The sequence below is a fragment of the Natrix helvetica genome (genome assembly GCF_964273705.1).
Source record: "Natrix helvetica genome assembly, chromosome: 3".
Lineage (NCBI taxonomy): Eukaryota > Metazoa > Chordata > Lepidosauria > Squamata > Natricidae > Natrix > Natrix helvetica.
The window spans coordinates 151,303,971-151,448,149 of NC_138549.1; the positions used below are offsets into that span (position 1 = coordinate 151,303,971).

Consider the following 144,179-nt stretch of genomic DNA (forward strand, 5'->3'; position numbering starts at 1 on the left):
AGAAGCTGAGCTGTTCTCATCTTTTTTTAAGGCTATCACCTATGCTGCAAAAATCTAGATCACCACAAAATGGCAGCAAAGAGCCAATCATTTCTTTTCTGCTTGCTGGATTTTTGCAGCCTGGGTTTCACAGCTCTCAACTTTAACTGCCACATTTTCACATCAAAATTGTATGTGCCGTTGTTCACATCTTTGGCCTTGCACAAGCCGATACTGAGAAAAGGAGAGAAAAGAAAAAGAACCAAATTGGCTGGAGAGGGTAATAAGATTCTAATACTGCTAAATCCAGGTTGAAATCATATATTCCTTTGGTAGAAGCCTTGGTTTCTTAGCAAAATATAGATGCGGGTAACATTGAGAAAGGTGCATCTGATTTGATCCTCAGTCTATATTCAGCTGTCACTTAGCTAAGAGCTATTCTTAATTGAAATGCCTATGCATCGCTTCAATAGAATGTTTAGAAAAGGCTGAACAATTGTGATCCAGCAAATTAAACGCTATGCAGATAACCGATTCCGGTTTAATAAAAGCACTCATCCAGGGGTGGGATTTTACTGGTTCAGACTGTTTCGGGCGAACCCGTAGCTCCGACGATCAGCTGGGAGCGAATTGGTTCACTCCTACAGGCCCGCCCGCCTCTGCTCTATCCTGTCTTTTATTTCCTGCTTTCTAGCTAATCTCAATCATGCGGCAGAGCTGATTTCAACCCCCCCACCCCCCGCAGATCAGGGGTGGGTTTCGGCCGCCATTACTACCAGTTCGGCCCCCGAAAATTTTTGCGTGCTCGTGTGCATGCCAGACACACACTTTGTGTGTGTGTGCATTTGCACTTAAAATGATCTGCACATGCTCACAACATTAAAAAAGGAATAAAAATTACATTTTTTCAATGAAGATTGTTCTGCACATGTGCAGAACAGAAAATCAAGATGACACTGCCAGGGATGGAACTGGTATGGTCACGTGTCTGCCAGTGTTACTACCTAGTCACCTGAACCGGACCAAATAGGTAGGAACCCACCTCTGCCCCAGATGTTTTACTTACCGTTGCTGACTTGGAAGGTAAGCAGCTGAGCTTCTAAATGCTCCATTTTCAGAGCTGCGTACACAAAGCACACTTGCGTGCAAAGTGCAAGCTCAGCAAACTGGTTGTTAAACCGGCAGCATCCCACCACTGCTCTCATCTTTCTGGATACCTGGGCTTGCAGAAACAGGAAGGTTTCTCAAACAGGTGGAATTCAGGAGTACAAAGGATGCAAGTGAGTTATTATTTGATTTGGTAGATCATCAGGTAGCATAGCATTACATTAGATGAACAGTGTGAGTTCCAAACTGAAATGCCATGGCTTCTCATAATTTCTTCAGACCTTAGGCGTTTATCCAACATTTGGATTTTTTTTTAAAGGCAAAGGGACTGTAGCCATATTGAGTGAAATATCTACCAATTGGTAGTACTTAGATAAATACATACATGGGCCACTTTCAGTTAAAATCAAGAGCACTGAGCATCCATTCACACTTATTTATTTTTAATCAGAGCATGCCTCCTTTAAAAGAAATGTCAAAATGCCATTATGTGAGATGGCTTTGGATATAACTGGGTCTATTGTTTAAGGATAACAATAGAAATAATAGCATTCATCCTGATTCTGTGATTCTATGTCATTAAGTTTAAAAGCCCAAACAATGCAAGGGGGGTGGGGAGACATTTACTGGATGGCCTTGTTGAGAGGAACAGACAAACAGCAGAAAAATCTAGCCACTAGCTGCTGAGATTTTTTATCTTGGCAACAATTCCTCCCACAGCCCTCTTTGGTTTAGTTTTCACCCCTTTTCCAATCTATTAATTCTCATTGTCCATCCTATTTCTCAAAATGCTCATCATATATACTCTATTGAACAGTGTTGCAGACATTTTCAAAGCTAGCATCTTGCAGGAGAACCTACTGGTAATTACATGGGCAAAATTATTCTTTTTTTGGCAACAATATGAAAATTCTCTGCCATTGCGTTCTTTTGGGGTGCTGTTTGTATGTGTACAGAGGGGATTTTCTTTTTTACTTCATAGTCTAGCTACCAAACTAAGGATTCCATGTGTTCTTTGATCCAAATGTTAACCATGTTTGCCCCTGCGTAGTTTTTTCAAGATCGGCCAAGGCTAACTAAGTGCTGCCAATGACATCATTGTTAATTTTGATTGATTAAGTACCATCATGTTATTGTTGACCACATAGATAGATTTCTCTTCTCTGTCTCTAACCCAGCCTTCAAGTCTTCCAACGATGCATCCATCACAGGGGTGGGTTCTGGTCGGCGTTGCTGCCGGTTCGCCCTTGCATGCATTGGATGCACAGTTCAATGGCAATTGTTCTGTGCATGCACAGACTAAAAAAAAAGATGGTAGTGGTGACTGCGATGACCGGGGAACTGGTTCGGGGGCATGGCCAGTCTGGGTTGCTCCTGGTTCTGCGACCCAGGCCGGCATACCACTTACTGGGTCGGGCTGGACAGCCTCTCGGGGCCCCTTTTACTTCTATATTAAAAAAGCCACATAGGCAGAGTTGCAGCTTGCAAAAGACCAGGAAGTGAGTGCCTAACCTCAGAGTTCAATAGTTCTCACAAAACCACAAGGTTCAGCTAAAGGTCGGTTAGAGACACCTAGTCAGTACCTATGAACCAAGACAAAAGGAGAAGTAAGACCCTGCCTATCTACTTATAAGGCTCTTTCCTCAAGGTAACCAATAAGAAGTGAAGTTAAGCATTTCCGTGTACATTGCTCTTAGAAAGGTATAAAGCTTATTGTCTTTTCTATAGGTTTTTGTCCAGATGTTATAAATTGTTACCCCTGTCTGGACCTTTTAGCCAAAATAAAGCTTATCTTGATCTCGCAGTCCTATCTCTTGATTTTCTGCAACATTTCTTCTATCCATATGATGTTACAATGGTATATTCCTCCTTATTTTTTCATTTATACGTGAGAGAAGAAAAGATTCTTGATTTTCTCAGTATTGATCCATTAGTTATGTCAACAGTAATTATTTTTCCAATAAACTCATATTTTAAAAAATTAGCACATATACTCAAAAGTATTTTCTAGAATATATTTCATGGGCATTGGAAGGTTTTAGTGAATGAACAAGACTATGCAGTTCACTATAAATAGCACAGCAAACATTAATTGATTAAATTCATGTGACAGACTATTTATTGTTTCCATCCCAGATAAAAATAGACCTCTCTTTAACAAGAGCAAGTTCTTTAGATCTGGACTTTCAAATGCTCACTGTTAGGCCCAAGTTAAATACATTTATCCTATCAAAGCCTCATTTCACTCCCCAATTCCTTGTTCAGGTTTTCAATATATTTGCTATGAAGCATCAAGACCTACAGTTAGAAATTACATTATAATGGGATTGGATTTTCCTGCCTGTGTAAATATTTCATTTCATTTTATTTATTTTATTATTATTTTTATTTGTATCTCGCCTTTTTATTATTTTTACATAACTCAGGGCTGAGAACATATCAAGTACATCTTCTATTTTCTCCACAACCACCACCCTGTGAAGTAAGTTGGGCTGAAAGAATGACTGGCCCAAATCACTCAACTAGATTTCATGACTAAGGCAGAACTAGAACTCACGGTCTCTTAGTTTCTAACTTGGTGCCTTAACCATTAGATCAAACTGGCTCTCCATATACAGTACATTACATCCTTCTTTCAGTATTTTCCGCTGTGTCTTTCAATTGCTATAATACGTAAGCTCATTAAATGTAGCTTTACACCTAGCAATGCTGCCTTGTGGGTTTGGTGAGCTTGGTAATGATAAAAACTGTCTGAGTATTTCTATTCAGTCATGGTTTTTATGCTTTTTGGTGGAGAGGTTGCATATTACTAATAGTCGGTACAGCTGAAGATTCTAATTTTAAATTCAGCTCAAGCAGTCTGAACTCTGGAATTGCACAGGAGATGGATTCATACAACATAGTATAATGGGTATTATACCATGGGTATTAAACCATAGGACTGTGTGTTTATTTAGTACACATCATATAGTATTCTCCCTTAAACTGCCTGCTGCCTTCCAGATTATGAGAAGTCATTTCTTAGAATTGCTCCACAGCATCATCCATCCCTGAGAATTCTGGGAATTGTTCCATGGGAGTGATGACTGTCTTAGCTGGGGAATTTACAGGATGCTTTTGTTTATCATTATTTAGTTATTAGATTTGCCTTTATTCCCCTTTTACAATTAATACAATAATACAATACAATAGTAGAGTTGGAAGGGACCTTGGAGGTCTTCTAGTCCAACCCCCTGCCTAGGCAGGAAACCCTATACCGTTTCAGGCAAATGGCTATCCAACATCTTCTTAAAGATTTCCAGTGTTGGGGCATTCACAACTTCTGGAGGCAAGCTCTTCCACTGATTAATTGTTCTAACTTTCTCCTCAGTTCTAAGTTGCTTCTCTCCTTGATTAGTTTCCACCCATTGCTTCTTGTTCTACCCTCAGGTGCCTTGGAGAATAGTTTGACTCCCTCTTCTTTGTGGCAACCCCTGAGATATTGGAACACTGCTATCATGTCTCCCCTAGTCCTTCTTTCTCTTAAGCTAAACATACCCAGTTCCTGCAACCGTTCTTCATATGTTTTAGTCTCCAGTCCCCTACTTACTCAGTACACACCAGAGGTGGGTTCCTACCAGTTCAGACAGGTTTGGCTGAGTAGGTAGTATCTCGGCCTGCCATGTCCCCAAATCTTGTCTTTTGCTTCTGCACATGTGCAGAAGCATTTTTTAGTACTGTGCATGTGTGCATTGCATACACTGCGTGCATCAAATGTGCATGTGCACAGCGCATCCCTGAGCAAACCGGCAGTAGCAGCAGCTGGAACCCACCCATGGTACACACCCTATTCTTACTATCTTAACAGCATAGTTAACTTTTAAAGAATCAAAGCAAGTCTACTCTTGTTCATTTCCATGTATGACATAAATGTAGAGGTACTTCAGGGGTGGGCTGGTATTGTTTCACCTGGGTTCGGGAGAACCCATAGCTAACGTTATGGCCGGTTCAGAGAACCTCCGAATCTCACCCTTGGCTGGCCCCGCCCACCCCTCCCATCCCAGGCATCATCATGCGGACCGTTTTGGATGCAAAATAAGTTCAGGATCTGTGCAGAGGCTTGGGGGAGGGAAAAAATAGGTCTCCTGGAAGGCTGGAAATTGGCCCATTTCTAGCCCCCAGAGGGCCTCCGAAGCCTGGGGAAAGCAGTTTTCACCTTCCCAGAGGCTCCAGGAAAACCTCCAGAGCCTGGGGAAGGCAAAAACGCTTTCCCCCACCATGGTGCAGGAGGTCGACTAGGCCGAGTCCACCATGGCCACACCCACACAACAACCAGGCAGAGAACCCATTGCTGAAATTTTTGAAGCCCACCCCTGAGATGCTTGTGTTCTGATGGAACTTTATCATGGCCAAACTGAGTTGTGGATTAATTTTCAGATTTTCAATTAATGATATTATGGTGTGAAGAGATATATCTGAGATGCAATGATCTTTTGGGGAGCTATTTAATGTGCGTTTTATTAACTTAAAATATAATTCAGCACAAGAAGCAATGGATGGAAACTCAAGGAGACAACCAACCTAAAACGAAAGATAAATTTCCTGACAGTTAGAACAATTAATCACTGGAAAAAAATTGCCTCCAGAAGTTGTGAATACTCCAACATTGGAAGGTTTTAAGAAGAGATTGGACAACCATTTGTCTGAAATGGTATAGTGTTTCCTGACTGAGCAAGGGGTTGGACTAGAAGACCTCCAAGATCCCGTCCAACTCCGTTATTTTGTTATCCTATAAAGTGTTGCACTCGGGAACCTTTTCCTCCTACCCTTCAAGCATTCCTGGGCCACCTTTCTTCCACATATACCATGAGGCCCTAACAGGTGGGAAATTTACATGGAATTAGATTTAAATTATGTCCAGCCACTGTGCTTGTTATTCTTTGGGGGTAAAGTGCTTATTAAAATTCAGACAGTTGAAAAAGCTCCTGTCTTTTCAACACTGCCTCTATTTGTAACACTGCCAGAGATATGAGTGGGAATGAATGAAAGTCATGTGAAGGAAGCAGATTGCCTGCACAATAACCACACTTCCAGTTCTGCTAAGTTTTTTATTATTATGTTTTCCATCTCCTCCTATACATAACCCAAACGTCTGTTCCACGTTTTGCAAAAGAAAGCTATATGGGTCAATCTTTTTTCCCCATAAACAAGCAACTTCTGCTTTTGCATACGCAAGCAGTATCCATTTCCAAACATAACAGAAACAAAGCTGGCAACAGCTTCCTATCGAAAATCAGCTGAGATTAAGGGTAATGAATAAGGTAACAAAGGAGGCTCACCTGGTAATACCTTAACAGGATTTCAAAAGTCATGAAACACTGAATAATGAAATAATTTATTGCCAAACAATACAGAACTAGGAAGGCACAGCTTGCCAAAGAGAGCAAGTGATTAACTGGGTATTCAGATTCAATAGTTCATATGGAAATGGCTTCACTGAAAACAATAGCTCAGAGGTCCTTTACCCTTAAGCTAGAAACAACACATGCACATCTGTATGGATTGATGCAAAATCATCTAACACAGCATGGGGAATAAGTAAGTGGATTGCTGATTTTGCCACTTCAGGAAATGGAAATCTTCATTCGATTAGATTTTTGTATTCTTCTCCAAAACAAAACTATTGAAATTGTAACTGATTCATTAGGGGTTTCCACAGGATATTATGGGAAAAAAATGGTATTGTGGCTGCCATGTTATCTTTTTTCTTTTTTTTTACCATACACCATGGACACCCCTGGGCAGGCTTATCCCTTCACTCCTTTATTGTTCTGGGTCTGAAATCTTTATATGTACATTGTACAATAAGGCACAGAAGTAAGTGCAAAAGCTGGTTCCTAGATTAATAAAATTCAGGAGATGTTGCTTTATGGAAGCATTTGGGTATCCTTTTCTTCTTCTAGGTTATTCAAGATAGTATGCAAGATCTACCATATTGAACAGAATATTTGTTACATCTAAACATATTTATTTATCAGATTTCTTGTCCATTATTACATCATATGGTTCCAATATTAGTAAAAGTCCAATAGTACCTTTTCTTAAGAAGCCTCTGCAAATCCTAGAAAAGCCAACTGAAGAATGAACCAACATCTTGTTTTTCATTTGAAGTTTGAGTCATTCAGTTTCTCTACAGCAGCAAGAGATCCCTCCACCCAAATCGAAGCATATGATGCAATTGTGCCTACACTACTTCTGAGTTTCCTGGATGAGCAATGCTCATCTTCTGAGGACAGCTGTCACTTTTGACCCACTGCCAGCCTTTCTGAATGGGTTTCAAGAAAAGACAAGGGCAGGAAAGAGCACTTCAGAAGGAAAGACTGGAAGAAGCTTCCACATTTGCTGAAACCTTCGGCTGTATCTGTTTCATTTAAACACTTATACTCAGTAGAAGTGGAATTCATTAAAAGATTAATGGTTCTGGAATTCTTGCAGAGTGCTTTTTATAGGCAGACTGCTTGGATGTCCAGTGTTTCATGCCTACATGAAACAACATATTGATACCACAAAATATAAGACCCTGATGATTAATCAGTTCTACTGTTTCCCTTGGTTCCAGTTGCTGACTGTATTGTACATCATACCATTTATCTGTCAAACAGTAAATGTAGATGTTGAAAATATTTTAATATATAAATTAAAATAGTACAATAGATTGCCCAACTAACTTAAAAATCAGTGTACAGTTTATTAAAATCAAACACTTCCTTGAGAGACGGTATGGTATCCCACATCTTTAGGGTATCCTTTCTTCCAGAACTCTTACTTGGACACAATTTTCATATGTTTCCAACTTTCTCTTTTTAGGAAAAGCTGTTGAGAAGGTGATTGGCTTACAAGTCCAAAAGGTTCTGGGTAAAATGGATTATCTTGGCCCCTTCCACTCAGGTTACAGGGTACAGTTCTGAGATGGCACTGACTGCATTTATGGATGATTTGCGGGGGGAGGGTTGGGCAGTATGGAAGGAGAGCATCCATTCTAGTCCTCCTTTTAATGCGGGTTTTTTTAACTGTCTATATGATGTAAATTGTTTACCTCCTCCGAGTCCGTGTTTGTGTATCTGTATGTATGTTCTGTATGTACGCCTATGTGTTTTATATATTTTCTATGTTTTATATGCCCCATTGTACGCCGCCCCGAGTCCTACTTGGAAAGGGAGCGGCTAATAAATTCAAACTTATTATTATTATTATTGGGGCTTTCTATGTGATTGATCATGATAGCCTATTTGCATCTGTTTAAATTTTCTGATCATACAGAATATATACTGATTTTTGAAGTTCTAAAAACCCTGGTTATGTCTATTTCCTGGACACAGTATGCAATTCAAAAATGATCCAACCATATATTTGGCACACCCCATCATGAAATGGGGATATTAATGAGGTGAAGGATTAAACCAAATATGAACCACTGAAGAAGAAAAGGGCAATGACTACAGTGTTCTGCCAAGAAAATTCACAAGGCATTCATATCTAAGACAATAATAACAACATGATATTAGAAGATGAGTCCCCCAAGTTATTCTTTTTAGGCATCCATCAAATGGCTGAGGAACAACAAAGTGCAAGTGTGAATAGCACTAAGGTTTATCCAGTGGCTGGATTAAAGCTGTGTGGTTGCTGATAGGCCAAGAAGCAACAGGAAAGTTTAAGGCTGTAAAGATACTGCTGATAACAGAATATCAAAATCATGCAAATTTCTTGTAAGAGCAGAAGCACCAAGATTGCACAGTATCATTCTGGTAATGAGCTAGCTGAAAGAGGTAATCTGATATGAGAAGAACATCAACTCTATTGCAGACAAGAAAAACATTGAGTATTTCTCAATTTCTAATTATTAACAAAGAGGTGTCAAGATTAGTACTGGAATACAATCCCCCAAATGGTATAATTATCTCAGTTCAAGTTCAAGGCCAGTGAATTGATGTCATGGTGATTCATGTCTATGCACCAATAGAATTTAGAGAAAACAGATTAGTTTGATGGTAACTTGCAACATCTTCTTGATGCAATGCCTTAAAAATATATCATACTAATTATAGGAGACTGGAATGCTGAAGTGGGAAATGAAATGACATCTGAAATAACAGGAAAATTTGTCCTTGGTAGACAGACTGAGAGTTCTGCTGAGGAAATTATAGTAAATATCTTCTTCCAACCTCCTAAACAATTACTTTATTTATATGAATATCACCAGATGGACTCACAAAATCAAATTAACTTTGTATTGTGGAAGTTAAAGTAGAGAAGTTATTTTCAATCAGCAAAAACAAGATGTGGTGCTGATCATGGCTCAGATTATGAATGCTTTGCAAAACAATAAATTAAACTTCAACCATAATAATGAGACAATAAAATATTATCTCAGCAATATTCTACATGACCGAATATTAAGGTAAAGAACAAGTTTAATGGGTTAGATGTCATTAAGAGGGTGCCTGAAGAGTTTTACTCTAAAACTCACGACAAGATTAAAGACGAAGTGAGTAAAAAATATTCTGAAAGCTGTAAGCAAAAAAATGTAGACTATTTTCTGCTGATACACTGAAAATAGATGAAAAACAAAACAAAGAGAAAACAAAAAGCAAGTCAGGGAGGAAAACATGCCCAATAAAAACTGGATTCCAGAAAACATTGAGTCTTAAAAATTCATATCAAAAGTGACTGTAGATATGAAAAAACATCTGGTTCTTGGTTGGTCTAGACCAGGGGTGTCAAACTCAATTTCATTGAGGGCCACATCAGGGTTGTGTTTGACCTTGGAAGGTAAGGGGAGGGGGTGGGCATGGCCATGGCAGGCATGGCTATGGCGGGTGTGAGATGGGACCATACCTCCACACACATGGTTTTATACACTTATAAAAATAGAGAGGCATATATTTCTGTCATTTTATTTTTTAATACTTACTTGATCACCTTATGAAAGGGAGACCAGATCAAGAAACTGACTCCGTAGGAAGACTAGAACTATAAATTATTGACCTAGGCCAGTGGTGGGTTTCAAATGTTTGTAGAACCTCTTCTGTAAGTGTGGCCTGCTTTGTGGGAGTGGCTTGTGGCCATGTGACTGGGTGGGAGTGGCTTGCCAGCCATATGACTGGGTGGGTGTGGCCAACTTGTAAAATGTGGTGAAACTCACTTAACAATGCTCTTGCTTAGCAATCAAAATGTTGGCTCAGACACTCTGGCATTTGAAGCACGCAAGTCTTAAAGTTGTCAAGTTACAAGACCTTTGCACCCCTAACCCTTTAGAAAAATAAAACCCCAGGGGTGTTCAAACTTGACAGCTTTAAGACTTGTGGACTTCAACTTCCAGAATTCCTCCTCTCGCTCTTCATCTTGATGATGTGAAGACGGACGGGAGGAGGGAGCTGGAACCGGTTCTAAACGGCACTGTAGATTTGTGGAGCTTCTTCTATAGAAGAGGTTAGAACTGGCAGGAACCCACCCCTGACCTAGGCTATAGTAGCAGAATCCTGCAAGCCTGAAAGGTAAAATATTTTACCTTTCCTCCCTTTTATAACCTTATGAGTCAAGGATGGCTTCCTGGAGGCGCCGTTTTGGACCTGGATGGCTTCCTGGACCACCTGGAGTCCTGTGCCCCATTTTTGCTGGCATAGTCACTGCGGGGTAGTCCTTTGCTATTTCTATGCTGGCCCTGCTGGCCAGGTCTAAGTACCAGTGGGCCAAATCTGGCCTGTGGGCCTTGAGTTTGACACCCCTGGTCTAGACCAAATTTTGAAGTGTGGAAACATCACAATTACAATAAAGAAGTACATTGTCAGGACTTGGGAAAATCCTCAGTTATAACAAGAATCAAGATAAAGCTAAAATATTTTGCTTTACTAGTTCAATAATACAAAGATAACACAAAGTCAGAGGTTATTGGAAAAGACTCTGATGTTTGGAAAAATGAAAAGAAATAAAAAAAGAGACTAATAGGAAACAGGATGGCTAGGTACTGTCATTAACATCCTAAGGACAGCTTATTATACTAATTGACAATCCAGGTAAAATTATGTCTATGTGGTCAGATAAAGTCAAAAGTGACCAAAGAACAATAGACTCTCCAATGATATATGTGTAGATAAGAGTGAGAATGATACACTGAAATATTGGAGTTGCTTTACATTAAGAAGAGACAACTACTGGAATGAAAAAACAATGGGGGGGGGGGGTTGGACAGATTCATGATTAAAAAAAGTAAAACTAAATTCTTAAGTTTCAGTCAGAATTCTCTATATGATGCTCATGAGCATCAATTGACCTATGCCCATCTCTGATACAGGCAATTTAAAAAACAAAGATGGTAGATATCTTTTTTGACTGGATATATGTACTACACAGAAAAACAAAGATAAAGATTAATTGAAATGATAAGGATCATCTTAACCTGGAGGGAACAGTGGTAGCATCCTCACCCAGACGATGTTTTGAAAAAGGAGTATTTTGTGAACATTCATGTTCACTATCTCAGGCATTTTTCACGCATATTTAAGGTTTTCAAGGCAGCTATTTTAAGAATGACCAATAATGGTATTTTTAGAAATAAACCAATTCTCATTTTTTTATATCTGAATCTCTAAGTTAAAGGATGACAGTTTGAAAATATGTATAAAGAAATGTAATAAAAGATAACAATATGAAGAGGTTTGTGCTGCAACTGATCTTTGTTTGTATTTCATTCTTCCATGACCCAAATTTGTTTATTTCTTACTTGTCTTTCTTTTACAGTTTTCTTAAAGCTTGACCACTAATCAAAAGTTAAATATTACAGCAAAGCTATATGAGCCTGGATTCTGATTATTTCAGCGGTTATCTTCTACTTGTATATATTAACACCTCATTCATTCAGCTGACCAGGGACGTGCGGTCAGGGGAGGCAGGGGAGGCAGAGCCTCACCGCTCTCATCATGAAAAGAAAAAAAAAAGGGAAAAGGGAAAAGGCACACGTGGTCCGATTCCTTGCCTTCCTGAGTCAACATGAAGGGGACCGCAGAGCGCACTCCGCCAGCTCGCACTCCGTGGTCCCCTTCATGTTGACTCAGCACGCTCCATGGTCCCATGGCTCGCGCTCCGCAGTCCCCTTCATGTTGACTACCTCAGCCTCCTGCACACGTGGTCCCATTCCCCGCCTTCCTGATGATGTCACCAGCCTCACCAGCCATAAACCTCACCGCACATCACTGCAGCTGACATGTTCAAACTGATAGCATTGCTATCTGAAATCAATTCAAATAGATATGTATATGATTTAAAAAGCGCTGTTGCTTTTCTAGAATAATATATCCTATTGTTACTTCCTTAGCGGTCTTTAAAAGGTTTGGCCGATGTGATATCTTAATTTTTGTGCAGCATTTTATCTATTTATTCCTCTTTTACCCCACCCTCATGATTTATAGTGGTGATGGATTTATCCTGCCCCCTTTAAATCTCAGCTACCTAGCTACACTTGGAAGTCTAATTTCCGTTACAATGACTCTGGCATTTCTGACCTACTGGCCATAAGAGGCAGACAGAATCAAAGATTTATTCTGTCTCCCCTCTATCACTTTGCCTCTTCTCTGTAACGTTATTTCGGGATGGGTTCCTTCTCCCTTTGCTCCCAGGCCTTTACATACAGTATACACTCTTACATTCTGATTCTCCACTTGGCAGGATGCAATTAGCTAGGTTCTGGGCTTTCTATGTCTCTATAATGTATATCCTTAAACAAATCTTTGTGTATAGTTAGAAATCCTGTTCCTCTATTGCTCAGTTTGGATTCCTTGTCTAATGTACCTACAATTTTTTCCCTTCCAAGTAAACCTATCAGCAGGGCATTACTTTAAGGAAGGAAGTTTCACCAATTTATCTGGGGATTAAAGATAAATCCCCTCCCCTGAAGTACAGCTCAACTCCTGGTAACCACATAAACATTCCTAGGACTGTCCACAGCTTTCTTCCAAATATGTCTTTTGCCTCTTCCCAGTCTAGTTTACAAATGTACTATGCTAACCAAATGCTAACCAGGCCTGACTCTGTTTAGTTCCTAAGATAGAAGCCATAGCATTGAAAATGACCAAAGGGTTATCTACTCCAAGCTTCAGCCATCCATGAGAGGTGGAGGTCCAGAGATGGAGAACCTACAGCCTCTCTAGACAGGTTGTCCCACTGCTCTATAAATCCTGCCACCATGAAGTTTCTTTCTTGTGGGTTTTTTTTAAAGTCCAAGGTGGTGCAACCCCTATATTGCTTTTTTAATTCAGGGAGCCAGGTGCTGAAGCGACATGTAGGGCTTGCCCTTAAACAACACTCTTTTTTCTCCAGCCATCTGATAGTGCGGCTAAAATAATTCCAGATGATGGATGGTATTTAATATTCCATGTCGCGCTCTGGAGCCGAACTTGACGAGCCGAAAACTGGGGAGTGGACTCCGAAAGGGAGGGAGGGGGGCGCTCGCGCCTTCGCTTTTCGCTTAGCAACAACCCCCGGCCAACCAGTGTGGTAGCTCAACCCCTTTTAAGACTAGCGTCTCTCTCTCTTCCCCCCACCCGCCCCTTCGCCTTTCGCCAGCCGGCTACGATTGGAGGCGCTGCCTTCCAGGAATGACTTCACGGCAGACTCCGCCCCCGATGCTGGAGTGAATGAAGGAGCGGAGCGAGAGCAAGCATCCGCCGCAAGGAGTTGCAAGGGACGTAATTGACTGGGAACCGGGTGGCGGAGGCGAGGGCGTCCGGGGAGACGGGGACTGAGCAGCAGGTGGTCCTCTCGTCTGCCTCTGTGGAGCAGCGGAAGCTTCTTCGGTCCCTGGCGGCGTCAGCAACTTCAGCATCCCAGCACTGCTGCATCCCTCTGGCCGGGGCGGCAGCATCAGCCTTTTCCCGACAACAGCAGCATCCCTTACCCCAGCCTCCTCTTTCCCTTGAGTACCACTAGCCTCGGCTTATTCTCTCTCTCTTTCTCTCTCTCTCTCCCGCCCCGCCGGCGTTTCTGCGGCTCTATTCCATCCTCTCCCTCGCCGCCTGGGTCCCGGCTCCTTTTTCCTCGCCGTCTCCCCTTCCCGTCTTTTTTGACTCGCTTCAACCTTTCCTCCTGCCGCCCTTTTCTCACCTCCCCGAGGCCCCCCTCAGCAGCCAAGACGCCGCGGGCTGTACTCCGAGTGAAGAATGGGGCGTCGAAGCTGGCCAAATCCCAGGCAGCGGCGGCGGCGGCGGCGGCGGCCGAAGCCACCGGCGGCGCCCCCGGCGCGGGGCTCTTCATGGAGCGTTCGCAAAGTCGCCTCAGCCTGTCCGCCTCCTTCGAAGCCCTGGCCATTTACTTCCCCTGCATGAACAGCTTCGATGAGGAAGAGACGGGTAAGATTGGGGGGGGGGGGATAAGAGGACCAAGTGGAAGGGGGGACACACACACCTGTCCGCTGTTTGGAGAGGGAGTGGGGGAGGCAGGAGACCCCCGACCCGCTGGAGTGAAGCCCAGGAGGTGGCCTACCTTACAGGCAATGGGGTACCTACAGCTTAAACTCATCCTCCCCTGAATAAGAGGCACCAACTTTCTCCAACCAGGTGCTAAAAGCCTCTGAGCCTCAGACAGTAGGATGGTACCCATGGGAGGATTAGTTTTGTTCTCCCTCCACTGTGAGGTGTTTTTTGGGGAGGGGGTCTCCATTTCTGGCTGAGGGTTAGAAAAGAAAAACAGGGTGAGGAAAAGGCTGCCTCCAGGAATGCTCCTCGTCCTTTCCTTATGGTCTACATCAGCGTGCAAAGGGAACGATTCTGTGTGGTTTTTCCTGCTGGGTGCATTTCAATTTCCCACTGCAATGGTGAAAACCATCATGAATGGAACTAAAAATGAGGAAGCTTACAGTCTGGAAAGGCCGCTGGCCGAGGAAGAGTTCACCCACTTTTGTGAAAGCTTTTCTCCCCTGTGATGTGTGGAAGCAGGGCACGGGTGAAATTAAATAAGCTGGTAGGAAACGAACAGGTTTCGTGTTGAATGAGCCAAGGGCATCTTTTGGATAAATAACCAAGAAAGGGAAAAGTGGAAGCCAGTCATGTCAAAGAGAAAGAGAGAGAGAGAAAGTAAGTCAGGGTGCCAGCTTTACCCAACTTCAAGCCTTCCAGAGATGTTGAGTGACAGCTTCCGCCCAATGTGGCCATTAGCTGTACTGGCTGCTGCTAGGAGGAGTTGCTGTTCAATAATCAGGTTGAGGAAAGCTATAATATGCAGTGGCTGAATTCTAGAGAGGAATGAATGGAAGGTGGGAGTAAATGGTGGAGGAGGCTAATATATCAATGAAAGTGCGTTATGGGATAGCAGTGTTCAAATCCAGGGTGTGAATAAGATGTGTGTGTGTGTGTGTGTACAGTTTCCTTCTCTGAGTTTACAGAGCTAGGGCTGTAGCATGACTGCTATTAGCCTGTAAGACAACTGTCTGCAAACTGGTGGTCTCAGATATTGAACATGAGCTCCCATGAGGCTCAGCCAGCATGACTAAAGTGTAGAATACAGGATGGACTAGATTTTGAAGTTTTGCTGGCCAATGGCACGGTCATGGATGCGCTGAGTCAATTTCTACCTGAGTCAGTATGATGACAATTTTATTTAATCTGGCTAATTCTTTTTTGCAAGCTGCCAGATGCAGCTCTTTGTACATGTTGTCTATGTGTCTTGTGAAGCATGCTGTGATGGATTTCAGAATTACTGCGCATAGGATTAAAGGGTCATTTTTACCCATAATCAAACTCCTTACCTTTTGATTTTTACTGAATTCAGTGTATTTATAAAAGCATCACACATATTTTAATCCTTTTATTTTACTCCTCAGCCTTCTGAGAAAAACACTGAAATGCAAAAGTTTAAATATGATGAAAAGGCCTCATCTGACAATGAATCTTTCCAAGCATCCTAAACACCAGTTGTTGTCATATACTGATTAAGAATATATTGATTTGGCTCTTTGCACAGCAAATATTTTTATACATATAAATAGTTAAATCATGCTAATTGAAGAACAATGTTTTAATGTTTACTTAAATTTGCAAATTAAAAGAAAACTTTATCCATCACTATAGTGGTAAACAACTACAATAAAGATTCTGATTCAATTATTGTATCAATGTGGCTAAAATGCAAGCAAATATATGCATTGTAAAAATAATACCGGATGTGAAAAATGCAATCTGGGGCTTCGTTGACTTTGAAAAGCTGAAGGATCTGTTTTATTATTATTCCTTTGGAGGAGCAACATGTCTGCTTCCTGAGGGAGAGGTAAAAGCATTAATTAATGGATTTACTCAATTAATGGATTTACTCAAATTTAAAATGCCAGGTGTTAATCTCATAGATACACTCTTTATGAGCCAGTACTAGCTACCTCTTCCAGTATAACTTACATTTTGTGGACCAGTGAGATTGATTTGTAGAATCAAAATGAATTTTTTTTTAATTAATTAGTCATACATTCTTATATTCTGGGATCTAGTATTGAAGCTGTTCTCCAGATTAAAGTTTTTGAATGTGGGAGAAAAAGTAAAAGCACCTCTAACGAAAAAATCTTATCCTTATTGTCTTTCCTTGATATTGTGTAGTAGCTCTGTGCTATGGTTTTTTTTTTTTTTGATGAAAGTATAAAATGGAAAGTGAGTTTGTAGATTTGCTTGCTACAGCTACATGCAAACTGTTCTGCAGAATCAGAGTTGCCAATTAATGAAGATAAATGTTCACCCCATACTATTGGGTCAACTCTGTTGGCTGCCTCAGGCAGCAATAAATGCTTTGGGAAGGGACAAATTCAGAATATTTTGAGAAGGCTATACCACCTGCCTTCCACTTCTAGATTTATCTTGCCATCTCCAAGCAGTGAAAGTTACCCGTCGACAGCCTTTTGAGAAAAACTGCAATATTATTGCTCTTAAATTCCATATTTGGACTGGATGGCCTATAATTTAAATTCATTGCCTTAATAAAGTACCCTGGATCTTGTCTGTAAACTTGTGGCCATACATTACAAGTTTTCATTTAGTTTAACAGTAACCTTCTTTTGATATCTTACTGCTATTTTCATATTTCTTTTCTAGCTATCATTTCTAATCCTGGGTTTCTCTTTTAAATAATGGTTAATGTGTAACCCTTGTAACCATTGGTTATTAGCTTTATTTCTAATTACTATTTCTCTAATGTGACAACCACTGATAATTCCAAATTTCTTTGTCAAAGAGTCATTTCCGAAGAAGCAACATATGTGGAAAGGGGAAGGATGAGGCCAATTTGATGAGTAATTGGATGGAAATGCACGTATTAAGCCTTCCTTTAAGGAAAAGGAAAAGTATCAGTATCAGCATTGGTGTATAGACATTTGAGTCCATTTTGATTGACCTTGTGTTTACTGTCTACATAATCTGTGTTATGCCTGACTGCCCCTATTTTCTTGCCACTTGTGTGATTCATGCACATGGTATGGCAATCACTATTAAATGCTTGGTTTTGCTTGACAGCAGGAGTGATAATCTTACCCACACACACATCTATGTTACATGCACTTATAACCCTCATCCAAATCATTGATGAAGACGGTATAGGATTTCCTGCCTAGGCAGGGGGTTGGACTAGAAGACCTCCAAGGTCCCTTCCAACTCTACTATTGTATTATTATTATAGTTGTGGAAGAATACTGGCGTCCTAGAATAGCCTCACAAATAAGTACTCACAAAGGGCATCACACAGAGATTTGTATCTGCTTGAAATCCGAACATGGACAACCGGAAATAGAAAAACATAGGCTGAACAAATACTTTCATTAACATAGCTAATCACTTGAAAAGAACAACTGGACAAGTCAGCACAGGAATAATTGATAACATCAGATATGAGAACATTCTACCTGGGTCAGAAAAATCTTATATTAGGCTCTAACTTAAAATTCCCCAATTGTTCTAGGGCTGTGGCTCCAGAAGTAGAATACCAGCTTAGTAGAAGTTGATTTACATTTATCATTTCATCTTTCAAATGTGTATTCTTTTATTAACTTTATCTGCATTATCAGAGGGATACAATCAAGATCACATGAAGTGTTAATACTACTTTACAATGCCTTGGTAAGGACACACTTGGAATACAGCATCCAGTTTTAGTTGCCACAATATAAAAAAGATGTGGAGAGTCTAGAAAGAATGCAGAGAAGAGCAACAAAGATGCTCAGGGGACTGGAGGCTAAAACGTATAAAGAATGTTTGCTGGAATTGGGTATGTCTAATTTAATGAAAAGAAGGACTAGAGGTGATATGATAGCAGTGTTCCAATACCTCAGGGGTTGCCACAAAGAAGAAGGATTCAAGCTATTCTCCAAAGCACTTGAGGACAGGACAAGAAGCAATGGGTAGAAGCTAATCAAGCAACTTAGAACTGAGGAGAAATGGCCTTATATTACAATTAATCAGTGGAACAACTTGCCTCGAGAAGTTGTGAAAGCTCCAACGCTGGAAGTTTTTAAGAAGAGTTTGGACAACCATTTATGTCTGAATTGGTATAGGGTTTTCTGCCTAAGCAACTGGTTGGACTAGAAGACCTCCAAGGTCCGATATTCCATTTTATTCTACTTCTAAATAATAATATGAAACAAAATAATTTGGAAGGTGTGCATGCATTTGGGTAGCTAATTGATCATAGCTTGATGTAGACAATGTGAAAAGAACAATATAATAGAGAAAATGTTATATTTCTATCTTTTTATCCCTATTTATTAATGGAGTCAATAGTGATATTAAGTTAGTGATTCTAAAGATTTTCTGTGTATCCTGTCTATATACATTTATGTGTGTTTGTGTGCATGTGTTTGTGAGCGCATCACTTTAACTATAGAACAGGGCGAATAAACGAGAAGGTTTTTTGTGTTATTATGTGATCAGATGAAAAGAGAGCAATGTAGAAAGCTCTAAAAGGTTGCAGTTCGGTTTCCATAAATCCTAAATTGCAGAGAGTGAGTTGGTTGAAAAGACAAAAACGGATACAACATTAATATATTTTAAATAACTACAATGTACCACACACATGCTGCCAGCAATAGGTTACTGGGCAATTGTATTGTGTCCTCCCATCCTTTTTAATTGGGGGCAGAGTAATAAAACCAAACCACCCTGTGATCTGTTCTGCATGGGATCTAATGTTATTCTAGAGGAGTGCTAACTTAAGCAAATAACTTAATGTTGGAGGATAAATTCCTTTTTAAAGCAATATCATTACCCTGTAATGCCACTCCTGTTCTCATAATTCCTTACATTTTCCCCATTTTTTCCCTTGACACCATTTTTAATATTATGCTATGTTTTTTTTTTGAACAAAATTTTATTGGTTTTTTAAAAAGATAAAGAGGAAAGGGGTGGTGGAATAGGTTACAAATTTTGGCAGTTGCAATATGTAGGAGGTGTCCCCGCCCCCCGTACTCATAGTATTCATTTAAACATAACATTTGATACTAAATAACAATACACCAGATCTACAGGACACGGGAGGGGCCGGAGCCCTGCTGGCGGGGGGAGAAGGGGCAATACCAAGAAAACTCAGATCACAAAAGTGAGCAAGAAAATCTGTTTGATGTAAATTGATTGAAATTATTATTTGAATTTACATGCTGACAAAATATTGTTATTTAGTATTATGCTACGTTTTTTGTGTACAATTCATTTTTCATGCAAATACACTGGGATTATTGTTATATACTGGGATTCAAATGATTTAGCAACCGGTTCTCTAATCTAATGATTTCTTCTAACAACCAGTTCACCAAACTGCCCAGAAAGTTAACAACCAGTTCCCCCAAAGTGGTGTGAATGGCTGAATCCCACCACTTAATGACTTTAACAAAGTCAAGTGTTTTTTTTGCCAAACAAATTGATTTCATGACTGATATATGTCATTTATTCTAAATTGTACTTTGTGAAACAAGAACATCTTCTGGGTCATATTTCTTCCATTGCATCTAGAAAAAGATAAGATAAAATGCATGCCCAACAGTAAACCTTTAAGACGTTTCTCAAGGATTAACAGAATGAATTACTATAGATTAAAATTTCTATAAATCATGTAAATATAAATATTTATACAGACAGTTAAAGCAATCATGACAGTCCTGAAACAAATGGATAAAATAAACTATGCAGTAATTTAATAAGGAGAAATAGAAGGAAGACTAAAGGAAAATCAGCTCTGCTTTGTTAGAAATTTCTGGAAAGATAGACTGCAAGAAACTCCATATAAAATAATGGTTTTATAGCATTTTTTAATGCATCCAAAATACGCTTGCTTATGTTATTTGAGAATCCTTAAGGTAGTCATGGAAAACACATTAGCATTATCATTCTTATATTATAGATGAGAGTTGAAGTTCATGGTTAGTATCTTATTCCAGTAGGTCAAGGCAAATGAACCTTGTCTAATGATCGTGATCAGAGAAGCAGAAGACTTTAATAGCAGATGGAAGACAGAAAGAACAGTCAATCCCACCCGTGACTTAAAAAAAACAAAGGTATTATGGTTGAATTTAGATAATAGACATAGAAAAGGCTCAGAAATCTAGGTGTGTATTATAAGTCCTGGCTAGACCACTCCCCCAAAGGCTGAAAATGTTATTTCCACACACTATTTTGAGAGCTTTTTATATTAGTGTTCTCTGAGACCTCCACTCCATGTTAGCTAATCCACATTCTTCCTCAAAGTGCAGTGCTACGTAGGAGTAATAGCAGCTCTCAAGTAAATTATTCCAACACAACTCTTTGCTGAAAACTTTAAAGTGCCTTTAAATATTGTATGTATATGTATACATACGTACTGTATCTCCTACACTTGGTGTAATATAATCCAAACTGGAGTTTCAGGAATCAGATCCTATGATTGTGAAAATTTTGAGTTGGAGATTGGCTTAGTGAGTGTAGCTTGCAGAGATACTTTAAAGTTCACCTGCCTTTGAGAATCAGTCATTTAAGAGACCCGTGAAAATGCTAGTTTATTAAAGACAATTTTGTAAATTATTGTTGTGATACACTAGGGAACTCAAAGCAGGGGTGGGTTCTTACCGGTTTGGCCGAACCGGTAGTGGTTTGGCAGCCTGGGTCACAGGAACTGGCAGCAACCCAGGCCTGCCATGCCCCCAAACTGGTTTTCTGGGTGGTATCGTAGGCTTGTAGTTTTAGCCATCTTGTTTTTAGCTTCTGCACATGTGCAGAACCATTTTAATTGTGTTGCGCATGCAGAACCATTTTAATTGTGTTGCACATGCACAGGGCACATCAAGTGCACGCTATGGCGCACACTCAAGCGAACCGGCAGTAGTGCCTGCCGGAACCCACCCTTGACTCCAAGGTCACAAAATTGTTGCTATACTCCTAGTGACTATGATATACTCGTACTTCTGAAAGTGGAAAGATAGAGAATAAAAGTAAGAGTAAGCCAAAAAGCAATGAACTTGAAACTTGCTTGATCCCAATGGATTCACAAGCAAGCAAATGATTTGTAAGCGCAAGAAACCAAATGGTTGCTACTAAGAAATTATGTAAGAGCTCTAAACTAGGATCAATTATTTGTCGCATTAGAGCTGTAATCTCCCTTCTCTTTTTCCTGTAGTTTGCACTGAGGATTGTTTTAGAGAAGTATTCTATAAACTGGGCTGTGAGCCAGAATTTCAACTGATCTGTATGGAGATTAGTTGCAGGGGGATTAAAATATTAATTCTTAAAGACCTACAAAGTTTGAACTGGCTTATATGAAGGAAGATCTTGGATGAGATGTTTGAAAGAGGTCTTCTTCCAAAAGATGCTATTAGGTTTAGGCCAAGATCATAGTTGTATGATAGAGTTTGGCTTGCAGAAAGTCCTTGGATTTTCAATTTGAAATGACCAGGTATCAAGTGATAATAAATCTGAACCCTTAGATGGTTTGATGAACAATATTTTCATCATTGATTAACTTTTTGTAGTTATGTATTTTATACTTTTTATTTGTATACTTATTTAATTTCTCACATAGTGGAGAAGAAATCCAAAATATACCAAATAAAATTGTTTAAAAATGATTTTAAAGTGTTTAAGAAAGGTCTCTAGGTTCTTTGGCAGATGTTCTGAAATAAATATTAATAGGACAAATTCATGTATGCATAATACAGAATCACTAGTGCTTGGCTTTTGTATGTACAATGAGCTTCCATGAGGGCTGTAGCTAGCTGTTTTCAGTATACAGTCATTTATGGTATGGCTGCAAGGCTGTTTATTTGTTTTATTGTTATACCTTTATTATCTTTATAAAAAAAACTCAAGGCAATGAATAACGTAATACTCCTCCCTCCTTCCCCACAACCTTGGGAGGTGGATTGGGTTGAGACAGTGACTGGCCCAAAGCCTGTCAGTTGTCTTTCATAACCTAAGTAGGACTAGAACTCACAGTCTTCTAGTTTCTAGTCCAGCACTTTAACCACTAACAAAACTCTCTATACTGTATGTACAAATGTATGCATTTATATGATAATTAATCCTAATTTTTTAGGCTTCTGAATTGTTTTTACATATTTCAGTATGTTGCAGATATAGTTATAAGCATTTGGTGCCTCTCTCAGAAAGTGTATTGCATGGGAGATAAAATCCTTTATGGGAATAGAACTATAGATATTGAACGTATATTTTATGTACATCTAGGTTACCTTTGTAAAGGTCTGTTTAGGTTGCACAAAAACTTAAATATTGAAAAGCATCACTGTTCTCCAATTTCATTGTTATTTATTTAAACATTTTTCTCCAAGAGCTTAAGACAGTGTGCATATTCTCCGTCCTCTAATTGTATCTCCATAGCACAATTTTGTGAGGTAAGATCAGCTGAGAAACAGTGGCTGGCAAAACACATCTTCTATGGTAAGGATGGACTAGTCCATTGTCCACCATTTAAATATTACATCATATCAAGCAGGGGTGGGATCCTCCTACCAGTTTAACAACTGTTTTGCTGAGCTGCGTGCACGTGCGCAATTTAGAAAAAACTCACCTTCCACATTACTGCTTTAGAGGAAAACAGCTGAGGCACAGCAATCCACTCTGCCGTGCCCATCAGCTGGGCTTTGGGAAAGGAAATATAGGTGAGTATAGCGCAAGGTCGGGTGGGTGGGGCCACATCAAAGTCAGAGCGAACCAGTTCCCCCTCCCAGCTGATAGTTGGAGCTACCCGAACCAGTCTGAACCGGTAGAATTCCATCCTTGATACCAAGCATTCTTCACTTCAATCATTTTTGTTCATTCTGGTATTCAGTGGAACTGGAGAGAAGAGTGAGTTGCCTTAAGATCTGTCTTGATAGTTACTTGAGGATCATAGAACAATAATATGGCAAAGATACTTTGGTAACTCTGTGCAAAGAGACTATTCAACACTACTTTTTTTTTGAAAGATCAAAAAATCCATAATAATATCAACAGTTCATAATTCCCAGAATTCTTTGGGAGAATCGGGGACAAACTATAGGGTTTCCTGTCTAGGCAGGGGGTTGGACTAGAAGACCTCCAAGGTCCCTTCCAACTCTACTATTGTATTGTATTGTATAGCATTTTTTTTCAATTGTACAGCCTGCAGTATAGCTGGGTTTTGTTTTTTTAGCATTATTTAGAACTATGAGGTTCATTAATACTTTCAAATCTTCAGATCCTTATGATAAATACATCATGTTTGATTGGAATTATTAAGCATGCCATACATTCTAGCCAATTAGCAAGAATGCCAGATTGTATATTAACATCTATTTTCGTTAGTGAAGTATGAGTCTATATGTGCTATGATTTAAACAGGAGTAATAGAAGTTGATAACACATACAGGTATGATGAGATAAAGATATAAAACATATTAAAATGTAGAAATCTGTATAGGCTTCATACTGTTCTTTAGGAAAACCATCTCTCCTCTGCATTTTAATGTTCCACATATAATCAGTCATCTTCCATCTGAATAGCTTCCACAAGTAACTCCATTCCATTGAGAGAAGAAAAGGCCTATATTTTTATAAGAATGGGATGAAAACTTGTAAAATTTGCAGTTTATCTCTTTGGGAATTGTAAGTATCGGGAGTGCCCCAAATCATTTGAATAAAATTCAGGGCTTGCTGCTGTTTAATCAATATGCCAAAGTGTTCCGTTTCTTTTTCCAAAATAATCAAACCTTAAATATGCTAATCATAATTTATCCTAGTAGAAATCAGTTTATTCAATTTTTTACTTAGGACTTTGCAGTTCCTTGAAAAATTTAAGAGAGGATTGGGTAGAAAATGCAGTTAATTTTTCTTCTTGGAAGTGCTGTTTCCGTTATATGCAGCATATAAAACGATTTGTCTTATATGTATTTGTCTCATATTCCCTATTTGTGAAACTCCCTTGTGTTTTGTTTTTAATTATTTCTTAGCCAGGAAATATCCAAACAGCAAGTGTTTAAGAATTCCCCGTTGCAAAGATGATTGGATATTGCAATTGTATTTTATATACTAAATCCATATATTATAAACAAAGATGAAGAAATATTTTAAAAATCCAGTGAGAATAATTTTATATAAGGATATAATTTATTTCAGTTAAGATAATTTGATGCATCTAAAAACCATCTTTGCCCTTATAATTGGCTCTTAGTGTTAACTAAATTAAAGTCTGTAGTTTCTTAGATTAACACCTTTAAAATCTGTACTATTAGAGTTTGCAGCAATACAACCAGCACACAAGTAAATAATTCAGCAGGATTCATTTATAGAAGAAACTTGTTTATATACAATAATATAAAACATGATGCATGTATACAATACCCATGCAGCTCTTGCAATGTGGTAGCAAGGACAAGGAGCAGAAGCCAGAAATCACAGAAGCAAGGGAAAAATTGTTTAGAAAGACATAAAATATAGTATTGGTATCAGATTTAAGAAAAATATAAACCAAAACATAATTTTTCTACAACCACTAAAATAAAATAAAGATCTTTGTCATTCTGTCACTAGCAGCATGGAAAGAAAAGTGTTTTTATTAACATGGCAGCTTCCATTTTATTTATTTTCTTAATTCACTAATTAATCCGATTCTTTTTGCAGCTAATCCTTATCCTCATCCATTGGGCACATTTCTTGTAAAAAAAAATCTGCTTGGAGTTCTTTAAGTGCAGTAAAAGTTTGCTTCCTTTTATTATGGTTGCATATGTATTACACATGACAATATTGAAGAATATAACTCAAGGAAGTATACATCTACATGCAAAAATGCTAAAAGGCCAATATTAAAAAATATACACATTCCAAAGCTTTTTCATAATTGCAAAGGTAATCGTTTCAGTGGTAACATCTGCACATTTATCTTTAATTTAAGCATCAAATGAATTTGTATTTTCATCTATGTTGTCTGACATAATTTCTATGCTTTTACAAATAAAATAAAATGAGAACCAGGAGGGAAATAATAACGTTCAAAACCAAAACATTTTTTTAAATATCAGAAAAAAGTAAAACAATAAAAAACTACCACCAAATATCACCTTTTTTCCCTTAAAAATTATTATGTGATAAATTGTTTTTAAGTTTCTACCTTTTAAAAATATCACAGCGTTTTAATAGCAGATACAAACTATACCTGAATATTTAGTATAATACTGAGGATCTCTTTTTCTAGGCATCTTTTTCATTATTCCTTTTGTAGTCAGAAAAGCTCTTTAATTGATTTTAACCAACAATCCATGTAATCTCCCCTTGTTCATGAGCACAGTAAAATACATCTTCCTGGGTTGATAATTAAATGGCCAGGAATGTCTGTTCCAGTTCTATCAAGGATGATGGAACTGGAGGTGGACTTTAATGAGTCCTCTCTAATTGGGAAATCTATTGGTAAATCAGATATTTCATACCAGAAGGTCTCAATTAAATAACAGGATTTCTCTTTTTCATATTTTTATGAGTGCCAACAATTATGCTACTTCTTTGTGTTTTGAACTTCCAGGTACATAAGCTTTGTTTGTAACAGTTGAATGTGGCTTTTTTTTGTAAAGTTGTTATAATGATTTCAGAAGCTGTTGAACTGCTACGCAGTTGGGAGAAATAGGTCTCTATTTTATCAATTCTGGGAGAAAGAGGTCTCTATTTTACCAATTCTGGTTCTGAAGCTAGAAGTACCACCAGTTGTCTCTTTCCTTTAAAATGATGTTTATTTAACATCAGGAGTTTTGTATTTTTTATCTTTACTGATGAACGAAGGAGGCTACTGTTCCAAGATTTGGAGGCTCCTCTTATTATCTCCCTTTTAAAGTTTTATAAACAATTACAGGTTATGAACAATTTCATTACTGGATTCACAAAAGCAAAGTTTAATCATTAATTTTAACAAAAGAGCATCACTGTTCTTTAGAAGACAACAGATGCAGCAGGGTGATACCAGGGACATTTTAATTAGAAGTCATGGTATGTCATTTCTGAACACAGAATTTGGGATTAGCTGTATTCAGGGTGACTCTTAGTACTGTTAATCAAAAGATTTTCAGCAATGTCTCTGTGTTTGTCTTTTCAGTGCATTGTTTAATGATAGGCAACAAGCTTAGTAGAAGAAATAGGAAGATGGAAAAGGAATTAATAAAGAGATCTTAGTTACTCTTTTTTATTTATTTATTTATTACATCTGTTTATTACATCTGTTTAATACCTCTCTGTGACCAGATTGGCATTTTAAACTAAGATTTGGAAGGTGTGCCTTTAGATTAATCAGCAATGTTCTCATTCAAATTACAAATAACTTGGCCTATTTTATTTTGAGCACATTGTGAAAAAACTCCGCTCTTCTGAAAAGTCTATAATGATGGAAGAAAAGAGAAAAAGTTGTCAACCAGCAGTAAAAGTGATGGACATGATTTCAGCAAGGGTGAGTGCACTGTTGGAAACCTAATATTTGGGAAAAGATAATCTTATAGCAGGTCCAGATCTGATCACTAAGACTCAGTACTCAGTACTCCCTTGGTTGCAATAAAGTTCATGTTTTCATGAAAATAAACCTCTTGCAGCCTTAAAATCTAACATAAAATGTATGTATGTTGTAATAGTTAAATCATAACACAGATGTTCAGTTTAATCACTTTGATTTAAAACCTTACCTTTCTGGCACTGGACAAGAAATCATTATCTAAACATATTTGTAGTATAGCAGTATGGTTAAAAAAAGATACAATACAATACAATACAGTACAATGGTAGAGTTGGAAGGGACCTTGGAGGTCTTCTAGTCCAACCCCCTGCCTAGGCAGGAAACCCTATACCATTTCAGACAAATGGTTATCCAACATCTTCTTAAAGACTTCCAGTGTTGGGGCATTCACAATTTCTGGAGGAAACTTCTGTTCCACTGATTAATTGTTCTGTCAGGAAATTTCTCCTTAGTTCTAAGTTGCTTCTCTCCTTGATTAGTTTCCACCCATTGCTTCTTGTTCTACCCTCAGGTGCCTTGGAGAATAGTTTGACTCCCTCTTCTTTGTGGCAACCCCTGAGATATTGGAACACTGCTATCATGTCTCCCCTAGTCCTTCTTTCTCTTAAACTAAACATACCTAGTTCCTGCAACCGTTCTTCATATGTTTTAAATGGTTTAAATCTTACCAAATTATTTGAAGTTTTCTCATGACTCATACTGTATTTATCCAAAAGGAATCTAACCTTGACACTCTCATCCAGAAAGTAAAGTAATAACTTTTTAGCTTTTTTAAAGATTAATTTTAGATAGCTAGAAGGTTGCAGTATAAACATGTACGAAAGTCCCATATAATGCCCTATATTTTTATCCTGCCCTCTATGGTTTCCAACTCTCAATGAAGTCAATGCTCAGCATTTTTTTCTTACAACAAATTTGCACATAATACAACACCTGCTTGTGTTTACATACCGTATATGCAATGCTGAGAGTCTGTAACCAAAGAAGGACAGGTTAAAGGAAGGGAAATTCACTTAATATTAACTGAATTAATAACTACAGAATAAAATTAATTGCTTGTAAATTATTGTGTACACACACACACACAAATATACACACTTGCTGGTGATAGTAGTAGTAGTAATTGAATCCCTTCTGTATAGGCCTACAGGAACCATTCTCACAGACCCCTATAGTTTCATACATTCGTACAAATATACAGATTCTCACAAAGAGGGGGAAAATACTTTGAAGAAATATAGGCTCAGCAAACATGACCTTATACTGTACTAGCCTACTTTTAATATTTCTCACTGAGTTTGATTTATCTTCACTGCAATCAGTATGACTCTCAGGTGTTGACAACAAAATGCAACGATATAATAAAGCATCTATGATAAAAATAAACCTTTTAAAATGCATGACAGTGTAAAATACCAATACAAAGTACCAAATCAGAAATACAGTACTGTCCACTGATGATACATGGAAATCCTTTATTTATTTATGTACTTATTTTTTTTTATGTATTTAGTTATTTATTTACTTTATTGGCTGCCCATCTTACTACATGGTCATGATTATTTGTAATACCTTTGAACAGAGTGAGCTCTATCTTCAACATTGTAGATAATGTTTATGTTCATATTTTCAAATAAAAATTAGTCATACATCGAAAGCGAATGTGTGATCCGACTGTTTTAGTTATCAAAATTTTAGGTCTGAACACTTTATTCTTGATACAACATTTCTGTTTTTAAAGATTTGCCTGGGGCAAGTTAACCAATTTGAATGGAAGCATAATTCTCTCTCTGAACAGCTGTTGAGCACAGGGGATGCTGCCCATCTCTGTTGGAATTTATTTTCAGAGAATATGATTCCTCTGGAGTCTCTCACAGTATCTGATCATGTATTTAATGGAACTTCAAACCCAGCCATCTTGCTTCATCTATCCTCGTTGCCTATGCAGAAATGGAAGAGTATTTAATTGCAACATTTACAGTACCATATGTTTGAAGGGGTTTGGAGGAAATTGCATGGGGTAGGATTACTTAAATCTAGAAATCATAAAATAAAGGCTTCTCAAACAGAAATACAGGGTTAGTGTCTCTTTTGGATTGTGTTTCCTTTTTTACAAATTAGTTCTGAATGCATATATTCTACCAGCTTCAGAATTCACAGTGCAGGCTTTTGTTCCATTTTAAATGAGAAAATGTTGGCAGGATGCAGATTTTAATGGTAATTACCTATTTATAAATTGAACATGATAGAGCAGGCATGCATTTGATCCCCTGAAAAGCAATGTTGGTCTATTCTGCGTAAAGCAGACATTATCCCTTGAAGCTCACTATGGCATACCTTACAGCAGAAACAAAAGCTTAGATCTGGTTTCACTAAGCTTGTTGTATTGCATTTTTCCACATTGTGTTCTCTCAGTTGCTCCCTGCTTAATGTTTTGTGTTGCCCGTATCCTGGAATGGTCACAAAACATCATTTAGTCATTAAAAATAATTGAATAAGTACAACAGATTTCAAAAATATTGCATTTTTCACAGTTTTCACAAGAGTTAAGCCAGTTTAATTTGAATAGTAAGGGAACACTTTTCAAATAATTATGGCCAACTAGTATGTTTTATTAGGATCTGTCTATGTGTTCACTAGGAATTGAAAATGATTTGATGGCATAAAATCAGTCAGGATATTTTAACAAGCAAAACCTTGCATTCAAAATGTAGAAAGTGCAAGTCTTCTATCTTGCTTTGGTTCATTGAACTACATTAAAACTAATCCAGGGAGCCTTACTCTCCCAAATTGCTTCTGGAATTAGGATCAATTAATATGTTTGAAAGAGACTTCTGCAGAAGACTCTTATGATACACAGAAATGAGCTGACTATAGGTAGTCCTCAACGTGCGACCACAATTGAGCCCAAAATGTATGTTGCTAGGTGACAAATTTGTTGTGAGTTTTGCTTCTTTTTATGACTTTTCTTGCCCATTTATTAAATGAATCAGTGCAGTTGTTAAATGAGTAACACAGTTGTTAAGTGAATCTGATTCCCCCCTTGACTTTGCTTGTCAGAAGGATACAAAAGTTGATCACATGACCCCGGGACAATGCAACCATCATAAATGTCAGTCAGTTGTCAAGCATCTGAAATCACATGACCATGGGGATGCTGCAATGGTCATAAGTGTGAAAATGGCCATAAGTCACTTTTTTCCAGTGCCATTGTAACTTCAAACAGTACTAAGTGAACTGCTGTAAGTTGAGGACTACCTGTATTTTGAAGATTTCTCTGTTATTTCTTTCTTATTTGGAGTTGTATCTTACACATTTCTTTATTTCTAAGATTTATATCTTTACTGTTCCTCTGGGAAGTCAAAATGATATGTGTATCATTCCCTCCTCTTTTCTCTTACTTATGAGGTGGGTTGAGCTGAGAGAGAATGACTGGCCCCAAATCACCCACTGAGCTTCCATGGCTAATGGTGACCCCCTCAGACACTAACCTGCATTGGCTCTTTTGGATTTTTATAGACAACTCTTCTTTTTTCATGGAGAATTCAAATACCCCTATTTTGCCAGCTCAGTGTATTTCATTGTTAGGCTATGTTGTCCATTCTTTTTCATTTGCAAAAACTAAATTTGCAAATGTTTTGGTCATGTAAAATTCAGTTATAGTGTCATTTTGGGTAATTTCAAAGCACTAAGGAAGCTTTTGAGAACTAATGCATAATCTCTGCAATTTCTGGTAACCATACCTTTTTTTCAGCAAATTATTGCAAAAAAGTCTTAACTGAAGTTTACAGTGTATTTCTATACCTACCTTTCTACATCTATACCTACCTACCTACAAACCACATCTAGATCTGTAGGAAAAATGACTCTACCACTGCTGTTACAGCTTCCTATATTATTTTAAAAGGAATACAACAAATAAGATAAAAATGACAAAAATTTAGTGACGTTTCAAAGATGTCTAATTATAGAGATAAGAACAACATTGGATGTTGTCATTTTGCAAGCTGAAAACCAAATGGGAAATCTAACATTTTAAATTTGAAAAATTCCATTTGAATACAGGTAATAATGTCACCATGTTGTAGGCTTATGATGCGGGTGATTCCCCTCATGGGAGAGAAAAGAATATTTACACTTAACAAATCTGCTATAAATGTACTAATCAAGCTTGTATGTCACCCAACTGTCAACAACTTTGGTGGCTTACCATAGGTAAAAAAAAAGGAGAATATGGTAATAACCAGTTTAAAATAATAGCAATAATTCCCCACCAAGGCACTACCTTGAAGTATAGAAACAAAACAATACGGTTGCCTGCACTGAAGCCTGTTACAAGTTCACGCAAGTATTAAAAGATGCCAATACTATCAAAGATAAGTACCAGCTCACTGTAAGAAACAAACCAACTGATGTATGGCACAGCTGCAGTTATAATTGAAGATCATGCATGCAAAATCAACAAACAAGTAAAAAAAAGCCAAACAGTGCACTGCCAAAATGGAAATCAGATTGGAAAATACGATCAGCATGCTAAGATCAAATGCAAGCAGACTAGTACAAATGAAAGAAAAGAAGCTGAAAAACAAGAAGACTCAATAGTATCAGATCGAGAAATAGAGATAAGGAAGATCAAGGAATCACTGACAATAATAAAGCAACCAATAACAGCCACAGCGAAGAAAATCAGCAAATATGAAGCTCCAATGGCACACTACAAGAAAAGTCTCCAACTTCACTCAAATCAGAAATATTTCTATCTGTCCATCATTGGAGAGACTGCAATGAATCAACCAACACCTGACAAAGAACAAACTGCAGTTCGGGACAACCCAAGGAAATACAATAAATTAAACAACTTGTAATTATAGCAGAAATGGTAAAGAAAAGGCCAAGGAAGATCAAGAATTGGTTGGCACCAACTGAAAATGGGCTGTGGCTGAAATATCTGACTGTTTTGCACAAACTCATTGTTGAGCACTTTAACAACATATTGCAAGGAGTTAATGATTGAAGATTTGTTAATATCTGGCAAAACCTATCTGATAATGAGAAACCCAACAAAAGGGGACGCACAGGCCAATTACACTCTTAATTACCTGCTTAACAATTTTCAACTTGCTAACTGGTATGGTAGTTGATACAGTCTAACAACATCTAGTTGAAAACAAGCTCTTTCCATTTGAACAAATAGGAAAATGCTTAAACAGCAGAGAAAAAAAGATCAGCTCCTAATTGATCGAAAGAAACAATAGACCGCCTAGTTAGCTGCTGCAAGAAGATGGCACAGATTGATTACGAACGATGACAAAGTAGCAAGGAATGTCTGCAATTTGCCTGCAAGCAAGAACTGGCAGGACCACAAAATAGATAAAGTAATATAAAACTAAAAAGCTAAAAAAATAGTCTTCAGAAGTCAGAAAAGCATCTGTCAGAAAACATCCCAAACTTAACCATTTTTAATAAAAAGACACATAATTTTGGATAGTGGACATTGCAATACTGGAGACAGTAAAACAGAAGAGAAAGAACTGGAGAAATTGTCAAAAGGAAGCAAGTATTGTATCAATAAAGTTAGGTTTCTTGGGTGCAATCCCAATGTATCTGGAACACCACTTCAATGCCATTGGCATTGACAAAATCACCATCAGTCAATTGCAAAAAGCAGTTTTACTTGGAGCAACTTACATCCTGCGACAATATCTTTAACACCATCAAACAAGAATGTCTGCCTATATCAGGTCCTTGAGAGGGATTCAATGGGAGAATAAAAATGCCAAATCTAGCCTAAACATCTGGCTGACTGGGATGAACCATAGTAATAATAGTAGGTCCCACTTTAAAAGAGATGAGAAAGTGAACATGAGAAATGAAATGCTGTCCTGTGTGGATACAATAGCACTGTTCATACAACATGTTCAACCCAGTTATAGATTTAACCTGTTATGCATTTGCACACTATATAGAAGCATAAACTAGCCAAATAACTCAAGTTTGCACTTCAGGATAAGTCACAAATCATTAGGTTAAACCAGTCCAACCTCACATGCTGCAGATTTGCAACTAGATTTACAAGTGACCTGGTTAAGCATGATGCGTGAACACAGCTATTCACTAGCATCAGACTTACCTAAGCATATCTGAAACATAAAACCTTTCGGAACATGCTACACTAAGCAGACAAACCAGTAGTGGCCCTAATAGACAATGGGGCTTTGTGATCCGTTATGAGATTCTTCATTTAAAAAGGATTTCTTGGGTGTTTTAGAGCTGAAAGCTTTCAGAATGGTGGGGATCCAGTGGCCACACAGCTTGAATTGTCTGCCCGTTGCTGCGTTAATTGTGGTGAGCTACTGAGACGTTTTGATCTGAGTGGTATTCAAGCTGCTTGCAATAAAACCGCCTGTGTCAAAATGCTGCACTGTATGAGGACATTTCCATGGCAACGTGCAGATCCCAAGGTACATCGCCTTGAACTTCAGAATCAGCACAGGCTTCTGTAGCCACCTATACAGTCTTCTCCCAGAGGATTGCTTGCAAACAGCATAAACATCCTAAACTAGGTTCTAGCGAGGGTACACCAGGAGGGATTATGAAACTTTGCCTGACCAGGTGTAAATAAGGTCGGACAGACTGTATTCAGGCAATCATATCTCATCATGTGGTGGTATGTATGGTGGTAGAGTTACAGGAAGCCTGACCCTGTTTACATCTGATCATACATGATACGCTTTGCCTACCTAGTAGCCAACACATGGCTCACAATCTTTGTCTGAATATTCTGCTGCCTCTTATATTGCCAGAATTCATACTGGGATGATTATAGTAATTTATTTATGTTGTAAAAGATTTGTAGACTAGCCTTTTAACGCTTTATAACAAACATGATAATGCCAAGCAGTCACATTTAAGTGTAATTGTAATTTTTAAAGTGAGGCAACAAATAACAAAACTGGGGGGAATATAAATAATGCAAATTGAGATGTATGTGGAAATATAGTCCCAGCTCCCTCCAGGACAGAAGTTTCAGTTAAGTCACAGCTTAGCATGAATGAATTTCGTGCAGTGGGGAGGGAACAAATTGCCTAAGGAGATTCTCAGTCATCCAGGTCATGGTTGTTCCAAAGATGGTCTTTCAAAAGGCAACTGGACTTTGTTTTTCCTTGCAGAAATTTCGCTTCTCTTCCAAGAAGCTTCTACAGCTTCTTCAGCTACGAATACTCTTTTGTTGGCTTCAGTTAACTTTCATGCATTGCTAGGCGTCCTTCAAATGGCAAGTAGCAGATTAGGAGATTGGCTTATTTTTATGGTATTGCATTGGTAATGTAACCAACCCACCTCAAACTTCAGGATCTGTTCTGAGTTGATGTTTTTATAGGAAAAATAAAATTCCCTTTGGTATATTTTACTTCCATATCTTCTTTGAGTTTAAATGAAGTTCTTACAAGAGAGAACCAGCCATAACATAAATCTTTGATAAAGATGCTTACCACGGTCCTCTTCATTTATTCAAAATGTAGTGAAATGAAACGAAATGAAATGGAAAAGTATGTTACAATTTCATGACAAACTCAGTAAAGGCAGGCAACAGATGGAGAAGCAGAGGGGTTTTTGTTGCCTTCTTCCCCTTTTAATTCTTTATTAAAAATTTAAAATGGAGAAGTAAAGCATGGCTTTTCCTCATTTCAATAGGCTGCTTGGGGTTTTGAAGCCAGTCATATGGTAGCTCAACAGGGACTTGCTTTATATATATACGAAGTTGAGTTAAACCTATTATTGTTAATGGATGCTTAAATAGTAAATGTTTATAGCCTTTTGAAATTTTAAACTTTGATTTTCGCTTTAACTTGTAAATTTTAACCCCATTTTCCATTTTGCTCTTAATTGTGCTTTTAGTTTTACATTGTTTTATTATGTTGTTGTAAACCATAGCCATTTAGGTAAAATGGGTGGTGCAGAAATCTGTAACTAAATAAAGTGTGAAAGAACAAGATGCTTTTTAAAATTCAAGCATCTGATCTTTTATGTAGTAAAAAAAATCACATGAAGGCAAGATTAGATATGAACTCTGTGGCCCAGATTCTTTCTTTTGTACCTTGCAATTTCACTTTTTTGTTGTTTTTAATGTTTTTTTTTTCTTTCTTTCTTTTTTTGGTCCTTCATAGTTACAGAAAGTTTGAAAGGGGCACCATGTTGTATTGGGTATATAAATAATATTGTCCACCATTTTGGCTGAGAAACTCTTTGGGAGTCTGGCTTCGATGATAGTACAGATTAACTGAATTCCAGCTAAAATTTGACTTGTCTTTGAGAACATCTTAAAAGTTGTGGATAGATCTTGGAAATCCCACTAATTCTTATCAGTGTCCGATTATACTGAATGGTGCTATTTTGCATTTGCCTTTTCTTTCATATTTAAAGCATCACTCCAATTTACTGGAATGCCCAAGTAATGACATATTTTCACCCAATATAGGAATTCTATGAAGTGCTCTATAAGGTGGAATCTTTGAGTAAAAAGACCCTTTCCCCCCGAGTATTATACCTTGATTGTTTTAAGGACTACAGCAAGGGAAACAGATTTCCTACTTGAGCCGGGTATGACTATAGCGGGGGGAAAACAGCCCAGCAAAATTTGACAGTGAAATAGAGCAGATCTGGTAAGATTTTGCATGTAGACTCTTTGTATAACCTTTGGACTCAGATTATGCTGGGTATTAAATTGTATGCAGTGTATGCATGTAACTCATATTACATATTTCCTTTTTTAGACATGGTCCCTATACCAGCTTTGAATGAGGGTAAAGGTCAGTGAGTGTGACCCTGTTTTCCTTTCATATAATGGCTAACCACAGGAGTGGGGAGCCTAAACAGAGCTTCAGTCTAGTGATTGTCATATTTTAATGTTTGTTATAAAACACAGATTCTTGTCTTGCCTTTCCTACTTTAAGAAAAATTTTGTTTTTAGTTGGCTGCCTGCTCTGAAATATCCTGTTTCTCTATCTGTTCTTTCTGTATTTCTTAAAAGTGTCAAGTTTACCATTGCTTAGATCTGCTATTCTGCTGCCCATGTTGTTTTGCAAAAAATTAGTGTCAATTCAGTATGCAAGCTGACAGGACACTGACTTTGCAGCTGAATATCAGGTATTCCTTGACACAGCTGACATTTTTCCTTTTACAAGGCATTTCAGCCGTTTTATAGTGTCTGCTTTCTTCCATCTTTTGTCTACAACCCTCCCTTGGTTTTGTTATGTCTTAATGTTTCTGGCATTGCTACAACTATGTGGAGAAAAAAATCCTATCATTTTGGCATATGGCCCGATTCCTCCAGGAGTTTTCAATTCCCATCCGTGCTACATCAATATTTTATGGTATTTGGGTTTTTAAAAAAAATATTACAGTACTGTAATACATTTTCCGCATGGATACAGTTATTAAACTGTCTATTATGAAGGACCTTTGCCTGTATTGGCAATTGTTTATCCTATTTATATAAAAAAGAATATGTTCTTTACATCTGTTACGTTCGTTAACAGTTCGTCAGTATATAATTGCTATTTCATGTGCATAAGTTTTTTTTTATTTGATCTTATATATTTTTTCTTTTTTTCCCAAAACATAAGGCTGCAGTACTTGGCACAATTAGTTGGAAGAACATCCTATTTAACTCATATTTTACTTGTACCAAAAATACTGAAATGCCTATGCATCAGTTTATCAGAAACAAAATAGTCTCTAACTGCATAATTCTGTATACATCTACTTAGAAATAAATCGCAGATTGGTATTTCAGGCTTAATCTTTACAGTCTTGTACAGTATCCTGTTACATGGGCTTATATTCTTTTAATTCAATGGCTCCTCTTCTAAGTAGAGAATTCTAGGATAGCTTCTGATTAAAGTATTGTTGAGACCAAGCATAATCTGATAGAATTTCCTTTTTTGAAAAAAAAAAGATTAAATATTTCCATGAAATCAGACAATGTAAGAGTACTAATACGTGAAGCAAAAAGTTTTCACTGAAATGAAATCAGAAAAGAGAGCCAGTATGGTCTAGTAGTTAAGGCAACAGGCTAGTCCTGCCTTAGGCATGAAAGCTGGCTGGGTAACATTGGGTCAGTCACTCTCTCTCAGCCCATGACATCAGGATCATACAATAAGCCTGCAGGTCAATTTCTGTCGCAACTGATGGAACAAACACTCACTTGATTTGGAAAGGGAGATGCTGCACTTGCAGGAAAATTCTAGGAGGAAAAAAATATGCACTAGAAAAGCTACAGGGTTAAGTTAAACGTGTAACTTAACTGGATGAAAACTGTATAGTTTTGGGAACAGAAAAATGTGGTCATTTCTAGTTATACATGGAGAATTCATTCTGCCTACATATAACTTTTGTTCAAGGAAAAAAGTAACCATGTAGAATTAACATATTATTCAGTAAATCTTTATTTTCTCCTTCTTACTGTTGACTTGATGTATCTAGCATACTAAATTCTACACCATGGTTTAGAAGACATAGTAACTGGGTTTATACAATACACTGTCAAAACCAAGCACCCTTCATTGTTACAAAACTCTCAGTTTATTGTTCATTCAGTTTTACTTTCAGATATCCCTCAGAGGCACATATGCATGGCACCTCCCTTGCATTCTACCTACTCCAGGACTAGATAGGTGCAGCTGAGGCTTTGTGACCCAGTGTTGGGCTGATTTATTAATGGATTTGCTCACACATATCCAATGAAATGCCCAAGGTATACCCATAGGATCTCTGTTGCCTACAAAAGCTTTGTTGAATATTTAGTCACACATTGTCATTCAAATTGGCCAAGGGTTTTGGGATAGATGATGTGCCAATATCCAAAGATTCCATGCACAAATTGTGAAGTCTCTCAAAATGAGGTCCCTTACAGCAGAATTTTAAATCCCTATTTTAAAAAAAAGCCAACAGCATTTGTGTAATGGTAAATAGAAATGACCTTGGGAGACAGGAAGAGGAGTTGCAGACCAGACAACTGTCAGATAAGAGACAGATGCAAAGGGGGGGGGCACTGCCGGTTCGGACTGGTTCAGCCGAACCGGTAGTTCTGACCAGTGGCTGGGCCTGTTCACCTGCCCTGGCACTATCACATCCTATATAATCGGCGGTTTTTCGATGCCGTGCACATGTGCAGAAGGGTTAGGATTAGCGCTCTCTCACACATTTTCGGTTCTGGGTGAACCGGTTGTTGCAGTATGTGATGCTCACCTCTGGGCAGATGTGTCCACAGAAGGGATGGAGCATTGCAAATGTCTCAGAAGGGACCCCCCCTAGTTTCTTGGCCTGTGTGTTTCTTGGACTTCAGATGTGCAAAGTTCTGTTAACGTAACCTTACAATAAAATTAAACCTTGTACTTCTAGGTGTGCTTCTTGTCTAGCCCATCTCACAAGGCTGACAATTCATCACACATTTCTTTCCAGGTCACCTTTTGTTGACCATTGTGTGGTCTGCAGCATGGTTTATTTCCTTGTTGTATGCTGCACGATAGGGTGTTGTTGTTTTTTGCTGGCTATTTTGAATTAAGGAATTCTTAGCAAATTGTTATTTGCTAAAATATTCTGATTAAGCATTCCATTTCTTCGTTCTGCTTGACTCTCAAATGTGGTTCACTGACCTAGGAAATTCAAATGTCATTTTTGCTGACGTTATTGAAATGTTATCTCTGAAGGTTTATTTTTTACTTCTGATATTCAGCAAATGGGCAAAGATATAACTGCATGTACCTTGTGCCAGCATTTTTATTGAGTTATGGAATATTGTAAAAGACAAAATTAAATAGAAGAGCAGTGAGAGGAGATGGGGAAAGAGGTGAGAAAAGAGAGAGAGAGAAAAGAGAAAGACTTCTAAATCTCTCTGTTACAGTAAAATAAGGCATTAACATCAAATCACAACTTTTTGCCTTTTCACAATAGTATAAACAAGCCATTTCTATAAAGATCTACCAGTCTAATCTGTAAAACTCAAAGTCAGAGTTTCATTCTTTTCCACTTCGAGCACAAAGTTCAGAAGCGGTCTCCATGTGGAAGTAAAAATGCTTATGTTCTTTTCTTTAAACAATGTAGTCAGTTTTGCCATTTCAGCCAATTCCATCAACTTCTGCAACCATTCTTCCATGCTAGGAATCAAAGTGTCCTTCCATTTTTGTGCATAGAATAGGCTTGCTGCTGCCAACATATGTAGTAACAAAGTTCCATTTTTTTTCTTTCTCTTTCCTCACCTCTTTCCCCTTTCCCTGCCTCCTCTCACTGCTCTTCTATTTAGTTTTGCATTTTGTCTTTTATAATATTCTATAACTCAATAAAAATTCTTGCACAAGGTACATGCAGTTACATCTTTGCCCATTTGCTGAATACAAGTTCTTTTTCTATTAGGCCCAAAAGGAAAAGTTCTGGTTTCATTTTTATCTCCATTTTCAAAATTTTCTGTATTAAAATATGAATCATACTCTTCTTTTTTTTTTTTGCTTTATCACAGATGATAAAAAGTCCACTTCCAACATTAATTTGACATACCTTTATACAATTTAAATAACTTATCTGGTGTTAAATACCAACGATACATCATTTTATAGAAATTTTGTTTTAGATTATAATATAATATAAATTTAAACCCTTCATCCACATATTTTCCCATTGTTCAAGCATCACATTATATCCAAAATTCCTTGCCCACTGAATCATACAATGTTTTACATGTCCATTTTCCAAATTCAATTTCAATAACGTTTTATAGATCTTAGCAATAATATGTTTATCATTGCCACATAATAAAATTTCCTATTCATTTTTAACAAAGTCAAATCCATAACCATTTTTATCCAGTTGCTGATAAGTAAACCAATGGCAAACATAACCCTCTGATTCAAGTTCTTCCCTCCGCTTCAATATTGGGTCACCAGAATTAAAAGATAACATTTTACCATACATCAACCAATCTGGCTTTGCCACCATTTCTTTTCTTTAAAAAAAAAGCTTCCTGTGGTGACACCCAAAGGGGCAGCTTCATAGAGAGCCTTATTGTAACTGCATGTGCCATTACAACACTGTTTTTATCCAGATCGTGCCTTTTAATAAAATGGTAAGAGATGGACATCTTGTACTACGTGTTTACTGTCTACTGATTTTTCTATACCATAGGGCGGTGATGGCTAACCTTTTTGGCACCCAGTGCCTAAACCAAAACGCATGTGCATGCATGTGTCTGTGCATGTGCGCCAGAGTGCTGGAAACCTAAAGACCAGGTGGCTGGCACACACATGCCTGTTCTTTGGGCATTTATGGGGCCTTTTTCAGGCTGCTTTGCCTTGAAAATCGACCAAAAAATGGCCTGAAAACGCCCCCCAAAACAGCCTGTTTGGGGGGGCTTTTTGACCATTTTCCAGGACATTTTCAGGTGCTCCAGTACCCGTGAAGACCAGCTGGCTGGCACAAACCAGAAGAGCAGCTGGTGACTGCCCATGTGCCCACAGAGAGGGCTCTGTGTGTGCCATAGGTTCGCCATCACGGTCATGATATTTTTCACAGTCATCAGCAGGGAATAAATGGGCTGTAGGATTATACAGTAAAAAAAGGAGCATTGGGGGAGAACTGGTGAGTTAAAAATGTCCATTTTATTCCCTACATTATTTCAATAAATTTCAGCAAAGTTCATTGATAAAAATAAGTCCTTCTGCTCTCACATGGCGGTCATGCCTGTTGTAGTTTAGTAGCAAACACACCTAATAGCCAATTAACTGATTAGCAAATTAAAATCTCTCTATCACTTCTGGCAAACCTCAGTTCCTATGGAGTCTAAAACATACAGAAATTATTCTGCATTGCTCAGATCCATTTAATCCAAAGGGTCACATTTAAAGGTTATCTCGGTTAGTTTATTTGTTCATATGTGATAATATTTTCAACAACATTCTAGTGGCTGCTTGTGGATAATGTCATTACATAGATTAACCTCTGGATTTAGCTGCATTTGTTTCTTATAAAGTGGCAATTCACTTTTTCCTCTAGTTTTCGGATTTATATCCAAATGATAGTGACATAGTGACTTCACAAAGTAGGTTAGTAATAGCATTTATTACATTCATACATATATTCATGATTTGTAAAGCTTCAAATGATATTTTCTACCAGTATTAGAGGGGTATGATTGGATAGAGGGACGACAGAGTAGCCTTGAGGGACAGAAGAAAGACCGACTGCCAAAGCAATGGTCAGGTAAAAGAAACCTAAGTCTAGGGCAGGAAAGTAACATAGTAACATCTGAGATTCTGCTTCACACAGAGATAAAAGGAAGGGAGCAGGGAGGTGCATTCAAACTTGCAAGATTTTGAACTTAATAATAAAAATAGTATTGGTCTACATGATTGATTTCTAGTTTAGTCTACCTTGAAAGGCTGATATGTTTACTATTGTTGTTGTTGGTTGCATAGCCACCAGATGTTTATATTGGAACAGACATTTTTATTCACTTATTGAACTCTTACCAAGGACCTGAGGTAGGCAGATATTGTTACTTAATAATATTAAAGGTATCATCACAGGATGTAAGTTGTTCCAAGTACAGCTGCCTATGGCAATTGACTGATGATGCTCAAATAGTGTTGCAGATATTTTAGGATTGCACTCAAGGCACCTATCACTAACGGCACTGTCCTTGCTTTCTTTTGCCACAATCATTCTACTTCTATTTGCAGGTCTTTATATTTTGTGATTTTATAACCATTTTTCCCTTCTATTCTCCTGTTTCCAGGTATTGCAATGATTTTTTAATATTTCTTATCAGCAATTACGAAATCTGAGGCATTATGTGGCAGATGCTTTTCTGTTTGAATTCTAATTTCCCAAAATGCTTCAGTTTCTTAATTTTCTATTATTTGTTTGTTTTGTGTTCTCATTAATTGTTGCTTGTAGGCAAATGGTATTTCTCAAATCTTCCAATGCACTATAGTTGCTACTTCGGCATGCCGTGGCTTATAATCAGTCTGTGCAATCTTCTTGCAGGGATCCACTGTTTCTTCAGCTTCTTTGCAGAGGTGACACTTGCTCTCTGTTGTTACCTTTTCAATTCTGGCTTTGTATGCATTTGTTCTTAAGGCTTGGATTTGTGCAGCCAGATTTAACCCCCAATGTCTTCAAATTTCCTGCTCTTAACTATTACCAGATCTTGTTATCTGCTTTGCCTGGTAGTTTTCTTTTTCTTTTTAATATTCTGGCCATGTAATACTTTGCCTTGCCATGTCTCTTTTCTATACTTAATTTGGTCTTTCATATAGGTCAGTTTGATATCCTTGCTATTCAGTAAGACTTCACGATGTACTAGCTTCAATGCATCTTCTTCACTGTCCTTCAGATAGTCTTCTTATGTCCTTTTTTTCTTCTTCAATTGTTTAATGTACTTGCAACATTCCATGCCCACCTATGCCCCACAGAGTCTGTCAACGTTGCTGCATAAATGAAGGACATGATTCTTGTCATTATTTTTCTGGCCTTTTTCTGTCTAGGACTTCTAGTTCAGTTTGAATCCAGTCCACTATTCTAGCTGTATTTAAATGACTGGATTGAATGACTCTTTGTGCTGTTTTTGTAAGCATCTTGATTCCTTCAGTTTTCACGGTTTGCCCCCGATTGGTGATAAGGGTGGCACGTTTCTCCAATATTTTGGCTGCATATTTGAACAGTGTTTATCAGTAATTCCAATTCAGATCATGCTTTTCCATACGGCTTCCAATCGTCCGTGTAAAAGAGGTGGGACAGCTGGACAGACATTTTGGGTATTTGTTAGTCATGGCCTGTCTTGTTCAGTATTGCTGATAGATGAATCAATGCAATGGCAAACATCAGTGGTGATAATGAGTCTTCTTGAAAGATTTATCTCTTGATTTTATACTCTCTCAGTCTATCACAATTGACCAGCAATTATGTTTTCCATTGTGCTATTGATCTTTGCACATTTTTTGATGTTTTTACTGATTCCTGTTATTTCTAGATACTGGATTATCCAATGAATCATCTTGTCAATTAGCAGCTGATTGTCTGTTTCTCTACTATTTGGGTGGTTTCCTTTTCTGCTCAGATGAAAACAGTTTGTTTTCAACTATATGCTGTTGGACGGCATCAGTTACCACACCAGTTAGCAAATGGTTAGTAAACAGCTAATTGGTCTATAACTGCCTGGTGCTGCCCTTTTTGCTGAATCTTTCATTATCAGATAGGTTTTGCCAGATGTTCTTCTAGGCTATGTTCTGCTATTTCTAATTCTGGATGTTCTTTCCAGAAGAATGGAACTGATGCATTTTTTCCTCTTCTCACTGGACTTTGTTTGTAATATCAAATCATTATTTCTTTGCTTTCAGACTTTGCATTTTTGCAAAGTAAGCAATTTTTCTTCCAGTAGTCCTGCAACTGTTGGTCTTGGTAGATCAGCCAGCAGTCCTGAATCCTGTATCCCTTGCCACAGATGTCCAGGAACTCCAATGCCTAGTGCAGTCCTTGTTGATCTGGGCAATGACTGTTCTGATGTAGATTTCTATAAATTACATCTCACAATTTTGTTTATGAGCGAGATACTCTTCCTCTGGCTCCTCTGATGAGACTTGTCCAGTATGGTTGAACTTCTAGCAAAGCTCTCAAAGCATGCAAAGCCCTACAATTGCATCAGAGTCTTGCCTCACTAGAGGATTGCTATTGTTGTCATTTAAGAAAGCAAAGCTAAAGACAGCAGAAGCGGCATTGTTTTGCTCCAAATTTAGATTTCTGCTCTATCATTTCATGGCATCTTCAAAATATCAGTATCTATAAGACTTAGCCAATTTCAGCATTATTCTGTACTTTAGAGGAATTATATGGTGTGCACAAGCAACTCTGAATATTCTGATTGCCAGAGCATATCTTTTTTTTTCCTTAAGAGGTAATGGAAGAACTTCTATGTACTCATCTGTTGGAACTTATTAGGGTCAATGATAAAAAAAAACGTAAGTAGAATTCCATGTTTGCATAAGTCTTAACTCACTGGGATCCTGTTTTTACTATTCATTTCCTATAACATAAACTAGCCTTGTGATCTGGAATTCAGAACAGAATTAGCACTTGACTAAAAACAAACAGTGATGGAAAGCTATCTTGTTCTTGTCTCTTCTTCTCTTCCTGATTGTTTATGATAAACTGTAGAGAATTGGTTAGTGAGAGCAAACATCCTGCCAGTGAAACTCCTCCTGTTGTATTACTTTTAAAGGTTTTGAAATATTATGAAGGCATTTTCACAGTACTTTTCTATGTAGAACAATGTTTTCAACATTGGCAACTTCAAAATGCATGGACTTCAATTCCCATAATTCCTCAACCAGCAATGATTGAAGTTGCCAAGATTGAGAAACACTAAGGTAGAATGTCTATGACCAATAATTTAGAACATGGACTACAATTATGGGGGAAATATAAGAACGGAAAAGTATTATTACTGAAAAGTATTTTGGTAAATTATAGAGTTGAAAGCAGCCAGATCTGGATTTAATCCCTTTTTCAGTGCAGGAATTCCAATTAAGGTTACCTCAACAAATCTGTGCACACTATATCTCTTCGCAAACAATCCCAGAGCAGTTTGTAATATTTCAGAATAAAATCTATTAAATCATGAGTATTATAAGGAGTTAACAACTATGGAAAGCCAACATGAAAATGTAGTTTTAAAGATGAGTGAAACAGAAGGCAGGCAGCCAGGAAAACTGTACAATCTGTTTCATTGCTACACTCATTCTCCATCAAGTATGTAGTGCCAGAAGAAGATTCTGGATGATGGGCTATCTATGCCAGGAGGTTTGTGTAATGGAAGAAGGATATTGGAGTATAGGGTCTGAATAGGTGAGGTGCTTATGTTTAATAGAGCTTGAGGCAGGCGAATATTACATATGAATATTTTGGCTCTATAGAGGCTCCTTTATTAAGCGCTATAACTCCAGAAATGTTGCCATAGAATTTGATCAAATGCAAGAAAGCTTGTCATAATTTCTGTAGGAAATTACACTGATATATCTATTTCTGTAGACTGAAGCAAGACAAAGAATGATTTCATGCTAGGCATCAATACATCTTTTTAGGGTCAGGTTTTATAGAATATTTCCTTGTTAATGCCTCCTTTAGAAAAACCGAAAGCACAAAGTAAAATATGTTTAATTATAAACTGATTTAAAAAATAGATCATTTCAGTTTAACTCGCTTTTATTCTGGTTTCTTGGTGCTTACATTGTAAGTTTTGAAGCTGTACAAGTAAGCTACTTTTATTGTTATTTTTTTAAGACAAAAATGTAGGCCAGATCTGGATTATATTTAACACTGTTCTGTTTCAACTTGACAACTAGTTATCAGGTTGATAACCCAAATGAGACTTGAATCTGTGAAACACTCCAAAAGGGATGTGTTTAATTTCACTGGGTATATATAGCCACATAATTGTACCCACATTTAGGAAACAGCTTCATTAATTACTTCCACAAACAAATACCAGTGATTTCAAAGACAGGGGCATAAGATGCATACAGAAAGTATAGCCATTTTTTATGCTTGCATTCTTTTTCCAGGCATCATTCTCACTTAAAATAGGTATTTTAATTGTTTTAATTCACGTTTGGAATAACGGAGCTGTAATTGGAACAGATCTGTCAGGTTCTGTTTTGTAAAATAGCTTGGTTGAATAAAAGTGTTATTTGCTTGTAGAGCATCTTTGTTTGGTAATGCGCAAACTAGATCATAATACTGCTATTATATTTGTTTTAGTTTGTGAGTTTACAACTTTTGTTTAAATCGTATGGTGAAACTTGCTTTATAGATGGCATTTGATCCATCTAGGTAATTCTGTTTAGGGTTTCAGATATGTAGCCTGAAGTCATCATGGATTGATCTGATTTTTCATGCAAATTATTAACTTTTGAGCTCTTCCCAATGGATTGCTTCACACAAAAAAAACCATTAAAACATGATTTAATGGTATAGAAATTAATATGTGGCTGTTCAACCCTTTGCATCTTTGATTTCCGTTACATTTTCAGTTATAGTTCATTTGATCCAAAATGACAAATCATGAACATTCCTATGTCTTCTAAACCTGAACTGAACAACACCTTCAAGTCATTTGCAGGGCAAGCCTACATTATTGAAACCAGCTGAGATATAACAGCAACCCATGGGCTCTGTATGACTAATTAAACATGAAGAGGTGAAATAATATGAAACAAAAGAAAAAGCCAACAGAGAAACAAAAACACACAATAAAAATCAGAAGCAGCGATAAGGGCAATGAATATGGCCTACAATCACAATAGACAATAATATACAATAAAGTAACTATAAAATGTCAAAAATGTAAAACATCACAATGGTTTTTATAGACCATATAATATTTCACCTGCCACTGTAGAGCCGTGGTGGCACAGTGGCTAGAATGCAGTATTGCAGGTTAATTCTTCTGACTGCCAGAAATTTGTTCCTGACCTCCTCCAGGTTGACTCAGCCTTCCATCCTTCCCAGTTTGGTAAAATGAGGAGCCAGGTTGCCAGGGGCAATATGCTGACTCTGTAAACCACTTAAAGAGGGCCATAAAGCACTATGAAGTGTATGTAAGTCTGAGTGTCAGCATTCCAAATATCATGCTCAACCCGAATGGGACAGGCTAGAGGTCTTGTGCGTATGCCTAGTTGCTTGACAATCGACATGCTGATTAAGCATCGAGTGCAACCGGTGTCCACAACTGCTTCAACTTCCCCTTCCACCCCTGTCTCAGGTACTTGGAGGTTGACTTGGAAGGCAAAGGGGCAGATGGGTACACTCACCATTGGGTCATCTTCGGCATTTTCCTCCTCCGACTCTTCGTCACCTTAGGTTGGGGATCCTCTTCCAGAGGTTGTTTGCCATTTTCCTCCTACGAGGCCTCCCCCTTGGTAGGACTTTTCGTCACCTTAGGATCCTCTTCCAGAGGTTGTTGGCCCTTATGACTCTTTTATGCTGGCATCTGGGGCCTTCTCTTTTCTGCCGTGGCAGTTGGTGTGCATGTTTGTGGCATTGGGGCTGGAGCCAAGCACTCTGATGCTCTGTGGCCAAATTGACAGCAACAGTGGCATTTTATTGGCCCCCACAAGGAAAGGAACCTAGTTACATCTCTAAACTTAGGAACTGCCTCATCACATTGTTCCGCTATCCATCCTGTAGCTTCCCCCTTGGTAATCCCTTCTTCCTTTGTCAAGAAACTTTCTCTGTAGGAAGGTGGGGCTGACAGTATCCCAAATCTCATGCAGAATTAAATCAGACTCCAAGGCAGAGTTATCCTTAAAGTTCCAATGTAATAAGACAGACATGTTGGCACATATGTGGAATCCCAAATCTAAAAGCTTCCTGGGATTCCACCCAGTTGAAAGTTCATGATCTTATCCCCACACCCATAAATCCATCACACGATCCAATCTTCTTCAGCCACGCTGGCATCTCCACCCAGCTGGTTCCGGTCAGGTGCGGAGGTGCGGAGACAAAAAATGACCTTGGGCTTCTAGAAAGGAATGACAACAACACATTCCACAATTCTACTCCTTTCTATTCCCCCTCCCAATTACTACACTAATGAAACAGCATAATGAAATAATAGAGAGTGTGGCAGGCCAAAGATCCTAAAAAGGAATATAACTGCAGGCCTGACACTAAGTGCTATTGCTATTTCACATGGCACTGTAAGCCTCTCTTGAGAGACAATTCCATAGATGGAACACAATCCTTGAAAAGTTCCTTCCTCTAGTAGCCACCCATCTTGCCATATCACAAGATGAAAATCTTAAGGTTTTGATTAGTGAATAAAGTTTAAATAGTGAAGATGCTCCTTGTGAAAGTCCAAAGCCAACTTTGACTGTTTTCAAAAAGATAAATAAGGTTGGACTTGATTACTATTGTAAAGACTGAAATTTCCAAATCTGGAAGCAAAGAATTTGAGATTAGACAAGACCAGTCACAAAACATGATACAAGAAGGATGAGATACTCGAATTTCTTACATTAAGCAGTATTGCTAGATTCCACAGTAGCTGATCATCTTCATTAGAGTTCCTGATATCTATAATAAAAGCACATTTTCTATATGAATGAACTCCTTGATGCTTTTGCTGCTAGCACACTTGAGTGCTGGTTGAGTTTCTACTGCATAAGAGATTTATTGTTCTAAAGGCATTCTAAGAGTTCAGGCTAGACTGCAATATTTTAAAAGCAACCTAAAATAGGCAATAATTACTTTCATAGTGTTGCCAAGTAAAATAAATTGATGTACCCATGAAATCATTAAGAGTTGATCTTGACATGACCCACTTAAACCATTCTTTAGGTTAATGCCTGTTTGAAGATGGATTAGTAGTATCCATCTGAAGATGCATCAGTAGCCAGTACTGATGATGATCTATTGGCATCATAGGATTGTTCTGGCCAGTCCTAGTCAGCCAGTTAATTAATTGAAATTTCTGAAAGACAGTCCCGTATATAATGTATTGCTTCCACCAGTTTCACCAGTGTTGTTAATATTAAGAAGCAAGCTTGCTCTGAAATATATAGTCAGGTGAGCCTAATAGTTACATGAAGTCTCTCTCATTGGCTTCCTAATACTTGATTGGAAAAGAGAATGTCCCCTTTAAGATTTCACAGTTCAAACCTTGGGGGAAATTATGGCTTAAATCAGTGGTGGGTTTCAAAACTTTTAGAACCTATTCTGTAGGTGTGGCCTGTTTTGTGGGAGTGGCTTGGTGGTCATGTGACCGGGTGGGAGTAGCTTGGCAGTTATGTGACTGGGTGGGAGTAGTTTGGCAGTCATGTGACTGGGTGGGAGTGTCCAAGTCGCTGCCACTGAATTCTTTGCCCCAAAGAATGACCTACATAAAGAAGATATAAAAAAAGGAAATTTATTATTTTGTGCACTTACTACTTAAATAAGAATAAAATAATTACACAAAACAATAAAACAGCTACTTACAGAGGAAATATGGCTGTCCTTGCCAGTCTTCAACATTACTGACCACCTTACACACACACTTCCAGCTCCTCTGCCTCTCCCCTCTTCCTCGATTCACCCAGATGTTTTTTTTTAAAACCCACAGCCTGTGCACATGCATATACTCTTCTAGCAGCCCCTCTGCCTCTTCCCTCTTCCCCAACATCCTTCCCCCACACACACACACTCCAGCCACTCACCAGTTCTTTCTTCTTCTGGTCCTTCTTCTGAGAACTTGTTGGCAGCATGGTGAGGATGTGCAGGGCAAATTAAAGAGCGAATGATGGGAGGGAGCGTTCCGGTATGGGGCCTCCTGATCAACGGGTATGGGAAGGCACGCTAAATTTCACCATCCTGTATGGCCGTACTGTTCCGTACCGGTTGAAACCCACCCCTGGCTTAAATGCATAAATACATAATAGCAACTTTACAGTCTCCCTTCTATAAAAGAGATAAAATGGTGTACTTTATTTTGCTTTAGATGCAGTGATCATTGCAAAAGAATTGATTGTAAGCCATTCCATGAAAACTGTTTCCTCTTTTATGTGCTACACCAATAATTAAATGTATTAAAATTAGGTGCAAAGCATTCCATGCATAAAATATTTTGTACATGGGACTGCCACTTCTAGGTGATTCTTTTCAGCCTGAAACAGGGTATTCTGGACTCAAATGTTTTGGGTGGAGTAACTGGGAAAATGGTGCGGGTAGCAATAGGTGGAGTATGTGGCAGTGATGATGGCTAGAGGGAAAGGAAGGTGCTGGGAAAATCATGGGAGAAGCTAGTGGGGCAATGGATATACTGAGCTTATTTTCAAGGGGGGCAGCACATAGTGGCTGAGGGGTGGTGGGAAATAGTGTTGGGAGATAAAGATGAGCACCAGGCAGGCTGCTACCCTTACATCCAAATGCAGTTTATCTCCCACCCCACAAACATATTTTCCATCTTCCTTTAGTTGTGGCTAACTTTGCATTCAAGCAAGGCTTAGTCAACCAGGCAGAGGCAGGCTAGTCAGATATGCTGCCCTTGAATTCGTTGGAGGCACTGATGGGTAGTAGTTATGGGAAGCATGGAAAAGAAGATGCCGAGAAGGTTGGTGAGTGGGCCAAGATTTACTTATTCCAATTTGTTTGAAACTGTCTTAATGTATGCTGCTCCGAGCTGGAAACCTGAACAACAAAGGCAATTTGAACTATTGTTTTCCGTGGTTTGAAAATTATACTTTCACTGACGTAGGCTTAAATGGTTGTTAGTGGGATTTTTTGGTGGTGGTTATTTTGCAGTTACATCACATGGTTGACTAATATACAGGTTATGATCAACTATTATTCTAAGATCTTTTGTATAAGTGGTGCAACCAAACCATATATGCCTTATTCTGGGTTCTTTTTTCCCTTCATTTGATCTGCGTTTCCATGAATTATTTCTCAATTGCGTCAATTAATCTTTGTTCCATTATTCTCAGCTCTGCCTTAGCTGTCAAGTTCAAATTTTATTTCTGTCTTCTAAGATATTGTATTATTTATTCCCTCAGTATCATATCAGCTGCAGTTTGATAAACATACTCTTCACTTTCTCATTCAAGCCATCCATAAATGTGCCAGAATGATGGACCAAGATACTTGTGGCTCCCATTGTAAACCTAACTCTAGTGTGAAGAACTGCTCATAAGCACTCTAAACATGTTTTTTCAGCTTTTGTTCTCATTTTCAACTTCATCTTAAAAAGTTGCTCCTATATTCCCCATCCCTATTGATTGATACCACACATTTGTTGAAAAATGTTCTGATCAATAGAAGAGCCATACTTTACATGTTCAAAGAGTAGAAGAACAGTCTCTGCAACTTATCAAGCTAGCACAGTTTTCATTCAGTTGTCAGGTGGTATTCAGCAGGTTCTGACCAGTTCTGGAGAACCAGTAATGGAAATTTTGAGTAGTTCAGAGAACTGGTAAATAAGACCTCTGACTGGCCGCGCCCCCACCTATTCTCTGCCTCCCGAGACCCAGCTGATCCGGAAGGAATGGGGATTTTGAAGTATCCTTCCTCTGCCATGCCACCATGCCACACCCATCATGCCAAGCCACACCCACCATGCCACACCCACCAAGCCAAGCCACTCCTACCATGCCAAGCCCACCAAGCCATGCTCACAGAACCAGTAGTAAAAAAAATTGAATCCCACCGCTGGTTGTCAGGTTATCCGGCTCTTAGTTAACTAGTTTGCAAATCAGGCTGTCAGTTTGCTAATCACTTTTTGGTCTAATACTTCGCTGAAGATATATTTCCTCCATAGCACTTCTACTAAGGAAATTACTCATTTAAAGAATGACATTTTTTAAACAAATCTATACTGATTTTTTATCATTTTGCATTGTTTTCAAACTCCCTATAATCCTTCTTTTTGTCTAGTCTGAATGCAGGGACATTTATCTTCCTCAAACCATCTGGATTTCCATCTGAAACTTTAGGATTTCTCAAAAATAATAAGAGTTTCAGCCAGGCCATCAGCAATTTCTTTCAGACCCTACAATGCAATTTGACTAGCTTCAGAGAATCAAAATAATTAATTAATTTAACTATATCTCAGTCCAAAGTGATTTCTCTGACTGTATCTTGGGCATCTATGTTGCTACTCCATCTTCTTACCTCATGATAGTTATTTTTAATAGCAGGGAATTGGTGGCTGGTATGTCTTGGGTTAGTATCACTGTTGTTTGTAGGGGTTGGTGAATTGCATAATTTCTTGTATTCCTCTGATTTCACTCTTTTTAGCTACCCTTATTTTCCTTATTTCTATTCTGCCTTTTTCCACCTTCTGATTCATCCACGTTTCTTAAGGTTTTTTTTTGCAACCTGACTATATCATCATTTTCTCTTTGATATTCATAAAAACGCTTGACACCTTGATATGTCTCTGTTTTTCCTGACCTATAGTTATTAAGAAAAACTCAGTGATTATCTATTTTTCACGTGGAGCTGTATTTTCCCTAGGGATGTTTTACAAATTTTACAAACTATTATTCTCTGTAACCATTATAAGTGAACTATAAGGAGAACTCACTGCATCATCCTCAATTTAGTACCTCCAGTTTGATTATAGCCAGCACTGGAAGCCCTAAAGAAAGGCTGCTCCAGAGACTGGTTTTATTTAAAAAAGACAAAAGACAAACATGTATTGATTTTTAACATGATTTATAACACCATTTTCCCTCAATGTCTATGAGTAATGTATCTACATAATTCAAATATTCTAGATACATCTATCTACAGATAATATACCTTGCATCTGTCAGAAAGTATTTTAAAATGAGTTAACAAAATATCTCTGTCATTTAGAGTCAGGCTCAATATAAGTATGGGCAAAAATCTTTGCTGATCTTTCCTATTTTCAGACGGGAAAGATTTAACAGGTTGAGATATAAATGGGTCACTTATTTGCTCTCTACTCCTTCATAGTTTGCCTGTTTGTGTTCTTGTCAGAAGCACCTACAAAGCTAACCAGAGGTTGCTTCTGGACTGAAAGGATTTGCTGGTGACAACACCCTTGCCCAGGGGCCAACCAATTGCCAGAAGTAATGCAATCTTCATGCCTCCCTCATAGTTTGTCAATGACCTGTTTAGCAAGCTAAATTATATTTGATGATATCTTTCATTTCTATTGCATAAATGTTGAGAAATTGGTGGTATACTGTGCATTCAAAGCACCAAGCCATTTTCTGGTGCAAATTTGGTGGATTTCATCAGCATGTGATACTGAAAGGTGTAATTAACAAGGTATGTAACACTACATTGGAAACAGATAGAGGTGAAAATAAAAAGTATTTGAAAAGGACAAAGTGGAGGTTAATGATGCATGATTAATGCCAGGCAAAATTGTTCACTAAGCTATTGTGATTTAATGATGCCTGCTCAGATGCATAAAGAAATCTTCAGATGGTTCATGACTTTCCTATCTTGGATCTTAAAGAATGCATGGACAAAACAAGTGCTAGTAGTTTTCTTGAGCCAGAGGACAGTAGAAGCCATTACAAAGCTACTTAGTGTTTCCATTAGGAGAAGATAAATGCAACTTCAGGTTGAACTGTGGCGCCCTTGATTCTCTCTGAGCTTGGTTGTTTGTTTGCAGATGTTTCATTACTGACTAGGCAACATCATCAGTGCTAGGGAGGGGTTTGCTCCCTATTACATATAGTACCTTGCCCTGCCAATGTTGGTGAAGCGCAGTGGTGGGTTTCAAAATTTTTTAGAACCTCTTCTGTAAGTGTAGCCTGCTTTGTGGGAGTGGCTTGCCAGCCATGTGACTGGGTGGGAGTGGCTTGCCAGCCATGTGACTGGGCGGGTGTGGCCAACTTGTAAAATGTGGTGAAACTCACTTAACAACGCTCTTGCTTAGCAACCAAAATGTTGGCTCAAAAACTCTGGCATTTGAAGCACGCAAGTCTTAAAGCTGTCAAGTTACAAGACCCTTGCACCCCTAATCCTTTAGAAAAAAACTCCAGGAGTGTTCAAACTTGACAGCTTGTGGACTTCAACTCCCAGAATTCCTCCTCTCACTCTTCATCTTGAGGATGTGTGGATGGGCGGGGGGAGGGAGCTGGAACCGGTTCTAAATGGCACTGTAGATTTGTGGAACCTCTTCTATAGAAGAGGTTAGAACTGGCAGGAACCCACCCGTGGTGAAGGGTCCAGTTTTCTCCTTGGTAGTTCATTGATTAGGTTATTGGTTTTTTTAAAGTGGTTACCTAGTTAAGTAATGAAAAATCTGAAAGCAAACAACCAAGTACTAAAATCTCCAATTATGCATTGTCTTTGTTAGCTGGTATATGAGATGAATCAGGAAGTCTCTGAATCCAATTCTACGGCTTCTGACGTAACAAGCTTCCACCGTTCAGTGCTAGGCTATTTGTCTTTCCATCCAATATCTATGGAGATTCTCAGTTATCCAGATCATGGTTGTGTGCTTCCCCCCCCCCCCAAAAAAAAAGGCAAATGGACTTTGTTTTTTCCTGGAAGATGTTTCACTTCTCATCCAAGAAGCTTTTTGGGTCAGAGCTAAAGAAGCTTCTTGGATGAGAAATGAAATTAAAGCTGAGAGAGGTTGGATATTTTAACAATACAGTCTGAAACATGCTTCTAAATTAATAATGAAGTACATGTATTTTCTACTTCCAGCCAGTTATTTAGTGACCGTTCAAAGTTTATAAAATGGAGAGAGAGGAAGGGGAAGTAGAGAAGAGAAGGATGATAGAGGGAAGAAAGGAGGTAGGAGGAGGAGGAGAGAGGGAGAAGAAAATGATGGATAGGGTACAAATATGGTGTATGGTGAGCAGAAGAGCCAATAATCGTTTTTGGGGGTTGATGGTAAGACGAATTGATGTAAATATTTAATAATGCAAAATAATGTTGGTTATGTAACAGTATACATGTGGTTATTTGTATGAAAATGAAAAAAAATAAAAAACTTTATTTTTAAAAATGTGATTGGTCTTCACACCTACAGCAATTGCAGCATCTCCATGGTCACATGATCAATGTTCATGCATTGTTCTGCTTTGCAAGCAGCATGTATTTGCAATGTTTTCAGCATCCCAGGTTCATTTGATTCCAGTTGTGATCTTCCCCGCTGGTTTCCAACAAGCAAATTCAATGGGGGAAGTAGGATCCACTTAATGACTAAGTGGTTCACTTAACTGCAGTGATTTGCTTAACAACCATGTGAAAAATAAGTCGTAAAATCAGGTGCAACTCACTTAATAAACACCTTGTTTAGCAACAGAAGTTCGGATCCCAATGATGGTCATAAGTTAAAAGTGACCTGTGTACTCACAAGATATAAAAAGATTTTAGAATGCTCTTTACAGTCCCCAGACTTGAATATTATTTAGACTCTGTGGGAAGATCCTAAGTTGCAGTTTATGCAAGGAGACCTAAGAATATTTCTGAACTAGTAGAGTTCTGCTGCGAAAAGAGTACAAAATATAATATAGGTAACGACAGAAAAGTTCTTGGCTGACTATGGAAAATTCTTGGAAGCTATTATTTTTGCTATAGGAATATTTGGAATGAAATCGTAACCTGAGATATTTGCACCTGCTATATTCAAAGTTTTCCTATTCTGAATCCATAAAGAACTGCCATAAATAAACATTCATTCAAGTTTGGTGAAAGATGTTGCATTTAACATTTTTGCCATGCAGGAGATGGAAAAACTTCTATTTTCTTAGGGAATCATTAAAGCATGCAACTGTACAATAGTTCATATCATGCAATTAAAATACTGGAAAAAACTAATTGGTTTAGCATTAGTCCTAAAACAACATTCCTGACCACAAGAAGAAGATCCACTACTGACTTGTTCTATAAATGTACATTGATGTCTTGAAAAAGTATTTGAAGTTATGGAATATATATAATACAGAAAATATACTACTTTGTATATTTCAGTTCTAAGTCATCTAGGTTTTAAAGGAAAACATAAGATTCTGATAAATACATGGAGGCATTTGAAAAAAAAAAACACCATAATATTTTATCTGCTTTTTAAAAAACTTTCGACAAAATCTTAGAGGCATTTAAATGCAACATTGGGTAAACTGTAATACTCAAATTGCACCAAATCTAATAAATATAAGAGTTCCTAATGATTTTCACCGGTGTAAAAGTCTGCCTTGTTACATTAAAGAATTGTTAATTTTTTTTCTTATTTTTTGTCTATAGAATGTCATTATTACTCTTACTTTAATGATGGAGGCCAAAAGTGTTATTTAAATCCCAGTTTAATATTTCCTAGATTGGCAATTTATAGTCAATCAATAAAAGCAATCGGTTCCTATATTGGCTAGTTATTGGCTTATGCACTTTTAGGTTTGTGCCTGACTTAGTAAATTACTTTCTGCTCAATAATTCATTGCCCTCTAACCGTTTATTGTCATTTTGATTTATTAACGTGTTTGGCTGTCCTTGTACTGGGGGGTGAAACAGAGTGGTCACATTTTGCAAATTCACAGCCTTTCCTTTAAGAACACCATGCCATTTGTGGGTAAGAGAGCCTGCGATATGCCATGTGATCTGAAAAAGAGGAAAGCTACAATTTTCAATAAGTGGCAAAGAAATTTGGAATTCTCCCACCAATAGATTTTTAATTGGACATCTCAGGCCACAGATGGTAGGTTGAATGAACAGAATCCATTTTGTCTATTGGATTGGCGATGAACTTTTCTCTCTTGGGGAAAGCTGCTTACAATGAGGCATGTTAACCAACTAGTTGCAAATGACAGGGGTAGGAGAAGGGGACTTCCTTGTTGTTGTTTTCAATAACAAGGCATGCCTTTGATTGTTTTTAGTTTTTTTTAAATAAAGAAGCTACAATGTGGATTCTGATAGCAAGAATCTGATGAGAATTGGTTCAAAGTGGCCAAAGACAAGAACTGTTCAGAATGTTAAACTTTAATAACCTGAAAACTCATTATAATGTGGAAAACACACCTCCTGAATATGCAATTAGACATTAACAAGATCATGCTAACAATATTGTGAGATGCTATGAACTGTTACACCATAGATATATAGTTACTGAGCATGTTCACTAGATGCTTCATGACTCAAATGATACTGGCCCACTGAAGAACGCATTCCAAACCCAACGTGTTTGAAATGTGTAGATAAAGTAATTTCTCCCTTTTATAAGGGTTTCTACCTTGTATCCGTGGGGTAGATTTACTTATGCATAAATAGATATTATTCTTCCTTTCTAGCTTAGATGCTATTTTGGCAAAGGTGTACCAGACTAAGTACCTTGCTGTGGTTTACAACTAACACAATAAGGATCTCGCTCCTCCCATTGCTCTCTGTTTGAGGCAGGGTTGCTCATAGATACCCCATCTGTAGTTTAGAAATAGGTGCTTGTGGAGGAATGATGCCCAGTATCTGACATAAATCTCCAGAATGAACTTTTTTTTTACAGCTCTCATGTGCAGCATATCTGAAAATTAGGATAAATGCAATGTCAGAAATAAATTGCTGTTTTTACTTCACATCTATAGCTGTTGCAAAACACAGATAGGAGAAACGCAATGACTGAACCAAAAAGTTTACCCACAATTTTTTTGTTCAATTCAGGTCAATTCAAGTCCCATGACCTGTTTCACATGTAATGTTGATTCATGGAGAGAGTGCACTGAACAAAACAATCCAACAAAATGTGTGTGAGCTAAGACTGTTCATAGACTGCCATTACATACGTTTTATCCTAAACTCATATTAGTACAATCCTCCATTTGATGTGATGTCTGAATTAGCCTGTATCTTTGGGTGTGCAACCTCTAAAGAGAAAGGAGGTAGCACCATATGAAATATGTACACTGAATTTATACAAAGAATGCTCTTGACCACATTTGGCCAGCTGAGATCATTCATTCTCTATTTCTCTCTTGTGTTTCCTAACTTTTAAAACAAGTGTCAAGCTCTAATGCAGTTGTTCCCTCTAATGCAGTGGGTCCCCCCTGTGGGGCCCATGCCCCACAGGGGGGCAATTTGATTTTTAATGGGGGCAATTTGAACCTTGTTTAAACCAAGCTAATGGCCTTTTAGACTTCCTTCACATGAGTAGAGTTCCCTTTTTGAAGGTATGTTATGGAGGGGGGGGCATCAGGATTGTAGAGATGCTTAGGTGGGGCATGGCCAAAAAAGGGTTGGGAACCACTTGGTTTAAAATATATGGAGGTGATACCAACTCATTTCAGAATCCAGTGGTGTGGCTGATAAAGTTTGGCTGAGCACAGTTTTGCTCAGTCTCTTTGCTATTCCCTAATTACTTCCAAAGTCAGGAGGTATTGTGCATAATAAAGAAGAAAGTGGAAGAAATTATTTGTATTAACTCAGAATTATATATTATTTAATGAATATTTTACCTTCTGTTAATATACACTGTTCTGTTCATGTGTATTCAATGTACACATTTGTCTGGAATCTGAGTAGATAGCACATATTACCGATTGATGTTTTTTTCGTACTATTTTCTGGAAATATGTTCTCTTTTCTCCCCCCCCCCCCCCTTATTGCATCTATCTTCTTTCCTTACTTCCTTTTTTTTTTGTTCCTCCTGAGATGTTAAGGCTATGGGTATATTTAAATATTAAAAATGGCCTTCCAACTTGGCAATTCTTATATCTGTCATGACGCAGTCAATCTGACATGTGATTCACTAATTCATTATGGCTTTGACTTGGTGGAATTTTCGAGCCAAAACTGAATTTGCTGCCTCACATGTTAATAAACGGCAAGAATTATGTTGCAGTAATTGCTCTTGCAATTCAGCGTCTGTTTATGAAGAATGATTAATTTGCTCCACACAAGCTGTAACATGTGCTAGCAGCAGCATTAGGGTAGATGGATAGCAGAAAATATTTAAAATGGCATACAGTGCCTATTTTATTTAACAAGTATGATTCACTGCTATGTTGTTTTGGAATATAAAGAGGCAAATCTCATACTTCATAGTAAGAGGAAAAAGTATCCTTCTGCCGCCTTTTCCCTTTAGTCTGGATGCAACAAGAGAGCAAGGATTGGCTAACATGCTTCAACATAGAGAAAAGCTAAATAAGTTGCACGTGGAATATGATTAAGCTCTGAATACATCTTGGCTAGAACAGAAAGGCATTTGGAAACCAAGTAGGGATTATGTGATTTCTCAAAGAACAAAATGCAGAGATTAAATAGTTCAAATGCCAATAAAAGAGCTTCATGTAGAGCTAACAAAATAATATTCTGAAATAGAAAAAAATGAGTTCAATCATAATTTGACATTACAGATAGTCCTCCTTTAGTGACTACAATTGGAATCATAAATTAAGTCTTAAGTGAAATGGTTGCTAAGTGAAACTGTGCTCATGAACTTATTTCAGCTTTCCTTTGCTTTACTGACCTGCAAAAGTCATAAATCTGAGGACTAATTGAGAATTTACTTTTTTATTACTGTCATAATTGTGAATGGATACAGTTGCTAAATGAGGACTATATCTAAGTATGCATACTCACACAACATAAGAAATCCTGGGTGTTCAGAACTCTAGGTTAGGGATGTTAAAACTTTTCCCTTACAGACATAGTATAATATCTACAGATTAGTATTCCAGTTCCTTCAGCTTCAGCCAATATGGCCAACACTTACTGTAGTGTTGTTGTGTAATGCAATAATACCATGAAAGGCAGGATCCTCATTACTGCTCAAGATTGTATAAAGACAGCACAGAAAACAGCTATCTACACTTTTTTAAACAAGGCAGAAATCCAGTTCGTGGAGCTTATAATAGCAAGGGGGTGGGGGGAAATCAGTACCCTCTCCTGGCACAGCATGGTCTCTGCACTCAGAGGCTTGTGACTCATGCAAGAAATCAGGGTTTAAAAAATTATGGCTAGAACATATCAATCCATCTTCTGTGCAAGAAACAATGATTGGACTTAATCAGGATTAGTTAAACCGACCACAATACTTTGGTTCATATTTCAGACTAAGTTATGATTATGAGTTCAGAAAGGTGTGTTTCATGTAACATGCCAAGTCAAATCATATAATGGCTTTGTTTGTGTTGGGTATATAGATGTAGCCTCTTTCATGTTAGGACTACTACTACACTTTATTTTAGTGGGTTACAATAATAAAAACTGAAACAGTCTAATGGTTATTATAATAGATGCTCATCAAAACAAAAAGTCAGTGTGTCTTCACTTAGTTTTGGTTTGCAGTTTTCTCTTGCTCTGGCTAAGCTGGCTTCAGCTCAGACATTTTATGGTCTCTTATGAGTCAAGTCAGTCACATTTGCATTTATGGAAATGTTCTGCACAGAATCCACGTAGTCTTGCCAGAGGTCTGCCAGACTATATAGAACAAATTGCAATAGTTTATGATCTGGCATTGTCAGCTGGATGCTACAAAAGGGATATTATGAATGCAAACTCCTACCTTGGCCAATAGACTATTAGTGAACTTTACACAAGTCATAATCTCTCTTGTATGCTCCTGCAATTGCATAACCATAAAAGATACAAATAATTGACACAATAATTGAAATTTGTCTCTTGGCAGAGATAATTTTTAAAAATTTGGGTGGGTAATTTTTCTTCCTACATTCTTTAAAATTATAGTCTGGCTTGGTGATGTTTTACTAAGAGTAAAAAGGCAGCACATTACTAACATAACAAAATCCCATTGAGTGTAGTGCTTAAAGACATCAGGTTGGAAACCAGGAGACTGAATTCCAGGCCTGTTTTAGGCTGGATCAGTCCTCCTTAATCCTAGGAAGAAAGCAATGGCAAGCCACAGCTGAAAAAAATTTGCTAAGGAAACTTCATGGACTTATCCAAGCAGCCTCCAATACTCAAGACCGACTTGACCGGAGTTTGACTCGGTTGCCATCGAGGATTTGGACAGGTTGCGTGGACGTCTGCGACCCACCACATGTTTATTGGACCCGTGTCCCTCCTGGCTTGTACTGGCATCCTGGGAGGTTACGCGCGACTGGCTCCTGGGCCTGGTGAACGCCTCGTTGGGTGAGGGGTCTCTACCGGCCGCCTTGAAAGAGGCGGTGGTGAGGCCCCTGCTCAAGAAGCCTTCCCTGGACCCAACGGACCTAGTCAATTATCGTCCAGTCTCCAACCTTCCTTTTTTAGCGAAGGTTGTAGAGAGTGTGGTAGCACAGCAGTTCCCACGTCACCTGGAGGAAAATGATTATCTAGACCCGCGCCAGTCCGGCTTCCGACCCGGGCACAGCACGGAGACGGCCTTGGTCGCATTGGTCGATGATCTCTGGAGGGCCAGAGATAGGGGTTGTTCCTCTATCCTGGTCCTATTAGATCTCTCGGCGGCGTTCGATACCATCGACCATGGTATCCTGTTGCGCCGGCTAGAGGGGCTGGGAGTCAGAGGCACCGTTTTACGGTGGTTTGGCTCCTACCTCTCTGGTCGGACGCAACGTGTGTTGACAGGGGAGCAGAGTTCGACCCGGAGGCCACTCACATGTGGAGTGCCACAGGGATCGGTGCTCTCGCCCCTCCTGTTCAACACATATATGAAACCGCTGGGCGAGATCATCCGTGGTTTTGGAGTGGGATATCATCTGTATGCTGATGATACTCAGCTATACATTTCCACTCCGAACCACCCCAATGAGGCCGTCGAAATGATGTCCCGGTGCCTGGAGGCCGTACGGGTCTGGATGGATGGCAACCGACTAAAACTCAACCCTTCCAAGACGGAGTGGCTGTGGCTTCCGGCCTCCCGGTTCAACCAGGTGCTTCCATCTCTGGCCATCGGGGGCGTCCAACTAGCCCCCATGGAACAGGTGCGCAATTTGGGCGTCCTCCTGGATACCCGGCTGTCCATGGATAACCATGTAACAGCCGTGGCAAGGGGGGCGTTCCATCAGGTTCGCCTGATGCGCCAATTGCGCCCCTTATTGGACCGGGATGCCCTACGCACAGTCACCCATGCGCTAGTGACGTCTCGCCTGGATTACTGCAATGCTCTCTACATGGGGCTTCCCTTGAGATGCACTCGGAGACTACAGTTGGTCCAGAACGCGGCCGCGCGGGTGATTATGGGGAGGACCAGATACTCCCCTGTAACACCTCTCCTGCGCGAGCTGCACTGGCTGCCTGTGGTCTACCGAGTGCGTTTCAAGGTTTTGATTATGATCTTTAAAGCGCTCCATGGCACAGGGCCTAGTTATATGCAGGATCGCATCCTGCCCCACACATCCCTACGACCAATTCGCTCACACAGAGAGGGACTTCTCCGGGTGCCGTCCGCCAAACAGTGTCGGGGGGCGACACCCAGGAGCAGAGCCTTCTCTGTGATGGGCCCAGCCCTATGGAATGACCTCCCCCGTGACATCAGGATTACTTCCGATCTCCGCTCCTTCCGTGTACAGCTGAAGACCCACCTCTTTCAATTATCCGGCCTGGCTCAATCGCAATCGTAATTTTCCCATTCCTCCAAACTGTTTTTTAAATTGTTCTTAAATATTAATTTTATTGGGTTTTTACAATTGGGGTATTTTAAAGTAGATTTTTAACTGTCTATTGTTGTAATTTGTTTCCTCCTCCGTGTATATGTATATGTGTTGTGTATGTATGTACGTTTGGTGTTGTTATGTATTTTATGTTATATGCTCCATTGTACGCCGCCCCGAGTCCTACTTGGAAAGGGAGCGGCTAATAAATCCAAATTTATTATTATTATTATTATTATTATTATTATTGAAGGCACACAGACACACACAAAAAATCAGCTTGGTTTTTTATTGCATTAGAAATTCTACTCCAAAAGAATATTTAGCTATTTTATTAGTTAATTTACCAACTAATTTTATTGTGATTTACCATTGCTGTTTTGTTAATTTTCCTTGTCTGTAACTCGCTGAAATGTGCGCAAAGCAGAAAAAGTGCTTCTAGTTCAGAAGTTTCTTGTTTGAGCAGCATAAAAGACACAAGAGAAGTAACCACCGTCTGACCTAAATTAGGTATTACAAAGACCCAACTTTTAAATCTGAATCAATTGTACACAAAATTGCATTTTAGAACCAAGTCAGGGACAGCTGAAAAATAAACAACATAATACTGTGAGATACAATAAGGGCATACCATCTCATTTTCAATCCATTTATCTATAATGCAAGTTAAAGACAGATTTGTGCTCTGAAACAATATTTACTTTTATGTCCATATGTGTAACTTTTTGCAACCAAGGGTTATGCTTTTTTGTGCACATCAGGAGGTACAATCCAAAATATGAGTGGGACCCAAGGAAAATGTGCTAAGTGATAACAAAAATTATATACCACTTAATTTTGATCAAGATGTAATTAAGCTTTAATTAAATTAAATATATTTTAAATGATTAAGTGATTATAATTATTTCCATGCATCTAAGAAATTTATGTCACATTAAAAGATTTTGGGAATGCTGTTAAGAATACAGTCAAGATTTCTGATCTATCTCTGCTCTAAAGACCACACCTGGTTAATTCCTAAGAAGAAATACCCTGAAGTGAAAGTGATATTGTATGCTAATGAGTTTTTCTCCATGCCATGTAGTAACTATGTATGATATTCCCAAACACCAAATTAAGTACAAGTAAAATTATGCATTCTTAACACCATTACACCAATTTCTCTAAATTGCAAGTATTGTCAGCACTGAATCAGTTGTATGATAAATTATTCTTGCATTTTCTCCGGGCCAATGGAGTTTTGGTGCTTCCACTGGATAACTGCTGGCAGCCCCCTAGCTGAATTGGTACAGAACCACAACACAATTACAGTGCCTGTCGCGAGAAAGTTCATGTGGCTTCAGATTTTCAGGCAGAAAATTTGTTGTTCTGCATATTAAATTAATTTTCTTTGTTGACAGCATCCGCCCTTCCACAGAAATGAAGAAAAATCCAATGTGTGTTAGATTCCCAAAAGCTCCTCAGTTAATTATGAAAACCTGTAAACATGAATAATGACAAAAAGATGACAAGAATAAAGCAAGCAAGCTGCATCACTGGCACAAAATAATTTACAGGGCCTTAAATAATCCAGTCTCTCCATACAGGCTGACCTTGCTTTAATCACAGTTTATTGCAGATTGTTTCCCGTGCGCTCTATAAATCTGTCCCCATGAAATCTATTTCAGTAGCGATGGCAAAATGAAAATTCCCCTTTCCCCTCCCTTGAGACTGCATGCTGATACGTGACAAATGAGTTTCACGAGATTATATTTAGGCACAGGTATGACATGTTTCCTTCCCATACTGCAAGCCCTTGTGATGAGAAGCCTGAAGCTATTCCTGTTTTCAGAAAAAGCAGGATGGATTTAGTTTTAAGGGTTGATTGCTTTCAGGCTTGACTAATAATAGGACGTTCTCTTTCTGGGGTCAGATTTTGTTGTGGTGATCCATGGTTAGGTTTTGGCAAAATAAAGCAGCAAATGCCTGGCAGGGGAGTGGTGGGGTAGGCAAGAGGAAAAGCTCTGCTTTGTCACTGGATCTGTCCTGTTATCATTCAGCTCATCTGTTGCATCTGAATGGGCACAGTGTTACCTGCGCTAGAGGAAAATTCAACTAATTTGGGGACAGCAAGAAACTTGTGACTTCCCCTGAAAAAGGCAAGAAAAAAATGATCTTTTCATATGGTGCAGAAAGCTCTCTGCATTCCAGCAAGTACTATTATAACTGTTGTGGTCGTCTCTGCTTGCGATTTTGATTCTCTGTTGTCAGCCCTGAAGCTGGCCTAACTGGGGCCATTTGCTTTTCTGTAGCTTTCCTCTAAGGAGGTTTCTCTTCACATTCCTTTGGGGCTGACATAGCCTAGCGCTAAGGGACAGGGAGGGGGGTGGGTGTAGAGAGAAAACTGGGGTGTGGTAGCCAAAATAAAAAAAAATTCCCCTGGGAATCAAGGATGTTCATGCAGGTGTTCGAAAGGTGGAGACTGAAGTAACCTAGCAACTGGACTATATGCTGATTGGACCATGTGACTGTATTACTTGGAACCCTGACATCCGTTTGCTTTCAGGCCAAGTTTATGGTGCTGCGCTTCAAGCTTTAGAGCGGCTTTATTCTCAGGAGCTATTACATACCATTAGCTGAATTTCACTTATTGGCTTAAGCCGGAGAATTACCTAAAAATGACCATTTTCAAGTTCAAATCCTTTTATTTTATTTGCATACCAAGTTCATTTCTATCTATCACCTTCTTCCCAGCACACAAGGTCAAGGAATGTGATCAGAAGCTTTCCGCTGTGCTGGAAAGATAGCAACCCCACCACCATTTGACTACAAATTGGGACAATTGCATACTGCTTATTTTTCTTCTTCTCTGTCTGTATTTAATTAACTCCCTATCAAAAAGTCTTTTGTGCCTAATGCTCATATGAGAACATTTGCACATTCACATCAGAATATTTCTCTGTTCCTTTTCTGCAGTGGATTCAGTTAGTCTGGAAACAGTCAGGAATTTAATTCTCTGCAATGTTTTCCGTAAAATATTGAACTGCCTCCATCCAGACTTAGAATTATTTTCTCCTACGTTTGGAGTTGGTTGTGAGCTCTCCCAATTTGGTTTTCATGGAGAAATTGTCTTTCTTTGGCTGTGTTAATTAGCAATGTTGTTGTGATACTATTTGGATTCACGCAGTGCAAAACGTCTTAAGAACTCATTCTATGGGTTGCTTTAATTTGTATTCCCGCACCAAGCAGGATATTGAAGTCAATAGTATAAATGGCCTGTTCCATTTTTGTTTCGCCTGGAAAAGTAGCATGGATATGTTCTAATATAATAAGCACATTTTAGTGATGGCATTGGCTTCACCTGAGTTCAGACAATTCAGATGATTGCAGACTACAGAAACAACATTCTGATATCCAGTCTAATTTTTTTTTAATTTTTATTGTTTTAATTAAACAAAAAACACACACAAAAACATTCTTCATTACATCTTCCAGAAAGCATGTCGATTGGTTACAATTAAATTTTGTGCGTTACTACAATCATTCTTTATATTTCAGGATATCCAGTCTAATTGATCAGTTTTATCAGGTTTGAAAAACCACATTGTGTTGGGACTTGTGTCACCCCCAGTCCACGGATGGTGATCTCTGGAATCGAAACTTAAGTAATTGTTCAGAATCTAATGCAGGGTGGGGAATGATGGTCCTTTTATGACTTGTGGACTTCAACTCCCAGAATTCCTGAGCTAGCCATGCTGGTTCAGGAATTCTGGGAGTTGAAGCCCACAAGTCATAAAGGGATCATCATTCCCCCACCTCTGATCTAATGGGTTGTTTGTTTTTGAACACAAGTAATAAAAGTAAGCATCCTGGTTGAGCAATTGTACACTTGGAAATTATTTCATTAATAGTCAGTTGCCAGATCACAGCTGAAGGTCTTAGGAGACTAAAATGTCATACCAGTGATTTTGTACATTTGAGATTAGACTTGTTCAGATGCCTAGCACAATAAAGGGTACGTTTTAATATAGTCATTTCCCCAATGAGTTTTTCCCCCTATACCCAGGGAATTCTGAGCATTTTGGCATTTGACTCTTTTCATGAAAAGGTATCTTTGTGTAGGTGGATCTTTTGGTGAGTTCACAAGGTCATTTCCTGGAACCAGGTTCCAAGATAAACAGGAAGAACTCATTAATAGTTTTTATTTCTTCTATTTTACAAAATGCAGACAGTCAGAAATATTGCCATGACTCAAGTTCCAGACTACTCCATCTGGGTGACTGAGCATCTTCATTTACATTATAGCCTTGGTCTATGCGTTGTTGTTGTTGTTGTTTTAAATGAAGCAAATAATCACTGATCATTTCACTTTCACTTGCTTTTTAAATATGGGAAACTTTGGTAATTTTAATGCTGTTTTTTAAAGTCTTGTTTAACCTTTCATATGAGAACAATTTTTAAAAAATAAGATTGCCATACGAAAAGGTCAGTCCAAAGATAATGAAACTGTACAGAATTCAAAAGATTAGTTCTACCCCAGAGAGGCATCTGGATAGGATGAGGGATGGTCATTTCAGGTGAGTTCTCCTTAGTCTGGCAATAACCTCTGTTCCTTCTTCCTTGCCATTAGAGGAAAATGGTCTTCATTTAGCTATTTCTTTTTTTTTTAACTTCCTATCTGCTCTGCAACTCTGATTTTCTTTTGTAGTCTCCCTTCCAAATATTAACTGGACCAATCTTGTTTAGCTTTTGGAAGTTAGTCAAGGTCACTTATTTATTGACCCTAACTGGGCTTCTTAAGAATAAAGACTCTTAAATGGCTGTCAATGACACCTTAGCTCTTCTTACATACTCAGTCACTTAAGCTGCATTGACTACATTGTTTTTTCATTAAACCTCAGGGGCATCTCATTAGAACTGAAAGCAATTTCAGAATACATAAAGAATTAATTGTCATGGGATATAGAAATGGCCAAACTGGCTTAGGTGGAATGAACATAAATCCTAATTATTCAGTTTAAAATGAAGCATTACATCCGACATCAATGGATTGCAGTTCCTGCATCAAAAGTGGAAGACTGTGATCTGCCTTTGTGGGATACAGTTTGCAGCTCTAAACACACAAACACTCATACAAGCACATAGGTTTGCTTCACTAGAAGCTTTTTGTTGTTGCTGTTCCTTTGACTTTAGTCATTGACTTTGGCTTCTCTCTACTAAAGAGTAAGTTTTTTTGTTCATTCTCCTTCCTTCCTTGTCAAATTTACAAAATATATCCTTATTTGCTTCTGGTACACCAATCCACAGGGGTTAAACATACTAATACAAGAAAATGAAAACCTGCATAAAATACCCGGTGAAAACAAATCATTTTGTGAACTTAGAGTGTGCAGCAGGATGTTAAGTATTCATGTCATTCAGCTGAGTTGCTATTTTTATCACTTGTCTTTTGAACAAAAGGTTTTTTTAAAAAAAATTCAGCAAAGAATGAATGTGTAATGAAATACCTCCTGGCAAATAATCCATTGGATTTCTGTTGTCTGCATGTGAATTAGAGAGAAAGAGAAAATTAAAAATACATGCTATCAACAAAATCACATTGAACCAAGCTCCCTGAGACAAGAATCAAATTAAAGAATTGGAAGAAAAAAGGTGGCTGATCAGTACTAGAGGAGGCTCATCCTTGAAGTTCAGTAGATGACCTTGAGCCGCTATGCTTGTCACAGGGAAAGCTGGAGAGAACATTGCTCACTGATTTTTGCTCCTTGGAAGAAAAGTGACAAATGCAAATGCTCAAAATTTTGGACGTGACCTCCGAAAATAAAAACTGAATGTGTTAAAGGAGGAAGAACCTGTTGGGATTCAGCAAAAAAGCTTTACATTCTTAATTCACTAAGAAGCTTTAGGGTATATTAATGTGGCCACTTTTATGCTGCCACATCAGAACAAAGACATTAAAGTTATTACAATGGTTATTTTTGTATATATATTTACAAGGCTTAATGCATATTTTTCAAAGTTTAAAAAATTAAATACATCTATTAATAAAGTGGGCATTTATGGCCAAGCGACTGATGAATTTGTTCAGTTTGCTCTGCAGGACCAACTATTGATTAAATCATCTACTTGAGTCCCTTCCTGTATTTATTTACTCTTAAATGGACCTCAAAACAAGAATGCATCCGAACAAAATGTTTCCCTTTAAAAGTTCCTAGTTTTTTTAAAAAAATTAAAAATTGCAACTGGGCATAAGGGCGGTTTCTTAAAGTAGTCTATGAAAACAGTTTTTAAAAAAAACCAATGGGAATGGTGACCTAAATGCGGATGAAAAAACTGGCTTTCTTGCCTATTTCTTAAAAATAGGCAGAAGACACAACCCACAGAAATAAGCTGAACTAGAAGACTATTAAATTATGGGTTTCAAGACATTTGGCTATTGCTGATGAGAACTCAAGTTGTTGCTGGTGCATTAATGAACTTTTGCAGAAAAAGAAATGTTGGCCATATTAATGCATAGTGTGCTTTAAAGCAAAACCAAAATTCTTGGAAGGTAAGGTTCTTTACACCAAATGTTTTCTTTTCCTTGTGTTTCAATCTTGAATCAGCAGTATTTAATTTAACTGTGAGAAAAGGCATTTCTCAAGTGAACTTTTCTAAACTATTAAATAAATGTTATTTAGCTGGCAGTGTGAAGCAGCTGCCAAAAAAGCCAACACAGTTCTAGGCTACATAAACAGAGGGATAGAATCAAGATCACGTGAAGTGTTAATACCACTTTATAATGCCTTAGTAAGGCCACACTTGGAATACTGCATTCAGTTTTGGTCACCACGATGTAGAAAAGATGTGGAGATTCTAGACAGAGTGCAGAGAAGAGCAACAGAGATGATTAGGGGACTGCAGACTTAAACATATGAAGAACAGTTGCAGGAACTGGGTATGTCTAGTTTAATGAAAAGAAGGATTAGGGGAGACATGATAGCAGTGTTCCAATATCTCAGGGGTTGCCACAAAGAAGAGGGAGTCAAACTATTCTCCAAGGCACCTGAGGGTAGAACAAGAAGCAATGGGTGGAAACTGATCAAGGAAAGAAGCAACTTAGAACTGAGGAGAAATTTCCTGACAGTTAGAACAATTAATCAGTGGAACATCTTGCCTCCAGAAGTTGTGAATGCCCCAACACTGGAAGTCTTTAAGAAGATGTTGGATAGCCATTTGTCTGAAATGGTATAGGGATTCCTGCCTAGGCAGGGGGTTGGACTAGAAGACCTCCAAGGTCCCTTCCAACTCTGCTATTGTATTGTATTGTATTGTATTGTTATTTAGTAATATGGGAATAAAAGCCACGTATGGATCTGATGAAAACTGATGATCACAGCAAATGGAATTTATAACCAGAAAGGTCTAAAAGGGGAGGTGAAAAATGCCTTTTGGATAAAAAGAAGAAATTACTTATTAAGGCATAAATATAAAATAAAACAAAACTTTGGTCAACTTATATATATCTTTCTCATATAATTTGGGCCGAAGTAAGTCTGTGTGTTCACATATATTTTCCCAAATATTTATGTGTGTCATTTCAGTAATTTATACACTTGCAATGTAAAAATAAACTTTTTTAAATTTGTTATTAGAATTTTTGAATACAGTAAAAGCATAAAAATTATACTTTAAGATGAGTAAGTAAATAGATAAATAAGAAAAAAAGAAAATAAAGGGGAGAAATAAAAAATAAAAATAGAATTATAACTTCCGGCCTTCCTTCTATAGGGTACTTATTATCTTATTCTTTCTATTCCTTTTTTGTCAACAAAAAGTTCATACAAGGTTTCCAATCTTTAAAAAAAAGTCTTTATCAAAGCATTTCTCTAAGTTTCATCAATTTTATAATCCAGTCTTCTTTTGTGATGCAATATTATTTTCCTGTATTTATTTTCTAGTTCAATGTCCATAAAACCCAGTAGAAATTTCTGGTTTCATCATAATGTTAATTTGCAATAACTTTTGGATATGGATTTGTCCCAAAAATTCCTTTGCTTTTTCACCAGTCTACAATGCATGATAAAAGGTCCCCTCTTCATTTTCACACTTCCAACACTGATTTGATATTTCTTTGTACATTTTTGACAGCTTGACCAGTGTCATATATCTATGATACATCATTTTATTTTTTAAAAATCCTCTTACTTTGTGATACAGTGTAAAATTAACGCTACTTTCTTACATTTTTCACATGTATCCATATTTATAACTAGCATTTGCAGCCTGAAGTAAATGTGCTCTGGATGACATTACAATTAGGTTGCTTGAAAACTGTACTAAGCATTGTTCATCAATAGTTATTCATCACATTGAAGTGGTATCAAGTGATATGCCACAAGGATCCATCCTGGGTTCTCTTCAGCATTTTTATTAATGACCTAGATCAATAGGAAGAGAAAATGCTTATCAAATTTGCAGATGTTACAAAATTGGGTGGCATCACTAATAATATAAGATAGAAATACAATTAAATGACCTTGATATGATATGGAAGGATGGGTTGAAGATAAGAATAAATTGGTAACAGAGTAATGTAGAAAATTTCACTTAGAAGCAAAATTTAAATGTTAGGTGTAGGATCAGATAATAGGAGTTGTAGGATCAGATAACAGGCACTGTGAGACAAATATTGGAATAGTACTTAGTGGCAAATTGAATCTGAGCCAGCAATGTGAATTGGTGAAAAAGAAAAAGAAAGAAAGAAAGAAAGAAAGAAAGAAAGAAAGAAAGAAAGAAAGAAAGAAAGAAAGAAAGAAAGAAAGAAAGAAAGAAAGAAATGCAGTCCTACGTTGCATCATACACCAAGTATTATTTCCAGATCATGGGATGTAATCATTTCACTCTATTCTGCTTTGCTGAAATCTCACCTCAACCACTGTATTCAGTTCCTGACATGACATTTGAAGGATTCTGAGAAACTGGAACAGGTTTAGGAAAGGTGAAGAAGATTGAAGGATCTGGGCAGATATAAAATTGAGAAAAGACAGCTGAGAGGGGATATTGTAGTATGCTTCAGTTACCAGAAAGGATTTCACATAGAAAGTAAAGATCTGTTTTCCATTATCCCAAAGTGCTGGATATGGAATAACAGATACAACTTAGAGAAAAGCATAAGTTCAACAACAGAACCACTTACAGTTGGGAAGCCTCCTTTCCCTTAGCTATGTTCAAAAAAAGGCTGGAGAGCCATCTGCCTGGGATGTTTAATTTGGATTCCTGAATTGAGAAAAAAATATTGCATGCATTGGGAGTAGTTCTGTTGTATTTAATTAATTTGATCGGGTCAAATTTAGAGGTTCTTCTCTTTACCCTGTTCCTACCCATTTTTTGAACCTAGTACACTCTTGAAAATTCTCAGTGTGGTTTTAACCACCCAAAAGTATACTCTGCTCCCTTGGCATAGAACTACTTAATGGGTTTAGAGTGAATGAGGATTTCACATCACTTAATCTTATTTAATCACTGCGTGACAGGAGCCTCTGATAAGGAGCAGCAAACAAGTTCCCAGAAGACTGGAATAAATAATCATTACTGATTCTAGTTTTAGATAAGTGGTGGCTTCATCTATAATTACTGCTTGTAAGAACTCTCATGGTGGATAAATTGATATACAGTAAGGAAGAAAGACATTGACAGGCTTTGACTTTAGCAGAAACTGAAATTAACGGATATATTAGTGGGTCAAACATTCATTGTTTTACCAACTATCACTCAGTGCCACTGTGTAAGACTTTTTTTTTCTTGAACTGGTCATATTTTGGTAAAATGGTTAATTATCTCACGAAAGCAGAGATGGTATTCTACCAGTTCGGCCGAACCGGTAACGGAAATCTCTGGTGGCCCCACCCGCCCATCCCAGCTCTATGGCATCCCATTTAGGCCCTTTTTTACCAAAAAGTGTATGCACGGAAGACTTAGCGCATGCACGGAGGTCAGCGCATGCGCTCACATTTACGAACCAATAGGGAAGGTAAATAAATACCACCCCTGCACAAAAGCCTAATCTGAATACACTACTAAGTTAAGAAACAGGGGAAAATATTAAAATATGAACCACATTGCAAGACAGAAATAAAATACATAAAATACAGTGGCTGAAAAGGAATTCCTGCATAAATAATAACCTCCCCTATCTTATTGGCTACATATGATTTTCATTAATCATAAAAGAAGATGTTTTTAAAAATTTCCCAGGAATAGAAGCAGGAGGTGTTCATAAAAATAAGTTGATAAATCCAATAGGTAGACAATAACTGATATCTCAGAGTATACTGAATGAGACTGAAGAAAATTCGACTCTTAACATATGGAAAGCTGCTGGTTTTCTACCCTTTATCTTAAAATTCTGCATGATATTTATGAATTGGCAGGAGAGGGGACGACTTTCACTTGCCCGCTAAACTTTGTTGGCTCCAAATGTGAAAAATTAATTACCGTATATACTTGAGTATAAGCCGACTCGAGTATAAGCCGAGACCCCTAATTTTACCCCCAAAAACTGGAAAAAGTTATTGACTCGAGTATAAGCCGAGGCTGGGAAATGCAGCAGCTCACGGTAAATTTCAAAAATAAAAATACAGGTAGATAACAATAAAATTGCTAAAAGTGTGTGTGTGTGTGAGTGAGACAGACAGACAGAGGAACAGAGAGAGGGAGAGAGAGAGGGAATCAGAGAGAGACTGACAGAGACGAATCAGAGACGTACTTTTAACTACCTGGCAGCGGCGTTTTGCCTTGGGGGGCTCCTCAGAACATCCCAAGACTTCGGAGGGAAGTTTACAGCCCTCCCTCGGAACGCTTCGGAGGGAAGCTTCTGCAAAGGCGAGTGACAACAAGTCTCCCAGGCTTTAATTTGCCGAGCTGTGCGTACGCGCCTGTTTTCCACAGCGTGGAGCAGCGGCGAGATTCTGCGCGGCGAGCGATGATTCCAGGGGCCATCCGGGAAGATGAGGAACGCGAGGGGGGACCCTGCCCCCCCCACTGATGGCTCCCGGAATCATCGCTCTCCGCCCAGAATCTCGCCGCTGCTCCACGCCGTGGAAAACAGGCGCGCGCGTACAGCTCGGCAAATTACAGCCTGGGAGACTTGTCACTCGCCGGGGTTATGCAGAAGCTTCCCTCCGAAGCCCGAGAGGAGGGAGGGAAGCGGGCGCCCGGCACACAGAAGAGCCGCATTAAAATGTTTAAAGAGCCACTTTTTTTTTTTTTTTTTTTTGTTCACTGGAGTATAAGCCGAAGTGGATTTTTCAGCCCAAAAAGTGGGCTGAAAAATTCGGCTTATACTCAAGTATATACGGTAAATTATTCATTATTCTCAAAGTCTTCATATGAAAGATTTCAAAAACTGGGCTTTTAGCTTGCAAACAATTGATGTTGCATCAGCTGGTTTTTGGTGTGGTGGCTCAATGGCTTAAAAACACTTGAGAAGTTCTGTGCTCCAATAATTCAAGTCCTAGCACCAGGAGATGGCGGGAGCTAATGTCACTTGCCTTGGCTTCTGCCAACCTAGCAGTTTGAAAGCATGCCAGTAGATAAATAGGTACCATTTTGGTGGGGAAATAATGCCACTTCATGCAGTAGTACAAATCCAACTGGTGCTGGACCTGCCCGAATGTGCCACCTGAAGGTGAGGCAACCTCAATGGAGGAAGAAAGCCCTGAATGATGCTGCAGAAGGCTGTTAGCATTCTGAGTGCAGAACTTGTTTGCCCCTTTTTGTACTCTTCTGGATATTGCACAAGCATGAAGTGAACAGACTAGCAATCTTAGGCAGCCAATTAACTGTACTCTGTATTAACATAGTAATATCCTGGCTAATGTATCATTGCCATATACTAAATGAATAAATGATGCATCAACTGGTAGCTCTGTATAGCATTCATTTAATGGTTTGCCATGCCAAGAGATGGTCTTTTCTCAGGAACAAATACCCGATCCTTACCGCACACCCTTTTCTGGTTGCATCCAATAGTCCGATCTCTTCTTGATTGCAGTTGATCAGCAATGTCTCATTATTTTTAACGGGTGGTTGCGCTATTAGCACTGAAAATGACATTTTTCAGACAGAAGTGAATTTTTAAATATAATACACAAATATTCTTTCAATATAATCTCAAGACAGAACCCAGAAAAAGTGTGAAAGAATAAGTGGGTCTAGTAATTTCAACTGAACCAGCATTTAGAGGAAAGACCAACCCCACAAGTTTTGTTACTGGAGGATAAAGACCAAAAGGTTCTCCCTTTAATTTAATCTACAAAAGCTGAAAAGTGTTGTGGTAATACAGGTAGTCCTTGACTTACAACGGTGATTGTTCAAAGTTACTACGGCACTGATAAAAGTGATTTATGACCATTTTTCACACTTATAACCATTGCAACATGCCTATGGTCATGTGACCAAAATTCAGATGTTTGGCAATTGACTCATATTTATATCCCAGGGCCATATTGAGTCATTCTACCTTTTGCAGCCTTCTGACTAGCAAAGTAAATGGGGAACTCAGATTCACTTAACAATTGTGTTACTAACTGAACCACTGTAGCAGTGGTGGGATTCAATTTTTTTTTACTACCAGTTCTGTGGGCGTGGCTTGGTGGGCATGGCATGGCTTGGTGAGCGTGCTGTGGCTTGGTGGGTGTGGCTTTGTGGGCATGGCAGGAGAAGGTTACTGCAAAATCCCCATTCCCTCCTGATCAGCTGGGACTCAGGAGGCAGAGAATAGATGGGGATGGGGCCAGTCAGAAGTGATATTTACCGATTCTCCGAATTACTCAAAATTTCCATTACCGGTTCTCAATTGTGGTCATAAGTGTAGAACCACCTGCATATCTGAAAGATATCTTCTTCAAGTTAAATAATGTCTATGCTAGCTTTCAGATTTCAGAAATTTCAGATTTCTAAGTGTTGGTGTTTTAGGCATGCTGCTAGTATTTAGTGTCTCATTACTGAATATTCTTCATCCAATGTCTAAATGTCTAATCTCTCTCTCTCTCTCTCCCTCCTCCTCCCCCCCTCACTTTCCCTTCCCCCCACTCTCTTCCTCTTTGCTTTAGAAGGAGATGGCCGGAAACTCAAGGGTGCTATCCAGCGGAGTACAGAAACTGGACTGGCTGTTGAAATGCCAAGTCGAACTATCCGACAAGCCAGTCACGAATCCATTGAGGACAGTATGAACAGCTATGGATCAGAAGGAAAGTAAGTAGTAAGCACAGACGAAGGAGCACAGGTTGAAAAACAAGTGGTTCCACACTCTCTGCAATTCATGCTTTTGGTGGTTTTCCACCAGTATACATATATGCAAAGGTGGACTTTCCTTTAGTTCATGTGTATCCCTTTATATTTGATTATATGAACTGCATGAATCAATTTAGCCCTAGTTTGGGGAGACCCTTTTTTGAATTCTTTATAGTTTTTGTTTGTTTTCATCAACTGGAATAATTATTTAATTGTTTTCTTTATTCTAAAAAATTTTTTAAAAAACATAACCAAGTGTTTTTTAGCTAGACTTGTCCTTCTGGATGGTTTATAATGTTATCTTTAAACAACATGTGATATCTAAAAATCACATGTTCTGATAAACAAAACCCTGAGAACAATCTAGTCACATAGAGAAAGCAGTGAAATTTCATATATTAAAATCCTATTTTTAAGGATCAGGGTTGTATCTTGTCTGCTTTCCCTAACAATTATATTTCTTCTTTATTCATTATTGATATTCTCAGTTTTAGCAGCTGTGCCCTCTCGGTGTCTTTTTTTATGGAAAAATCAGCAATATGCTGAACTCTTTCCTCCCACAAGATCCACATCACTGTCGCTCCGAGCCATTCTGCCTCATAAAAATCTGGTGGCAATCTGGTTGAATCTTTTAAGATCAAAGAACATTGATAATTTCATGCGGATGCCTGCCAAGTAATGCTTCCATTACATAAACCATATGCTTAATAATCTATTGTATTAATATCAAGCTGGTCATATGTCTGGGTCCTCTTTTTTCTCCTTTTTTGAAGACAGGAACAATATTGCCCGTTCCTTGATCCTCTGGAATAATAATAATAATAATAATAATAATAATAATAATAATAATAATAATAATAATAAAAAATTGGATTTATTAGCCGCTCCCTTTCCGGGCAGGACTCGGGGCGGCGTACACCAAGACATATATAAACATACATATATACAAAAGACATACATGCACGGAGGAGGTAATAGATTAAAACATTAAGACAAATTAAAACCATTAACAAATAAAAAATCCAATATACAATAAAAATTTAAAATTTAAAAAAGACAGTCAGGAGGAATATGAAAAGATTACGGTTGAGCCAGGCCGGATGATTGAAAGAGGTGGGTCTTCAACTGTACACGGAAGGAGCGGAGATCGGAAATAATCCTGATGTCACGGGGGAGGTCATTCCACAGGGCTGGGCCCATCACAGAGAAGGCTCTGCTCCTGGATGTCGCCCCCCGACACTGTTTGGCGGACGGCACCCGGAGAAGTCCCTCTCTGTGTGAGCGAATTGGTCGTAGGGATGTGTGGGGCAGGATGCGATCCTGCATGTAACTAGGTCCTCTGCCATGAAGCGCTTATCCCCATCTTTTGTGAGCTTCAGAGTTCGTAGAACAGGAACAGGACCCTGAGATGGCATCCTTCAAGGTCTTTCAAGACTCTTCGATATAAATGAGTTGGTCCTGAGGCAGAGGTGGTATTCAGCAGGTTCTGACCTGTTCTGGAGAACTGGTAGCAGAAATTTTGGGTAGTTCGGAGAATTGGTAAATATCACCTCTGACTGGCCCTGCCCCCATCTATTCTATGTCTCTTGAGTCCCAGCTGATTGGGAGGAAATGGGGATTTTGCAGTAACCTTCTCCTGGAGTTGGGAGGGAATGGAGATTTTACAATATCCTTCCCCTGCCATGCCCACCAAGCCATGTCCACAGAACCGGTAGTAAAAAAATTTGAATCCCACCACTGGCATGAGGGCATATTTATGGCAGCCTCCTGTCTCTTTGCATATCTACTACTCTTTGCTTATATTTTCTTTTGTTTCTGCCTTGAGGTCCTGGAACATAATTCCTCTTACAAGGCAAGACTGAAGCAAAGTGTATAATACTCCCATCACCTGTTAATATCCCTGTCAAGGTTCCAAGTAGTACACCCTTTTCAATAAGAACTCCGAGTCAGGCAATTCCTCAAATAACATTTTATTGGGATATATCGAATTAGCACATTCTTGGTGGAAAACCAGCTCTAAGTTCCCGTTGGTTTTATACCCAATTAAAACTAAAACGTAGTCACTCCCCAATCCAGAGTCTCCAGTCACATGATCCAATCAGCATACAGTCCAGTTGCTAAGTAACCTCAGTTTCCACCTTTTGAACACCTGCACCAACGTCCTTGATTAGCAGAAGAAAGAATTTTATTTAGGCTACAATACCTCAGCTATCTCTACATACACACACCTCCCTGGCCATTCGCTCTAGGCTGTGTCAGCCCTAAAGCAGTGAGAAGAGAAACCTCCTTAGAGAAAACTACCACAAAGAAAATGGCCACAGTTTGGTCAACTTCAGGGTTGACAGTCCCACTATATTATATGAGGAGCATTTGCATTTTTAAAAAATTTGCTTTAAAAATCCTTTTTAACCCCAAAGCACCCCTTTTGGGGATCTTTTAACCTAAATTCCTTTGGCATGTTTGCCTTTCTGACTCTCTTTTTCCAGGTATGAGGCCCTTGCTGGTATTTCTGCTTGATGATTTCACCCATCTACCATTTTCTACACTCTTCTTTTAACTCTTAGTTTGGTCAAAAGCTCCTGCACATCCATAGCATTTGTAACCTGCCCCTTGCATTGCTTTCTTCTTACTGGAATGGTGATAATGATGTTGATTCATTTCTGGATCCGCAGAGGACACAATTTTCCTCTTCTTCCTCCTCTCTCCAATTGCTTTTTTAAAACTGCTCTTCATTGTATGTTCCATCCCCTTAGCAACAATCTCCTAGCACCAGTTGCTGGGACTAGTCCTCTTCCCAATGTTCCAATTTCTTGGACCACTTTGAACCATTGTCTCCCTATGTTGCAATTTCTCCCCATCAATTTGCTTTAAAACAGACACTTAAGCGAGTCAGTTTGTAATTCTCTTGATCTCTTCTCCATTCCTTTTTTAAAATGGATGTTAACACTGGCCACTTTCCAGTTTTCCAATATAAAGAAGGGCATGTTGCCTTATTGAAAAATTCAGAATTTTACATTCACATTTTTGAAGAATGTATATAGTTGACTCTTATGTGGACCTGGTGATTGTCTTCAGTTTGTCAGTAAAATCTAGGTTTTAGATCCTAGTTCACCTCATGTCAATATTTGCCTTTTTCCTCTTTCTTCCTGAAAAGACAGTTGCAAATAATTCATTCAACCTCCTCTGCACGTCCTTATTTAATTTTTGCCAACTCTTTCACTGTCTTATCATTCAGTATTTATCATTCACTGTCTTAACATTCAGTATTTGGTCTGTCTCGCTAGTTAATTTCCTTCTAACTGATGTGTAGACAAGTGACTCAGTTAATTTTTGAAGGATGATTTAAAACTAAGAACCTTTACAGGATTGCTTTTTTCCTCATCATCATATTACACTCATCACTGCCATCAAGTTGCTTTGCTCTATGTAACTATAATACAACTTACATTCTCCATGAAAATGCCTCCAGCAAATGATTCTCCTGTGTAATTTTAATAATGTAGCTCTGCTCCTTGTCTGTATTACAAAACTGAGATGAACAGGAATGCATTTTTATGCCTTTGACGGTGCTAAAAGCTGTTTGCCACATGACAGCAGATCTTCCTTTTCAGATATTCTGACTTTTCCTCAGAAACAACAAACACCTTGCATCATCTCAGCAGCTTTATTGCAGAGTGTGCTGCTTTTGCTTTCCAGCTGTGATCAGAGGGGAGAAGGCAATAACAGTGCAATCCTAAAAATAGTATTGCATCTGGACAAAATATAAAGTTGCTCCCTTAATGGCATGCACCTGTGGTCTTGGCAGTAAAGTCAGAGGAGGAATGGAAGAATAAAAAAGCTGCCTCATATTCTAGACCCTCTCTTGTATTGATCCACAAAGGATTCTTTTACATTATGCTGAAAATGTCACCTTTGGGGTATTTTTAAATAAACCAATGGGATGTGAGGATAATAGTGTGAATTCGTGCTTATCTGGAAACGCTCGTTTTTGTTCTTGATAGTTTGCTTCCCTGCGGGTTATATTTTCCTTAATGTAAAATATCAATTGATAGACATTTATGCGTCTGAAGTATTCATGTCATGGGATTAATAGCTGTTAATACAACAGACAAAACGATGGCTCCATAAAACACGATAAAAGCAGAATTATTACCTTATACAATTCCTTAGTGAAAGCTTTCTTCCAAATTAAAAGGCGAAGGTTCCCAAATTCAGACACAGTCTCAGGTTTCTAATAGTATCTCATTGTTGCACAATTTATAGGCAGTTTAAGGAAAGTGTGAGATGTGAATCCTTAAATTTATTCCAGTACCAATCTCGCTTTTATTTTCTGGACTTGGACACCATTTGCTGTACTAGAGAATATTCTATATTATTGCCTTTTCTGTGTTCAAAGAAGGAAGGCACTAAATAAATATTTGCCATGCAATCTCAATTTTAATTTCCTTTTCAATTGATTGCCAAAACGAATCAGTGCTAAAGGATTAATAAAGACGTGTTTGAATTAAGATTTCAGTTATGGCTGACTAAACCTGTACAATTATTTATTTAAGGCAATATTTGATTGATTGATTGATTGATTGATTGATTGATTATATGCCATTAAGTAATTTTTGACTCCCAGCAACAAAACATGTAGATTTTTTCCTTGATGATCTGTCCTTAATATGTTCTTTCAAGTCTTCCAACAGTGCAGTGATTGCCACTGTAATTTATTTAAGGGAATATTGCTAAAGAATAAATGCATTATATGTATAACTTATATGATGTAATTATGAAGTCCTTGAAGCTCTCTGAGCTTGGATGTTTACTTGCAAATATTGATGTAATTTCATTTTTCATAACCTATGGTTTGAATTAGTGCATTCAGAATATATGTGTTAATAATGACTATGCATCTTCTACTTTTCTTCATGGTCTTGTGATGCTATGATTTGATGTAAGAACTCATGCTTTCCATGTTGAAAGTTCAACATACAGTCCTGGCATCTTCACTAAGGATTGAATCTTTCACATTAGAAACATTGCTTAAAATACTAGGTTATATCTTACATAGTAGAATGCAGTTTTCAACCCTGACTTTAATATTCTTTTGATTAGATTTGAATTCATAAAAAAGTAATTGTTTAATGAAGCTAACAAACAGTTACATTGGTTCACCTATCTTCTGCATTGCTTTTAACTTGACATAGTTTACATGGAAATAAGTGCTCTTCATACACAAAGCCATGTAGCTATTACTATATATATGTATTTGTGTTACAACCCCTGGTATGCCCAAATATGGGAGGAAGCTCACTACTCCCTCTTTCTGTCCTTTGGCTCATTACAGAAGACCCTGCAGGCAGAAAACCATATTTTTATTTTTAATGTTGCCTTTTTATATTTGTGTTGCATTTGTACTGATAAATAAATAAAGGGAGACTAGTATAGATCTATTTCGAGCTAATTAGCTGTCATCAGCTAGCCATACCCTTACTGGGATTTGAACCTGGGCTGTATTATATATTAGGCAGGAGTCTTAGCCACTAAGCCACAGGCTCTCCTCCTTATCAGTTGAGCCAGGGAAATAGGTATGTATTTGTGTTACAACCCCTGGTATGCCCAAATATGGGAGGAAGCTCACTACTCCCTCTTTCTGTCCTTCAGCTCATTACAGAAGACCATGCAGGCAGAAAACCATATTTTTATTTTTAATGTTAATGTTAAGGTTAAGGTTTATTTAATTTATAAACCGCCCCCTCTCCCCGTAGGGACTCAGGGCGGTGTACAGACCGTTCATGATCAAAACAACAGAACAAAACATAAGACATAGAACAAAAACAACACACACATACTGTCTGTATATAAAACCCCAAAACCAATTTAAATAATTAAAAACAATTTTAAAAACCCGTTTAAATCCCCAATATAAAATTTAAAAAGCCATCCAGGAAAGTTAGTAATAGATGTTAAATACAATTACGATTATAATTATAATTAGGCCAGACCAGCTACTCGAAACAGGTGGGTCTTGAGTTTCTTGCGGAAGGAGCGGAGATCAGAGGTGGTTCTAATATCGGGGGGGAGGTCGTTCCAGAGGGTTGGGCCCATCACAGAGAAGGCCCTACTCCTAGGCACTGCCCGCCCACACTGTTTAGCGGAAGGTACCCGGAGGAGACCCTCTCTGTGAGAGCGGATTGGTCGCAGGGATGTATGGGGTAGAATGCGATCCCGCAAATAACTAGGTCCCGAGCCATGGAGCGCTTTGAAGATGACGATCAACACCTTGAAACGCACCCGAAAGGCCACAGGTAGCCAGTGCAGCTCACGCAGGAAAGGTGTTACATGGGAGTACCTAGTACTCCCCATAATAACCTGCGCGGCTGCATTCTGGACCAGCTGGAGCCTTCGGGTGCATCTCAAGGGGAGCCCCATGTAGAGAGCATTACAGTAATCAAGGCGAGAAGTCACCTTGATTACTGTATGGGTGTGGGTGACTGTGCAAAGGGCGTCCCGCTCTAGTAAGGGACGCAATTGGCGCACCAGGTGAACCTGGTGGAACGCCCCCCTAGCCACGGCCGTCACATGATCATCTAGCGACAGCCGGGAATCTAGGAGGACGCCCAAATTGCGTACCCTATCCACTGGGGGCAGTTGTTCCCCCCCGATGGCCAGAGATGGAACACATTGGCTAAAGCAGGGCGCCGGTAGCCACAGCCACTCCGTCTTGGAAGGGTTGAGTTTGAGTCTGTTGTCGCCCATCCAGACCCGCACGGCTTCCAGACACGGGGACATCACCTCGACTGCTTCGTTGGGGTGGTTCGGGGTAAAAATGTACAACTGAGTGTCATCTGCATACAGATGGAACTCAACCCCGAATCTTCGAATGATCTCGCCCAGCGGTTTCATGTATGTGTTGAACAGGAGAGGGGAGAGGACCGATCCCTGTGGCACTCCACACGTGAGCGGCCTCAGGGTCGACCTCTGCTCTCCCACCAACACACATTGCGTCCGACCGGAGAGGAAGGAGGAGAACCACCGCAAAACGGTGCCTCTCACCCCCATCCCCTCCAGTCGACGCAATAGGATACCATGGTCGATGGTATCGAAAGCCACTGAGAGGTCTAACAGGACTAAGATGGAGGAACAGCCCCCATCTTTCGCCCTCCAGAGATGATCCACCAACGCGACCAAAGCCGTCTCTGTGCTGTGACCAGGTCGGAAACCGGACTGGCGCGGGTCTAGATAAGTAATTTCCTCCAGGTGTCGAGGGAACTGCTGCGCCACCACACTCTCAACAACCTTCGCTAAAAAGGGAAGGTTGGAGACAGGACGATAATTGGCTAACTCAACTGGGTCTAGGGAAGGCCTCTTAAGTAGGGGCCTCACCACTGCCTCTTTCAAGGCGGTTGGCAGGAACCCCTCCTCCAGCGAGGCATTCACCAGCCCCAGGAGCCAGTCACGTGTAACCTCCCAGGTTGCCAGTACAAGCCAGGAGGGGCACGGGTCAAATAAACATGTGGTGGCCTGCAGTCGCCCGCGTAGCCTGTCCATATCCTTGGCGGCAACAGAGTCAAACTCCTCCCAGATAGGTACCTCAAGACTCGCCTCCGGTGTCTCCTCACGATCACTGAAGGGGACCCATTCGCTCCGGATCTGAGCGATTTTGTCCTGCAGATATTCCCCAAATTCCTCTGTCCTCCCGTGTAAAGGGGCTTCCCGCGACCTCTGTGAAAGGAGGGAGCGGGTCACCCGAAACAGGGCGGCAGGGCGGTTTTCTGCAGACGCAATAAGGGTGGCATAATATCGGCGTTTAGCCACCCTTAGTGCCACAAGGTAGGTCCGTAAGTGGGCTCTTACCTGTGTTCGGTCAGATTCGGCACGAGAGGATCTCCATCTGCTCTCTAGGCGTCTCTTGTGGCGCTTCATCACCCTCAGCTCCTCGGTAAACCAAGGGGCCAGGGTGGTTCGCTGCCACCGGAGAGGCCGCAAGGGCGCCACCCGGTCCAAGGCCCCGGCCGCTGCACTGTTCCATGCGGCCACCAGGTCCTCCGTCCGGGAGCAGGTCAGGGCAACAGGAAGAGGCCCAAGCTCCGTCTGGAACCTATCTGGTTCCATCAGTCGCCTGGGGCGGAACCATCTAAGATCTTCTGGTTCCGCCTCCCCGCGATGGGGGTGGCGTCAGGGAAGTCCAGCCGGAGAAGCGAGTGATCTGACCATGACAGGGGAGTGATCACCTGATCCCCTATTCCCAGATCACTCTTCCATCGACCAGAGATAAAAACAAGGTCCAGCATGTGTCCTCCCTCATGTGTGGGGCCCTGAATTATTTGGGTCAGGTCCAAGGCTGTCATGGAAGCCATGAACTCCTGGGCTACCTCGGATGATTCACCCGTCGATGGCAGGTTGAAGTCCCCCATGACTAATAGTCTGGGGGTCTCAACTGCCACCTCCGCAATCACCTCGAGGAGCTCTGGCAGGGCCGCTGAAGCATAGCGAGGAGCCAAGTATGCAATCAGCAGGCCCAACTGACTCCCTGGGCCCCATCTCACACCTAGAGTCTCACATCCGGATATCTGAGGTACGGTGAATTCTCTCAGTGCCAGGACTTCCCGTATAATGACCGCTACCCCACCACCCCTACCCCGGGCACGAGGCTGATGGAATACACGGTATCCTGGTGGGCACATTTCCACGAGGGGCACACCCCCCTCGTGGCCCAACCAGGTTTCCGTGATCCCTGCAAGGTCCGGCTCCCCCTCAGAAACCAGGTCATGGATGAGGGGGGGCTTATTAACAACGGACCTTGCGTTACACAACATCAGTCTCATGCCTCGGCTCTGTAAGCCCTGACCACCTAGGATACGGGGGTTGGTACAAACGACCGGGCGTAGCCAACGCCCACGGTCTCCCAACCGACTGCAGAATCTTCTTCTGTCCTCGCATCCACCCCTTCCTGCGACCGTTGGAATATAGGAACCCTCTAAAGGAACGTTATACTGACTCCCCTCCCCCGCTCTGCTCCCTTCCTCCTCAGCCCCACCTGTTCGCCTGGCTCTACTCCTATTCCTGGTCTGGCTAGACCCACCCCCCACCCTGGATCCCTCTAAAACATTTAAAAAACATTTACACAAAAACCCCCGGAGCCTCCTCTTCTTCCACCTCTCTGGATTAATGCATCCGTCATCAAGATGGGCCCTCGAAAGGGCAGAGGGCCATATTTGCGAGAGGGGGGACTCCCGCAATAAAATCAGGTCTACCCTAGAGTAAAAGTAAACCATGGTTCAGCAGGGCCTCAGATCGATTGAGGGTGCTACAGATGTTAAAATTGCTTTAAAAAGATGTTAAAATAGGTGCTGCATACAGCACTGAGTCCAGGAGGAAGGAAAATGCAGAGGGATGTAGAAAGCCAGGGCCTGGGTACCGATGATAAAAGCCCAACAGTCCTGGGTGGGGATAATGGGTGTAGCAGTCTGTAGATGGTCTATAGATGGTCAAAGGATGGTCTAAGGATGGGTGGGCAGTAGAAAAACAGTAGGAAGACAATAAAAAGCAGATGGTCGATGGATGGTAAACCGGGGATAATAACAGGGCAAATGGTCAATGATGAAGATAGAGGGCTGCTACCTTCGCTCCTCCCCTCTCCTTCGCTCCAGCAGCAGCCATTGCCTCTCCCTGTGTATCCCCAATATGTCCAGCAACTCAAATCGCCGAGTCGCGCTGCTCCAGCCCCAGGGGCCATTTCACCAACCTCCAGTGCCTCCGACGCCTCAGCCGGCCTCCAGCCCTCATGCCAGCGTTTTGGCGCTTCGGCCCTTCGTCAGGCCTCCAGGGCTCCCAGCGCCCGGCTCCACAGCCTCTCCCGGCCCAACCAGCACTGATAGTGGCTTGCATCGCTCCTACTACGCCCAGCCGCTCTGTACGTTCACCCACACGCCACACACCGCACACACGCCAGCCGCTTTCGTCCCGGCTTTACCCCGCCGTCCCGCGCTGTCCCGCGCCGCCCCACGCCATCCACGCCCGGCATCTCTACAGTGGAGGCGGAGGCTGAGGCGCCGGAAACAGCCGTAGCAGCGACCGGCGCTGGCTCTCTCTCCTGCTCTCCGGCTCTCTCACCCTCGCATTTTCGGCCAGGTTTTCCAATCGCCTGGCCACCCTGGGGACCCGTTGGGGTCGTGATGGAAAGCCAGGGTGGCCCTCTCCTGGACCCCATCCTTCCAGCTAACGCAGGGGACCCAGTAGCATCCCTATTCATGCAGGCAAGCCCCGCACGCCTGCGGAGCTCAAGGGTAAGCCGCCATAGCTCCGGAAGCTCCTCCATATAAAATGTTGCCTTTTTATATATATATATATACATACATACATATATTCCCCTTGAAATTAATAGTATTTAGATAGGAAACATCTTTGAAAATGTTGATCCCTTCCTTTTTAATGCTTTCAACCATGATTCTTCTTTACCTTGTGAGCTATAACTGTGATTTAGGATTAAATGTGAACTGATGCTGATCTAATTAAAACTATTATTTATTAGAGGACCTGATGTTTTTGAGGCTGCTTTCTAATTTCCAAACCATGTCTTACAAACAGTCAGGAAGAAACCAGATCAAGCACTCTGCATGGGAATATTTTTATAAAGTGTTCATTAATTTCATCCAATCTGAAATGCAGAGCTAAAATGCTCATTGTTATTTGCTTTGTAAAGTACATTATCTTGATCCATCTGCATTTGTTTCAAAGGTCTTAGTACAATGTATTTGCAAGACAGTCCCTCCCACATGAATCTTCCATGCAGCATGATTTCATGCCGAAACACATGAACTCATGTAAGAAGGCCCACTCCACAGGACATAGTTCACTTTGTGAAATGGCATTATGTACTGTATATAATGGAGGCACATACTGAGGTATGAAAACAAATCTCTGCCCAATTGGAATCCTTCCTTTATAGAAGACCATACCTGGATTACTGTTTACAACTCTAAGCAACATATTTGCAGAAAAATGCTGACAAACTAATCAAAGGACAGCAACAAAGATGATTCGGGGACTTCAGGAAGAGAGGATTGAAGTAGACATGATAACCATGCTTGGGTCCATAAAAAAAAGCTATAGGGAAGCTGCCTGAGAACTATTTTCCATGCCCACAGAAAGTAGAACCAGAAACAAAGGATTTAAGTTATAGCCATCTAGATTTTTAAAAAAATATAAGGAAAACTTTCCTAATAGCAGAACAAAGTATCTATGGTGGGGCTGTTGGGTTCTATATATCTGGAAATTTTTAAGAAGAGGCTCTCTTGGATGGTTATCCTATACATCACGGGGGATTAATCGGACTACTATAGATGATCTTTGTGATTTCTTCCAATATGGCAGTTCTATTATTCTAGTTGGGCTGTATGTGATATATCAACACATGCCTAAAATTCCCTCATAGGCTTACAGACATCATTTTAGCTGTGAAGCACAAACCGTAGCTAATTCCCATATCCTTGCAACCTTTTGCATATTCAGTCTATATGAAGACGTTCTTCAGAATTCTCTTATGACTTTTTTCATGTATTGTTGCCTTTAGAACTCTGGTTGCAGTGAAGAGAAGGACAAGTTACATCAGAGTATCACTGCTGTTCTTTCAGATTTGGAACTAAGTCTGATAGAAATTCAGTAGGCTTTTGTCGTTTTGTTTTTTCAGCAGATTATGTTTGTTTTATTGACTCTGTGGGATGTTTGCATCCTCCTACCGTGATTAGATATTGTACTGAAACGATTTATTTAGCCACCATAGGAATAAACTGCTGAACTAGACCTTTGCACTCATTCAGCACAATTTTATGATGCTTTCTTGACTGTGTTTGAGAGTAGATGTCTGAGGGAAGTTTTATGGTTTTAATTATAATTGTTTGGAGAAGGATGTTGATGTGGCCAGAAAGTGGAGTATAAGTGTTTAGATGAAATACAAGAGCCCTAATGTGTAAGAAAGTTCATGGATTATTGCAAACACAGAAAAGATCATTCTCCCACACTATCCTATAATATTTACCCAGCTTACAATGTGCTGACTAGTCCACATGATACGAACAGTGCAAAAGTCTCATATATTCCATATTGAGTAGTATTTAAATGCTTTCTTGTTTTCTAATTTACCACTGGCTTGTTTTGCTTACTGAAGCTAAGATACCCTTCTTTAGAACAACTCAACAGTCTGTCACTGCAAGAAGAGGAGAGACATGCATACTCCTGTTTGATAAGGGAAACCCATTATTCAAGGACACTTTGTCACTGTATTCCGCCTTCCCTTTCAGGTTTTATTTGAACTCTTAAAACAAAATGTTCTCTCGCTGCTTCCCTTGAGATTGTATGAGCCTCTTTCTCATTTACTCCACTCAAAAGGGCAACTTGAGTGGCTGAAGAGCCTACAGCTGTTTGTTACACATCTACTTGTGACACCATTTCTGTTCATAGCAGACACAGGTGTGCTAAACACTAGAAAGTTCACCTGGGTGAAGCTCCCATCCAGTTGCACTACATAAAAGCAACATGAATTATCCAGACTGCGGGAAGGTGTCTTTTACTAAGGGTAAATGGAGAATCTGGGAAACCATATGTTTATTAAAATAGATTATCTTAACTTGGTTTGAACCCATTCTTCCTAGATTTGCCATGTCAATTAAATTGTCATTTGAAATAAACTGCCAATAGATTTTCTGCTCTCTTTTGGTTATGAATAAAGATAGATCTAACCTTGGATTGCAGAATATAAGGGGGACGATAAACTCCTGTAGACTTTGTTGCTCTCCTTTGGTTATTTATGTCTAACCTGCCTTCCAGTCTTCTTACATATCTAACATTTTTGTTCCCAAGAAAACACATGATCACATCTATGTAGCGGAACTTGACTCCAGGGAGGCCTTCTCTGTGTAACTAGAAATGTTTCTGTCAGGGTTCCAAATAGCATCCAAAAGTATATCAGAGTCCAAGGCAAAGTATTGCTCAAAGTTCCAATTTATTAAGTGAGCCATGTTGGCACATCTGGGAAAACCCGAATCTGAAAGCTTCCCCACCCAGTTGAAAGTTCAAGATCTTGCCCCCTACACCCACAAGTCTATCACATGGTCCAAACGTCCATTGCCATGCTGGCAGTTGCACCCATCCAGTTCTGGTCAGGTGCAAAGACAAAGGATGACCTTGGCTTTCTAGAAAGAATTTTGTTATGACTACATAGTATCTCACTTCTACAATCCCTCCTCCCATTTTCCCACAATAGAAAATGCATAGTAGAATAATAGAAAGTGTGGCAGGTCAAAGATCCAAAAGAAAAGATGGCTGCAGGCCTGACAGTTTCCTCTCTATAGATCTATAATGGTCATTAGTCACTGCAGAATCTAGCCAGTTCAGTTTTTAAATGGGATTTCCATCAACTTTAAGGGATAATTGGCTGGGACATGCTGGTTTAGAAAAAAAAAAACTGACAAGGTGGTCCAGGGCTTCCTAACAATAAAGAGGAAAATTCTCTTGAAAATTGCCTGGGAAGAAGGGAGAAAAGAAATACATTTAATTGTCTAAATTATATGACATCAGCAACAACAAGAGCTAATCTCTTTTCAGCAGTAAAGTGGTAAACAAAAAGCCAGTTCTAACAGATTATTTGCTCCATTTATTATGTTAGGTAATCAGGCAACTCAGTGCCCACAGATTTCGTAAAAGACCAATTTTAGAAAAAAATATATGGTGATGCAGCATTTAACAATTAAGACAATGGTTTCCGCTCTCATTCTTTTCTGATCATTGGTGCTTGCTTTATAAACCATGGCCCTTATCAGGAATAAGAGGAAGCTACTGCAATTCTCTTTCTTTTGACTGCATATAACATTATCTTTGATTCAGCTTCTCTCAATTCTCAGGTCAATGTCTGATGAACAGAAGCATGAAATTCACAGCAATTATAAACAGTATTCTTGGTATTGGATATCTGTTAGTATGCTCTCCATTATATCCCTCTCACTGGTGATAGCATTTTGAATTCACTTATATGTTGAAAACTCACTTTCTTCACTTCCATTTGGCCAAATTATTGGGGCTTCTGACAATTAAATGCCCATCTGCCACAGTTGGGCTAGTAGATTTTTAAACTTTTATAGTTTTGATGCCATCTAGAAATCATCCATAATTTTGTAGTTTATAACTGGTATATAGCAAGCGTGAAATCCAGCAGGTTCTGACAGGTTCTAGAGAACCGGTAGCGGAAATTTTGAATAGTTCGGAGAACTTGAAACTCTTTACACAGAAAATCAGGGTAATCTTACTGAGTTTAAGGCCTTCACTTGCAAATGCCACCTCTGGCTGGCCCCAGAGTGGGGTGGGAATTGATATTTTGCAGTATCGTTCCCCTGGAATGGGGTGGGAATGGAGATTTTGCAGTATCCTTACCAAGCCACGCCCACCAAGCCACACCACGCCCATCAAGCCCGCCCAGAGAACTAGTAGTAAGAAAAGTTGAATGTCACCACTTGCGTATAGTTATCTTCCCAACCAAGCCAAACCCCAGAATGATGATTTGAACTTCTCTTACTTAGGTGTCCTTCCACTTCATTTTACATCCAGCAGCAAGTCTGTATATTTCCCTAATTCTTCCTGCACTTTTCCAGTGGCATGGGTTGGTTTTTTTTTTAGATTAATGATCACTGGGCTAGAAATTTATTTTATTATTCTCTTTCAATTTGGTGGGATTAAAAAAGGCTTGCTGGGTGGAATATTCACAAGAATGGTGTAGGATTTTGTCACCTACTTTAGTTATCTGGTGACATGAAATATGGGAATATTCTCTCTCCATGTAGCATCATTTTCCCAAGGTCATGGCTGGAATCTTACTGAATCTCTAAGGCAAAATTCTTTCAATTAAAGTTGCTATGATTGAACTTGAAACTCTTTACACAGAAAATCATGGTAATCTTACTAACGCTCTCTACATGGGGCTTCCCTTGAAATGCACCCGGAGGCTACAGTTGGTCCAGAACGCAGCCGCGCAGGTAATTATGGGGAGTACTAGGTACTCCCATGTGACACTGTTCCTGCGCGAGCTGCACTGGCTTCCTGTGGTCTATCGGGTGCGTTTCAAGGTTTTGATAACAATCTTTAAAGCGCTCCATGGCTTAGGACCTAGTTACTTGCGGGATCGTATTCTGCCCCATACATCCCTGCGACCAATCCGCTCGCACAGAGAGGGCCTCCTCCAGGTGCCGTCCACCAGACAGTGTCGAGGGGCGGTGCCTAGGAGTAGAGCCTTCTCTGTGGCGGGCCCAGCCCTGTGGAATGACCTCCCTCCGGATATTAGGAATACCTCTGACCTCCGCTCCTTTCGTGTAAAGCTCAAGACCCACCTTTTTCAAGTTGCTGGCCTGGCTCAACTTTGATCCAACTATATCGCTCCTGACGGGTTTTTTATTTGGGGTATTTTAATTGCATTCAATTTATTTAGGGGTTTTTAAACATTGTGTTTTTACTTGTTTTTATCTATCAGTTCACCTCCTCCTTGTATATGTCGTGTATATGTCTTGGTATATGTTTTGTTATATGTATGTCGATATATTTATTTCCTATGTTTTGTTGTACGCCGCCCCGAGTCCTTCGGGAGAGGGTGCGGCTAAGAAATAAATATTTATTATTATATTATTATTACTAAATATAAGGCCTTCGCTTGCTACAAAAATGCCATAATGTAAGCCCAAGTAAGTAACAAAAAGACAGGGCTTTTGAATGTCAGTCAGGAGGATCTTCAACCTGCTTTTCCTACATGAATCCCCCTTTTTTTGAGATATGGATCAATAGCTATTTGAGGGGTTGGGGAAATTTAAGAAGCTGAATACTAAATTCTTGGTCTGGCACTGCATAGCAGTGCTTGGCATGCAAGATCTTAGAAGAGCATTAAAAATAGATTTGAAAAGAGGTCACAAACTCCACACAGTCAAGGAAAGAAATTAATGATATGTTGGACTAAACTTAGCTGTGCAAAAGATGCTTTCCACCTGCTAATGTGTCACATTTGGCACATTGAAGGGAACTGCTTCCACTTGGGATTTCTTCAAAGCCATTCCCTGCTGCAGGCAATTTCTTTCATTAGGCTCTTTGAAGACTATGACTTTCCAAAATAAGAGCTTAAAAGCAGGTCAAGAATACAGATAATTTACAAGGGAATGTATTGGAAAAAATATCATTAAATCCAGCAAAGACAACAAGGTGATCTGTTTGAAGATCTAGCTGATTTATGGCACAGAATAAATGTGATGCTGAGAGACATTGAGCGAGGAGAATATTTACATATTAGAAATGTCAGGTTCAACTAGGAGCACAACAGCAGGTTAACCAAGCTGGGATTAGCCACCAGGTAAGCATTAATGAATTGGCTGACCTAGTATTGTCATGAATAACTGCAACATCTGTAACTTTGTTCTTTCGGTCCAACTTTATTGTTGATGCTGCTGTTGCTTCTATTTCTACATGGTTACATTTGTTCCACATGCTTTGTTATTTAATATTTGTGCCACTTCCTGTAAAAAAGCTTCTCAAAATGGTTTACAAAACAAAGAATAGGAGCAATACACAAAAATATATATAAACCATAAATAGAAATGGGAAAAACACTAAGGAACAAAAGTAATCTAACCTCCATACAGAGAATGCCTAGGTGAACAGAGGGGTTTTCAGCGGAGGTCTAAAAGATGATGTTACAATAGGCCCCTTGTGAATTTCCGGGACAAGGTTATTTTGTAGCATAGCTGCCACTCAAAATGGACCTTCCATGACAGTGAAATCTGTAAGAGCCCCCTCCCCAGTGGTCGGATTCAGCCAGTTCGCACCTATTCAGGAGAACCGGTTGTTGGAAGAAATGTCATTTGGTTGTTGTTTTTTCCATTTTACAGGGCTAATCCTGTAAGGAAGGCAGGAAGGAAACATTCTGGTGTTGTTTCTAGCCTAATCTCTATTGCTCTGCTTACAGAAACTGCTTCTCCGGTTAACCCTTATTACATTGTAACAGCTAAGGCAAAGCGCCCATCGACGTGAGTGATGTTGAGTTGGCCACGCTTACCCAGTCACATGACCACCGAGCCATGCCTACCCAGCTGGTCATTGGGCAGAGAACTGGTTTAGGTGTTCTTTTTGACAACAGACAAACTTCCCAATTTGCACACTGAAGAACTTCATGATCTTATCATGATTTATTCTTAGTTTATTGGCTCTCATCCATCTCATTGCTGTCTTCAGACTCTAGTTTGGAACATGTTGACATTCTTGATTCATGTTATATGGAAAAATATAGCATCATCAGCATATCGATAACACCTGCCAGAGATCTTTTTATATACATGTTAAATATCATTGAAGACTAATAAGTGGTCTGTGGTACTCCTGTCAATCCCTGCAACTAAGAGCAGAACTAGTGGGTATTTTCATAACATTAGGTTTTTTTTTTACTTGATTTCTTCAAAAATAGTGTCAATCAATAGAGAATTCCCTTCTCTTCCAACATTAGGGAAAAATAGTCCAACCTCGTGCCCAAGCCAGGATTCTTCAAACCACTCAAATAGCTGCCCAACCTTTGTTTAAAAACCTCCAGAAATGGAGCAGCTGTAATTCTAGGAAACAGGCTGTTCCCCTGAAAAATTCACAGAAAATTCCTCCTCATTTTGGGTTCGATCTTTCTCTATGAGGTTTCCATTTGGTTGGTTCTTCTTTTACCTTTTGGCACTACAGAAAACAAATCACATCCTCTTCCTTGTGATAGTCATTCAAGTATTGGAAGATTGCTATCATGTCTCCCTTTAAGATAAAGGAAACCTGCCCAGTTCCATTAACTATAGGATTTCACCTCCGAGCACTTCATGTCTATGGTTCTACATTTAGTCAAATAAAAAGGCACAGGTACAGTATATGTGGCACTATGCTCAACAGTAGTAACTGTGAGAGGGATCTTGAAGTCCTAGTGGGCAACCATTTAAATATGAACCAGCAGTGTGCTGCAGCTGCCAAAAAAGCCAACACAGTTCTAGTCTACATAAACAGGGGGTTAGAATCAAGATCACACAAAGTGTTAATACCATTAATAATGTCTTGGTAAGGCCAGTTAGTATACTGCATCAGTTTTGGTTGCTACAATGTAAAAAAAAGATGTTAAGACTCTAGAAAGAGTGCAGAGAAGAACAACAAAGATGATTAGGAGACTGGAAGCTAAAACATGAAGAACGGTTACAGGAATTGGGTAGGTCTAGTTTAATGAAAAGAAGGACTAGGGGTGACATGATAGCATTGTTCCAATATCTCAGAGGTTGCCACAAAGAAGAGGGAGTCAAGCTATTCTCCAAAGTACCAGAAGGCAGGACAAGAAGCAATGGACTGAAACTAATCAAGGATAGAAGCAACCTAGAACTAAGAAGAAATTTCCTGACGGAACAACTGATGAAACAGCTTGCCTCCAGAAATTGTGAATGCTCCAACACTGAACATTTTAAGGAAGTTACCTTTCCCAAGGAGCAAGGAGGCAGTTCACTGTGGAAGTTTTAATATGTAGGAAGAGAGCCAAAGTAACCCTCCCTAACCTTTTAGGTACATGTAATAATTATGCAAATTTATGCTTAAGTCTGGCAAGATTCCTGTCTATAGGTGAGCAACAGTACTTGGAGGTAACTACTCATGTCATTCTTGATTCCTTGCACCCAGTGGTGGGTTGCAGGCAGTACGCCCCGGTACAGGAATACCAGAGCTTGCCCGGAGCACTGGGTACCGTTCCGGTACAGTACTCCGGAAGGCCCACCCGCCCGCCCGCCTGATCTCCTTACCTGTCCTTTAAAGCCTTTGGCGCTTACGCACACGAGCATGGTGCATATAGCGCCTTCGCACCGCTCCACCGACCAGCTGGAGCATCGTGGAGGCTTGCGGAAGCGTCACTGGCAGGTACGACGCATGTGTCCATGTGGACAAAGCTGGGCCCGTTCCAACCGTACCGGTTGGAATGGGATCCGGAACCCACCCCTACTTGCACCTCACAAATCTATTAAAAATCTCCAGTGCTTGACTGAGGGTAATGTGGGCTTATTTCTCCTTCACACCCTCCTTTTCTTGCTGATAGCTTTCTTTCCACTACAATGGCCCAGCAACCCTTTCTGCCCTCTGCTGACCTTGTTCAAACCTGATGATACAGCACATACTGGTTCATCAGCTGCTCCTCAGGGTAGGTTTTTCCATCAGTGTAAAGTTTTGAGGAGGACTTTTCCTAAAGCCATCTGATCTAATTTTCTAAAAATCATTAACATGCTGCTGAAATGAGTACATCATTAATTATACTGACTAGAAGGCAGACATGATAGAAGGCAAGAGATTGAAGGGATTTAAAAGAGGTGGCTCACTGAGTTTAGCTTTGTTTTTGTTCCTTGCTTGCATATGTAAAGATTAGAGAGCCGAGCACGGAGGACAAAACCATTGTTAAATAAGGAATGCAGAGGTTTCTTCAGGTCTTGTGCAATTAATATAATTGTAAACTTCTTATTTTATGTAAAAGAGAATAAGTAGAGCCCCTCCCCCTCCCAATCAGTTTCCTTCTTCCCTGATTTATATTTTCTGGAATGTACAAGAAGCAATTTGACTTAATCCTTTGGGTTGGGTTTTTTGGTCAAGTTGCACAGGAACCTGTTTATGATTTAGTTAAGTGCATTAAGTCAGTGTTGACCTCCAGTGACTGCATGGATAAATCCCATCTCAACCTGTCTCTAGTAAAAATCTGGACCTTCTGGAGTTTCTTAAAGCCACTTAATGTCACTCCTTCACTTTGTCTATTTAACTTCCCTTTATTTCCAGTTTCCTCAGCCTAAACATGTACCTAAACATACATATACACATACATATACCATTAAGCATTTGCATCTTAGGTACAAAGTATGATAGTTTGGGAGCTTTTCCCTACTGTGGATTTAAGGTGATGCTCATCTATCATTCAGATGGCAAGAAACTATGCCAGCCTCACATTTGCCAATACTGCCAGTCTCCTCCTATTCCAATGCATTGTTGAAAGATGCTGGCTTGATTTTTCACAAGTAGCACAAGACTGATATATTTTTTCCAGCCTTGCTTCTGCATGGCACCAACAACTGGGAGAAATATCTGCGGCAGGAATAGGGTGAGTCTAGCAGCTAGGCTAACTAGTTCACCATCAACTATAAATGTGATCTAGCAATACACAATTTATTTTATTTTCCAGAAACAAAGAAATGCATTAAAGATGGATATGAATTATCTGCAGAGAAGTAGAAAGGCCTTATGGTTTTGTGAATGTCACTCATTTTCTATGTCATTATAAAATGGTTAAATTATATTCCAATTAATAATGAAAAAAAGTTTTGAACAGGGCTTATTTTGCTGATGAATAAACCCAGAAGGTATACACATTTGTAGAATAAAGGAGAATGGACATTTTGGACTAATTTATCCAAATCAAGAATGGAGTATTGTAACACCTCTGATTATAAATTAACTACCATCTAACAGCTGGTGAAATATATCAGCTACTGATCGTTAACTAACTACAGTACATAAATTTGTTCTTATAAAACCACACATTAGGCTCTCTATTTTATATAATTAAGTGGAATGAAATTCTTCCTAACGTGGTTTTGGAACAAACAAATTTTTCAGGAAATGCATTGTTATTAGCATTCTGTTGGGTATTTATTTTTGCACTGATGACTGAAGACAACACTTGGGTCAGTTTCTCATTAGTGATTTCCACTCTCTTTTATGTCATCCAAAGAGCATTGTACTGACATAACAGTAATGAGGATAGGTTTTGTACTATCTCGGTGATGGTTAGATGATGCCATGAAGATGCTTTAGCTTTCTAATGAGGAAGAGCAGGAAGTGTAGCATAAGGCAAAAACAAATGGTAGAACAGGATGTACCACTTTAAATTGCAAATAAAGATGATGCTATTCATGAAGCTTTCTTTACATAAAATTCTGGAGCTTCTTAAAAAGAACGCTAGCATAATATGCTGGGATGAAATCTTTCAGCCTCCCACCCATTTTAATTTACAAGGGATTTGGAGGTAAAGGTTAAAATCTCCCCTTCCGTTTCTAAAAGTATTCCCATCAATTGATTGAAATGGTATAATTAATTTTCTGCTATTTTCTTCTGTGAGATGTGTTCATCAGGCATCAGACAAAGGAGCTTACTGCTATAAAATTCCCAATAAAATCATACAAACACATTGAAAGCAAACATTACAATATCTGTCTGAGAATTCTAAAAAACCTGAATGTGGAGATGATGTTCTCCATAGTGGGGGGGGAGGAGTATCCAGGATGGGTTGACCTTATCCTCCAGCTGATTGGAGTGAGTCAGATAAGCTCTTGGGACATGCCCCTGGCCCAACAGGTACCGCCCAGTTATCGACTCAGTCCTCAACTGGACGGTTTGCCATTTTGGATCTCCAAGGAAATTGAAAAGTTTTTAAAGAAGAAAAAGGAAAAAAGCCGCAAGTGAGCCGGACAGCTCCTTAAGCGGCCGAAAAAAGGTTGCCAAAAGCCCCCTCGAGGGCGGCAAGCTGCCCAGGCATCTGAGTGAGACAAGGATCACTCAGAAAAGGAATTCTGCTGGGCAAGCAGCGGACAGAGGGCACAAGCCTTCCCAAGGCAAGCCCCGCCGCGGAGGAATCAGAGAGCTGGAAGCGAGAGCCGCGGATCACCGAAGAATGGCGCTGGATTCCTACTCAGGAGGTGAGCCTCGCAGCTAGGATCTCTGCTGGGCACCGGAGCGCTCCGCTGCTCCCCACCAGGTTGAGCAGCGAACCGCAGCTTTCCCAACGCCGCGGAGCACCCGCACCATCATCCACGTGGCTCACCTCATCGGAGGGAGTCCATGGGCAGAGCCTAGCCTCCCAGCACCAGAGAGAGGCAGAGGGGAGCGAGGAGACCGACGTTGGAGGTGCGCGGCAGCTCCTAGGAGCACAAGCCACTAGAGGGAACTTTTAAAAACCGCGCCTTTTGACTCCTGGCACGAGGGGGGGAGTTTTTTCTTTTTTTCTTACTGCGAGTAAACATGACAATACCTCCCGCCCACACAGCCAATCAATCCACTTACTGAAACAAAACCAGCACTCCACACCGCCCCACCAAGATTTATAGAAAGACGTCAGCTCCGACCACACTTTACTCACATAAACACGAAGCCGAAAACACCAGCCTGAAGATGGCAAGTGAGACCTCGCTGAAATGTTGCCAGGACAATCTCAATCTTACACGGGAAAAGACCCGAATACAACAAGACCAGCATACCTACACCTGTGAAAATCTATGAAAACAAATATCTTACCTCTATGGGAAGGAAACCTTCCTGCTCATCAGGACCTACGAGAAACTTGAAGTCTGAAGAGCCACGTATTTTGTGCCCTCACATTCCTACGCAACTGCTGAGACAAAAGCCTGATCCCCACATGCTTCCAACTAAAATTCCATTCTAAAACCTCAGCCACTGAAAGGATCCTGAAAAGAACTGAATTAGCCCTAATCAGAAATGAACTCCACAGGAAAAGATTCCTACTAGACCAAACCAACCGGGACCTAATCATTCTTCACCTCAAACTCAGCAACAAAATCCACCCAGCACTCTTGGACAAATCCAAACAACTAGCCCTCTGGACAGCCGAAACAGAAACCTTTTACAAGACAGACACACACACCAACAAACTCCACAGACTAGAAAAACAACAGAAGCCCAACCTCCCTCCACAGCAACTCATGAAACAAACAGTACACAACATATCAGACAGAACCCTTATCACAGCTGAAACCAATGTCCTTTCCAGAGGATTCAATTTTTGCAGTCGCCCCTAAATGCATCCCCACTGAAGACATTATATGCAGAGCTGAAGCTACACTCACCAAAATCAACTCAGACGAAGCCAATAAAATCAGATGTGCAGTCACCAATGTCCTTTGCTCCAGCAATCCACCCAGAAGCAACTTACAGCAAGAACAACAAAAAGCATTCACCAACCTGAGGAAAGACAACAACATAATCATTCTCCCAGCAGACAAAGGTAACGGCATAGTGGTGATGAACACATCTGACTACCAAGCCAAACTATCCAACCTACTCCAAGACCCCGCTTACAAACCTCTAAACACAGATCCCACCACCTACCTGGAAAAAACCACCAAATCCAAATAAAAGCCTCTCCCATCAGTGAAGAGATCCAGCAAAGAATCATCCCCAGAGAGAAATCTTCCAGATGCCCCAAACTCTATGTCCTCCCCAACATACACAAAGAAGGAACACCACTCAGACCCATAGTCAGCTCCATAGGCTCACCTCTACAGAATCTTGCCAAATTCCTTGCCAAACAACTCCAACCCTACGCAGAATCCATCACCTCACACGTACAAAACTCACTCCACTTCATAGAAACAATAAAGAAACAAAACCTACAATCCAGTGACCTACTCGTGAGCTTCGATGTCATATCCCTCTTCACCAAAGTGCCTATAAAAGAAGCCTTGACAGCTATCCAGAACAAACACAACCCCCTAAACACATCCTAGACATGACCAACCACTGCCTAACCAACACATACTTCATCCATAATGGGCACAGATACAAACAGATAGAAGGAGCACCCATGGGATCACCCCTCTCACCCGTCATCGCAAACTTATACATGGAGCATTTTGAAACTAACGCCTTAGATAAATCTGAACACAAACACAAACTCTGACTTAGATATGTTGATGACACTTTCATTATTTGGCCACACGGGAAAGAAAAACTGGACAACTTCCTCACACATCTCAACAATACAATTCACTATGGAAATAGAAGCAAACAACCAACTTCCCTTCCTGGATGTCCTAATCTACAAAAAAACCAATGGCTCCCTAGGACACACCATCTACCAGAAAAAACACACACCAGCCGCTACTTAAATGCACAATCCCATCACCACCCTGCACAGATCAACTCTGTAGCCAAGACCCTCATCTCCAGAACCAAATGCCTAACTGACAAAGACCACCTGAAAACTGAATTACACACTCTCACAAATGTATTAATCTCCAATGGATTCCAAAGAAAAACAATTACCAACCTAATCCAAAGGGAGACTCCCTCCAAGAACCGAGACACAGAACAGGATAACGGCATCGCCCTCCTCCCTTACATCAAAGGCACCATAGATAAAATCAGCAAAATTCTCCAAAACACAATATCAAGACAGCCTTCAACACTGACCAAAAAATAGCCAACATGTTAAGAAACCCCAAAGACAAAATCCAGCTAGAAAACCAAGGAGTCTAAGAAATACCATGCAAAATCATCACATTTATTCATGTTGTGGGGGTGTTTCTGTATTTCGATAGCTTCCATAATTATTCTCTTGTTGAAGTGTTCAGTTTTGGAGAGTAATTTGGTTCCTTCAAAATCAATTCATGTCCTGTTGCTTTAAGGCACTGGAAAGAGGAAGTTTTTCTTCTTTCCTGACTGTGTTCTTGTGTTCTGCGATGCGTGCATTTATTCTCCTATTAGTTTGTCCAATGTATGTGGCTCGGCAGATTTTGCATGGTATTTCATAGAGTCCTTGGTTTTCTTGCTGGATCTTGTCTTTGGGGTCTCTTAAGGTGTTGGCTATTTTTTGGTCAGTGCTGAAGGCTCTTGATATTGTGTTTGTGGAGAATTTGATGCCTTTGTCCTGTTCTGTGTCTCGGTAAAACGGCAGCTCCGATCACACTTTGCTCGCACAAGCACAAAGGTGAAGGCACCAGCCTGAAGATGGCGTTGAGCAATTTCAACCAAACTTGGTACACAGATGACTTACTGTACTCTCTGGAAACAAATACTGTGGGGGTAAGACACCCCTAACATACCTCGGGATGTGTGTTCTGTTAAGATACAGCCTGTTCTGCCTTAAAATGGCTTCTACTGTACAGCACAGTGGAGTTGCCATGATAATGGCTTCACAGTACTTCAGAAGGGGGCTTTCTCTGGTAAGGGTGAAAATCCAACATTAGAAATTATGTTTGGTCCAGATATTTTCTCCCTATAAATAAATACCTGGGCAACGGCAGGTTATTAACTAGTTTTTAATAAATAAGTTTTTAAAGGTGTTATATTGGGGTTTGTTTGCTTACTTGCTTTATTCCTTTGTTTTTATTTTTGTTGTTACTTCAGACTGTATTGGGGTCATTGGGAGAAAACTGAGTCAGCAGTCCAAGAAATGTGGTTTATGGCTTGATTTATGGCTTGATGAAACTGTTCATTGGGTGTGGTTAAGGTGCAAAACACAGCTTCCATGTTGGAAGTTCTTAAGACAGGAATTGAAAATAGATCAATGGAATGTCTTTAAAAAAGTATATAGTGCAGTGTTTAAAATACTATTTTAAACTGGTTGCTGCCTCAAATGATTGTATTATTTTATATTATGCAGCTGAAAAGGTAGCATAATCAAAATGATAAAGAGAATATGAGCAATGATTTGGGAGCAATGAGCCCAATGGTACCCAAAACACAAGGAGCATGAGAGATATTTTGGGAGACATTTTACATTAGGGAAAACATTAAGGAAAAAAACATTTACATAAGGGAAAAAAACACCCTTGAATAAGATGGGGGTGATATTTGATTATAAAATTATGTATTAATTGTGGGGGGGAGGGGTTTCTCCTCTCCAGTTGTGACAAAGATGTGCTAAAATAAAATTAAGAAAATTATCTGCTTATTCCGTAGCAGACATTCTGTAGGTTACACCCTGTTATTTTAATTTCTGAACAGGATCTTTAAAAGAATAAAAAGCTTAGTTTTTTTTTAATGTAACAGTAGATAGATTCCCCCCCCCCCCAATTTCTAGCACTTTGTTTGAGCATAAAAAGCAAATAGCTGGTCTGTGCAATATTAGATTTCTTCTAAAAATGTATATCAGAAGAGAGATTCATTAAAACATTAATTGCAAACTACTTGTCTCTGGAGGATAGATATTTTATATTTTTCTGAAGTTTTTGGGAGAGGAGAGAGGAGTACAGTTGAGAAGGGACAAACATCTAAGATTGGTGTAGAAAATTATATTTTCCTCAAATTCTTTTACCAAGAAGAATTTGCTTGTAATTATCTGTACCTGCTCATGCATATATATTTCCTAAATTAGAAAGAGAAATCGACTGAAAAAGACATGTAACAATCTGTGTGAAAATCAGTGAGAATGGCATCTATAGAAATAGTTGTTTATTCTATGCATATCTTCAAGTAATTGTCGACTATTTAATTATCAGGGCATTGTAAAAACTTGAAATAATAGTCAATGCTAACCTACTGATTTTGCAGCTTGAATTTCAATGGAGTTCATCTGGCATCGGCTGGGCAGTTCAGTGACTTCTTGGGCAGCATGGGACCAGCGCAGTTTGTGGGTCGCCAGACCTTGGCCACTACCTCCATGGGTAAGAAAAAATTTTTTTTTTCCTCTGAATGTAAGTATTCATTTAGCCCTATCTATCTCTGTGGTGCTTTAGAAAGAATTGGCTAGATCAGGGGTGTCAAAACTCAAGACCCGCAGGCTAGATCAGGCCCATGGGGTGCTTAGATTTGGCCCGTGGGGCCAGCCTGGAACTGCTCTGTGGTGCCTCTGCTGGTGAAAATGGGGCACAGGGGCTCCCAGTGCCCCATTTTGGCCTGGACAGCCTCCTGCAGCACCCTGCCGGCCAAAATGGAGTGTGCCCCATTTTGGCAAGCAGGGTGCTGCAGCAGGCGTCCTTCCTGTCTACTGTCTGTCCCTTCCCCCCGGCCGGCCCGTGGAGGACAACTGGAATGCTGTTCCACCCTCAAAGAAATCCAGTTTGACAACCCTGTGTTAGATGGGAAAACAACTCAGAGAGATTTGGACAAAAGCAGGAAAGGAATAAGTCCTAATTTCAATTATACAGTATGTACTTTGCCTTAGCAGTTAAAAGGATACAGAGATTAAAAGGTTTTCTAATGGTCATAAGGAAGCAACCAGTGCAATTGAGATGGACAGATTAAGCTGAAGGGAAAGCAGATGAAAAAGTTTAAACTATATTCTCTTCAACTTAGTGATCTGCAGATGAACTTTGAATGCTGTAACATTCTGTTTATTAAAGGGGATCCATTTTCTTCCTAGCTTGCCAACACTTCCCTATATATAGGATAGCTAAGGGATCAAGGCCATCCTTTTCTCTGTTATCACAGGCCCTAATAATGGGCACTGCTTTGCAATCAGAACCTTGTTCATATTGTGTATGGATGCAAGGTGGCATGACCTCTGCCACAATGCCAGGGCCGCCATCTTATAGATTTTGCTACTCTATCCACACCATGTATATCCCCAGGTGACCCCCTTACAATAGTGGCCAAAATTGTGGAAACCTTTTGGGAAAAGTGTACAGTAGTTTTGAGACTACTGTAATGTAGCTAATAACACCACTTTTATTTGGAGTAGTACCATAAAATTATATATCAATGGAAAGTTAATTTAATCAAGAATGTAATGCAATAACTCTTATGAAGGATTTGAGATTATAAAAGTGCCTTTTTTGGTGTGGAATTCTAGATTTTAGGCCAAATTCCTGCAGTCTGCGTCAAATAGTCCTTGCACTCAACTTCACATTGCATTGCACCCAGTGGTGGGTTTCAATTTTTTTTAGAACCTCTTTTGTAGGTGTGGCCTGCTTTGTGGGAGTGGCTTGCTGGCCATGAGACTGGGTGGGAATGGCTTGCCAGCCATGTGACCGGGTGGGAATGGCTTGCCAGCCATGTGACCGGGTGGGAATGGCTTGCCAGCCATGTGACCGGGTGGGAATGGCTTGCCAGCCATGTGACCGGGTGGGAATGGCTTGCCAGCCATGTGACCGGGTGGGAATGGCTTGCCAGCCATGTGACTGGGTGGGCGTGGCCAACTTGTAAAATGTGGTGAAACTCACTTAACAACACTCTTTGCTTAGCAACCAAAATGTTGGCTCAGAAACTCTGGCATTTGAAGCACGCAAGTCTTAAAGCTGTCAAGTTACAAGACCCTTGCACCTCTAACCCTTTAGGACAGGGGTGTCCAAACTTGGGAACTTTAAGACTTGTGGACTTCAACTCCCAAAATTCCCCAGCCAGCTGGAACCGGTTCTAAACGGCACTGTAGATTTGTGGAACCTCTTCTATAGAAGAGGTTAGAACTGGCAGGAACCCACCCGATTGCACCACTTCATCTTGCATACATCCAGATGATTTTCTTATGTCATATAGGCACAGTATCTTAATTCTTCTATCATCACTTGCTGTTCTGCACCTTTTCCTGCCTTTACCAGTGTGGTTTTGTAGTGACTGAGTCTCCTTATACCTCTACAAAAACTTAGAAATGCCACCTTTGGTTAGGCTTCCAACAATTTTTCTTCTAATTTCTCTATAACTGTAGCGTTGTTCACTTAATCATACTATTTTACATCGCTTTCTGGGCGACCAGTCAACTCTTTGCACCATTACTTTAATTTTATTATGTTTTACAAGCTCACTAAATGAAAGAACACAAAAAAAACCCAACCAACTTGATAGCGATCACATAACAGACTGACAAATGTCCTCCTCTCAGCTTCAATACATGTCATCAATAACTGAATCCTACTGTGATCTGATTGGCTCATTGCCAAAACAAGATGACACCTGATTGGCTCTCTAAACACTCATGCTCATTGGCTACAATCAGATGAAGGAAAGCTACCTGATATCAACCTAACCTTCCTGTTTCTGGTTATTTGGCTATAACTTTTCATAGAATACAGATGATTAATCAGACTTTGTTGCATTACATTCTTGATTAAACTATCTTTCCATCGATATATAATGTTGTGGTACTACTCCAAAAAATGTGGTGTTATTAGCCATCAAACCTCAAAAATATGCTTTTCCCAAAAGGTTTCAACAATTTTGGCCACTACTTGTACATGGTAATCTATGATCAGATATTTGTTTAAAAAGAGCTATGCCCTACTCTGTAGAACTGTCTATTACCATACTTTACATATTAAGACATTTTGTTCTATAACAACATATCTAATTATGCTATGAATTTAGGGAGGGATGAAGGGAAGAAAGAAGGAAAGAAAAGAAAAATGAATTTCTGTAGAACAACCCTTTAGCAGCAGGCAATTTTTTGTAACCCTGTCCCAGAAATGTGCAAGGATTGCTGAAATTAGCTGAGACAAGGAGGCAAAAGAGAATGATTAGCAGTATTTTGGAGTATTTCTTGAGGGAAAGGTCAAAGAGAAACAGATGGAAAAAGTGCAAGCATGTTCTTCCTGGGCAGATGGTCTCTCTCTCCCCCCCCCCCCCCCTTTGATTCAAATAATATCTCTAATTGTAGCTGTTTTCTGCCATCTTATTTGCACTATTGCCACTGTAGTATTGTTTGGGGAAATGTAGCAGTTAAGATGCTGCCCTGTAGATCAAAAAATTCAGATTCATGTGACCATAGAACTACAGAGTGATTTTCTGGCCTAGTTCTTCTTTCACAGCCCAACCTACCTCAAAAGGTTAATCTTGAATAAAATCACAGGGAACCCTCCATGCAAACTGTCCTGCATTTCCCAAGAAAAGGTGGTCAGTAAAATAAGAGCAATTGCATTTAAACTTATATACTATCCCATAGCGCTTTGCAGCACTCTGTTTACAAGGTAAGCATTATTTGCACATTGCCCCCAACAATCTGAGTCCTCATTTTACTGGCCTCAGAAAGATGGTAAGCTGAGTCAACCTTGAACCCCATGAGGATCAAACTCCAGGCTGTGGGCAGAGCTGCACCACTAGAGCTCCAATAAACAAACACATTTTTAAAAAAAAAATGATTTAGGAATATTCATTCCTCATGGTGTACTTAGTGCTAAACCGAATTGCCAAGGTAATGGGTGAACACAAAATGTCTGGAAGGAAGTATTTGGAAAAGCTATCTCTAAATTTTGCAATTTTTCTTAGAAATAAGCAATGCTCAACAGACCCCCTTATATTTAAAAGCCATTTAAATGTAAAGAATCTGTTAAATGTTGCTCTTTTCTATGGGATATTGGGAATAAATGTTAAAGCTATTTGGCTTTTAATTTACACCTTGCTTGGTGCACAGGAGATGTGGAAATCGGATTGCAAGAACGAAATGGACAGCTGGAAGTGGATATTATTCAAGCCCGAGGATTGACTGCAAAGCCTGGCTCTAAAACCCTTCCAGGTACTATATTTCAATCTCAGTTCTTTCTTCCTTTTAATAAACTGTTGTTTCCTCACTGTTGTTACAAAATGCTGGACAATACCTGTGTCCCTGTTATTGTTAGCAGAAGCTGCTTGATTCTAGAAAGAATAATCAGTAAGGATTGGTGATTTTACAGCAATTTATTTCTCTGTACAGTGCAGCTAAATGTTTTACTGATAGCTGAATGGTTTGAAGTCCTTCTATGAGAAATTTTCAGACATGGATAAACACTTTTAAAGTGAAAACCACACCTTTTGAAAAGTTGCAATCCGTTCTAAGATAGTCCCAGACTCAAAAAATGTCTAGATTAAGGCTTGAAATCTTTTGCCAATATTCCATTTTACTCAGCTAGTCTTTTCCTGCCAATCCCCTCCCAAAAGTGCCCATTCATGTTTCCTTACCATTGTGCAAGGTATAACCTTGGGACTAATCTGAGAGGACATTGATTGGCCAACTTTGCCAGTGACAATTTACCCAAACAATCCTTGGATTTGCATTGATGTTCCTAAGCATCACCACCAGATGGATTCGTAACTGGCTGACCAACCACACTCAACGTGTAGTCCTCAATGGAACTGCATCTACATGGAGGGAAGTATGCAGTGGAGTACCCCAAGTCTCTGTTTTAGGCCCAGTACTCTTCAACATCTTCATCAATGATTTGGATGAGGGAATAAATGGGGAACTCATCAAATTTGCAGATGACATCAAGCTGGGAGGAATAGCCAACACTCCAGAAGATAGGCTTAAGATACAGAAGGATCTTGACAAACTTGAACATTGGGCACTATCTAATAAAATGAAATTCAATGGTGAAAAGAGTAAGGTTCTACATTTAGGCAACAAAAATGGAATGCACAGGTACAGTATAGGTGGTACCTTGCTCAGTAGTAGTAACTGTGAAAGGGATCTTGGAGTCCTAGTGGACAACCATTTAAATATGAGCCAGCAGTGTGCAGCAGCTGCCAAAAAAGCCAACACAGTCCTAGGCTGCATCAACAGAGGGATAGAATCAAGATCACGTGAAGTGTTAATACCACTTTATAATGCCTTGGTAAGGCCACACTTGGAATACTGCATTCAGTTCTGGTCGCCACGATGTAAAAAAAATGTGGAGACTCTAGAAAGAGTGCAGAGAAGAGCAACAAAGATGATTAGGGGACTGGAGACTAAAACATATGAAGAACGGTTGCAGGAACTAGGTATGTTTAGCTTAAGAGAAAGAAGGACTAGGGGAGACATGATAGCAGTGTTCCAATATCTCAGGGGTTGCCACAAAGAAGAGGGAGTCAAACTATTCTCCAAGGCACCTGAGGGTAGAACAAGAAGCAATGGGTGGAAACTAATCAAGGAGAGAAGCAACTTAGAACTGAGGAGAAATTTCCTGACAGTTAGAACAATTAATCAGTGGAACAGCTTGCCTCCAGAAGTTGTGAATGCCCCAACACTGGAAGTCTTTAAGAAGATGTTGGATAGCCATTTGTCTGAAAGGGTATAGGGTTTCCTGCCTAGGCAGGGGGTTGGACTAGAAGACCTCCAAGGTCCCTTCCAACTCTACTATTGTATTGTATTGTATTGTACATGGAGTAAGAAATCTATTAGGGCACTTCTTTGCTTGCAAAAGGGATGAGGAAAGATATGAGAAAGGGAAGATAAAACCATTTTGTTATTCTCCTTATTCGGTAGTTCCCATGTTTTTTGCATTTCTGTTTCAAGGCATTGAGTAGTATTATTGCAAGATGAAGGACCACGAGTAAGAACAGTCCACAAACTGTTAAAACCTAGTAAGAACTGTTGGTTGATATCATCTCATTGGTTAACTGTATTATAAAGTCTCCTATAGAGATAAAAAAGTTCGATGCAAGATAGTGAGAAAAATTCTTCCAATCATTGCTAAAAATTGAGCTTTTCATTATGATTGTGAACTATCATTGTAGCTGTAAACAAATCAAGCTATCACTGTGGGAAATTAATTGCACTCCATTTAACACAATTTAATTACATATGAATGACCTTATGATGTGTGATCCATAGCAGAAACACAGTACATGAAGATTAAGGTATATCTCTTTTCTTTCGCCGCTATGATTGGAACAAAAATTCATCCCTTTGTGCAATTAGGATCCCTAGGAAGAAAACCCCCTTCTTACTTTTCTTACTGGGAAACTTAATTTTCACAAGCTGTCTAGCTGTGAGAATGGAATTAATTTTTTGTTCCAATAAGAAAATACATATGGGTTTCCCAGTTGGGTTTCCCAGTCTGAACAAGACTCCTGCGAGTCCCTTGGACTGCAAGGTGATCAACCAGTCAGTCCTAGAGGAGATCAACTCTGACTGCTCTTTAGAAGGCCAGATCCTAAAGATGAAACTCAACTTTGAGTTTCAACTTTGGCCACATAATGAGAAGGACTGGAGAAGAGCCTAATGCTGGGAACGATTGAGGGCAAAAGAAGAAGGGGATGACAGAGAATGAGGTGGCTGGATGGAGTCACTGAAACAGTAGGGGTGAGCCTAAATGGACTCCAGGGGATGGCAGAGGACAGGAAGGCCTGGAAGAACATTGTCCATAGGGTCGCGATGGGTCGGACATAACTTCACAGCCAATGCAATTCACAAAGATGGATGTTAATTCTACTGAATTGATTAATGTTGATCATTGCACGAGGAGTTGTATTTTGCACCAATTGCAACTTTTGAGCTGCCTTCACAGGAGGCAGGCAACTTAACTGGGAGATGAGTCACTGTTTTCTGCACTTCCTGCTCCAAGAAAATTTGCAACAGACAGAACAGCCAGAGCTGGCTGAAAGTTCCCTGGCCACGGATCCCAACTTGCTGCTCTACTGAAGCTGGGAAACCAGAAGAACCCTGAGTTTTTACATCAACTTCTTCAGGCAAACACAATTCCACCAAGAGTAATAAATGAAGCAAATGGGGCCCAGAACTCATGTGTATAAATAGTAACATTGTCTTAATGGGATTCAGTTTCAGTCTGTTCATCCACCTCCAATCCCCACAACCTTCAGGCACTAGATCAGGGCAGCCATCAAGCAAAGTACAAACTGAAATTTTAAGTGAAGCTCAGCTTCAGTTGAGTTTCTTGTTAGCAATGCAGAACTGGTTTGCCACTGCCTTTTTCTAAAATATATTTTGACTTTTCAGCCTCGCTTACAGCCTTGATGTTTCCTGTAGATTCAAGTAATAGTTAGGTTTGATCTTTGCTGAAACACAAAAGTGAAGAAACTTTTAAAAATCTTCTTAAAAATAAAGCCAGTAACTATACAGGAAACTCTTTCCACAAAACAACTTCCTGCCTGTGAAAAAAGCCATATGAGCTTCATGGTGGATTTTTTTTTTAAAAGGCTTTGAACTTACCCTGAATCACATGCTTTTCTTCCAGCGGCCTACATCAAGGCCTATCTCCTAGAAAATGGGGTTTGCATTGCAAAGAAGAAAACTAAAGTGGCTCGCAAGTCTTTAGACCCCCTGTACAATCAAGTGTTACTTTTCCCAGAGAGCCCGCAAGGTAAAGTACTTCAGGTAAGATGCAATTTGTTCACTTTATTTATATTCCCCCTTTCCATTAAAATTGCTTTCAGGACACAATCAAAACTAGATAAAATAACATTATGATCAAAACTCTTGTGGGAAGAAATATCAACCTGGTTCAATTCCAATCCAGGAGGAAGGCACTGGAAATAAAATGGAGGCTGGAGGCTGATTGGAAAGAGGGTCCATTTATTGATGAAGCACAAACACCAAGCACATGTGATTCTGGGCAGCTGACAAAATAGAATTGAGAGTGACGGGTTTTTATACCTTCTCTGGGCTTGGCACTTGAGCTTCCTGTTCCTGTGGAAGAACATGTCTTCTATTTGCTGTCAGATTCCTATGGGATCATGTATGGGCTATGTAGGGATCATGGCTAGCTCTGTAGGCAAAAGTAGAAATGCAAATCCTAAGTGTTTGTCTGAGCTCCCAGGTTTGGTTGAAGTTTGGACTGCTCTGAGGGTGATGCAATTCCTATTATGGCTTAATGGCTTTCGCCCTGTCTTGGCTCTTGGGTGAGGGTATTTGCTTATGAATCGAGCTATCTAGATACTTACCTTCTTTCAATAAGCTTTTTATGTCTTAAGAGCTGACATCAGTGGTGGGCTGCTTTCTGCCTCTAAAAAACATGTTTCTCCATTTCTCATTTAGGGAAATATAATATTCTGCCTTTTTAAAAATATTCTGCAAAATATTTCATTCTTCTAGGAGGGGGGGGGGAAGGTGCTGACTTTCTGCACTCTTTAAATGAAATGAAAAGCATACCAATGGTGGGGGGGGAGAGCAGGGAAGCAAGTACCAAAATCTAATTAAGGAGCAAGACAGTTTAACTCTCAAAATCCCAATGAAATATGTTTGCTTGCTGGCAAAAAGTCAGGAGAGTGAACACCAGGGTGCTGCACCAGTCAGAAAGTAACTCCAGTGTTTTCACAACATCAGCAAATCAGTTTCTTTCTGGCTCTTCTGCAGAGTGAAACTAGTATTTTCCTACCGCAATGTTGTGCCTTTTTGAAATGGTGCAGCAGGGCGCTTTTCCCTTATCCTTCCTTCTGCCTGCAGAGGTTCTCTAAAGGAGATGCTATTCTGAGGGATTTGCACTTCCACTTAATAATCCGGCCAAAAGAAGCAGAGGTAAATTTGATCAAAGTTTTCTGTTTCGCTTTCTCTTCAGCAGGAAAAAAAAACCCTTGTAATCACAGGCTGCTTCCTGCCATTCCTGTGAAAACATTGCTGAGGGGAAAAAATATTGCTACAGGATCCTGAGCAGCAACCTTAGAATTTGCTCCATGTTCTCAGCATTTCAAGTCAATAGAATAAATACACAATCACAATTGGTTTATAAACAGCTCTTGAAATTTTGAGAAGTGAAAATAGTAGTCATGTCAAGTACTTGAAATCAAAGCTACATTTCCCTCCTTTTGTAAAGAATTTCTGAAACTATCGCTGGTATTTCTGACAAATATGGTCCCTTGTTTGTTTATTTTACTTGATGTATATTGCTAACAATATGTAAGAGTGATGTTGGGCAACTTGAAGGAACATGAAAAAACTAAAAATAAAACAAAACACATTTTAAAAAGGTACAGCATTGGAATGTTAAAAACAAACAGGGTAATGAAATAGAAATAACAATAATAACAGAAGCAATTGAGACCAACCAACACAAATCTCATTCAAAGGTCTTAAACTCTGTATGGATTCATCCCATGTTCTGGTGCAATTTTCAGGGGGAAAGTCAAAGCTTTTAGAGCCTTGTGAAAAGAGAGATATTGACCTATTCCAGAGCTTGAGGAAAAAAATAGGTTTACAAGAGTCATTCAAAGGCACTTCAAAGTTCTGGTGGACTGCTGTTGCATACAGCAGGCAATGTGACAGAAAATATGTTTTTCTTAGCAGCCATTTGAAAATGTTACTGGATGGATGGGACTCAAAGCATGCCTGATTGGTCTTGCAGAATGGGCAGAAAGAATGGAGAAAAGCAACCTCTCAGACAACCAGGCCCTATAGTCATGATGGCAAACCTATGGCACGCATGCCACAGATGGCACACGGAGCCATATTTGCTGGCAGCTCTAGAGGCTGGAGAGGGTGAAAAACGGCCCCAACAAGCAAACTGGAAATTCGGAAATGATCCATTTCCAGCTTCTGGAGGGTCTCCAGAGGGCCGGGGGAGGCTGTTTTCACCCTCCCCGGGCTTCAGGAAAGCCTCTGGAGCTTCGGAAGGGACCGTGCGCGCATGCGCAGGTGGGTGGGGAGGATTGAATTGGTGTGGGCATGCATGCGGTAGCGCACGCACACACAATTTTGGCACACCATAAGAGAAAGGTTCGCCATCACTGCCCTATAGTATGAAGCCATGTACTGTATATAAGTCATATATAACCAATAACTTGAATTGCCTTTGGGAAAAAACCCAATGACCAGGAAAGTCATATATTTCCCATAATCAGCAGTCTTGCTGCAAAATTCTGGGGCCAGCTGGACTTTCTAAACACTGTTCAAAGGCACAACCCAGCCCTATAGTTAAGAATGGTGGAGGTATAATCAAATCAGTAACAGTTACTTGCCTGAAAACATACTGAAATATTTATAGTCCTTCATTTATTTATAATATTTATGAATGACTCAGTCCCCAAAGATTCTAGACGGTATACAAAATGTAATCTTCAAAAACATTGTTCAGTGTAGCTGATAAAAGGATAAATCTCTACCAACTGGCTTGAGTAACCCATATGCCTTAAAAAGGGGAGGGATATTCCCCACTGCTTTCCATAATTAGGAATCATTTCTTTTCTCATCTGTACCCTAATTTATTTTTCGGATTGTAATAGAAAATGACAAAAAGTGGAAGGAACCATAGCTCAATATGTAGTCACTTTCATGCAGGAGGTCTTCAATATGTTATAATTAGAGAAAAAATAGGTCAGATAGTAGGGGATAGTGAGACCCCAGCCAGCTATTGTAAGTAAGAGTAATCAATAGGTTAGGAGGACCAAATAATATAATGTAGATTAAAAGAGATGTCTATATTCCTATAGCTGGGCTGTTAGAAACTGTCTTCCACAATGCTATGTCAAAAGTAGAAATGTAAGAGACAAACCAATAGGTTTTTCCATCTTGACAATACTGGAAATGCCTGGTGTCAACCTACTTCGATATTTCCCTCAAGTTTCTCCTTTTGATGTTGATCAGATCACAGTGTGTTTGACAATACTTTGTCAAAAGAAAAAAAAATCCACAGTAAAAAAAATCTCAACATCTATCATTAGTGTCTCTGGATCCAACTCAACTCCCATTCTTTTTGTTCCCAAGGTGATCGTCTGGGGAAACTATGGGCGCATGGAACGCAAGCACTTCATGGGTGTTGCTCGGGTCCTCTTGGAAGAACTGGATTTGTCCACTCTGGCAGTTGGTTGGTATAAGCTTTTCCCAACCTCTTCAATGGTGGATCCTACTACTGCTCCTCTCCTGCGCCAGTCCTCACAGCTTTCCCTAGAGAGTACAGTAGGACCTTGTTGTGACAGATCTTAATGAGCAAGGAAGTACTAAGGGTACTGATTCTATTTTTAAGATCATGATCTCAAGGTTTTGTTTGCCTGAATGCTGTCCTCAAGTGCATTGCATCTTCAATCAGTCCCTGGGGGAATCTGAAGGTGAGGATAGCCAAGTAACCTTGATGAAATCAAAATGGAGGCCACTGACCTTTCTCCATCCAAGTAGGAGGAGCTGTGGGGCACAAGTCCTAATTATGAAATGATGCTGATAAGACACACTTTTCGGTTTTTCATTTATTCACTGTCATCTACACATCTTCAGATCAATGTAACATCTTGAAATGTTGCAACCATTTATTCTCATTGGGGAAGATGTTCTTTTTTAATACTATTTTACAAATTTGAAAATAAAATGAACTTTGGCTATACTTAATTATTCAAAGCAAACATCTGACCTAAATAACAGCAGTTTCAGGGAAACTTTGCGGGGTTTGTAAATGTTCTTTTTCCTTTTAAAGAGTGGGGAGGAGGGAGAAAGAACTGCAACTATTTCTTAGAGCAAGTTGCATTTAAGGTACAAGTACCATTGCTGTATTTTTTTTAATACTGTGCCAAATTACCAGCAGTGTCTTCTACTACTATAGGACTTAGGTCAACAATACTGCTGAAGAATTATTTTGTGGGAAGAACTAGAAAAGTTCTAGGTCACTCAGTTGCAACACAGAACATAGCAAACCACTTAACTGGAACACTGCACAAAAATTACAAATTGGAAAATTTGTAGCGATTAGGTTTATTATTGGATATGAACATTGTCAGCACACAAAGACACACACCATACTTTACCTCAGCTTTTGCTGTGCTTCTTCTCATTGTGTCTTCTTATTCCCATATTCTAGCCATGCTTTGGATTTTTAGTGCATATCTTTTGGTGTAGCATAGGGTTTGGTTTCAAGGACAATAATTTATTCCACTATTGCAAGTAAAATTACAATATAAAGGTTTGCTTTATTTAAGGGGAAGATACAAGAAGGTGACATTCCATTTATCATCTGAGAGACATATGCAAAAGGTCTTGGGAAGCTACATTTAACAGAAGGAAATTTTATTTGATCTACCAGTGTTGGGAGGCAACCTGGAAAAAGAAGAGGAAGAGTTGGATTTTTTCAAAGTTCAGTTGCAGGAAGTAGTAAAGGCATTTTCACAAGTGACTCTAAAAGCATCATGAGGTCTTTGAAATTTGTGTTCATATGTGAATTATTATAATGCACTTTTGAATTAATGAGAGCAGGGAATAATTAAAATTGGCATTTTGGCTTTCATGTGGCTTTGTATGCTTGTACATATAGCTAATCTATGAGTGAACATGCCCTACTCGTATTATATTCTTGATTCCTCCATGCATCATTATACAATTGTACATGTTCCAGAAGCAGCAAATAAGAATATGGCTTCTACTGTGCTAGATATACTGATATACATCTAGTATAAAGAGAAGGTTTATTTTTTAGCAGAGTTAGCTTTGAATCAGCAGAAGAGGTGGAACTGTCACTGAAGGTTTGCAGATGGAATAATGACTTTCTAATAAGTCACTTGTGAAAATGCTGTAGTTGTTGCAAATCACCTTTGGGAGAATTTGAAACTATAATAATAATAATAATGTAAATATTTTAAATTAGCCAATAAAAAGTTAGCTATATATACGCATATATAATATACGGCTAGACAACAAATTTCAAGAACAGTTGGTGGTGGATACTTTAATCTCTATCCTAGATTACCTGGACATTGTTCTAACTGAAGGCAGTAGAATTGCCTCTCCAATCTGGTCCTCACCAAATGTTTAATTACAAGACCCTAATTCCCAGGCAGCATGATGGATGTCCATATTTGGCTGGGAATTCTGGGATTTATACCCCAACACATCTAGAAGTTAACATTCATAAGAAGACTGCATTAGGGACAGCTGTTTTAAATGGTGTTTCATGCCAGGATTAGAAATTCTATCTAGGTGTTATTATATATTCCTTTTTGTTTCTACTCTAACGATTGCTAAGTTTTTCTGTTAGAATGGCAACAGTTGTCTTCATTTCACAAGTCAAGATTCCAAACTATGTATTAATATTTTGGAGCCATCTGAAAATGGCTTCCTAACCTGTTATTACAGCACAAAGTAGTAACCAGGGGACACACAAAAAAGCATGGCTAAAGCATGACTATAGGGATACCCATAGAATGAAATCTAGACAGTGGTATGTCATATGTAGCATTTTAATGGTTTGTAAAATAACAATCAAATGTTGATTGCAAAATCAATAGGTCTAGTATGAACTCTGCTAGGAATAATCTAATATAGATAATAGAATACAAGAATGATATTAATTTTAAGCATTTACAATCATAAAACCTCCAGAGTTTCAGTCTGATTGTCTAAAACTATTTTATTTATGTGCTTTCCAGAGAATTTCTTTCAACATTCATATCAGAGAATTTCTGTGTATAGACAGAAGGAAGGTAGTTGCAGTATAGACACTGGTCAAAGTATGTTATGACTCTTTAAGTTTATTTTTTAAAAACCTTATACTTCAAGTTGGTATATATTCATATTTATGTATAGTAATTATTAGGCAATATTGTACAATATCTGTATGAATTAGAATAGTTTAGGGTAGATTTAATAGTTGGTAGCCAATCTAACAATCTTGTTGTTTAGAAGAACTATAGGAAACTGATGCATTTCAGGATTGGGAACTGAAGGGCAGATGTTCATGTTTTATAAATTCAGAAGATGTTTTGGTTATTTAAACTTATAAATCTGATTGTATTTTGTATGTGTTCTGCAATCAGCTGCCAATTTTTACTGCAAATTTAAATATCTTTTATTCTTATATTCCTGGGATAATTATCAACAAATTAAAAAAGACAACAAAAACTGCATCAGAAAAAAACCCCAAGGATTCCAGTAAGAGATTCTATTAAATATAGCAAAATAGAATAGAATATTAACATGATTAAAATTCACTTCTTAATAGATTAAATCCCTGGGAGCATAAAAAAGAATTCTGCATACCTAGGGCAAAAACCATTGATAAAAAGTTGAGTGGACAAAGATGATAAAGTTTTCAGTAAGTTCTCATCCTCTGAGAAATTCTGCCTAAAACTATCTTGATTGAGAAGTATACATTATGGCATATGATTTAATATATGTAAATGTACACCCTGCATTTGCAAATAGGCAATGAAATATAAAGCTAACCTACATTTGTGGTTTAAATATTTACTTACTGTAATATACAGCTATCTGACTTGGAAGGTTGCGAACAATAATTAATATGCAAAATTGTTCAGCAAAGTACAAAAAGTAGTAGAATACCATCTGCATTGAAATATTTCTGTTAATTCAAGTCATTTCAGTATTGGCTTTACGATCAGTTTAAAAGCTGGTTCCTAGCCTGCTGAATAAATCACTGTTGCAAAGTGAGATATAAATTGCTATTTGATCTAGAATGATTTCAAATACATTATTAAACCATATGCATAATGCACATAGTGATTGTTTTTAAATGAAGAATTGGAAATTGATTTACTGAAATTCAGGTTTTATGCCCTTTGTAAGCATGCGATTCCATTAATTGATCTGTATACAAATTATTTACAAATTAATTGAAATTTGTTGAAATAGTAGGCAAGGTTGCTAACTCCTCTGTAAAGCTACATCAGTGATAGTATTAAATAAAAATGGTGCCAGAGGGTAAACAACTTTTACAGTGCTCCTCCAAGTCATTTTATGTGCCCTGCATCTCATTCATGCTCGCAGCAGGAGAACAAGAGTCACAAGTTGTAGTTTCCACTTCTTGGTCAAGCTCTCCACATCCTCTAAAACAGTGGTCACCAACCATGATCTGTGGACCACTGGTGGTCCATGGGGAAATTTTTGGTGGTCCGCAAAAAAATTATTTGCATGTTTTATATTGCACTATATACTATTTACCTTTTTTTTAAATTCATATTAGTGGTCCTCAAGATTTAAAATTATGAATTTAGTGGTTTCTGAGGTCCAAAAAGTTAGTGACCCCTGCTCTAAAAGAGAAACCAGCTATACACCTGGATGGGTGAAAATTTACTAGCCTTACATCAAAGTAACAGGAAGGGTCAAATATATCAGCCATGACCACATAATAAGTCCCAACAGGAAATCCCGGTGCATGTACTACAAGTCAAACGGGGCAGGGTGGGTGGGTGTTTACTGGTAACTTTTAAATTTATGGAAATTATTTAGACCCTTCTCATTCCTAGCATTCAGCCCAAAAGACTTCCCCTGAAGATGGATATATTATGGGATCAGTATTATTAATAATTATTGACAAAACTGTGTCATCAAAGGGAATTAGCAACACTCATAGTTGCAAGAGTCCAGCAATTATCATAAATAGTAAGGCAGGTATATAGATTTGATCTGAAAACATCCACTTCCAACCCCTACTTACATGCAAATATACCTACCTACAAATTTTATTTTTTGGCACTGGAATTATGTTATATTTTTAGGTGCAGTTTTTCTTCACCTGTATACATCTGATAAAAGATGAGCCATACCAGATCCATTTTTTTAAAAACAGCCAAAAATGGTGTAGAAATTTGCAAGAATAAAGATTTGTTAAGAGTGAAAAGATCTGTCCATAATAATTTTCATGGCACAGGATGTACCCAGATTCAGAATTGAAATCTGTTTTTTGAAACAGGAAACTGAATTTGGGTTTCCCTAGAGTACCTGATTATTCTTTCTCGATAAGTAGAATTATTTTGAACATGAGAGATAAAACAAAATCCAGACTGCTGTAGTTCAACCCATAATTTCTAGCTCTGTGATGAGAGTTCCGAAGAAAAAGAAAAGAACAAATCGCGAACGGTTTTATTGTATATATAACACCTTTTTAATGTTTCTAATACTGGATCTCTTATAAATGTACTGTTTAAAAAGTAGTCATAAATTAATGTATAGAATGAAATTCTGTAAAAGTTGAGGCAGTAAGAATCTCAGTGTAAGCATGTATAGTAGAAACCATCTTAGATAGCAGGTCAACTTTTTAATGAAATACATTCTAAGTTTATTACAGGCTGTTTAACACTGGAGAAATATGTTGTTTAAAAACAAAAAATGCTGTATTTTTTTTTACAGAGGCTATATAATTTAATCTTTTTTTAACAGAAAATGTTTTATGCTCTTGGTATAATATTGCTTTTTTCTTGTCCATAGAAACATTTTTTAAAACCTACTAGAAATAAATGGGTTACAGGATCATAGTAATGGGTTTGACCCACTGAATTAAAACAGAACTTCAGCACAACTAATAAGTTAACCTTGAAAGACTTTATTGAGTTAATATTAGATACAGTACATTACAATTTAAACATTTTAGTCTGGAAATGCAGAAATATGTAAATAGCTACCAGGAAATCTTCCTGTAGAAATTCCACTTAAAATTATAATTTAATATTATTACTATTGTGTAAGAATATTTGCAATTCTTTATTAAATCACTGCTAACAATCTTAAGAACTAAGCCTTTCTTAAAGGAATGGATGTTGTAATTTGAAACTGAGGGGAAAAAAGAGACCTACGGTACTTTGCTAGTTGTCCTAATCCTATATCCCTATAAACAAAATAAAATATTTTTTTATAATAAGTTTAAATAGTCTTACAAGCAATAATATTTGGGGGGGGGGTATTGATTGTGATGTGGAGATGGCAGTACATGGATATACTCTACAATGACAGACTTAATTCTTTGGGATTTCAGCTCTGGAATAGCCATATTAATCATGGTCCTTTAAGTGTATTTTTAGTAATGCTCTGCCAATGGTTTAATTCTCAATTTACTTGTGCAAGCAAATCCTTTCACTGACCATCACATTTCTGTAAGTTGACTTTTGAATATAAAATTTACAGATGTGTCAGATTTTCTAGTTTTGGGATCATTTAACATTTGTCATTGTTATTCCAGGCTTTGCCACTGCCAAAATGTAAACTCTGAATTTCATAGTAGCACTGCCCCCTCTAATGGCCTCTTTGGCAAATGTTCCTCACTGAAAGAAACCAGTTACAGTGCATTATTTTTCCTAGGCTATATTCTAATATTTCTAACATGACACCAAAGCAGAGAAATACATGCACCTTGATAAACCGCAAGGATGAATCAACGGCCAAACCTGCAAAAATGTATTGTTTGTGTGTCTTTTCACAAAATTGCGAACGATTTCTGGGAGCTTTTACCTAAGGCTTCTGCCAGATGACAGCTGTAGAATCTACTTTGTTATAAAATGTTAAATAGCATTCAAAAAACCATCAGCCCAATTTACAAAGTAAAATATTATTCTGCCCCATCCAGTGCCAAACAAAAGTGCTGAAATGCAATGAGAAGTGGGGGAAATGAGCAGGCAAAATCCCATTGAAAATATATTTTACTTTCTTGTACTAAAATTTAGCTCAGGTAGCCCTTTTTTTCTGGCAATCCGACGGAAAATTAAATACCTTTGTGCTGATTAATTTAATCACCAGCTACATTTAGGGTGCCAAATTTAAAATAGCTGTAAAGGAACAATTCCTCTGGGCCAAATCTATTTTCTTACTTCCATCTGCCAAACCCAGAGCCCAAACACAAAGGTACATTATTTTCCCTAGAGAAGTTCACCACTCTAATGCCAAGGCCTTCCCTGAAAAGTCACATTATGTGTACCAGTGTTTCTCAACCTTGGCAACTTTAAGATGTGTAAACTTCAACTCCCTGAATTCCCAAGTCAGCATGACTACAGTAGTTAAATCATGGAATTCACCGTGATAAAGTGATGGCTGCAACATAAGAAGCTGTAAAAGAGGATTATATATATATTCACAGAATATGACACTAGTTACAATATCTGCTAGCCTACTTCTAGAGATTAGCTGCTAAGAAACCAGAGTAAGGGTGGGTGGGTGTGCAAATATTGTCTTTAGATTGCATCTTTGACACAGTAGGAAACAATGGTGCAATGGATGAGTAACATGATGGCCTAGTGGTATAGATGCTTGCCTCCCACTCAGAAGTTTAAGAGTTCAATAGTATCAGAGGTGGGCTCCTACCGGTTCGCATCAGTTTGGTGGAACCGGTAGTGGAAATGGTGACTGGGTCTCCGAACCAGTAGGGACGGCATGCTTGCCATGCCCCCAAACTGGTTCCCTGGTTGCTGTGACATCTTTTTTTTTTACCTTTTTAAATGTTCTGCACATGTGCAGAGCTATTTATAGGCAACTGCACACGCACCGAACTGGCAGTAATGCCCTCAAAAACCCATCCCTAAATAGTATGATTACATAGCCAAGGGCTCCAAAATAATAACTCATATAGGCAAGCGCCTTTGCTTCATGTAAGGGTTGATTAAGTCCAGCCTGTACACACTAACTCTAGGTGTGAAGATAGTCAAAATATACTGTGTAAAAGTATGGAAAAGAATGAGATCTTGGCAGTCATCTAATCCCTACATTATCTCCCTGCTCAAGGTAGGCTATCTCATCTCCATTGCCATGCTTAGCTGGTGTTAGAATTTAATAACCAGCACATGAGAATTCCAGCAGTTTGAGTAAATAAATAGGTTTGTTTTGTTTTATTGCCAATTTACAACTGCAGCACACAGCACAAGCTCTCCCCCAAAAGGCCAGGGCACTAACTTCTACGAATGAATACTATTAAACTTTTACTAAGGTGCATGCATTTCCCTGATTGGAATTTTCTGTGGCAGATTGTTCTGCACACAATCGCAATGCTGTACATGTGGCAAAGTGTGATTTCACACATAGTGTCTGGCACCTTCATGTTGGATACTGTCTTTTGTCTTTAAGGGAAGATTCTGGTATACTGTTTTCTTCGTTAATTTTATCTGGAAAATACACAACGGTTGGGTAATTTACAATTAAGTGTTAAGCTAAAGAAATTGTTGAAAATAATAATAAAATAATAAAAATATTCATTTTTTTTAAAAAAACGAATCTGGGGCTTTTTATTGAATACATGCTTTTTTTACCACATTGCATTAGAATTAAAAACACAATTTCCTTGTTCAGGAAAGAAATGAAGTAGAGAGAACATGCCCAATTTGCATCATACATATTAGGTACACTGCTTATGAGGATTTGAAATATGCTCACTTATTGCTGATTCCATTTAGATTTAACTCTTGTAAAATGCATTTCTTGTATTGTAAATACAAGTGTTGTATAATATCATTATAACCTTGGTATTAAGTCTGTCCAAAAAGACTTCTAACCAGACTGTTATTGCTGCCATAACCCTAGACATTTTTCAGATTTAAAAGGCATGTTCTCTTCAACATTTGTTGGAGGGAGGTGGGAGCAGGAACTCTAACACATAAAATACAATAAGTGTTGGAATTAGGTAAGTAAGATATTAGATGAGATCAATTCAGAGAATCAACATAATTGGATGGGGTGCTCAGGCTTTTCCTGGGAACCTTCTAGTGGGTTGCAATATTTTCATAAATGTTATATAATATATTGAGTAGGTAATATATACATTTTTATAAACTAATAAGATGCACAAATGAAGGAGAATATACATGTCCCAGGATAATGTTGCAGGATCCTATCTGGAGGTTTTATCTTCTGAGCTTTCAGATTCGTGCTGGAGCTCATCTTCAGAGAACTTAAAAGTTTCTTGAAGATAGGCTTTAGCACAAGTCCGAAAATTCAGAAGACAAAACCTCTAGTCCCATTAACTGACCCAGATTGGGTACTGCAAATAAGATGTACATTGCATATTGCTTTTTGCAAATGTATCATTTCATAACCATCTTCAAAAGCAACAGACCCAACAACCAAACATTTGCATCCTCTGGGAAATAGCAAATGAAGATAATTGTTTCTAGTATTGCAGACTCAAGAATCTGAGGTGGTGTGTGAAGCCACAGTGGTATTTAAACAAACATTCCCAAGATGGAAGCTCCCTTTAGAAATGTGGATTTAAATCAGGGGTGAAATGCTCTGAGGTCTGCTACCGGTTTGCTTCATGCGTGCATGCGTACTTCGTGCCCATGCATACCACAGGCTCTAAGAAGCCTTTTCTGAGCCTGCAAAGGTAAGTAAAACAGCGAGGGGGGGAACAGCTGTGCCATGTGATTTAAATTCGCTAGAAAGCAGGAGTTTTCCCAAACAGGTAGTTAAAAATGCTAAAGAAAGTTTTTTTTAAAAAAGTTCCGACAATCAACTATCAGCTGTACCACATGATCGTCAGAACTTTCTTAAGCATTTTTTACTACCAGTTCGGGCAAACCAGCCCGAACCAGTAACATTTCACCCCTGATAAATGTGAAAAATGTGCAGAATGGCCATTGATGAAAACTCTGGAAGCTAAAGTCCATTTACGAAGACAGTGGTCTGTTAAAAGGGAGACCACACTTGAAATTCTAAAAATGGGTCTTTGTAGTTCAGTCCTACCTCCATGGCTTTTTCATTCCTGTCTGCCTTCCAACCAAAGATCATCCTTGAAACTTGTAGTCTTAGGGTATTTTTCTCCTAAATATTTTCGTATTTCTTCTAAACATGATGTGGCCCCAGAATTCCTCATTGACGTGTGTTATGTCCTGGCAGCCAGCACCAGCCAAGCCGCGCCCGATTGGCTAAGACGCGGCTTGGCTGAGCGCTGGCTGTCAGACATCTCTGATTGGCTGCCCTGCCTGACAGCTCTGTATAAATAGCTGAATCTCACTGCTGTATATACGTTGCTGTTGCCTGTAATAAAGAAAGCTGTTAAGTTGCCTCAGACGTGTCCTGCCTCATCCTTCGGCCAATCTTTTACACTGGCGACGAGGATGGGATTCTGAGGCCACGGATACTGCCACCTCGGCATACAGCTACCAGGCGAAGGAAAAAAGATTTTTTTTTCCTCACAACCTGTTTTTTTTTCTCTCTCTCTCTTCCTTTCCTCGCACTCGCCATGGCCATGGCATCCATGCCACCTTTCGCCCCATTTGGAACCGCCAGCGAATCTTGGGCCAGGTTCCTGGAGCGGTTCGAGTGCTTCCTTATCGCCAGTGGGAACCACAACATCCCGATGGACCAAAAATATAGTTTTTTTCTCAGCTGTTGCGGGCCGGCAATGTTTAACTCCGCTCGAGCACTCGCTGCGCCGCTGCCTGTCCACTCTTTGGACTGGGACACACTGATTTCAAAACTGCGGAACCACTACCCGCCGACCCCTTCCAACGTGGATAATGTCATAGTAAAGTGGTTATTGATAAGCCATATAGGCTGATAACACCATTATGTTATCACTAGACCAACAAATCTAGCAAGTCTATCAAATTGGACAAAACTGAATATATGATAGAAATATTGGTAGGTGAATACACAAGCTTTATCTGGAGTCAATTACAGCCACATCCAAAGGTCTTACTCAGATTAATATACACACCTTTGAACACAGCAATGGAAGATGGAATGAAATGTTGAAAGGAATGAGGGGATGAAGTAATATCCAGAAAGAATAGCAAAGTAAGAAACGATGCTAAGTTTGCTCCATTCCTGGTAATCAAAAGTTTAACAAAGGAACGTGAGAGAGCCACTATAAAGTCCCTCAACCCAGTTTCCAAAGGCAGCATCAATCTCTGACAGTTGCTAGGCAACTAGTGGCCTTAGCATCAATATCACCTAGCAACTTCAGCATGGTAGTGGCAATAAACAACAAATGGTTGTTTTGCTTGATGGTTTGCCAGTTTCTATAGGGCCAGCAGTGACGCTGCTTTGTGAAAGTAGCAGAACCCACTGGAAGCCCCACTTAGAAATTCTATCAGTTCTGGAGTTACTGCAAAAAGACAAGAGTGTAAAAAGGGGAACCGTTAAAGGAATAGCAAGCAGGCTTTGAGTCACAGAACCTGTTGCTGCATTCACAAACAATCATTCAGAAAAATAATCTGGATCCAGATTCTGCCTCCTGAAGATTCCTTTTAGCTACAGTACATTAAGTATGTGTAACCTTTCTGGGTCACAAAGTCTTGTTTAGATATTTGAGAACATGTCCTGAGAGTCTGACAAAAATGGTTGCCAAAGGACTTTTTCAGTTTGCAAAACGGCTGCTATAGGAAATGTAGCCATTTGCAACCGCTTCTAACTTTCCATTTTAGGATGTTTCAATATCCTTGCTTACTTTTTTCTACTTCAGGGCAGTGTCTACCAATCCTTTTTATCTTCTGAGAAAGCTTCCAGAAGCATTCTTAGACATTAAGATGATGCCAGAGGCTATTGTTTTTAGTTTTATTATTTGCCAGTATCTCTTTATTTTTTTTTGACAAATTACTTTGAAGGTAGGATGCTGAGTGACGCAGGGAGCCCAAGGGAAATGACTAGAGACATTAAGATAAGTCAAACCATGGTTTACAGCGAGTGGGTTCAGACTGATTCACACAAGATCCAAACTAAACAAAGTACATTATGTCACAGTACAGTTTTAAATGGTTTTCTTACATTATGAGCTATCCACCCACTAATTGTATCAACTGCAAATGTAACTAGCTTTCCCTAAACCACTTCAAGTCATTACTAAAAAATAATGAATAGCAGATAGGCCAATTCTGATTCTTATAGAACTACTTAATACTTATATCTAGTTTGATGATGGTACAGCTGTGCAAGATCCCCCCCCCCCACAAGTTCTTGCTGACTTTTGGCCAGATGCAATCCATTTTGTTATGGATATTTAGCTTAATTCAAAATAAAGATGCACTTCCTGACTATATCCCTAAAAATTTAATTTCAATCCTGCTTGTTTTTCACAATTTCCTATTGGTACTTTTTCTTTTGAGAGAGAGAATTAACCCAAAAGGACTGTTGAGTAACTCTGATTTTCCTTCGTTGCCCTGTTAGAAGTTTGCCTTGTTCAATCACCACTGATAAAACTTCATATTTTTAAGGGAAACTGAGGAAAACTTAAGCCTTTTTTTGTTATTCGTAACATCCTTTGCTAATGCTAGGCTTTTGCCTTCCTGGCACCAGTTCTCCAGTGACAGCTACCGAAAGTTCCTTTGTGAACTTATTGTCTTTCCTTTGCCTATATGTCCTTCCTTGTTTGTCAGTCTTCATTAAGCCTACAACCATGAAAAGCAGTGCAATCTGTTTCTGGATGCAGAGTCCAAGGTGCTGCTATATTTAGCGTGTCAACAACACACTAGCTCATTCTGCTTAAGTCTACTGAAGCGGAAGACTCTAAGAAATACCATATTTTTCGGAGTATAAGATGCACTGGAGCATAAGACACAGCCATGTTTTGAAGAGGAAATTTTTTTAAAAAAGTTTTTGAACTCTGCAAACCTCCCAAAAACGGCTTGTTTTTTGCAAAACTGGGCCCTTTTTTTTCCAGAAAAAAGGGCATGAATAGCCCTTAGGCGGCTTGTAAAGTGCTCCTGGGGCCTGGGGGCGGGGCAAAAACAAGGAAAAAATGGCCTGTTTTTCATGAAAATGGGCCCGATTTTTGTCAAAAAAAGGGGGGCATGGATAGCCTTTAGGAAGCTTATAGAGTGGTGCTGGGGGGGGCAAAAACAGGCTGTTTTTTTCCTCATTTCTGCCCTCCCCAGACCCTAGGAACTCTCTGAAAGCCTCCTAAAAGCTATGCACGGCCATTTTGATGAAGGGGCGGAGTTTCGGGAGGCAAAAAATGCTGTATTCGATGTATAAGAAGCACTCAGAATTTCAGACTTTTTTTGAGGGAAAAAGGTGCATCTTATACTCCGAAAAATATGGTAAGAGTGTGTGTGAGAGAGAGAGACAGAGAAAGAGACAGACAGAGAGACAGAGAGGGGGGTGGAGGGAGGGAAGGAGAAAAGCAAGGTTGCAGTTGAGTCAAATGCCAGTCTTGTGATTTTTTTAAATGAATGAAAATCAGGAGAGGTCCCCAGCCTAAGAGGTTCTTTGGGCTGGCTCTTCAACCATGTCAAAAAAATCTTCCTGCTTGACAAAATTCTGTAATCATAGGATGTTGGGTAGTTGTTCTGCCTTTTGACCACAAGATGGCACTCATTTCTGTGAAATAATAACTCTCATTAAGTATTTCCTTACTGTGGTTTTGCCATAACGGTATTTTCTTCTCAAAGGAACACGGCAGTGATGGGTTCTGGATCTCATTGCAACCGGTATGCTGCGATGGGGCCAAGTGTCCATCACATTCCTGTACGCTACGCACGCATGCGCACCCACCCATGATGCACCAGCTGCTCAGCAGAGCGTCGCACAGGTGCCGTACGCTGCGTGCACATGCGCAAATGGCCCAGTTAGGCCAAATACAGGGAAGGAACACGGGCAGGCGGGTGGGCCCTCCGAAGCACCGTACTGGGGCGTACCGGCTGGAACCCGCCACTGGCACACGGGTAGCCATGGTCATATACCATGCAAATATAAAGATTTATAGGCATGATACCCTACAGATAGTCCTCACTTTGCAACCACAATTCAGCCCCTCATTTATGTTACTACTGTAAGTGAGACATTTGTTAAATGAGTTGTGCCCGATTTTACTTTTCTTATTCCAGTGAATCACTACAGTTATTAAGATAGTAACATGATTGTTAAGTGAATCTGGCTTCCCCATTGACTTTGCTTGTCAGAAGGTCGCAAAAGCTGATCACGTGACTCCAGGACAGTGCAACCATCATAAATATGAACCAGCTGCAAAGCATCTGAATTTTGATCACATGACCAAGGGGATGCTGCAATCAATGTTCCCTCTAATTTTTTTTCGATATGAGCAGAAAAGTATAGTCTTTGAGTGGCACATTTTCATGCCTGAGCACCTGAATTATTTTCACAGATGTCACCTAAGACAACAACGAAATCAGTATTATTTGAAACTCAAAGTTATGTTTCTTCAAGGTACCCACTTAATTAAAAGTGTTATATAATATCAGTATCACTTAACAACGCTCCTGCTTAGCAACCAAAATGTTGGCTCAGAAACTCTGGCATTTGAAGCACGCAAGTCTTAAAAGCTGTCAAGTTACAAGACCCTTACACACCTAACCCTTTAGGAAAAAAACCTCAAAGGTAACTTGACAGCTTTAAGACTTGTGGACTTCAACTCCCAGAATTCCTCCTCCAGTCATGTTGGCTCAGAAACTCTGGCATTGAAGTGTGCAAGTCTTAAAGCTGTCAAGTTACAAGACCCTTGCACCCCTAACCCTTTAGAAAAAAACCTCAAAGGTCTTCAAACCTGACAGCTTTAAGACTTGTGGACTTCAACTCCCAGAATTCTTCCTCCAGTCATGTTGCAGCAACGTCATCTGCATGGATCTGCTCCATCTTTGGTTTCTTCATCGTGGGCAGGGCTGCTACTGAAGATGCCGACGAGCTGCCACCAGAATAACTGCTGCTACCTCCTCCTCCTCCAACAGCACCACCAGATTTGCACCTGAGCTCAGCGCCGCGTTACCCCTGCCCCCTCCTCCTCCTCCGCCGTGCTTTTGAGGAGCCATGAGGCTTTTTTTTTCCCTGCTGTCCCCCCCCCCCCGCCTTCCTACTGGCTCCCGCAGCCTCATGGCTCCTCAAAAGCACGGCGGAGGAGGAGGAGGGGGCAGGGGTAATGCGGCGCTGAGCTCAGGTGCTCCGAGCGGAGGGGAGGCGCCGCTGCCACGCGCGGAGATGCCGGCTGGAGCTTTGGCGGGTTCATCTCAGCCGCAGCGCCGGGCGGCAAATCCGGCAGTGCGATTAGAGGAGGAGGAGGTGGCAGAAGTTATTCCGGTGGCGGTGGGGGCTTTGGGGCTTCACAACTACCCTCAGTCGCCCCATGCTCATCAAAGCAAGTCTGGGGAAGTCCTTTGCGGGCGGCCAGTTCTAGCTGCCTGCAAAGGACCTCCCCAGCTTCTGGAGCCTGTGGCAATAGAAATCACTGCGCGGCAGTTGAAAACTGCTGCACGGTGTTTTCTTGCCACGTGCGCGCCCGCGCAGCCACGCACCTTAGAGGGAACGTAGGCTGCAATGATTGTAAGTGTGATAAATGGCCATAAGCCTCTTTCTTTAGTGCCGTTGTAAGTTTGAATGGCCACTAAATGAGCTGTTTTAAGTTGAGGACTACCTCTACGTTATACCCATAAATGGTTCTCCTAATTTTGGGAAATTGGAAGAATGTAATTTAAAAAAATATATTTGTATATTTCTTACCATGTTTAATATGAGTTTGTATCTGTAGTGCAAGCATCTGGACAAGCACTGGATGTCAGCAAAGGAATAAAAGATAATTCTTATGATTTCCATGCAGCAGCTTTCTGAACTTTTGCAATCTTGCTGTGGTATACCTACAATGTTTTCCAGAAAATAAGACTTCCCCAGATATTAAGCCCACTTTGGCTTTTGAGCGCACACGCTAAAATAAGCCCTCCCCGAAAATAATGCAACACAGCAGGAGCCATGAGGTGACAACGCTCGCTGCCTCCTGCACCTCAAAAATAATAAGACCTCCCCAAAAATAAGGCCAAGTGCTTATTTCAGGGGTCAAAAGAAAATAATACCCTGTCTTGTTTTCAGGGAAACATGTTAAGTAGGGTTGTGTTTTTACCTCCCACCCCCCTTTTTTAGTTAATTAAATAGTGGAAAGAGTGGGGGGAGAACCTAAGGCATCTCATGCATATCTATGAACATAGAAAATTTAACTAAATATTTCAATAAAGAACAACCATATTATAATTTGGTCCGTAAGGAATTCATTTACAAGGTCCAAGTGTTTAGTCCATTGAGAAATGGGTGCTATAAATGTATCTTTCTAAAGTTAAAAAAACAAGTTAAAAGATGGGGAATGCGTTTCTGTTGTCCAGGCATCTGAATATAGGAAAAATATTTTCATGTTTTCTGAAAAAACTGAAAGCCTGTCTCAAAGTATACTTAATTGTAACTATTTAACTATGAATTTTAACCTTCATAATTAGGTCATTAAAGCAGGTCAGTGAAATTTTAGCAAATTAAATTAAAAATAAAAAAAATTAAGTTGGTCCAACCCTCTCACTCCACCTCACACTTCCAGAGGATTCATTCAAGGTAAAAATGAAAATACCAATCTATGTTGAGATCACCGAACAAAGACAGCTCTCAAAATAATTACACCATGTGTTATCAAAGTGTATTTTAAGATAATTTGTATTTTTAAATCCCCACACAGCTAATTGAAGCAGTGCTATTCACATGGCAGTTACTATTTTTAGCAACGTATCAAGTATGTTGACCCACTTACTTCTTCATAAATTATTAGCACACTGAAGCTGAATTAAAAGTGGATTTTTTAAAAAGCACTTGCAAACAATGTACTCTAAATGGCTTTTTTTGCCCTTCCCATTAGATGAAAATATGATTGTCTGCTTTCTGATTCAGAATGGCATGTGAGAACATCCTAATTTGATTACTCAGATTTAGAAAACTAGGTGGGTGTATTAAACAAGAGACTCGCAATGAACCTGCCCTCTCATATGGGAAAAACAGGTGGTCCCCCAACTATTAGTAATATTTCCATTATTTAAACCAAACTCTAAAAGCCATGATGTCAATTATCTGTCAGGGTTCCATCCCAATTGGAGATGCCTCCCGGTCACGCCACTCAAGATTCAGGGCAAGATGTCCTTGCCTCTCTGAGAAAGGAATGTTAATTAGACTATATATCTCCCATACTCCATATAATCCCCCCCTCCCATTTTCCTACAGTAGAAAATGTGGCAGGCCTGAAGGCCCAATGTAAAAAATGACATTATCCCTTGTTCCAGGTGTAATGATAAAGAGAAACAGAATTACATTATTACAGAAAGTCTATTTAGTCCAGCAATTTGGATTCTGGATAAATGCACTTTGAAATTCCAAGATCTTTCCTACAGAAAAGAATCTGTTCCCTCTTCTTTTAGCCAGGGTTAAGGCATACATTTGCCCTAGATTTAGTCAAAATAGCTACATGGCCTATGATAGGAAAAATAAAGGAGGATTCCTATAAAAAAAAAAACTTGAAGCAGATATGTTTTGTATATGATTTGATGCTATAAAGGAGAGTTTCTCAACTATGGCAATTTTTAAAATGTGATCTTAAGACTAAGATTTTAAGGTTGAAAAACACTGTTTTAAACGACTGGGGTATTAAAAGGGGATAGATTATTGATAAAACTTGATTGTTTCAAATTTTTTTCCTATAAAGCACTCTGATGGGAAAAGGGGAAAAGCCAGAAATAGGTATATGCAGAAAAAATCCTGGGTAAGGAACAGCTTGTGCCTGAACAGAAGCACCTGTTTGATCTATGCACAGAATAAAATGAGGATATTTTGGTCCAAGCAGGTTTGGGCAGCAGGGAGAAAAAGTTGAAATCAGCAGTTGGTGAGGAGAGAGGAAGGGAGGAACATGCTGGGAAGATTGAGTTGGAGGGATGTATCTCCATGGTCCAAGAGAGACCAACCTTGACACCACTACCACCACCTTCTCTTGAGTTTCAGTTCTATGTAACTATAGCTGGTCTGAACCAAAGGTGCTTTTTCAAGAGGCAACTGGACTTTCTGGTTTTTCTTTGAAGACGTTTCACTTCTCATCCAAGAAGCTTCTTATTTTCCAAAGCACCTGAGGGGCAGACAAGGAATAATGGATGGAAATTGACCAAGGAGAGATTCAATTTAGAAATAAGAAGGAACTTTCTGACAGTGAGAACAATGGAATAGCTTGCCTTCGGAAGTTGTGGGAGTTTCATCACTTAAGACTTTCAAGAAGAGACTGGACTGCCATTTGTCAGAAATGATATAGGGTCTCCTACTTAAGCGGGGGGTTGAACTAGATGATCCCTAAGGTCCCTTCCAACTCTGTTAATCTGTTACAGCTGAGTGAAGTGAAACATCTTCAAAGAAAAACCAGAAGTTCAGTTGCCTCCTGAAAAAGCACCTTTGGGACAACCATGACCTGGATGACTGAGAATCTCCATAGACATATCTAGTTTATCTGAAATGGTTCAAGAGAATCATTTCCCCATTTTATGCACACCTGTAGGGTGGAATAAAGTCACACTTTAATTTGAAACAGTTCTTTACTTAGAGCAAGTACAGAAACATTTGAAGGAAGAATACAGAATATCTTTTCTCATGAAGACGGTCCCTCTGGATGGACATAGGAACCACTGGAAAAGTTTAGGCACCATTCATATATAGTAACAAAGTGGACCTGAGGACATATATTTTTACATACCCAAATTAAAACAATTGTTTGAACAGAGTCTTCCAGACAAATTCATTAAAATCAGTATAAAACTTACTTTCAATGTTGTTAAAATCATTCATTTCCTAGAATTTGATGTCTCATGCAGCTGCTGCACCCACATTATTTAAACTCCATTGTTTATAGGTTTTAATATAGGTTAATTTTGTATTACTTTAGGTGGGTTATTAGATTAACTGCATAGGAAGTATTTTAATGTTGTCCAGCACCTGGTAACTATAGCATAGAAAAGTTAAAATAATAAAAACCTCCTTCTTTTGTTTGGTAATTTGCAGGTTCCCTGCGTTAAACCTCTACAGTGACTTTACCCCATTAAACAATGTGGGATTAATAATTTTCCCTCCCCAGCATCAAATTTATATCTCTCTAAATTTGGTTACTAAACCAATTCCAAAAATAACATTACCATTGTCGGGGGGGAGGGGGAATTAAAGGGGCCTTGATGCAAACCTCTGGTATCTGTGTTTTAAAAATTATGCAACTTGATTCCTTCAGATATACTTACCCTGTTTCCCTGAAAATAAGACCTCCCCAGGTAATAAGCCCAATCAGGCTTTTGACCACATGCACTAAAATAAGCCCTTCCCCGAAAATAAGCCGTTCCCGAAAATATTGCAACACAGAAGCAGCCATGAGGTGACCACGCTCGTCGCCTCCCACACCTCAAAAATAATAAGATCTCCCTGAAAATAAGGGTAAGTACTTATTTTGGGGGTTAAAAGAAAACCCTGTCTTATTTTGGGGAAAACATGGTACTGATTCTTCATAGTAAATACATCTGTTGAAAAAGATGCAGCCATTTATGGTTTCTCCCATGCTGGTTGATGGGAGACCCAAATCAGGCTCAAAGTTGAAGCAGACAACCTCTGATTTAAGGAAAGGGGATTCCCCCATCCTAAAATACTAGAATAAGCCCAGAATCAAATCAGGTGATTGGTCCACATCCTGAGATTAAATCATCGGCAGGTAAGCATAGGTACTCTGCTTCCAGCTCCTGCATAATAAGATTTTCAATTTTTTCATTAGCAAGACAACATGTGTTTACAGAAACCCATACATTCTTATACAATATGCAACAAAATTGGGCTTTCTAAAAAGGAAAAATTATGCTCATCATTCATGCCTTTCAACAGTTATTATACTCCAAGAGACTTAATATTATAAATAAGCTAACTTCACAGCCCAATATTGTTCAGCAACCATAGGAGAGTGCCAAGCAGTAAATATAGCAATATATTTCTTGTGAAAGAAATAAGAACATCTCTCATCTGCAATATGTCCGCTTTGCATGTAAAAGGATACATGTAAGACTCTACTATAGCTTAAAAAAAATTGGAAAAAAATATATATCCGGACATTTCCCTCATCACCAAAAGGCCTAGCTAGATTATTCTGGACTAGATGGGCAAATAGACCTTATTTAAGAAAAGCAACTTCTTATGTAATAGCAAAGGTTCGTTCATATGTCACACTAAAGCCAGTGCTACACATAGGCTGTTGAATAAGTCACAAATAACTAGGTTCACTCACCATCCTAAGCCTCATTTGCAATAATTATTCAAATTAGTTTGAAGCCATTTAGCAGCCTGCTCACTTCTTGTGGAAGCCTGAAAATGCTGCGCCCACTTATTTAAGTGCAACCGCTATTGCATTTCTATGGCACCTCAGGAGGGGAATCTCCTGCATTCATTGTACAAGAAACTAAATTAAAAAGTAATTAACCACTGTGCCAAATTAGCCATTACACTCAAGACTGGAACTCAACGTTAAGACATTAATGCTGCTTTTTCGGTGGGCCTATTTTAATTATCTAACTGGGGGAAGAAGTGTCATTTTTGTTCCCAGCGCTTTAGTTAACATTCCCAGACAATAGAGGCCAATCCTCTGTTCCACAGGGGTGATCTTCCCAATTTTTGAAAGGTGCTTCAGAATGGGAAGAGTCCGTGTCAAATCACAGCACACATTCTAGCAATGCAGGACACTGAGAATATCTGAATTGGCCTGAATCCAAAGATGGATGCTGCCCGATGAGAAAATGTAGCTTAGGGTTTTCTGAGATGCAGGCTCCCCAAATAAATCCTTTGGCAGCAATAATGCTTTGTGTACATTATTAACTTTGTATGTTTAGAACTAAGAAGAAATTTCTTGACAGTTAAAACAATTAATCAGTGACCTCGTGGGGGCCAGGATGGGCGTGGTCAGCTTGACGTCACTCCTGTTGGGGGTGCTAGCGGTGGCCTGAGTTGTTCTGCCGGCGAAAACAGGTTCCTGAGCTCCATTTTCGGCTGCCACAGCCTCCTGCAACCCTCTGCCAGTGAAAACTATGCCAGTTTTTGCTGGCAGAGGGTTGCAGGAGGCTGTGGCAGCCCAAATCGGAGCTCGGGAGCCCATTTTTGCTGGCAGAAGCACTATGGGCAGGTCCTTTGCTGTTTCCCACAGACCAGATCTAAGTACCACGCAGGCCAGATCCAGCCCATGGGTCTTGGGTTTGACACCACTGGTATAGAATTTCCTGCCTAAACAGGGGGTTGGACTAGAAGACCTCCAAGGTCCTTTCCAACTCCGTTATTCTGATCTATTCTAAACTAGAAACAGAACCAAAATAACCAAGCCTAGAGGGCACCAAGGATTCCGCAGAACCTAAACAATAATATAAATATCATCCTTGGCCTTTCTGAAAGGAGTTTAACCATGCCACTGCTAACCTTCCCAAGTGAAGCCAAAAAATGATATGGAGAAGACAATACTTACTCTCTTTCTCACTTCACATATAACCAGCAGCTCTACAATAAAGCATTGGGTTGCCAAAGGGAAAACAGCAACCTTCTATTGCCATTATTTTCCATGTTATCTGCCAACCAAATCCAGGCGGCAGCAGCTGGCGCAGCAAACTATGAAAGACACACAGTTTCTCTTCTAACTTGATCCCTTTCCCATTTTGTAATTGCATATATTGACAATAGAGCTGCTGAAGGCGGCTGCAGGCAAGAAAGATACAGCTATTCCAAGGCTGGTTTCGGTCTCTGGTGCACCAGCTTCCCTTTTCCTTCTTTTCTTTTTTAATGATGTTTATGAATTTTCAAGCCTGCAAATGTGGACTACTTGATTTTGAAATTTCTCCACAGGGCTTAGAACTGTTTATGCTCTGCTCTGCTCTATTCTATTCTATTCTATATTCTATTCTATGCCTAGCTTTACCAAGTGATAAGAATTAATTTTTTTTACAAGCAAATATTTGCATATATTGGTCAAACAAGATTGAAACCTTGGGAGGGAGGGAGCAATAACAGACATTGTGAATCACAATTGGCTGCTCCCCAATCTGCTGCCCCTCAGAGACGTGATCCCATTTGTTCTTCTAAACCGGAAGGGAGATGAGGAGAACATTTGTAACGATGATTGGGATTGGTGCAGAGGAGCAGGAGAGGTTTCCTGATGGTTAGCACAGGTTGATTGGCTTTCTTCCAAAGGATTTCAGGTGAAATGTAAACTACTAGAGGGCCCAAGGAACAATGTTATCTTATGTGCCTTGCCCAGTTTTATCAGCTGGGAGAAAGGCAGTTGAGAGATCCTAGCAACACTGGAAGTCTTGGAATATAAATAACCAAGAGAAGGGCTAAAGACATGCAACAGTCGTGGCAGGCAATTGCTCCACAATGATTTCCAGAAAGAGCGATGCCTTTAATTGGAACCTGTCTGTATGTGAAAGTTGGCTATATAAATCGCTGGTGTGTTTCTTTGCGGTTTAAAAAAGCCACATTGCCTTTTTATAGTATCTTTCTTCCCACTCCTCCTGAATACTCTTTTCAGCCCCAAAGTGATAGAGCACTGTACAATTTTATTTCCTACCACTGTGTGCGCAAATAGGTTTCTAAATATGCTATTTGTATAGCTAAAATGAAGTGAGATACACATGGATGTGCAGCCTGAGTGATGGGACTATGATAGATTATCATTCATATCTGGTGGACAGCTATATGGCTGTTTTCAGTGGCCTAAAACACTTGTAAATACATGCACATAAATTGAATTGAGGCACCATTAATCCTCCCCATTTTCAGCCTTAAAATAAGCCCATCCACCTTCATCCCTGAATAACATTTCAAATCCAGAACACCTAATGGGAGAGCAAGTAAAACACTGATCTAAAAAATCTGAATGGAAGAATCTTCCTATCAACATCCCTCCAAATAACCTTTGATGTTTAAAAATGTGCACCACTACTGTAGACAAAGACAGTTGTAGTGTGAAAGCAGAACTTCTCCACAATAACTATTACAAAGAAGCCTCGGTGAGGCACACAAGTATGGATAGTCCTTGTTTAGTGACCAAAACTACGTTGTTAAGTGAAGTGGTTGCTAAATGAAACTGTGACTGTGCTTATGACCTTAGTTCAGCTTTCCTTTACCTTACAGACCGGCAAAGATGGTGAATGGATTGTTTGTAAAGTTACTTTTTCATCATTGTTGTTACTGTGAACAGTCATTCATGAGGCAGTCGCTAAATGAAGTCTGCCTGTAGTCACAAGGAAAATCTGGTTTAGCTACTAGAGTTGAGTGGTTTGAACTACAGCCATGCAGATTCTTGGTTCCCAATTCTTGAACAATAACAATACCTCCCAGCCTGCAAGCTGCAAAAAGTAAGATGATTTAGATAATCAAGAGCGGAGTTTTATAGGGAAGGACAATGAACTCTGTTCATGTTTGATTGCTATAATAAACTTCTAGAAAGAATCCTTTCTTCCCAAGTGAAGAGCAGAAGGTGGATAGGGATATAAAGAGCCATATTTGTCTGTGACAATAAAACGGATGCAAAGCCTGGTAGTACCTCCAATATTAACCAACTTTATTATGCGCCAAAGCTTATGCCTTATTAAGGTTGGTTATACTTGAAGGTGCTCCAGTGGCGGATTAAGGCTCACTGGTGTCCTAAGCACTGACAAATCTTGGTGCCCCTCTCCTTTGTACATACTGTCTTCATTGATGTTTTTCTTTCTTTCTCAACTTTGTGGTGCCCCCTTGGGCCTGGTGCCCTAAACACGTGCTTAGTCTGCTTAATGGTTAATACACCACCAAGGGGCTCCCATACTTTGTGTCCATTCTTTGCCCTATTACCGAAAGTCAGTAGAGCCCACAAGCCTGGCATCTGTCCCGTTTCTTTTAGGGTGTAGATCTGTCGACTTCTTCAGCAAAAGCAAGACAAGCTGAGCCTACAGTCTGTCTTGCTACAACTAGGTATTATCTGTACATTTACCCCAGCGGAATAATTAGACATCTCCACAGATGTTATGGCAACTCAGAGGCACTGTGGGGTTTTAGTACTTAAATCCATTGAGCACTTGCCTTCTAATGCAAATGTTGTGACATGTTGACGGAAGAACTATTATTCAGCATTAATTTCCAAAGGGCATTGCTCAGGCAGCATTGCACGGGCTTGGCAGGAATGCGATATCCAGGGCAGAGGTGGGTTCCTACCAGTTCACCCCGGTTCAGCCAAGTAAGTAGTAACTCAGCCGCCAACGTACTCAAACTGGTTCTATTGTCGCCGGGGCCATCTTGATTTTTGCTTCTGCACATGCACAGAACAATCTCCATTGCAGACCTGGAGAATTTTTTGCACGCTGAACTGGCAGTAATGCCAGTAGCAACCCATCCCTGTCCATGGGTAGACATTTCAGAATGCCCCTGCAAAGAAAAGGGGGAGGGGAAAGAAAGGAGGGCACTCCACAATTATCTGACAATTCAATTCACAATTTATCATCAAAACACATGTTTGGTCGCAGGACACAGGCCCGAGTAAAAATTAAAAACAAAAACAAAAAGTTCCAAAGAGCATGCATGCTTTTCAAATAGACTTTCTCCGGACTCTGGAGTGCCCTGGGCAACTGGGACTATCAGATGACAAAGTACTGCCAGGAGAAGACAGTCCAGTGTGATCCTTACCACCTAGGGAGACTTCCATGATTTTGTAAGAAATGGAGTTATAATAAACCAGATTCGTATGACAGTTGAAAGGTTCAGGGTGGGGAGGATCTGGGCTTCTGCTCAGCCGTGGCCTGTAACACAGGCATGTACAAAAGGAAGGGACTTTTGTGGTTGTAACCAAGGATTTTCCTCTCTGCCGCTCAGCGTCGTCATGGATCAATGGGATGAGATTCATCTGACTGGTCCTGTCTTCTACAGGGAGCAAGATCTCGTTTGTACTCCGGCTATCTTCCCTGGGTTTCAAGTTGATGTAATTTCTGGCTCTCCTTAAAGACGCCTTCTCTTCTTCATCCCGGCGCTCATCTTCTGAGTTCATGATCAAAAATCTGAAGACCACTAAATTCAGAAAGGCCCCGATCACCGTCAAGCCCACTAAGATGTACATAAAGCTGAAGGCGACATAGGGAGGCTTCTTCTGCAAAGCTTCGTGTTTCTGCAAGGCGACAAAGTCTCCAAATCCAATGGTGGTCAAGGTTATGAAGCAGTAGTAAAAGGCGTGGAAGAAAGTCCAGCCTTCAAAGTAGGAAAAGGCAGCTGCCCCAATGCCTAATGTCCCCATACATGAGAGAAAACCAACCACAACCATGTTTTTCATGGAGACTGTGGTCTGCCTCATTCCCAGACACTGCTTTATTTTTTTTAGCAGCATCCGAACAAGGATGTTCATGCGCTCGCCAAGGCTCTGGAACATAACCAGGGTGAGTGGGATACCAAGGATTGCATAGAACATGCAGAACACTTTGCCAACATCAGTTCCAGGAGCTGCATGCCCATAGCCTGCAGCAAAACAAAGAAATAAAAAGAGAAATTTGCATTAAAAATTAAGAAAGAAAGAAAATCACAGTCCATCCTATTTCAAGAACTAGCTTAGTCATGGAAATTTCAGGTAACTGCCTTTCCCTGTGTGTGGGTGACGACGGGTGCTGTCGGTCTCAAGAACTAGATATTCCCCATGGATACAAAACAACCTTGTACAATATGATACACAAAGAAAAGATGATGAAACCTCACATGTGTTGGAGGACCAGATATTTAAGGATGATGAGAAGAAATGCAAACATGAAATGATATGGTCCCTTAGAAAACACAAGCAATAATTTATTGGCCCAATATGTGATGTTATCTGAAGAATACTTGATATTAACCCATAATACATAGTAGAACAAGGCTTCCATGTTTACACTAGAGACTATTGATAATCCTTTCCGAGAATTAAAAACACTTGCTGCTGAAAGTGTTAAAGATGTGCATGAACAGTTAGCGAGTGGAGTTACTCAAGAGGAGAAAGTGAAATTTGTTAAGTTCAATGCCAAGTTTGAGAACCGTTGGAAAAGCTTTCTGGTCTTCTCTATCCAATACCCTTGTTGAGTAGCCAGTTCACTAAAAGGCCACTACTCCAGTAAATTTAGAAACAAAGATGCCTACAAGCAACAACTCCAGCTTGTTCGTACACGCCCGGTTTATTGAGTGGAACATGAATTAGTTCCAGGCATGAAATTGTATTGACAGAAAACTAGTAAATATTTGTTTGGTAGCTGCTTTTGTAGACTTACTGGCAAAGCTGAACGATGAATTTCCACTCCAAACCCACAAGGCTGATTTTCTTTATGTTTTAACAGTAACTATTATTTTGTTTGTTATTTTTCTAAATCTTTCCCAATTTATCTTTTTTCTTTTTCTTTCTTTCTTTCTTTCTTTCTTTCTTTCTTTCTTTCTTTCTTTCTTTTCTTTTCTCTTCTCTTCATTTTTTGGCTGGAGTGGGTAGACAAATATTTCAAATGTCATTTCTCTCTAGATTTGTTTATAGGCATTATAAATAATGGGGTTTATTATCTTTTCAATTCCTTTCCTAATGAAATGTGCCACACCATTATCTTTTTGCCAAACAGTTGTCAAATGTCAGGTCAATGTTTTCTTTAAGGACAGTATGCTCATTACAAGCGCTTTTCCCAGCTGGTCAAAATCATGCATATCTAAAGTAAATATTTTATCATAACCTACATCTACATTTTACTGCTTAGCCATTCAGTTCTGAAAAATGCTTGGAGACCTCTCTGTAATCCCTTTACCCCCACCATCAATGAGCATCATCTACTGCCCATTCTAATTTCTACATTATCCTCAAAAATATTAAAAACAACATTACTATTGGTGAGTCTCATTTGGGGCTCCATGTCTTACATCCCTCCACTGAGAAAAATGCCCATCTTTTCTACTATCTACTTCAATTCATTCAAATTGAAACCCGGTTTCCTGAAAAGTAAAGACAATATTTGCATGACAAGATAAAAGAAAGTGGGGATCAAAAACTGAATGTTGAGAAACGTAAGTTGCACAAAAGTACAGTGGAAGAGAAGGTACTCTAAGGAAAGAGTCCAGGGGTGGGTTTCTGCCAGTTCAGACCAGTTCGGGTGAACCAGTAGCTCCGACTATCAGCTGGGGGTGAATTAGTTCACTCCGACCTTGATGTGGGCTCACCCACCTGCCCCTGCGCTATACTCATCTATATTTCCTTTTCCGAAGCCCAGATGATGGGTGTGGCAGAGTGGCTTGCCGCACTTCAGCTGTTTTCCTCGCCAGCAGTAATGTGGAAGGTGAGTTTTCTGTAAAGTGTGCACACACGTGCAGTGTGCATCAGACAGGTCAGGTGCATGCGCCCGCTCAGCAAACTGGTTGTTAAACTGGTAGGATCCCACCCCTGATAGAGTCCCATGCAAACCAGACATTCCAACTTGCTTTCTGCAAGGTTTGGCAAGAGCAACTTTGCATGGATTCTTTCCCATTCATGCTTGTCCCTTCATTCTGTACATAAACAATGATGTAAACAGTTCTTTTCCAAAGAAGAGACAGTTAAAGATACATGAATATATCACCATAGATGGAAATCCTACTTGCTATCATTTATGTTATTGTGGGGAGAGAGGAGTCTCATTATGGTGCAATACTTATTTTTTATTTCTATCAAATATTGTCCTTTTTAAAAAAAAAATCAAACTCAATCATTTGCACAGTGGGGATTGGAAAAACAAAAATGTCCTAAATTGCGTAGTTGGTAATTAATGTGTAATTTTTAATATTTGAAACCCACGTGCCCCATGGATGATGGAAGAAGCAATCACTGCCGGTTCTCCAAACCCAGGGCAGAAACAAATGCCCAAAGATACATGTATTCTCTCCATAAATAGGTTCCTATGCCTTGTTTTATAACAGCAGAGAGAATGTTGCTCTTGTTTTAAGTGATTTAATTTGTGTCATGCTCCTTATAATGGTAAAGGTAAAGGTAAAGACTCGCACCTATATGCTAGTCATTCCCGACTCTAGGGGGTGATGCTCATCTCCAGCGCTGTCCGAAGATGGCTCCATGGTCATGTGGCCGGCATGACTAAATGCCACAGGTGCACAGAACACTGTTACCTTCCCACCAAAGGTGGTTCCTATTTTTCTATTCGTATTTTTGCATGTTTTCGAATTGCTAGGTTGGCAGAAACTGGGACAAATAATGGGAGCTCACTCCATTATGCGGCACTAGGGATTCGAACCTCCAAACTGCCGACCATTCTGATTGACAAGCTCAGCGTCTTAGCCACTGAGCCACCGCGTCCCTTTCACGCTCCACGAGGATATACATATGCAATAGAAGAATTGGATATACGAAAGGGATACTCAACTTAAAACTATGGGTTTAGCCACCATTCAAAGTCAGAATAGGGTTGGAAAAAGTTACTTATGATTGGTCCATTGCAGCATCTGCAAGGTCATGTGATCAACTTTGGGTGTTTGGCAATTGGCATGTATTTATGGTGGTTGCAGCATCCCGGGGATCATGGGATTGCCTTCCTAGCTAGCTTCTGATGAGCAAAGGCAATTGAGAAAGCCAGATTTGCTTAATAACCTCACGTTTCATTTAACAATTGCAGCGATTGGCATAATAACTGTGGCAAAAAGGTCCTAAAATCAGGCACAATTAATCACTGCCTTGTTTAGCAATGGAAATACAATACAATACAATACAATACAATAGTAGAGTTGGAAGGGACCTTGGAGGTCTTCTAGTCCAACCCCCTGCCTAGGCAGGAAACCCTATACCGTTTCAGACAAATAGCTATCCAACATGTTCTTAAAGACTTCCAGTGTTGGAGCATTCACAACTTCTGGAGGCAAGCTGTTCCACTGATTAATTGTTCTAACTGTCAGGAAGTTTCTCCTCAGTTCTAAGTTGCTTCTCTCCTTGATTAGTTTCCACCCATTGCTTCTTGTTCTACCCTCAGGTGCCTTGGAAAATAGTTTGACTCCCTCTTCTTTGTGGCAACCCCTGAGATATTGAAACACTGCTATCATGTCTCCCCTAGTCCTTCTTTCTCTTAAGCTAGACATACCCAGTTCCTGCAACCGTTCTTCATATGTTTTAGTCTCCAGTCCCCTAATCATCTCTGTTGCTCTTCTCTGCACTCTTTCTAGAATCTCCACATCTTTTTTACATCGTGGCGACCAGAACTGAATGCAGTATTCCAAGTGTGGCCTTACCAAGGCATTATAAAATTCTGGACCCAATTATGGTTGCATGTGAAAGACTACCCGTGCACCTTTACATGAATGAGCTACAGGTCGTCCTCGGCTTACAACAGTTCATTTAGTGACCATTCAAAGTTATAACAGCATGGAAAAATGTGCCTGATGACCGTTTTTTCACGGTCAACCTTTGCAGCATCCCCATGGTCCTGTGATCAAAATTAGGAATTTTATATTTATGATGGCTGAAGTGTCCCAGGGTCTTGTGATCCCCTTTTGCAACTTTCTGACAAGCAAAGTCAATGGAGGTGCCAGATTCACCGCTTACGAATTTAACAACTGCAGTGATTCACTTAACAAATCTGGCAAGAAATGTTGAAAAATGGGGCAAAACTCCCTTAGCAAATGTCTCACTTAGCAACATAAATTTTGGGCTCAATTGTGGTCATGAGTTGAGAGTGGCCATTTCTAACCCTATAGCTGTGTCACTATTTCCAATTCCCCCCCTCCCCCCCCTCTTAGGACTAGATCAGGTAACAATAATGGCTTCAGGGATCAGCATCCTTTATGTGGCAAGGACAGTCCTGATATGAACTCTGCTGACAATTTACAGATTAACAGAGTTGGAAGGAACCTTGTAGCTCATCATGTTCAAACCCCCCCCCCCAAGCAGGAGACCCTACACCATTTCTGACAAATGACAGTCCAGTCTCTTCTTGAAAGCCTCCAGTGATGAAGCTCTCACAACTTCCGAAGGCAACTTCTGTTCCATTGGTTGACTGTTCTGACTGTCAAAAAATTTCTCCTTATTTCTAAGTTGAATCTCTCCATCAGTTTTCATCCATTATTCCTTATCTGGCCTTCAGGGACTTTGGAAAATAGCTTGATCCCTTCCTCCCTCTGGCAGCCCTCAAATATTGTAACACTGCTATCATGTCTCCCCTGGTCCTTTTCTTCACTTTCCCAGATCAATTGGGGATGAGTGGCCAGCTACATTACAGTGTATAAGATTGCAAAAGAGTATAAGAGTAGTAATTTTCTTGAAAATTATGAACCAGTGTGAGTACACTAAACTGGAATTGATGTTGGACTTCTTCAGTGAGCAGTATTTACATCTCAAGCCTGCCTTGGAAGTACAGAAAGTCCTCAATTTACTGTGGGAACAAGGTCGCCATGGTATATGTGCAGATCAGTTTTCCTGATTGGAACACATATATGGAATTTGGGACTGAAATAAATTTGAGTAATGAACACGGGTTGAGCTGGATGCCCACTGGGAGGGCCCCATTTAGAAAGCTGTGCTTGCAAAGTAACAGCTTGCAATGCGGAAAATGTAGCTGCACTGTGTATATTTCTGCATATCCTGTTCCAACCACATAACCATGAACTGTGATGTTTCCATGCCTTGCCACACATACACAGGAAACTATTGTGTACGATTCGCGGAACCCTGCCCTCTTTTTTACCCTAATAAAAACAGCTCCCCGAGATTGCTCGGGTCGGCGATTTCATCCCGAACGGTGTCAGAGCCTTCTTTTCATGTGTCTCGCCCCCGGTATGAGAGGCAGCCTCAAACCGGGCCAAAATTCCCTCAGGTCGCCACTGCTAGTGGGGCCCCACGGGATCGCCGCAATTTACGACCACAACTGAGCCCAAAATTTACACTGCTGAGGGAGAAATTTGTTAAATGGATTTTGCCCCATTTTACTACTTTACTTGCCACATTTGCTAAGTGAATCACTGCAGTTGTTAAATTAATAATACAGCTGTAAAGTGATTATTGTTTCCCCATTGACTTTGCTTGTCAGACTGTTGCAAAAAGGGATCGCATGACCCAGGGACACCACCACCGTCATAAATATGAGTCAGTAGCCAAGCATCACGCATCCATGGGGATGCTGCAACGGTCGTAAGTGTGAAAAGCAGTCGTAAGTCGCTTTTTTGAGGGCTGTTGTAACTTTGAACGGTCACTAAGCCAACTGTTGTAAGTCGAGGACTACCCGTACCGTCCTTTTCTCTTTCGTAAGTGACCCCAGTTCCAGGTGGAAAGTGGGTTGTGATCAAGCAAAGTACTCTGTACATATTCCAAAAGGCTTTTCATAATAGTTAGCTCACACATTCTATCGTTCAGAAAACAGCTAAAATTAATGTAGGCTTGTTGGGAGAGCTGAGGAAAGCTCACACTGACTGATGGCTGCAACAAGTGATTTCTGGTGGTCCAAATCTACCTACGAATTCCTCAGCTTGTAGCCCCAAAACAGCTTGTAGCCCCAAAGCATCCTGAGACCACCAAGCTGGGGAAGGCTGATGTAAGAGAAGCTGCAGGAACCAAGTTCAGACTGACTAGGGTCATCGGCTTCTTGTGACTTCGTGGGCTCTGGGTCCACGGAAGACTTAAACGCTCACCTGGACGCAGGTAAACTCTGTCCACCAATCCTTCTACAGGCAGAGGCCAACGCCCCTAAACTGCTATGCCTTTTAACATCTGGCGTACCCAGCTCGCGTTCAGCCTAGACTGGATGCCTCAGGACGCCCCCACGCCACACCTCCTACAGTTGGCGGGGCGACAGGTAGCTCCTTGAAAGGAGGGCGAGGGGATGATGATGATGATGATTATGATTGGGCGGGGGAAGGGAGGGGAGGGCCACCCTGCCGCCTCGTGGACAAAGGGAAAGCGGACCCTGGATGCCGAGAGCCGCGCACTCACCGATGGTGGTGATCACCGTGATGGCAAAGTAAAAGGAGCCGGCGAACCTCCACTGGCGGCCGGC

General features: G+C 39.6%; 2 protein-coding genes across 2 annotated transcripts in view; one reads left to right on the forward strand and one right to left on the reverse strand.

Annotated features, from left to right (window-relative positions):
• Nucleotides 1-14,144: 14,144 nt before the first annotated feature.
• Nucleotides 14,145-113,252, forward strand: RIMS4 (regulating synaptic membrane exocytosis 4). The gene is made up of 6 exons (XM_081947010.1): nt 14,145-14,465; nt 75,194-75,332; nt 101,706-101,818; nt 105,496-105,597; nt 109,016-109,155; nt 112,477-113,252. The coding sequence occupies exons 1-6, from the start codon at nt 14,369-14,371 to the stop codon at nt 112,693-112,695; spliced, it is 810 nt and encodes a 269-aa protein (XP_081803136.1). The 5' UTR covers nt 14,145-14,368; the 3' UTR covers nt 112,696-113,252.
• A 22,319-nt stretch (nt 113,253-135,571) lies between these two features.
• Nucleotides 135,572-144,179, reverse strand: part of KCNK15 (potassium two pore domain channel subfamily K member 15) — a 9,213-nt gene continuing 605 nt past the window's right edge. The window contains exons 1-2 of the mRNA XM_081949217.1: nt 144,116-144,179; nt 135,572-137,676 (exon numbers count right to left, since the gene is read on the reverse strand). The exon at nt 144,116-144,179 is cut by the window's right edge and continues 605 nt beyond it. Of these exons, the coding sequence (XP_081805343.1) occupies nt 136,760-137,676; nt 144,116-144,179 (981 nt within the window). The 3' untranslated portion in view covers nt 135,572-136,759. The remainder of the gene's footprint in view (nt 137,677-144,115) is intronic.

Bases quoted from the DNA above. Each gene is read 5' to 3' on its own strand.
- RIMS4 (XM_081947010.1), top strand. From the start codon at position 14,369: ATGGAGCGTTCGCAAAGTCGCCTCAGCCTGTCCGCCTCCTTCGAAGCC. The intron at 105,598-109,015 runs GTACTATATTTC...CTTTTCTTCCAG, and splicing joins TGGCTCTAAAACCCTTCCAG to CGGCCTACATCAAGGCCTAT. The intron at 109,156-112,476 runs GTAAGATGCAAT...TTTGTTCCCAAG, and splicing joins CGCAAGGTAAAGTACTTCAG to GTGATCGTCTGGGGAAACTA.